Source organism: Haemaphysalis longicornis, unplaced genomic scaffold (genome assembly GCF_048455015.1).
Source record: "Haemaphysalis longicornis isolate Haplotype H1 unplaced genomic scaffold, Haemaphysalis longicornis Haplotype H1 scaffold_3, whole genome shotgun sequence".
NCBI classification, from domain to species: Eukaryota; Metazoa; Arthropoda; class Arachnida; order Ixodida; family Ixodidae; genus Haemaphysalis; species Haemaphysalis longicornis.
Window position 1 is genome coordinate 43,202,541 of NW_027526335.1, and position 142,760 is coordinate 43,345,300.

The following is a 142,760-nucleotide window of genomic DNA, read 5'->3' on the forward strand; positions in this document are numbered from 1 at the left end:
TAGCAGTGGTCTGCACGACTTCTGAAGAGAACCCTTGAAGACGGCATCATAAGAACTGTGCTCCGCCCTCCCCATTCCCTTCCTCTCTCACCCCCCCACCTGGGCTTTGGCTTTCCTTTCTAATAAAGTTTACTACAACAACAACCAGCGCGGGTTGTCAAGTCAAGCATACCCACTTAAGAATATTGGCCAAGATTGGCACAAAAAAAAAAAACTCCAGCGTCACCCTAATCGTGGCAACACTTGCTCAGAACAAGAAGCACGTCATAAAGTGTGGCTCTCCAAGGTGATGTTCAGTGCTTATCAGTTCAAAACAGTGAAGAAGCTCACACTTCTTGCAACAATGATGGAGTAAAAGTCGTTGCGGCAGCGAAGAAGGAGCACATCACTGCAATCGTGGACTTAAACCTTCGTGATGGCCGTGAGGGTTGTGTACAGCTTCGCCACCTTCAAGTCTTACGCGTTCGTGTGAGCTTCCTTCATATTTTTTTTAGTTTCTTTCACAGTTCTAAAATATTCTACATACAATATTATTTTATATTTTTTTATTTTTTATTTAAACCCCTGAGGACGCTCGATTTGATGAAACTTTGTAGTTTTGCATATGCATTTCTGGGATCTTTTTAAATTTTACAATTTTGGTATTTTTTAAATTTTAGTTAAATTTGATACTTTATATTTTCATTTTTGTCTATATTATTGTTTATTTCAACTTCATTTTTACCTTTTGTTTTAATTGTGGAAGTGCGTGCGTGAGCTTCTTACAGTTAAGCCATAACTGGCAATGTAACGTGCTGAGCGCGCATTAGAGTCCAGACGGCCCCCGGCATGTGCACGCAGCAGCAAAGGAGTTCCACGCATTCGAAAGGATCCCAAAGGACAACGGAGCAATCCTTTCTGCGCGATTGTTTGCCAGACGCAAACGTTGCCCGCCAACACGCTTCGATGTTGTCCTCGCAAAGTCCACCGAACTTTTCCTGTCGACTAATACTTTCCGCTGCAAACGGCGGCCGCTTCCCATCAACTTATTGTGCAACTCGGCTGGCGTGAACAAACCGCTCCGCTATAGTGCCGCTAGACTTGAAAGCAGCGCCGCTATACGAGTAGAACGCGCGGCAACAAGTACTAACGTCTACTTGTCACGCGATTCGCAATCAGGATCGAGACAGAACAGTCGAGCCCAAATTCGCCACGAAGGCTGCGTTGCGTGCGAGAGTTCTTTTATTGCGGAAATGCTGTCTTAACCGACCAACTAACCATTTCTTCTCTCCTTCCTTTCTACGTCTATCTTGGCATTTTGTGCGAAAGGAACTTATTCGCGCCTTGCCGAAGCCATAAAAGCTGCTAAACTAACTTCCTGGCACTGCTCGTCGCACGCTCGCAGCATAAGGCATGACGTCTGAAAGTCCGACGCGCATTAAATAGTAAATGCGTAATATGAGTTGTACTTTACTACCACTGTGCGCTTCTGAAGTGGTAAACGACCTGCTCAGAAACTGAGTGCATACCGAGCATAGATTATTTCCTGAGTGGAACATGTCACTGGATTTTGTTGGCACGTCAAGCAGGAAGGTACTGTCGCAGTGAAGGTTCTCAGAATATCATTTTAATGCAAGAAACTTCACTGCCTCTTTCGCGAAAAAGCGGCGTTGTCTTTTTTGCTGTCCGTTAGAGAAAATCTTAACTGTTCTAATGAGTAAATAAAAAAATCGCGGGCCATCTCCGCTAACGTGAAACCTGGGGAGGGGCGAAGCATGCAGTGTATAAGTGTACTTTTGGCGCCTTGGAGTTTTTGTCCACGGAGATGAAACCGTTTGGAGGTAGAGGTATGCAGCTTTCCTGTAAAATCTCTTGTCTTTGAATCACGAAGCTCTTTAGCTCGAGGAGTAAACGAGTGTCCCGGTGTTTTTTTTTAGTACGCCTTACGAAGTGCTACAGTGCGAAGCGTGAACAAGTGTCCCGGTGTTTTTTTTTTTTTTTTTTTAGTACGCGTTACGTTCTAGCGCGAGGCGTAAACGAGTTTTCCGGTGTTTTAGTACCGTGACTACATGAGACGACGATTACGACGAGACGACAGGATACGCCAACAGCCCCAGCCCCTAAGGGGCTTCGCCCCTAAAAAACACGTTTAAGTTGGTGTGGGAGTTGAACCCTGGACTCCAGAGTAAAAGTCAATTGCGCTACCATTACCTCACTGGCGTCATATCCCGTGACAGGTCAACGTGACGCACGTGTGTAAAAGAGGTGCGCGTCAGGCATGGAAGACTCTGATTACGGGAAAGCAGTGGCGTGAAAGAAGTGTCGCCAGTCTGGCTACCGGAGTAATTCGCGCCAAACGACGAAGCAACTAAAGCGAAGAAAGAGAGGTAAACACGATGTACTACTAGAACAGTATTTGATAACTATCGTAGGGGAAAGCCATAATGTTTTGTCTTCAAAACACGTAAGCAAAGTTCAATGATCCAAGGAGTCTTTCATTTGCTTACACCGATCGATTTTCTTTTGACGATACGCTGCCATTGCGATTCAGAACTGAAATTTAGATGAAATCATTTTATTGATTTTTTTTCGCACGATTCTTGCTTTTTCTGTGAGAAGATTCGCAGACGTCCCTCGCGGGCGCATTGTTCAACGTCCCCAAATCGCAATCCTGCCAGTAACTCCGTCCTGGGGGGATGCACCAATATTAGAATAACTAGGCGAAGCCGGCGACTCACCTTACTTGGCGCAGGCAAACCCCAGACAAATAATCGTGTCGTAACGGCGTCGCCATCGTATTGCTATTACTGAAAATGACCGGGGCAAAGTCACCATATGTGGATTCGGCCTAGCCGAATAGACCATTTCCCAGGCGGGCTGTTCATATGCGGACACAAAGTAGATAGCCCGCTCGAGAGCACGACAGGTTCAATTTTGCCATCCATGGCTGGCTTACAGCGTACAAAAATATGCGTGCCTGTGAACAATAACATACGTAATGTATTCTCACGAGGAGAGAATCGAATGTAGCCGGGTCAACGTACGCTGCCTGTCTACCACTCTCTTATTTTTAATGCGGAGGAACTCCTAGGCATACCAGAAACGGTATCTCTCACCCACCCGGTCCAATAAAGCGGGCGTTTCACTTCTTCGGTTTTAAAGACGATAGTCTTTCTTGGGCTACTTAAACCGAGAAATTTTTGTCTGTCTGTCTGTCTGTCTGTCTGTCTGTCTGTCTGTCTGTCTGTCTGTCTGTCTGTCTGTCTGTCTGTCTGTCTGTCTGTCTGTCTGTCTGTCTGTCTGTCTGTCTGTCTGTCTGTCTGTCTGTCTGTCTGTCTGTCTGTCTGTCTGTCTGTCTGTCTGTCTGTCTGTCTGTCCGTCCGTCCGTCCGTCCGTCCGTCCGTCCGTCCGTCCGTCCGTCCGTCCGTCCGTCTGTCTGTCTGTCTGTCTGTCTGTCTGTCTGTCTGTCTGTCTGTCTGTCTGTCTGTCTGTCTGTCTGTCTGTGACTCGATTCAGCCAGCCGGCCATAGTGAAATGAAGTCGGTGCAATAGTCTTATATAGTACTCACAGCGAAATCAAAACGTTTAAGTCCGGTTTATACGTTCATACTTGTCAACATTGTTGAACAAGAACAAGACATTACGCAAATATAAGGCAGAAAATTAATACACCAGAGATATTTACAGTGTTCCTTCATAAAAAAAATCATACATGCTTGATTTTTGCGACATGAAAAAGTACATCCACTGTAGGAACAAAAATCACACTGTCGCTTGCTGTCGCCCGCGCCACCATAGCTCCTGGCGGCGTATAAAAAAAATCAAGCGGCAACAATTACGAAAGGTTCCACTAAATAGGTTCCACGTTCTGCTTCGAACGCACGTGGAATAAGGCAGTGCGGTTCTATAAACGTTGAAGTAAGGTGTCTCGATTCACGCGCGTCTCCACCGTACGGCAGCGCTGACATGAATGCACCAGGCCCGGAGCAGTGGAACGCGCCAAATTTAAATTGACTTAAGCAAACCTTTAGCGTGTTTACCTTGGGATGAGTGCGACGCAAGAGGAACAACATGAGAGGTGAGCGGGACGCTAAGGGAGGAATTTACTTGGTAAATGAACTATCGTCTTTTGTCGACATTTGCAACGAAAGGAGCAGATACGCGCCCAATTTTTTTTCCTTCTTATTCCTTTCATCCTCTTGTTTTCTTTTTTTATTTCCCTCGTTTTCTCGTTTTTTTCTTTTGCCTGTCATCCCCCTTATCTCCGCGGGTTAACCTCACCTGTCAACCAATCAACTGTGAATCCACGTCTTCTCCACGTGCTCACCTGCTCTGTTGGCTTCATTTTTGTTTTGAGAGAGGGAACTCAAAATTTCATGACTACAAAATTGTGGACAGCAAGCCAGGATTTTGTTGTCATTTTTGTAGCTAGCCAGGAACACTTCACATTGAAATAAATCGATATTGGCTGCCTGCTCCACGCCAACTACGGTACACTGCGAGAGCACGCCTTCGAAAACTGTATACTCAGAGCATATCTATAAGTAGAAGACGTCATTGTGTACCGAGCGTCGTATTTCTGGGCAGGGATCTGTGAGATCGAGGTTGTAGTTTCCAGCATACTTCTGGTCATTGCGTCACCGCATGTATACCATGAAATCGCTCTTCTGCTGGGCGTCGCTCTGCGAGTCCTCGTGTCCCACCTCTACGGCAAGTGCGAGCAACGCTAGCGTACGTCGTTCTCTGCACAATACTCTCCTCCATTTGTCCTTAAAAGAGCCATGAAAAGAAAACACAAGTCTGGTTCATTCAAAATATTGCCTCCTTAGAATCATACTGACACCACTTTTAACGTAAACTTCGCTCAAATAAGTTACATAATTAGGAAAAAAGGGAATGGCCTTGCGACCCACTAGCTCATTTCCCGCAACAGAGCCTATGATGTCATACCAGCCACTTCTGCGATTGGTGGATGGCGGCAAAAGCAAACTCAAATTAGGCAGAGCTTATAAGCTTGTCGAACGAGCTATTTGCGCTTAAATTTGGGGGACATTCTTTTTAAAGCCGTAAGAATGGTGGTACAAACAGTGGAAGTCACGAAAGCACACGTAAACATGGAAGTACCGATGCGTACTGCTGTTGGTACTGCGCGCACTATGCTTGTTTAGCTGCACAAGACTGCGGAGCTTTTGGGGTTGTCTCAGACGACACTGGCCGATTGACGCAAGCAACGGTGTCTTGCGTGACCGTATTTGTCGAGTGAGCACTATGTTTCACGAAACGATTATTTTCTCCCTGAATAAAAACAAGCCAGGTTTGAATACGGTCAAAAACAAACCAAAGACAGAAAATGGCTTGGCATGGTATGGTGGCGCCATCTAGGCTTTCTAACGGTAAACAAGGCTTCCCAATCGGCTGCAGAGCGGTCGGTTCCTGTGATGCCATTGCAGACCTCGAAGACACACGATTAAGCGGAAAAATCAAAATTTTAAGTTAAATTAATTAAATTCTCAGTGAATGAAGCATCGTTTCCATTCGGACAAGCGCTGGGGGCACTATAAAACACGAAATCTTTCGAATAACACAAACTTGTATTTTCTCTTCATGGCTTCTTTAACAGCGCTCTCTCTTACCCTCCGAGTGGGAAAGATGTCTATGCCCCTGCGCCGCTGTACTTTGACCGTCTAGAAATAGGAATTTCAGAACGGTATAGGAAAGATACCCGCCACGGTGGCCCAGTGTCTATGGCGTTTTGCTGCTGAGCGCGAGGACGCGGGTTCGATTCCCGGCCCGGACGGCCGCTTTTCTGATGGAAACGAAAAGCAAAAAACTCCCGTCTGTTTGAGATTTCGGCGCACGTTAAAGATCCCCAGCTGGTCAAAATTAATCCGGAACCCTCCACTATACGGCACGCCTCATCACCTGCATAGTGTGGGCGTGTTAAACACTACAATCAAATCAATCTATCAATAGGAAAGAAAAAAAAATGGGGGAAAATTTGCGCACCAGGTGGAATCCGAACCCGCAAAAAATCAACTACCCCTCTGCGATACGACAACGAAGGGGGATCGCGAAACTTTCCAAAACCGTCAACACCAAACGAACCAACCCTGAAGCGAGTGGACCGTATTTATTTATTATGATTAGTATGGTGGTAATGCTATTCCAAGCTTATGTGAATTGTAAGGGGGTGTGATGTGGGTACGTTCGCTAGTGATACGGGCATTCCACGGCTTTCCCTAGGGTTCAACCATCATCGTCGTTATACGGAGGGGTGCGTTTTCTTTCTAAATTTGCCCGTCCATGCCCCCATTTCCTAATTCAAACTCCTTCGATCATGCCGGATTGATGCAATCGGATAGACGTCGGCTTCATAACGCCAAGGACCCAGGTTCAATACCGACTATGGGTAGCGTTCTAATTTTCCTTCACTTCCCACACGATCACCATTTTCGTCAGAGAAAGTTGGCTTTCCTGCAGTGCGTTTCGGGCAGACCACAGACGACATCAGAGAGAGGCTGAAAGCTCCGCTTTAAAACAGACGGACTATGTCTTTCCTCAATGTCATAAATGGCGCTCGCGACCGTTGGCTTTCCTGGCTATGTCCATTCAACGAGTCCCCTCATTTCCAATTATCATAAGCCACATGAATATATGTGGTTTCGATCTAGTTGGTACTTCCTTGTGTGCCGCGTCCTCCGTCTGGAATTTTTCGAGCTTTGCGGTGGCACGCATTGCGAAGGCGTCGGTTCTGGCAGTCTACCTGCAGGTACACACGAGGGTTCAGGGTCACTATACTGCTCCTGACAGGGCATAGACGCTCGAGTCACTTCCACGGGTGGCAAAATGGTCTGTCTCCCTTCACCCCGAAGATGTCAGCGCTGCACTGGCTATCACCCCTGAACGCCGGAAACATTTACATACGCATAAGGATACAAAATATGACGTTTCAGCCGCTGTTGTCGCTCAATTGGTAGATCACCGGACGGGTTATACGAAGGTTTTGAAGCAAAGCTTTCTACATCTACCAGCCAACGATTCTTTCGTAGCGTGCGGGACAAGAAACTCCCAACGCGGCTGGGGAGGGAAGGGCGGTTTTCACTCACGGAGAACAGTGTAGATGGCGCGGCGATTTTACCCATCGTTGCCCGCGCGTTCACGCCGGCGGGCGCATCGGCGCGACCCGGCTTTGTCGTCTGCTTAGCGACGGTTGTTTTCGGCCCGTTTGGGCGCAGGTTCGCGTCCATTGCGCGCTTCCTTTGCACGGCTTGATTAAATTGTTCGACAGCACCTCCTGAGTAACCCGGACACAACGGAATTAAGTAATCGTACGGCAAAGATACGTTAAAGATTGGTTTGCAGGGCCCGAAAACAAAATGTAGAGATCACATACAGACATCTGTCCGCTAAACAATCACTACCTTTTGCGCACTGCTTGACACGAATGGGACTCTGTTTTCTAAATTGGTGAATACCAATTCGGTTATGATTTAACAGGTACTACAAAGGGCGAAAGGAGCAACTGGTTCTGCTAAACAGCGATTATAAAAGTTCCCTAAGCTTTCTCGCCATTGGCAAACATACTAAACTAACTATTTTAAATCGGTATAAATGGGAAGCACTAAGCTCACATGACGAATTGTTTCGGTGTCCGCGCTTGTGTCGCGCGGTGGTGTAGCCCCGAGCTAGCACATCAGGACGGCTACGTTCCGCTGTCTCACCCTTCGAATGACGCGCCTCTCCGTTTTCTTTCTGCCGACGCACGTCCGGGCTACAGCGGCGGCGTCCGCCGCTCTAGCGGCCGTGGCCGACGCTGCTGCTGCGTTCGGGACGCCGCCCCTGCGAATTATAGGTAACGGCAGGCAGAATATCTGTTTTCACTCTTTGTAGAGCCTCATGTGTGCATTCCAGTGACGTCGCATGGACAATTGTTGTGGGTGCCGTTTATAAGTTTACTTTCCAACCACCTTCACAGTGTGGATTGGAGCGAATTTTTTTTAAGATCCCATCCGGAGCGCGAGTTTTTCTCCATTTTCTTTTTAACAGCGAATATGTTCAGCGAATCGTAATTTTTTGTGTGCGCAGTTAAAAACAATACTAAGAAATTGCCGTGCGCGCGCAAGTGAGCGTGGGCCTCGTGGCGACCACCCGGCAGCAAAACCAAGCAAATACCTAACTTTCGTGTATGTGTGCCTCGCGCTACCGCCCAGCGTCCCCCGCGCACGTTTGTCAAGCCAAGCATATCCACTTAAGTAGACTTGCCAGTATTAGCCCCCCCCTAAAAAAAAAAGCTCCAGCGTTCGCCGTAATCGTGCCAACACTTGCTCAGAACGAGAAAAACTCCAGCGTTCGCCGTACGAGAGGCAAGTCATAGAGTACGTCCCTTCAAGGGGATGTCCAATGATAATCACTTCAAAAGAAAATGAAAGGAGCTCACGCTTATAGCAACAATGATGAAGTAAAGGTTGTTTTGGCAGCGAAGAAGAAGCAAATCGGCTGCAATCGTGGACTTAAACCTTCGTGGTGGTCGTGAAGGTTGTGCAGAGCTTTGTTACCTACAAGTCTTACGCGTTAGTCTACAAGTTTTCATTCATATTTTTTTTTTTACTATACCACTTCGAAATTGCTATATTCTCGCAAAAATGCATGAACTACCTCTCCTATGACCTAATAGTATTTTCTACTGTTTCGCTTCTCTTGCTATGTCCATTCAAGATTATGTGAGACTCCTGGGCACAAGACTGTGGGTGCCCCTAAAACTTATGTCCATAACATTCGTTTCCGCAAAAAGCCCACTAGGCCAGCACAATCTACGTGAACATCAATGTGCTAACAAACGACTTCACTCTACCGACAATTCGCGTGTTTGCCTGTGAACCCTGTTCCGAAAAGGAAGCTTAGCGGTCGTGCGTTGCCGAGAATAATGTAATCGAACGCGGTCATTAAGTGTTACCGCCCCAAACGACCTACTTACAAATAAGAAACATGTTCGTTTCATCAGCCGTAAGAGAGGAAAATAATGCCAGATTTTTTTTTTTTGATTACGTGATGGGCAAAGAGAATTTGGTACGTACGCATGTACACGAAGCAAAATTCTTTTTTTTTTTTTTTTGAACTCCCTAACCTCTTTTTGGGGGGGACAGATGGCAAGCTGGCGAGGTGTCCGTCCGTGTTATCGAATCGATGGTTCAGCGTTTGGAAATAAAGTTAGCTGTCGGACAGCCTTGATGTTTGCGCCAGGAATTCAATTTTCCTCCCAATGCGCAAACGCTCAGGGGATAAAAAATAAGGGGGAGGAGGAGGGTAGGGGGATGCAGAGGGGTGGAAGGTGACCCGGACGGTCCCGAAGTGCCGCGACGTGCCAAGAAAAGCAGGAGAAAAAGGAGAGAAAAAAAAACGGAAAAAAATGCCAGACGCGAAAGTGAGAACGAAGCTCCAAAACGTCCCAACGCAACAAAACAGCGGCAAGAAAAAAAAAATACTCACATTTTCCCCTCCTTTCGGTGTTCTTGTTGCATTGTTGTCTTATTTTCAACAGTCCAGGCGCGCTGCGCGCCAAGAGACAACGGGCCCAGACCGGCCGATGCAAGAATGTTCCCTGATGGATGCCGGGTACTCCAGTTTTCGCTATTTTTTTCTACCCTTCTTTTTCTGTCCGGCGAGCCTCTTCGTTCAAAAAGAAAGAACACTTCTTTTCTCCCTCAGCGCCACGACGGCCGCTAACCCTCCAGCTGGACACTTACATCTTTTACGCGTTCCTTTTTTCCTTCTTTCCGTCGATGCTACGGCTCGGGCTTCCTGATGCGCTGCGTCCGAACGTATTGGGCACACGTGGTAAACATGCTTTCTGTCGCTCGATCGCTTTTTCAACCGAAGTGGACTGCCACCCCTACCCCTTACCCCCCATCCCACCGTCCATTCAGCGTCTGCTTCTTCTGCCTCCCGTTTTCCCCTTTCTGAATTGGGTGAACTTTGCGCTGTAATCGCGTCAGCTGTCGAAATGGGAACGAATTTTAGCGACCTCTGGCCGCCGTCCCCGTTCTTGTTTTCATCCCTCGCTGTTTCCGCACCGGGCTCGCGGGCCCAGCGCCTCGACCACGGCCGTCAGAAAAAGTTACGCGTCGCGCTCCGGGAATGAAGTAAAATAGGCAGCGCGTTTTGCCTCTGTTTGGCCCATTTAGCCTTCAGTTGCGCGTCTTGTTTCTTTCGTCTTGGTGTGCGAATCGATTCTGACTTACTGGTTTAGCTGTTTGGATGATTTCGGAAATGTCTATTTTATGGGAATATATTGCCAGCCTCCCCCTACACTATAAAAAGAAAAAGAAATAACAGTTACCGGCGCCTGGTTTCGATCCCACGACCCTGCGGGCGGAACGCAAGGTACACGGTGCTCTACCCACTGCTCCACAAAACGACACATAATCAAAGGCTACGAACGCGCCTTATATCCTTGACTCATTCAAACTACGTCGTCAGCGGCGTGCGTTGGCGACTCAGCGGCGTGCTAGCGGCGTGATAGCTGCGTGGTGTACACGTGAAAGCACCAACCCCCCAAACACTAAACGTTACCGCAATACAACCACCCCCTATAAAGCGGGTTGGCGCGGGCGGAACCAGTACAAGACATCGTACCATCGTCTTCGTCGACGTCGGCAGAAGGCAATGCGGCGAGGCGGCGCGCTGCCGACGCCGAACGCAAGCGTTGTAAGCGTGCCGCCGACGCCGACCCTCGTGAACGAGAAGCCGCGGGCGGCGTCAACGTCGAGCAGCGGATCCAGGCCTTCGTCAGGAAGAAGCAGCGTCTGCTCGTCAGCGTCGGGCCACGTACCCTTCGATTCGTGCGCGACACGCGGCTGCGACACGTCAGCGACGGGCCGCCAACTACCACCAACTACCACCACCACCACCACCAACCCTACGCCACGTAAACGACCCCAATGCTCTGCATTTACTCGTGTCCCTCGCGCGGGGGCATGCGACGGAGGATTTTTTTAATAGCACCGTGGTTCGGCCGGGCGGCGTATGTAAGGAGACGTAGAGAAATAAAAAAGGAGGAAGGTAAGAGAAGGAGGGGGAGATAAACATCATAGATCGAGGGAGGAAAGAAAAAAACATTGGTGTAGTGGGAAAGCAGGTCTTCAAGAAAGCATATTTGTAGCCTGGTTTCGTGTAAGAACTTCGGTGGATGATTGCGGCACTTGTCTGTCTACAACCGAGCGGCTGCAGTCATGCGGTTCATCAAACCGGAGACCAGCTTCCGTGAGTGCACTGTCTCGAGTGGTCTTTGTGCCCGGGCGCATCCCCGGTAGATGCTTGGCATCCGCCCCAGCCACTGGAAACGGAAACTTGACACAGATTCTTGAATCTTCCAGTGCGGGTCCTGCAGTCGAGGTAACTTAGGGTATGAAGGGACACCCCAGACTGAAGCCACCGGAGAGAAACTTCCTCAGCCCGAAAGAGGTTACGGGGAAGAGAGCATACGCGGGAAAATTAGGGCGCGTGCGTCTCGTCTGAGGAGATATTTTCGTACTAAATGAAGGGAGCAAGGATCAGATGAAGGCGGCTTAGGGAGTCTGGTAAGGAAGGCGAGCGGAAAATAAGGTCGAACTGTGTATCTTCCGGCAGGTTCGAAGCGTCTTCGCTCTATTAAAGTGCTTAGCAGCAGTGAACGAATAGTATATACGCTTACGACCTTAATAGTGTCATGTGTATCTTGCAGTTCTAGTAGCAGGCCTCGAGTGTCAGTCAGTTAGCTGGGTGTGGCCTGAAGTTCGGTATTTGTCGGACTAACGAAGGTAATCCGTCCTTTTCAATGACAATGCCGGTAAATATCCGTGGCCGCGTCGGGAGGGCGATTATAAATTCAGGACTCTCCAGTTTCTGAACAACGGTTTCTAGTCAGTATTTTACTCTTCTTGACAAAAATATAGCATTGCGTTTGGTACTTGTGTTTCTGAGTATTTCAGTATTTGCTTGTTGCCATCTGTACTCGTTTTTTTTTTTTTTTTCACTCTGTGAGGACATACCAGTATTTTGCGGCGCTATTTGTTTGCGGTTACGATTAGGCGTTGTATTTCTTTTCTTTCAGTATTGATATGAGTGCAACAATCACTGCTGTGCGCACCGTTTCTGTTTCTGTATTACCATATCCTCATTCCGGGTAACAAACATTGTTGTTGCAACTAGTAATATTGTCATAGCATTGTTCTTTTATATCTACATCCACATCCCATCCACATCCATAAAAGAAATGTCATAGTATCAGGCAATCTGCACGGTGTTCCACGTATTCACGTTCTCCTTCTGATGCCTTTCTTTTCTGCTTTTTTTTTTGTACGCTCCGTGCGCAGATTACCGACGTTCGCTTCCGAATCGACCATTTCGATAAGTGCGGAACCTTTATCGTTCGTTTTCTGGCTGCAGCCTGCACAAACGTTCCGCTTGCATGGTGTGCAAGGGGAATATACGCTGGCAATAATCCTTTTTATATACATTCGTTTGGCAAGCCCCGAGAGATTTAAGAAAGCTCTCGCGGTAATTCAGACTCCGTTCGGATTCGTGGCGCGCTGATGAAGCGAGAGTTGCGAGGAGCAACTTCAATAAACAAAAAATACGAATTAATAAAAGTGAATAACCACTGCATGCATGAGCATTACCTACATCCGGTTTTTTTTTAATGTCGAGGCTGGTCTCACGGGGTGCAACTAAAAAGTAAATGCAAAGTCGGTTACGTAAAATTACGAACAAAAAGTCTGAAGAAAGGTAAAGAAGCGAAAGCAGGAAAGCTAGAAAGCTAAAAAGCCTTCGCGAACTCAGGCCGGTACAGGGGCGATGGAACCGATTGAAATTAATATGGGAGCTGTCGCAGAAGAGCCGAGCCAGGCAGAAATAATTTTTTGTTCTTCGCCCATTCGGAGCCTGCGCCTAAAGGGGAAGACTTAAGCAGTCAAAAAGAGAACGAAGAATAAGGGGGGACCGAGAGAGAATCCGCGGCGATAACCGTCGGAAAAGTATACGCGACGTCAAAAAACAAAAGGTGGCATATGAGACGACGAGCCGCGGTCCGGAAACTGTCGCTAACTCCCTCGCCCCGTGCGTCGCCTCAAATTATTGCGGCGCGACGCAACGGTACACTGCCGGGTCTTAATCATCATTAACATCCTTATTGGATGGCATTTTTGGCGTTCCAACAGTATAGCGGTCGAGGACAGGGCGAGGGGGGTGCCGGTGCGGCCTTTTACAGGCCCGCTCGCTACGTCATTCCGCTCTCTCGCCTTCTTTCCTCGCCGTCCTTTCTTTCTAAACCAGGATCGGCGACGGTTGGGAACACCGACAAGACAAGAAAGCCTTAGTATTGCGTTGTCGCACCTAATCAACCTTTACGGTGTGGGAAGTTAAGTTTAAACGGCGTCGGCGTATGCGGCGGTCGTATACTCTGGCGTGTGTACAGGCGGTCAAAACGCAGGAAAATGGCGTTGTGCGCCTATTACATGGCTTTTCCGCCGAGCTTATATTGCGGTGAAGTGGACGCGGCGGCCTGAAAAGCTGAGGCAACAGCAGCGTCAATTTCGCCCAAGATAAAAAAAAAAGGAAAAGAAAGTGAAAGAAGGACGGAATAACAGAACTGTAGTCATGCTCGGCGGGCGCCTCACGGCATTTTCGCTCGCGAAGGCGGCCATGTAGCGACAAGGCTTCGCCGGTGTATACCACATCCCGCAGAACACGGGTGGCGGGAGGTGATGTAGGAGGAGGAGAAACGGGGAATTTGAGGCGCAAAGAGCCGGGGCAATAACGCTGTATTTGTATGTACCCTACGTATAAGAGGAAGGTCCTTGAGCGAGACGTGAGACAAGGGAGGGGCGAAGCCGAGGAGGAAGTCCTCGAATATAAGGTTAGCTCCGTCGCCTCCCCGTTCTCTACTTTCTGTTCGACGGCGCTCTTGCTTGTGTATGATCGATGACGAAAGTGTATTCCAGAATCCGAAATGCGTTTCTGACATTCATAAAGATGGACGATATAGAATGTGTCCCGCGCGTTAGGGACGACATGCGGCCACGGCGCGCCGCGTTTAACGAAAAGGACGACGTCTTGCGTAGCGCCTTCGGTCTCCCCAGGAGGTGTTACACAACACATACTATGTGCACTTAAAAGTACACGGAGGAATATTGCCAAGGACGGAGTTCTAAGGCGGCATACTTGAGTTTTGTGTGAAAATAAGGAAAAATGTTGGCCAGCAGTGCAAGGGCTCTTACGCTGGAGACGTGACATCGCTAGCGGCCTTCTCGGAGGCGCTAGAGCGCGCGATGGATGATACTAAAGGGACAAGCCCGTTTCCACCTAAGAAAAAAAGAGCAATAATAGGTGCAGGTAAAACGAAGAAAGCAATTTATTTCGATAGCCTGCTTAAACGAAAATGCAGGTATGACTGGGGTCGCCGCCAACCTTCCTTTGTTGTTACATCCGTTCTGATAAGGCGGTACATATATACTAGCCAGCTTTTGGAAACAGTCAGGCTTTTTTTTTCTCTGTAGCAAATATCTAACCGAGAGCAGACGTTAGCCAGCCGAATCCCTTCTAAAAATCGCAGCAGGAAAGTGGGGAAAAGGAGGAATTGCTGCCCCCGGGGACGCTTTTGCAAGCGTTAAAAACTTTTTTAAAAAAAGGCACAGCTTGCATAGTGGTGCAAGAGAGGAGAAATAGTAATGCTGGGTATCCACCTAGGTTCTTCCGGTTTTGCTAAGTTTTGGTAGGTCTTTGCTAAGTTTTATAAGCTTTTGCGATGCTAGGCTGAGTACTGAGGAGTGAGGCCAAGCTTAGCCGGATTTCACAAGGCCGTTCCGGTCGGTCCCCCACGCTAACAGCGGATCCCAGGCAGAAACGAGCTAGGTCGACCCACAGGTCCGCTGTTTCTCCAGCCTTGCACCACTAGTGCAAGCTGCGCCATTTTTTTTTCGCGTTTTAGTAGCCCAAGAAAGGCTATCACCTTTAAATAAATTCCCCGCACTTCCCCGAGGGGAAGAATGTGAAAGTGCGAATGCACGAGTTGAATTTGCGCGGTTCGGTAATGTTCGCGAAAGAGAGATCACACACACACACACAACTACAAAGAAAGAAAGATGCATTTATTCACAGACACCTATTTGTGTTGTCGTTGTACCTGATTGCTAGAGCGGATCTCAGCTTTGAAATTTCGTGTCAGTACTCCTTTAAGCGGGTGCATTAGCCCTTCTCACGCCCGATTCCTGGCCAATCCCCCACGTGGGTATGTGCCATGTCAGCGGCTAGGCAGCGCGCGCCCATCTCCCCCCGTTGCCAAGGAAGACGAGGAGATTCCTGGCCAATCCCCCACGTGGGTATGTGCCATGTCAGCGGCCAGGCAGCGCGCGCCCATCTCCCCCCGTTGCCGAGGAAGACGAGGAGCGCGCGCACCCGCAGCTGTTGCTATGTGGACGGACGGCGGTCACCGGAATTCAGGGTCGCTTATAAAGTGCATTCGCACTTAAAATAGTATGGTAAGAAGTGCGCGTACGCATATGTCCCTTGCGCTGACACTCGAGTAGGCGCGAAAGCTGGCTTCCCTGTTATAATAACCTATCTGCGGTGGTGCACCCTTACCGGAGGCCCAGTTTTTTTTTTTTTTTTTTTTGTTAACGCCACCGGACCGAGCTTAAGCTTACACAGTTCCGCTGTAAAAAAATAACGCACAGGTCCTGCCCCCGGTACGTTGAACCGAGTGCAAAATCTTCAGATATTTTTACTGTCAAAAAAAAAGAAAACTCAGAGGACATCTAAGCATTTATGTGTTGTGAATGCGGAGGTCTCTTCAGCGGAAATTGCGCAGTGAGTGACGTTCTAGAGTTTTTCTGCGTGGTATGTTTTTGAGTTTTGTGATTTAATTGGTCCGGGTTACTTTTTAGAGTTTCTACAGTAACATGTTGGCTGGTATACGCTACGCTCCGCAGCCAGTGGGAGGTTTAGAAGCCGTTTATTTGCCACACAAACGTTGAATGTCCACGCTCCACGGAAAGCGTCACAGCCAATGGGCGCGGTCCTTTTCGAAACCACCACATTGATGAACATCACCTGGACCTGCACCCAAATACATTTATCCCGCTTTTCCCTATCGTCCTTCCTCCCCCACCCCCTTTTTGAGATAGGGGCCCCCAATCCCTCCAGCATTGAGTACACCCGATATCCACAAAGGTAAGAAAGAAGAAACTTTCTCGTTGAGTTTTTGTGCAGGCGAGCTGGTTCCTCATTTCAGCTAGCCTTAATTGTACCGTCTTGGGTCGATCAGCCCTTTCGACCAACAGAAGTTGACCTTGAGGTAGGGAGCAGGGCAGCAGTATCTCCAGCCCTCAAAGCCGGGTAAGGAAAGGGTGGGACAGGACTGCATTGTTGTCACCCTCCCGAATGATGTGGCTGAGAGTTCCAGGCTGATTACGGAGCTTACACTGAGCGTCGAATTGTGCGGGTAATAACAGGCGCACTCTGATTGGATCGGGAGATGTGTTTGTCCCTTTTAGTCTGAGTGCGGTTTCCGGATTCCTCATGAGATATAGCCGTGGTGCATGAATGCTCTTCCACTGAGCCTGTAGTGTTGTATAATTCCTTGGGAAGTTGTGAGTGGTGTGGGTTCTGGTTCCACCTCCCCGGCATGGTGCACACTAAACTTTTTTACACGCTTATCGCCTAAAAAAGGTGTGGTATAGGTGGAATAAGGGTATTGAGAAGACAATCTCTTTTTCTTCGGTTCCAACACCCTAATTTGTAGCTTTACACCCTTTTTGTGTGGCGAAAAGGGTGTTGACCAACTGCAAAACCCTCGGTTTTCTGTAGGCTGTTGAACGGGTGTGAAACGGGTGTTCAATTGTCAAACAAACATCGGAGCTGGGGGTCGACCTATAGCTTCTACCGGTTTTGCTAAGTTTTCTTACGTTTTGCTAGGCTTTGCTAAATTTTGTTAGGTTTTGCGATGTTCTTGCTATGCTAGGCTAAGTACTGAGGGGTGAGACCAAGTTTAGCCGTATTTTACATGGCCGTTATAGTCGGTCCCCCAAACTGACAGCAGATACCAAGCGTAAACAAGCTAGGTCGACCCACAGCTTCGCTGTTTCCCCAGCCTTGCACCAAAACTGCGAGCTGCGCCATTTTTTTTTGTTGCGTTTTAGTAGCCCAACAAAGTTTATTACCTTTTAAATGGTATATTAAGGGGTGCGCATATGCCCCTTGTGCTTCCAGCCGGCGCGAAAGCCGGCTTCACTGTGATAATACCCTACCTGCGGCGGTGCACCCTTTACAGGCGGCGCAGCGTTTTTTGTTTGTTTGTTTGTTTGTTTTTACGGCCAAGCAGTATATGTCTCATCCTTAACCATCGTTTCGATAACACGGACGTACACCTCAGCAGCTGGCCACCAGTCCCAAAATGAAAAAAGAGAAGTTAGGGAGTTTAAAAAACGAATTTTGCTTCGTGTACGGACGTACGTACCAAATTCCCTATGCCAATAACGTAATCAAAAACAAAAAAACTCCGGCATTATTTTCCTCCCATACGGCTGATGAAACGGGCAGACTTTTTTTGTAAGTGGGTCGTTTGGGGCGGTAACACTTAATGACCGCATTCCATTACATTATTTTCGGCAACGCACGATCCCTAAGCTTCCTTTTAGGAACAGGGTTCACAGGCAAACACGCGAATTGTCGGTAGAGTGAAATCGTTTGTTAGCCCACTGATGTTCGCGTCGATTGGGGTGGCCTAGTGGGCTTTTTGCAGAAACAAATATTAGGGACAGAAATTTAAGGCGCCCCCTCAGGAGTCTCAAATATTCTTGAATGGGAGTCTCAAATATTCTTGAATATTCTTGAAGCAAAACAGTAGAAAAATTCTAATTAGGCATAGGAGAGGTAGTTCATGCATTTTTGCGAGGAAATAACAATTTTGAAGAGGTAGGGGGGGAAAATGAAGGAAGCTCACACTAACGCGCAAGACTTAAAGGTAGCGAAGCTGTACGCAACATTCACCACCATCACGAAGGTTTAAGTCCACGATTGCAGCCGATTTGCTTCTTATTCGCTGCCGCAACGACCTTTACTCCATCAATTGTAGCTATAAGTGCGAGCTTCTTTCATTTATTTATTTTTTTTTTTGAAGTGATAATCATTGGACATCCCTTTGCCAAGTTTACACCCTTTTAGTGTGGCGAAAAGGGTGTTGGCGAAAAAGGGTGTGGCGAAAAAGAACGAGAGACGCTATGACACGTCTCCCGTTCCTAGCAAGTGTTGCCACATTACGAAGAACGCTGGGGTCTTTCTCGTTCCGAGCAGGTGTTGCCACGATTACGGCGATATCCTTAATCTTGGCCAATCTCCTTAAGTGGGTACGCCTGGCTTCACAAACGTGCGCCGGGAACGCTGGGCGGTAGCCGCGAGGCGCGCACGCACGAGTGCTCGGCATTGTCTTGATTTTTTTTTTAAATGCCGGGCTGTCGCCGCAGTCTTGGCCAATCTTCGTAAGTGGGTATGCTTGGCGGTCGTCGGGAGGCGCTCGGTATTTTTTGTTTTTTTAACTGCCGGGCGGCTGCCGCAATCTTGGCCACACTGCGGTTTTGCCGGTGGCATCACTTTAGGAGAAGCGTGACTTCTTCTTGCCGCAAGGTGCAGGCTGATCCTTGTGCGGGAGGCTGGAGACGGCTGAGCACGTGTTCTGGGTATGCAAAAGGGCACGTTACTTCTGGGATGAGATGCAGTGCATTCTGGGCGTATACTGGGACATCGACTGGTCGGGTCTCCTCTACCTAATCGTCCCGATAGATCACTCGGTACTCTGCGAATGTGCGCTCACCGTAGGACTCCTGTCACTATGGCGAACGCAGGTGGACGCGGTGGAGTGTGCTTCCGACCCCAAGCCAGCGTGGCGGCATTTCGTCCAGAAAACAGAATGGAGCGTGAGCGCGCTTGGGGCACCCGACTCGGACACAGAACTGTGTGAGGTCCTCGCGCGCTGCTGCCGGGCCACAGTAGCCTCCAAAACAAAAGAAGTAGAACGCTTTAGACGCCTATGGAGGCAGTGACCAGGTTGGGGTCTTACGCGTACGCTCGTCAAACCGAGACACTTTCAATGAGTCAGTTGGTTGCGTGAGTGCTTAATTATTACAAGCTTGCCATGTTGTTCGCTTCATCTGAGTATGCCTATATGTAGACTTTATATGTCGATAGTCTGTTTATATGTACCCTTTCTCTGAATGATGAATATTTATTATGCTAATAAACCTTTTTTTTTTAAGTATATACTTGCTCCCGCCGTGCGTCCCGTTGGTTTTCTTGCTTAATTTATTTGTGGTCTAAGTGTGACTTGTGCGTGTTGAATGTGTCTGTGTGTCGTGCTGCGCTCTTAGCCGATCCACATTGTCACGCGTAGCTGCACTGCTCGCGTCCTTATGTTAGGGTGTTAAGCAGCCCTACACCCTTATTTTAGGGTGTTCACAAGCACACCCTTTTCTATTCAAAACACCTTTTAAAGGTGTGTGCCACGGGACAAGATTTTTACATCCTTTTCGGCCAAAAGCGGTGTAAAAGTTTGGTGTGTGGGCCAGATCTCGGGCGTGTTAATTGCAGCTCTCATGAAAAATTAGGTCGGGATCCACACAACTGCGACCTTCCTGTCTGGTGTCTTGTTTATTTATTTTTTTATTTTTTGTAGCATGTGTAGCGTCAGGGGTGTCACCAAGCGCGACATGAAGCTGCGGCGTACCTCTTGTGTGATTCCGTGACAATATGGTGGTGGTTTTGGCTTGCGTGAGGGCGAGAGCTATGCTAGGCTTTCCGGTTTCATTAGGCCGTGGCTCGTGAAATGGAGCCAGTGGTCAGGTGGTCGCACCCGTCCGTCAGCACCGCTACCCTGGCTATTTCGCCGTTGCAGTGTGGCTAGATGGTCTCGCGAAACCCACTTGGTTTTGTTCAGTACATTGCAGCCTTTAGCGAACGAGCCATGCCATTTGATTTGACAAGTGGACCTCAACGAGTCCTTCCACCGTGTAGTGCAGCCCCATACGGAGCAGCTTGTCAATTCAAATGCGCTCATAGGCAACCGAGGGTTTGTTTTAGTGACTCAATTCGTGCTACTACTGGTCACATTGCTCAACTACTATGGCGTGATGTTTTTTCTCACGAAAGATTAATGGAAAAGTAGAGGTGAAATAACAAAACCTTAAGGGGTGCCCCGATCTCCTAGGGGGGTGGGGTCAGATTTGATATCGCCTGCTTTTAGGATCGCCTGTCTGTGGCTGAGAAAATCGTAAATATAGGAGTAAGCACGCAAACCGCAGCCTGTTTCGTTGGGACAGGAGAGTACGGTGTTCCCCTCAAATATCTGACCTCATCATTGTACGAAAAAGTCCCCCTGCATCCAATGAAGAATCAGTTCAAATGACCCTCGATGGTCATCTTATATGTCCCAGACCTTCACTCAAGATACTTGGTGTTACTAGCCAGGCGAACATACGGAGCGATCAGACCATATCCTAGCACACCGCAGTATTTACTCAAGTCATCCACATGCTTCACCGCATCTCCAATTGACATCGCGGAATGAATGAGGAAGACCTTCTCCGAATTAACCGCGCCTTCCTCATATCACGGGTCATCTACATCCCCCCCCCCCCCCCCTATTCTCACCAAACGTGACACGGAAGCCATTGATCGCCTCTTCCGCAAAGCTATAAAAAACTCTATCTCCCTATGCCCACCGCGACAACTAAACTTCTCAAATTAGTCGTTCACAACTCTGTCTTGGAATTCGTCGAGGGGCATTTTTCCAGTCAATGTCTCAGCCTAATTCAAACACCAACAGGACGGGCACTTTTACAGGACCTCAAAATGCCAACAACTCAGACCCCATAATTGGCGTCAATCCATTCGTATCCGCCCTCTTCCAGAAAAACATGCATTTCTTTTTGCACTCCGGTCGTCGCCACGCTCGTAGCCAAGCCCAAGAACGAATCTAAAACAATCCTAATGTTTTCCTACACAGACTCCAGCCTTTACTCCAATCCGTCCCATCACTTAGCCATGGTAACCACCAAAGACAAGATTGTCACCTGCGCCTCAATCAAGACCACATTTATGTGGGCCGCGGAAGAATTTGCTGTGGCCCTCGCCATCCCTCAAACTACCGCAACGATTGTAATTACGGATTATCAAGCAGTCGGTCGTAGTTTTTAGCAGGTAACATGGCCTCTACCACGTGGAAGCTCCTCCATCAATACGTCCCCAACCGGAAGATGGACATAGTGTGGACCCCGGGACACTCGTCACTAACGGGCAATAACTTTACCCATAGTCAAGCCTGCAAACTCTCCTCCCAGACATCTTAGGAAACACCGAGTCTCGTTCACCTGCTCACATTTGAAGACATCACCCAACATTACCGCACTTCAAGCCCACATTTACCACACCCTCACCCGTAGCTTACAAGAAGACAAGTAATACACCGAAGACTCCAAACATCTTTCCTCACCCAACTTGGCTACATCGGATGTCATCATCATCATCAGACTATACGCCCACTGCAGGGCAAGGGCCTCTCCATAGATCTCCAATTATCCCGGTCCTGTGCTGACTGCGACCAATTTATCACCGCAAACTTCTTGATCTCATCTGCCCATCTAACCTTCTGCCGCCCCTGCCGCGCTTGCCTTCTTTAGCGATCCACTCTGTTACCCTTAATGACCAACGGTTACCTTGCCTTCGCATTACATGCCCACATCCATTTTTTCGTCTTAATTTCTGCTAATATGTCCTTAACACGCGTTTGTTCCCTGACCCACTCCGCTCTCTTCCTGTCCCTTAATGTTACACCTATCATCTTCCGTTCCATTGCTCGCTGAGTCATCCTCAATTTAAGTTGAACGCTTTTAGTGAGCCTCCAAATTCCTGCCCCGTAAGTGGCAGAAACTTGGACACTTCTGTCCCGTAAGTGGGTGGGGTAAATCGGATGTCCCCTACCCAATACCCTGCCACATGTCAATTCTGCCCTAACCCATGTACCCTCATACATATGATCTTGGGGGACTCCACTATCACACCTTCACCCACTTCCCTTCCCCTTCCTGAGCTGTGGGAGAACCTGAGGACCAGCGCCGGCTTGGATGCCCATCCGAGTGTCTAGGGCTGAGACATCACGGTCGTCTCATGGTTTCTTGGACTAATTAAGGGCCACTCCCACATCACCAGGCTCAAAATAAAGTATTTCTTCCTTCCTTCCATAGGTGCGTTGCGATAAGCGTCACTAAATAACGGTACATCAGCGCAGTCCTGGTTCGGCTACCGGCCCCTGTAGAGTATACGGGGGCAACGCGAGCGATGTGGTGCAACGCTTGCAAGAGGTCGATGGTTCGTTTTTCGCAGCGAAGGTTGTTGATGCGGATGAATCGCGAAAACAATAGGGCGTTGCGCTAGAATAACTTAGTTAATTTAGAAATACATCTGCTCTTCTTGCTTTTATAGCCAGCAGTAGAAAGTCCTCCGACAGAGTCGGCGGGATTGTCACAAAAATAAAATATTTTAGCGCTAATTTTTGAATTAGACATTTTAATGTCAGCATATACAAGTTAGCATGTGGATTTGCAAAAACTTTTAGTCGTGAGGTGGAGTGGGAAAAGGTCTGTAGTTATTGTGTTCAATAGTCAGACTTTTGTTAGTATCAATGAATGTTAGTATCAAACAAGCAGCAGTTACTAAGTGCACGGTCTAGACTAGCAACGATATCATTTAGGGTCCGTACTTAGTGCAGGACCTACGTACCTTTCTTCGGGGTAGTAAAGTTCATAAGTAGTTAGCAAATACAACTCTAACTACCTTGTCACGTTACTACCTTGTCAATACCAAATTCGGCGACATTCCATCCGCCTACTCTCGCCTGTGCACACAGTCACTTCATTCGGCTGCTTCTTCGACGTTTGTGTGTTTTTGTTTATTGCGGAGCACGAGTTCGCATTTGGTACAAGGATCCTGTGTTATTCCCGGTCGCGGGACATGTGGTAGGTGCTGGTATGACATCTTTTATGCTCCTTGCGCAACGCCCAGCCCAGCCCAAATAGAACCGGGCGACGACAATAAAGTATTCGGGACTCCTGCCGGAAAAACCTCCCCCCCCCCCCCCCCCACCTCAAGAAAAAAAAAAAAAAAAGACACCGCAATGAGCACCATGAACAACCAAGTCACTTCGCCTGCAGTCTTGCAGCAATTCTGCGAACAGCCAACGTTCCGAGAATCACCTGGCGGAGACCCGGAAGAGTCGGAGAAGGTCGAGCGCGTTCAGATTGACGATTAAGAAACTCAGGCACGTGCTCTAAAACTTGGATGTACAGAGCCCGAATTTGGCTTGAGAAGAATGAGAGCTCTTTCACGCTGTTGCCAGAATTATGTAATTTCTAACGATGCTCACCGCAGCAGCGCGGAATACAGCGGGACGAGTTTTTTTTTCTTCAGGCGCACAAGCAGCACCCTGGCGACCGAAAAGAAGCCAAGGAACTCTTATCTGGACTTGTACACAATCCCCCGAAAATTGTGGCCGAATGTGTGTCTCAGGCTGCCGTGAAGACACTCGACGGGTGCTTGGCAGTTACGGCGAACGGTACGGTTACGGTGAACCGCGTCTACGGGATGTGAGTTCCTACTGGAGCACTACCCGCAACCATCTTCGCAATACCATCTTCGGCTGTAGCTGCCTTTTGTTAATTTTGTTTCACTATATTCCTTCACTAAATCGGTCGGAAATTCGTTGACATGGGCATACAGCACATCGAGCCAAGCAAGTATTGCCGCAAGTTTGAGATAAGTAAGAAGACGCTTGTTATAAGATTACGCGCCTGTACGAAGCTGAAGTTCTCATGGAAATAATGAACGGTTTAGGCATGAATATTTAACCAACGTACATATACAGTCAAAAATTGATCTAACAAAACCCGATCTTAAGAATTTCCCGATCTAACGAATTAACAAATTCGGATTCCCCCGCAGGTGCCTATACGGCTCAATGCTTTTATATGAACTCGAACTAACAAACTAAATTCAGCGCCATTCCCGATCTAACGAATTATTTCAAGAAACAGACGCGAGCAAAAAGAAGAAACTCCGGTTCCTGGGGACAGCTTCGTCGGCTTTAACGAGGTGGCAGAAGATCTGAGCTTACACGACTACCTGAGCGCCGACGCAGACGCCGACACGACGGAGGGTTTGAACATGAAGAAGTCGAGCAGTTATTTTCCGGCGCACAAGAGGTGTCAGAGCATGCTGGTGACCTAGAAACTGCTGAAGCTCCGGTGCCAACTCCAGGCGAGGTGATGGACGCTATTGACTTTTTCAGGTGTTGTACTGGGGCTCACGAACGAACCGACGACATGTTGAACGCGCTTGCAAGCTACGAAAAGTATGTCCCCCCAATGCTAACGAAGCGCACGCTGGCGAAAATCACAAGCTTTTTTACCGCGAAATAAATTTTTTTTCCCCCAGAACCCATAGCCTTTTATTGTCATTATTTTCACCGCGGACTTTTAGCGTCGCACCCGCCGCAATTACGATGTTATGGTAGCATGCTTGGATGAGCCTCCCTTTAGACATCTAATTTACGGAATCAACTGCTTGAAAAATGACAGACCCGCTTTTACGAAGTTCTCCATTTAACGAAACAATTTGCGGTTCCCCGAAAACAATTTGCCCCGAAAACCGAAACCGAAACAAAAATATTCTACTGAAGAATTCAGAATATATTAATTATTGTTATAGCTTTCCCATAATAATTTGTATTTTTTGCTTATTTTTACTGACTTATAACGGTAAGAGTAATATATTTTTAATCAATGCAAAGAGCAGTGTTTTGGTTGCGGTTATATTTAGTGATCGTTCACGGGCAGCGGTGCGTTCCAGTTCAGAATTTTCATTGGCGTCATGTGTTGGATACATGTGTGCGGTTTGCATTGCCGGTGATTCTGAGTGACAGACATGAACGCTCATCGTAGTGCATTTGTGTCATCTTTTGTTGCTCAACCGTTCGTATACACAAAGTGCCAGCACCACTAGCTAGACATGCGGGTACTAAAGCGTTCACTCTCTTACCTTGCGCTAGCTCGTCGGTGCCTCAGCGTTAGCACCCGGTGCAATAATAATCCAAATAGGTGAGTATATTTCTGTAAGTTAATATATTTTGACCCTCAATGTACAGACAGCTTTGTATTCTATATTTCAGAAAGCTTAAGGACTGGGAAGCTGTTATCGGTATCGAAGTCCACGTCCAGATACTGTCGAACTCGAAGTTGTTCTCAAGCTCACCTTACAAGTTCGGCGAGCCGCCGAACTCCCAAGTTTCGGCCTTTGATGCATCGATGCCGGGAACACTGCCTGTAAGAGACCGCCTTTCTGCGCACGATTTGGCGATCTCACACACTGTCTATGTTTCAGGTGCTGAACCGACGATGCGTAGAAGCAGCTGTTCTGACTGCGCTTGCGCTGAACTGCGATATCCACAGCGTCTCGCACTTCGATAGAAAACATTATTTTTACGCCGATATGCCGGTAAGACAGTAGTACTATACACAAGAACAACCATTTTTGTGCTGTAGAGAAACTTCAGCGCGTAAAACACGGGACCAAGAGTCACGAATAGCTGTCATGTTGGAGCACGGTTTCACGGTGAAAAGCTGTAAACTATCTTATCTCGAGCAGCACAGCGAGAAAGGGTTGTGCTGACGTCACATCACGGACACACAGCGCCCTTGTGTGTCCCCGTGGTCTTTTTTCGCGGCGCAGTTTTTCCACGTCATGAACCAACTTGGATATGCTAAAGTATTTTTATCGCTTTTTTTTTTTTTAGTGATGTTGCTGCATAAATACCCGGTGACCTTTTTTTCATTGACGTATGCTGTTTTGCTGCGATTGCAACTCCTTACAGTGTAACCTTACAGAAGGAAGAGAATGGTATTCAGATATACATAGAGAGAGAGAGAGAGAGAGAGAGAGAGAGAGAGAGAGAGAGAAAACTTTATTGCATAACAGCCAGTTATCCTAGACGCCGGCCAAGAGCCCTTGGGCTCTAGCAGCATCTTTGGCCAGCTGAATGGCCCGGACTTGATCCGCTGGGTCGAAGCTGAGCAATACAGTCTCCCACTGCTCTACACTAGCGATGTCGCGGCCTACCATTGTCGCCTGTAAACAGGCCCACAGCATGTGGGCTAGGTCTGCCCTGTTCTTACACTGGCGACACTTGTCAGGACATGCCCGGAATAACAGTGACTGTACGCAACCGGGGTGGGTATGAGTTCGTTTGCAGAAGTCTTCAAGCCACGGATTGCCATAAACTGAGGGTAGGATGAGCTGGAGGAAAGCAGGCCCGCTCTGGCCTGTAGCGATTAGTGACGTCCCTGTAGTGATGGTCCCTGCCTGAACAGTGAAGTAAATGAGCGGTGTTGTCATCACCAGCTCTGTCAGAAAATCCTCAAGTGGCGTCGCAGAAAATAAAAGTTTCATATCGTGTCGTGCAAGTCGTGACTGCCATGAATGAAGCGCATTTTTCTTTGTCCACTTTGTTACCTTCTGTTACAAAACTACACCGCTACCTTTAATCCTTACGCTCTGTTTACAGGCGGGCTACCAAATTACTCAGCAAAGGTCACCCCTAGCAACTAAGGGCTACTTGGACTTTGTTGTCTTCTCACCGGGCTCGCAAGAGACGTACTCCAAGCGGGCCACGCTGACCCAGCTTCAGCTTGAGCAGGATAGTGGGAAGAGCCTGCACGATGCTGCGCACAATAGAAGCCTCATAGATCTCAACCGAGCAGGTAAGGTTTGCGACCCCTGCACGCTGCATTTCCATTTACAATGATTAGTATGGTGCAACACCTAGAGCACAAAACATGGTTGAACTACTGCTCAAGGCACGTTTAATCACCACCCGCCGCGGTGGCTCGGTGGCTAAGGCATTACGCTGCTGAGCACAGGGTCGCGGGTTCGATTCCCAGCCGTGGCGACCGCTTTTCTGATGGGGGCGAAAAGCAAAAACGTCCGGATGTACGAGATTTCGGCGCACGTTAAAGATCCCCAGGTGGTCAAAATTAATCCGGAGCCCTCCAATACGGCGCACCTCATCGCCTGCGTTGCGTCGGCGCCGCGTTAAACCCTACAATCAATCAATTTAACGTTTAATCACCGGAGGATCCTGTTGCTTCTTCTTTTCGACAGGTGTTGGCCTCATGGAGCTAGTGTTTGACGCATGCTTGAAAGATGGGGAAGAAGCAGCGAGCCTGGTCAAAGAGCTGTTGCTGATACTGCGTGCACTCAATGTGTGCAGTGGCAAGATGGAAGGTGGGCTGATTTCGTGCAAGTATTCGCACGGCAATGGACTTGTTTCCCCGTCATTTGGGGTTTGGCCGTGGCCGCTGTATTCACTTAGAAATAGAAATGACCTGCTGTTAATGTATCCCATTTCGCATTACAGAGGGTGCCCTTCGAGTCGATGCGAACGTGTCTGTCAATCGCCCTGGAGAGCCCTGGGGCACACGAACTGAAGTGAAGAACCTCAACAGTGTGAGAGCTGTGGCCAATGCCATAGGTAGGCCTGGTACATTCAGTGTTAAGGGGGGACACTGGTCTTGAGGATATTTTTGTTATTTTTTAACCTATGTGCTTGAGATTTGCACATTAAGTGTGTTTTAGCATCCTGAGCATAAATATGCACTCAGTTTTTGTCTATGTAGTTTAAGGTCAGAGTTGTGCCACATGTTATGCCATTCCATTTTGGGCAATTTTTTTATTATCTACCTGTGAAATACGTGAATACTTTTTATCCCTCTGTGCTCTAATAGGACCAGGGAGTGCGACTATACCACAGCAATAATTTTAGCATTGTTTCTGCAAACACTGTAAACTCATTAAATATCAGGCCATGAATAACCAATGTTTTCATAAAATGGACGGCATAAGATTTTGTGCTAGCAAAAATGATTGTTATATTTTTGTGGTTTTATTGCACTGTTCAACTCATAAGCTTTTGAATGCAGCAAAAATGATGCAAATCTGACCAGTATGTACCGAGATATTGTACCTGACAGTTGACCTCATGGGAAAAAAAATGTGTCTGAGAAAACAAGACAGATAATTTGGAAACGTAGGCAAAAATGGTCATTTAAGCGACTTCAAAGGGTGACAGCTTTGCAAACACTTATGGTACAGCTGTAAAATTTGGCAGCTACATTCTTTGGGACTTGTAGAGTGCGAACAAAATTAATACAGAATATTGATTTTTTGGCAAAAAAAGTCTGTCCTCAAGTCCAATGTCCCCCCCCTTAAGGGGAGCCACTGGCATTAAGATTAACTCCTTTTTTAAAAAGTCAATCTATCAGTGATGATAAAATCATCGTTCACACCTGTTCTGTCTCCCATGGTTCAAATATGCAATTGGTTTTAAGATATGGTAATTTTATGACATATAAAGAAAGTACTGAAATTTAATTAAATTAGGTCATTCTTTACAGGCCGTTAAGGGCTTCTGAGTGAAAATTTTCTCATATACTGCTTAAAAAGTCAGACTCAGACTTGCGCTTGGTCACCGATTTACGTGAGAAAGCATGTATGCATTGCTCCAATTGCTAACATGCTGTTGCTAGTTGCGGAGCAGTGTGCAGTATGAATAGAATGTGGTCTGCTGAAGCTGTCCGTGCTACACCTCGGACCTGCAGTGCCATCGGCATGCAACTTGGCCATTGTTCCCAACTAATCCAACGAGTCAAGCAGCGCCAGTTGCACTTGTATGAGGCACCTTCATTTTTTTGTTCCAGCTTTTGTTCCAGGCATTTTCTTCAGTGCTTGTAACTGTACAGTAAGGCACGGGCAACAAGCTTAGATGCATATTTTGCATGCTGACCTGAAAATTGCAGGTTTTGTGTGAGCAACTGTGTCGTCTCTTTATTTACAGACTACGAAATCGGGAGGCAAATTTGGGTTCTTTCGAGTGGTGGAGAAGTCATCAACACGACGATGGCTTTTGACGCTCTGAAAAAGTAAGCCTTCTTGTGCAAGTTCAACAGTACAGTGGTTGACCCGCTGTATGTTCGCACTGGAGTGCGTTAATGCCATGGCCCGTTGCATGCTGCTGCTGAAGCCTGCTTTTTCTTCTTTCTGATAAAGTGCCCAATGCCTGTGAAGAAGTAAATTTCTGAGCTTCTACAATTCATGCTTTCTGTATAGCTCATGGACAGTACGATTCTCATTAGGTAGGACTCTCTAAATGGACATGTGTCCTGGACAGAAGACCTGGTTATTTACGACCCCTGTGCATGTACAGAGGCTGCAGAATTACGAGTAAAACTAAGTGTGCACTGGTTACCTCAAGAAATCGTCTCAGTGTTTCATCTGTCTTTCCTTTGTTTTTATTGGTACCAGCAAGTTGTAACAATTTGCCACGGTGTAATGCACAGTGTCAAGGGAATAAAAATCCTGGGCCATCTCCACTAACGTGAAACCTGGGGAGGGGCAAAGGATGTGGTGTATAAGTGTATTCTTGGCGCCTTGCCGTTTTTGCCAACGGAGATGAAACCGTTGGGAGCTAGAAGTATATAGTAGCTTTGCTGTAAAAGTCTCTTGTCTTCGAAGGACGAAGCTGTCTATCGCAAGGCGCAAACGAGTGTCCCGGTGGTTTTTTAGTACGCGTTACGAAGCGCTCCAGCGCCAGGCATACACGAGTGTCCCAGTGTTTTTTTAGTACGCGTTACATTCTAGCGGGAGGCGTAAAGGAGTTTCCCCTTGTATTAGTACCGCGACTACATGAAATGATGATTACAACGATGATGACGACAGAAGACGCCAACAGCCCCAGCATTTAAGGGGCTTTGCCCCTAAATAACAACTTTGCCCCAATTCAGACTACTTCTACTTGAAGCTCTTTACTACATGGTGACCTTCAGGATAACTTGCAATTAAATTAAAGTAATGCTTGCCTTCCACACGTGGGAGGTTTGTTAGTGTAGCCGAACAAAGATTTTAGGTTTGGCACATACAGTGTATACATGCATACGTGGTGCGATATTGATATTCCTAATAAAGGTGCATAAATTTAGAAAACAAGTAATTTTTGCACAATTGAAATTGTGTTTAGCGCCTCTCTTGTAGTATTGAGTTTGTATTTTATAAATGATAAGAATTCCCTTTGTACAATTCAGTCGTGGAATCGTCAAACTCTTTTGTGATTCCATCCCACTGATCCTCCGTTTTAATTGCGTGTCTTGATGCTTGCATTGAACCTCGTGCTGTAAGTGCTGTTATACACGCATCTGAATGGCAGATTCATGCAGCAGACTCACTCATACCATATTGGGTAGCGCAAGTTTCATCAAGTGAGCTTGCACTGCATAATTTCACTCGATTTCATGCAAGTAAAGACTCGTAACAAGAAGAGCAGTTTAGACTGCGGGTCTGTGCTGTTCTACATTGGAGCTGCTTTCACCAACCCGCCCGTGGAATTACAAGCAAGTTTCATAACCAGTGAAAACAGTTGCTTCACATCGTATTTCGAGAGGGAGTGACCCTATGAAATCATCTTTTTGTAAATGTGAAAATGCCAGTGTGGATGGCATTTAGGCATGTGATGTAAATGCAGATATGCCACTCGCAGCAGGAGCAGCAGTGCTGCTTAGCTTGGAAAATGCCAAAAGTATAAAATAGCTACCACCACCCCTGGGATCTTTTCACGCTGCAATTCCTGATTTCCCAAATTGTGAGTGGGAAAATGTGGTTGTCACAGTTTGTCTGGATGTTTCCTTTTTTTTCTATGCACAAAAAAAAAAGTTTGGTGAAGAAGGAACATGTATATTTAAAATAAATGTGCCTGGAAAGTTTTTCTCAGCAGTAAATAATTTCCACTTTGTCCAATATGCTTGTAATACTGTCTTATACAATGTAATGCATCTCGATTGATGTCATGCGAGCAGTCTGATATCTTCAGAGGCAAAATGTAGCTAGTAAAAAGTGGCCGCTGTTGCGTCTTTAAGAAAGACCACCGTATACTGCCGAGCTAGGTATTTGGCCAACAACGTGCTGTTCTGCTGAAGAGACAAACCTTTCAATGTGGTTTTTCACTGTATATTTGACAGGCTGCATGCAGCAGGGCAAAGCTACGAGATGGGTCCACCTGTCCACTGGTGAAATGGAAATGTCCTTCCAAGGCCCAGTGCCTATTGCCACTTTTTTTCAGCTAGCGGCCTCCATAGAATGTCATGATAGTTAGACACACTCATTGGGCGAATTGGGTGTGAGCTGTGTAGCATCCACAGTGCTACATGCAGCTTGTGAGATAGACCAAAGAATCGGTAACAAAACCTTTCTAGTGAGAAGTGTTATCTGAATAGTGACTCAGCATCTTCACTAACTTTTTATTTTGTGTGGTGAATTTTCCAGGTGCACGATTCCGATGCGAGATAAGGAAGTTGTCCAAGACTACAGATTTATGCCAGAGCCCAACCTGCCCCCGTTAGTCATATCTCTCGGCGACACACGGGATGAAAGCGTGGTCAGTGTGGAAAGGCTGCGCCGAGCAATGCCTTTGCTTCCATGGCAGAATAAGGAACGATTAGTAAGAGACCACGGCTTGACGCCACATCAAGCGAATACTATGGTGGTAAGATTTCTTTTTTTATTATTGTGACCATTACGCACCTTTAAGGAAGCCGTTGAGACCACATCTAAGCAACTACTTCCTTCTGTCTCTTCATGTCTTGGTGTAAGAAATTCTGTCAATTTGTTTTTTTAGTTTGAACTGAAATGGCTTAAGAGTACAAATAACATGACACAGACGAACGCACACACACACACACACACACACACACACACACACACACACACACACAAATATTGCATTCAGCATGCTGACGTGCCTTCTACCAACTTTTTGTTTCACAAAAACAGTGCATGTGGGAAGACAGTTTAGGACAACACTGTCTGTCCGTCTAAACAAAATTGAATAAAGTGCTGGGAAACCCAGCAAGAATACACAGTGATACTTCTGAACAAAGAACATGGGTGAACAAAGAACGTGGGGAATATTCATAATTGTGGGTAGATTGCAATCACTTATTGCAAAGAGCAGTGTTGTCCTGCTGAATATGCCATCATCCTAGTTTTTGTTTGAATCTTGTGACATTTGTTCCTGGGAACTTCAACGAATGTTCTTGGTGCTTTAATGGGTACGAGAGCACAGAAGTGTGCTGTCAGTTCTGTTAGCCATGGCACAAGATTCAAGGCTGAACTTATTATTATACCACATCCTTTAACCAAGTTTAACTGCAGCTAATTCCATTTATATTGGGTCACAAGGTATCAACATGCATGAGCATTTGTGATGGGCTGCCAAAGTAGGCTACGTACTGGAGGTTGAGGCAACCCTTTCAGGTCATCAGTGACGACCTGTGGGCGAGTGGACCTTTATGGCCTTACAGACGTTTTTGCAGTTCCTGAAAGGAAATCACAAGAAGATCGAAAGTCTGCACAGTTTCAAGGCAATTGATTTTTGTTTCACCCTCTCCATCTTTTTTTCCCAGAATGAAGAAGGGTTCTTGGAATTGTTTGACAGTCTGGTCAGCTTTAAGGACTGCGAAACCAAGCTTATTGTCAACTGGCTTTTGCTTCATCTACTTGCGCAGCTAAACAAAGCTGATATCCCTCTGAAACCGAGGTAGGTGTGGCACCTCGCACGTAAAATGGCTGTTTGTTTCAGAACGTATTGCTTGTACGCTCTTGTGGCTCAAAAACACAGCAGTGTGGGTTAAAGGTCCCTCCGTATTCGTACCATTCACGATAGCTAGGGCAAGGTGTCATAATCAGCAAAAAATCTCGACTACTCCTGAATGGGCAGTGTTCAACAAATGGAACGTGAATCGTTGAATAATGTGGAACATCCTACAGTCTATCTGCTCTTGTGTTCCTTGTTGAAGTGAAAACTTGGGTGCTAAAGCAATGCTTCGATTCAAGCTGCTTTCACAAAAATAAAGACCACCGTATGTTGCCAAGCGTGTTGCAAGTTTAGTTAAAGCTATTACCCAAGACCCGGGTCTTGCTCAAAGACCCTTTGCGACAAAGCTAATGCGCACAAAACATTTGTGACGCGCGTTCTGGTCTGGGTAACCTGCACTTTTGTTTCCCGGCCGAACACCCCAACCAGCACTTGTCATGGTGAAAGCAGATACTAAAGCCAAGGAAGTGGGCACGATGAGAAAAAGACACGGCCAATGTGTTGCTAGGGCTTACAGATGCCCACATATTACTGATCTCAAACCAGGCACACTCTCTAGGTGTTGCCTGCACTGTCCAGGTAATGCCGTTCGAGCACTATAGACGAGCATCTTGCCCTCTCTACATTTGAAATGTCATGGTCTTCTTAAAGACCAACTGCACTCAAATTTCATCATGGCCAAATTTATTTTTACCTTACATTACATACTTTCAAATCAACTGGGACATGACTGGTAACCTCGCGAAATGCATTGTTAATCAGTTAAAAATGTTGAAAGTAGCTCTGTCGCAGACGGCGCTGCACCTGCCGGCACATCACACAAACAGCTATGAAGCGGAAGTGACATGCCAGCTGGCCGGGTGCTTGGTTCTCCGGCTAGCCTGGAGAACCGGTCGTGTGCGCTTTTCTGAGGGCTATTGCGCGTGAAGAGCCATTGTGCGCAGGTTTGCTCCGGCCAGCCGGCCGCTCGGCTGCAGCGTCACTTCAGCCTGGCCGTAATGGCCATGCTCTTCTGAATTTCAGTTTCAAAATAACCGATTTTTGCTGGCCGTTCGCACCATGCACACGCATATTTCAGCTTTCGTATTTTGTATCATGCAGCCTGGTTAAATGTTCCTGAATGCTTGGCTAAGAGCCGAGTTTGCTGGAGCCAGGGACTATTAACAACAAACGAAACACTGCTGCATGTGTAGCAGCCAAAGTTAGTGAGGAATAATAATAGGAAGAGCCTTGGGGGGCCTGTTTTATGTGATGCAAACCTATTAGTACCTGACAATGTGTTCAACGTCTTCCCCCAGCTGTCTAGACGCAACGAAATTCCATGAGCTTCTGGTTCTTGTGCGTGACCAGCGTATTAGCAACACAACTGGCCAAGAAGTTTTGAAGCTTTTGGTGAATGGGGATTCAAGGCCACCAACAGAGGTGAGCTGGTCAGGAGCAAAACGTAGTGCAAACTTTAAGAACAGGTGGAAAGCCCCCTCCCTAGAAAAATTGCCCAAAATTTGAGCAGTTTTTCAGCCTAATTGGAGTTTAAAAGGGCAAAATGTGGAAGAGGTGCAACTACTTTCTGGCTGCAACATTTACACAAAAGTCCGCATGTTTCAACTGCTTAGGCAGAATATCTGTGCTGTTAAAAAATGTCATATTTACACGTACACTTATTCTTTAAACATTAATAGCATTTTCTAATTCAGTACAATTCAAAGCAGCTAACAATCATAATTAAAATTCAATTGTCTGCTTTTCCTAGATTGTGTATCACTTCTAATTATTAACACATCAATTCGCCGCTGGCATGTGTAATGTGCGATCTCACCCTGTGTGTTAAAAAATCACTTCATCGAATGGTGCCATAGTTACGAGTTTGCTAATTCTTTTTTTTCTTCGCAGATTGTTGAAGAAAACAACTGGTGGCAGATCACAGACTCTGACGAGCTCAGGGAGTTCTGTCAGACAGTTGTTAATGAAAATCCAAAAGATGTAAGTATTTTTGTTTTTGGAGTAGCAGCCAGGAGAAAACTTGTTAGCAAGGAAACAGTGAACAATAAGCAGATGTAGTGGAGTAGCAATATATTTAAATTTCAACAAATGCCCAGCTAGAGGTAACTCAGGGAATGCTGACAAATTGCACGGTGTATACTTGACTAGTCAACTTCAAGAGATTTTCTAAGTGGAATAATCATTGGTAATTGTAAGACTCTTCAACAATAGTAAGCAAGACAAGGCATGGAGGTGCCGCACTCCTGCTTTATGGCCTAATAGCACTGACCCGTCTCCCTCATCTCTGCTGTGTAAAATCCCGGCATAGACATAGGACATAGTTGTGAAGCCATATTCGAAAAAAATTCAGTTCTTATGCCGTCTAACAGCAGCGAAACCAGATGCACCTACACACAAGGTGTAAAATGTTGAGTTCATGCATGGAGGAAAGAAAAGCCTAAAAGAGGTGCTGACGTTGCATCTCCTAAAGCCAGATATGCCGTTTTAGGATGTTTTTTTTTTTCTTTTTTTCGTGTGGTTTGTGCATGTTCACCATCTCCTCTGCCTTTAGTCACTTCCCTTTCGTCTGCCCTGTCTGCACCTGGATACCACTTGGGCTGCGCAGTGACAAAGAAACTTGGTCGTCCAGCCTTTCTGCTGCCATTTCCAGTGGCCTTCTGAGAGCGTGAAAAAGCTGCATGACTTCGCCACATTTCTTTCAATGCGTTGATGGCAAGCTGGGCCTTTCACAAGCTTCTTTTTTTTTTTTTCGTGGGTCCTTAGCTTCATACCAGGAGCAGATCCAGAGCAACAATTTCAAAGGTGCAAAAAGCTAGGGGGCCTGAAAAGGGAGCGGTGAAAGGGGAGTGTGCCATGCAGCCTTTTTTTTTGCCAGTTTAAGAGGTGTTTGGATCGGCCAATTCTCCCCCTCTCTTTCATTCTTAATTGCCACAAAGCCCATTCGACCTAGCTTGCACATCCCACTTTAGGTCACAGCAGCTCAGTGATGGTGCTGCTATCACTGGGAAAAAGCAAAACCGAACGTGTAGCCTTTTGGCCCGTTCCTGCATCTCGTCAGCAGAAAGTGCCGAGAAAGCTGTGAACTTGACTTCCGCTCATCTTCACCGCCCGTGAATCAAACGGCGCACATGAACTAATCAAGGTAGGGCAGGAGAATCGAACGGGCCTACTGATCATAAGCTTGTGATCACACTCTCGCCATGTGGAAAACTTCGAAACAGCTAACTGAAACCGCAATATTGGATTACGCTTGCCTTCAAAGCATCTGTTAGTAACTGTTGTCGGAAAACTTTTCTTAGCTGTATTTTGCAAATTGTGGAAATTTGAATTTCATTAGCTTCAACCTCCTCCCCTGCCTCCCCCCCTTTTTTTTTCTCGTTAAAGGAGTTAAATGTTGAAAGCATTTAGATTGATCACTGAGGATATTACTCGTGTTCGATTTCGCGATTGTTTTGAGTGTTTTTATGTTACTGTCTACTTGTGTTCTTATTCCTCTTTGTTACAGGTGAAAAAGGCAGCAAAGGGAAAAGAGCGCAACATCAACGCCCTAATGGCAAAAGTACATGCGTTATCGAATGGTCGGGCCCACATGAAGCGTGCAAAAACTATTATGTTGGAAATTATCAGTGGAACAAAGTAAGCACTTGTTAACGTCATCATCGATGGAAGCTAGCGAATAAAGGAAGCTGTTTACTACATTCAACAGTTGTTTGTTTTCCTTCAGAATAAGCAATGCAAGCCTGTAACCTTGTGCTCTTGGGTAATTTGCTATCTGCACTTGAGGAAGTGCCGCTATTTCTCTGCTGCTTCCCTGTGGCTGCGCGCTCATGCAGAAATTTGCCGAATGGTAGACTATTCATGCGTGTTGCGAGCAATTAACGTTTATTTTTGGGTCTCAAGTAAGTACTGATTTCAACAAGCAACCGTGGCGCCTCCTAGCGGCGCTGTTTGGCTTCGTCCTTTCCGTAGCCATAGCCGCTGTGACAGCCACTGAGATTACGGGAACTATAGTGAACTAGAATGATCTAGTGGCGCGAACGGCGAGGAAGGGGCGTGCTCTTCTGTGTAGAAAACACCAGGTGGCGCTGCTGCGCCATCTTCGAAAGGCGCCGCCGCGGCAGGCTGTCGCTGTTCCGATGTTGGGTAGTAATTAACCCTTAAAAAAAAATGCTACTCGCGTCTGGCATTTCCGTACCTTGCTAGGAACGTTTTGTTGCAAATCTGCCCGTTTGAGCTGTAGGGAAACGGCTATAAATCGAGTTGTTTGGTGTCGTCTGCTACCTGCGCAGACGATCGATGCGAGCGTACGCGTTCGATGTGCTGCCGGCGGACAACTGCTATGTTTAATTCTTTACGAATGGATTTACTTTTTATATTTACTGTAATAAAGTCCCGGCATGAACCTACTTGTGAATTTCACTCTACAAAAGCAAATTATACCCAGTATTCACGCGTCCAGTAGCACCCGGCTGATTTTCTCAGCAGCAAAGTTTGCAATAAACAAATTACCTTCAGAGGAAACTTTCCCCAGGCACTTAGTGCTGAAGGCAGCGTCTCCAAATGTGTCGTTTGAGATCGCAGCTTCTGTGTTAGCACGTGTAATACATCACTAAACCTCCTATAGTCGTCATGGCCCCTTTGCAGGCCGAACTGCTGTCAGCTTCTTGCAGCACACTGTTCGCAACAGCTAGGGAATATATGTCACCGCTTCCGCATAACACACCACGAAAAGAATGTTTGCGACGACACTTTGTCGTCATGTGGATAGAAGAGCACAGATTTCTCGTGAAAATGTCTAGCTTTTTTTTTTTTCGTATCGATGTCGTATAGCGAAACGAACGTACGTTTCGATCGTCGGCACAATTTAGCCGGCACCAGAGCTTTGAAGGAAGCTTGACTTCTTGAAGATGGCTCATTGTGAAAGCATCATTCCACAGAACTTGCGACTTCATTTGATGAGCACTGCGGAGAGAGAGCCTCGTGTTGTGGCTGGTGCACCTCATCTTTTTCGGCTCTTCAGCTTGCTTGCTGGCTGCCGAAACTGAAACTCTTGTCCGCCTTTTCCTTTGCGGCTTCCGCGTGCATGCTCCGCGCAGAATTCGAAGCACAGTCAGGCAGGATGGTAGGTACAGCACCTGGAGCCAGTGACAGCTTCCCGCGTACAAGTCGCACTTTACAGCCGTTTATTACGTGGATGTAATCACGCAATAAGCACTCGGGCTCAAAGTGGCGCTCACCAACGGCTGAAGATATGGTCAAGAGTTTGTCCAGTCTTCCCAAATTTTGTCCCCACTTTTTGCACAGTTCATCGTCCAAAGGAGCGGCGAACAAAGACGCCTTGGGAGCACCTGCAGGGTAACCACTGTGACAACCCGGAGCAAAGCAATAGGTGTCCGTCCTTCGTTTTGACATCGCGTACCCGGCCTGGCCAACCTCTATTCGACAGCACTCGCAATAACTATATTCCTGACGATTGTATACCTCTTGCTTCTGTGGAACATCACGGAAACGTAAAACACGCAGAAAATGAAAGGCCGGCCTCAGCCATAAACAGACGGAGAGTTTGTCCGACCGCGCGCCGCCAACGTATCGCACATCCGCTCGTATCGTCTGCGCCGCTAGCAGACGATTTGTTTGTAGCCGTTGCCCGATGGCTCAAACGGGTCTGATAAGCAACAAAACGTTCTTAGAAAAGTACAGGGACAACAAAAGTGAGCATCTTTCTTCCATAAAGGTTAATTACTGTACCACAGTAAAAAACGGCAGCGGCAATAGCTGGCGAGCGCCCCAAGGAACGGCCCGTGCAACCGCGGTACCGTTTTCGAAGAAGGCGCAGTGGCGCCCCTGGCGGCGGTAGACGCGCTTTGCTTCAGCCCGAACGCTGCAAAGCGCTCCCGTTCGCGCCACTGGATCAAGACATTCTAGTTCACTGTAACGGGAACGCAAAAACATTTGAAACACGGATCGGCTGTGCGCGCACGTGTGTTTGCATCGAGCGCAGCATGCGCCGTTCAGAAGCCCTGCAACCACCATCTGTACAATTATTTATGGCAAAACGTGCACGTTCGCGCACTTAGTTCGGAAGCAGCTGGTAGCTAATGCGGGCGTTAGCTGAACAGGAAAAGTCCGTCGCGATGGCTCGACGCTTCCTCAAGTGCGCTACATTTCACCTCAGTGCTTGGTTTAAAATTCACCTAATTGCCGCGCAGTATTTTTTCAAGGAGTGCGCGCTGCGATTCAAAACCTTATTTTTCCCTGTGGCGCCAAAGTCGTGTAAGTACGAGTCGGCGTAGTCGTCTGCAAATTAGCGATCTTCTTTTGTGGGCTGTGTTGTAAACACCGCTGCTGATCTGAATGCGTGTACGCGTGCGTCTATACTTCCAGACTGCTCTGTAGGCAATATAACTGCTGTCGTAACGGGAGGAACTCAAGGACTGGGATTGGAAACTGTGAAGGCTTTGCTATCGTTGGGAGCCCGTGTGATAGTTGGTAAGTAGCAGAAACTAAACTTCCTTTGCCGGCAAGTGGCTGCCTATCTACGGGTGAAAAACAAACAGTGCGGAAGTGGAAAAAAATAAGCTATTTCGGAGGTAGAAGTTGCTTAACTAAGTGAATCATTTCATGACGCGGAGCTAATCGGCAATGCATAGTGTTTGTGATGGCTTCAACAGCAGAGTTCTCTAAATTTGCGTATAATCATGAGTGTGATTTGTAATAGTTTGCGGTCTGGCACATACATTGACGACATTATTTGAGAGCTAAAAAGAAAATGAGCACAGGAGAGTGATTAGGTAGCGCTCATCCTATCACCTTTCGTGTGTTGTCACTTTAGCTCTCAAATCCCACCACATAAGTTTGCCTGGTTTGCCGCCCGTATAGAATTTCATTCTTGGCGGCACAGAGGCCTGCAAAGTAGTTTAGTCATCTTAGTTTCACCTCCTTCAATTACACAGAGTGCCGTCTTGCCATGTAATTCAAGCTTCAAGCATAGTCGCCAAAACAGTCGCTAGCTGCTTCTGTGACGTCTAGATTGCGACACACTGTCAGTCACTCTAACCTGTCTTGATCGATTTAAAAAGTAACAAAATGATTTTCTATCACTACCATGTTCAAACAGGTAATACCAGCACACCTTATTTACTCTATGAATGAGTATCAGACATTCTCATCCTTGACCTCGGAGAAGGAAAAGGGAAACTAAAGCGGGGGGTTATTAGATTCAAGGAATACTTCGCGTATTTTGATTTCCTAAAAAAAATACAAACGGTAACAGTTCTTTTCTTTTTATTTTTACGGGGGAAAAAAATGTTCTGAACGACAAAAACGCTGTTGAATTTGGGCCACCGCAAGATTTCTTTCTGTTCTGTATCTAAATATTCTGCAACTTTCCTTCAGCTTTGAAAAAGCCATGTTTTTATTTTGCCTTTGAGGCAGTGTAGTGTGCAACTATATGCGCCATGCTTGCAGGAAGCTCTTCACCCGACGGATCTCTTGCTGTAAGGCAGTTGTTTGAAGAATGCATTCCAGGCAGCAAAGGTTGGTGTTTAAACTTTGGCGTGCACTCTGAAATTACCTTGGCTTTATCTCTTTTCTTTTTCATTATTATTTATATTGCATATTTATGTCCACTCTCCAGTGGAAATCCTGCCTCTCGACCTGAGGTCGATGTCGTCCGTCGATGCGTTTGCGCAAGAGGTTCTGCGACGCAATGTTGCCATAGACCTGCTAATTTGTAATGGTGAGTCTCTCAGTTGCTGTGTTTGCAACACCGCACTAACTTTGCTATCAAAACCATGCACGCACACGATGACATTTTGCAGCCGGTGTCATGTTTGCCCCGCACGGCGAAACCGAGGACAAATTTGAGCTGCACCTAAGCATCAACTACCTAGGCCACTGCCTCTTGACTGCCTTTCTGCTACCGCGATTGATATCAGCAGGAACGCCTGCAAAAATGGCAAGAATAGTAAACGTTTCCTCCTGCGTGCACAAAGCGGCCAGGATCAACTTTGATGACATGCATGGCAGGTACATTTTGCCCGTAATAATAGCGTGGTAGTTAGGTGGCTTGCGTTTCCACGTTCATTTAAGCACTGCTGACTGGTCTTCTCTTTTCCAGGGAGTTCTACTCGACTTACTTCAGCTATGCGCAATCGAAGCTGGCTCAGGTGATGTTCACGCAGTCGTTGGCACGCTACTTTCGCTTGGAGCGCATCCCTGTGACCGTCAACTGTGTGCATCCTGGCATTGTGGATACCAACCTGTACAGACGAGTCTCCTGGGCTCCCCTTGTTTCGGGAGTTTTCTTCAAGGTACGATGACGTGTCTCAAAACATTAAACAATTGAGGTACATGGTGTGTAGATCTAGGACATCTGCTTTTAACTTCACCCACACAGGATTGGTTTAGCCCGCTTAAATTAACCACTTAACGGGACACTGAAGTCAACCTGCTAGTTGGTTTCAAGTCTGACCATTCCATAGCCATTTTAGTGCTAATTCAGTGCCAAAAGACGCCTTAATTGCTGAGAAATTGCCCGTAAACAGCAATTGTAGCCACTGTTTGCTTCACGATAAACTGGAAGCAAGCGAGGCAGTGGTGATATATAGCAGTAGAGAAGCAAACGAATACAACTCTACCACGTACCAAGCGGTTTAGTCAGTTTCAGTGAGATCAGTCGTGCTCTTCCAAACTCCCACGTCCTTTGCACCACCAGACGACTCAGCAAAATGGGACCCGTGGGACTTCATGGGACCTGTGATCTTTATTGAAGATTTGTTGGAGAAAAACATATTGTTCTCTTTTGAGGCCCCACGAATGTTGGCACCGAAGCAACCGCTCGTGCATAGCTCGCACGTTTTCTCGAAAAGCGGTACCTCCACCCCAAGTGTGGTTGAGTAGCGCCATCCAGCGGCAGCCAGGAAAAACGCGCACGCCAACATTTTATCAACTTCTGGTGCAAGTTGCGCGGTATAGCCAGTGGCGGCGGCACCTGGCTTTATGTTTTTGCTATTCTCTACCTTATTTTAAAAAAACCACGCATAAGAATGGTATATTTGTGTTCTGGGTTAGCTAAACTACTGATCTAGACTCATTTGTATTTTGACCAGGAAGTCTAATTGACCAAAATCAAAATGCATAGGTAACGTTAGACCCTGACGGCACTACTGAATTTCATCAAATTAAGCGATGAAATTGAATTAACAGAGGCAAGGCTTGTTTTCTTGGACATGTTTACAAATCGTTTAATATGTCGTTATTAAAAAACTGATTCACAATTTGTTACAAACCTTAAAGTGTATTTCGGCACTTCATTTCATTCAACAAGCGACAGGCTCTGCTGAATAATTAACGTTGTATTGTTTTTGGTGAATAACAACAAAATGCCTTGATAGAAGCCCCTATGGCCTTCGTACTTTGATATCAAACTGCTTATATTGGCCCTGGATAAATGCCTTCCTAGCAGTGTGCTGATGGTAACAGTCAATTTTGTGCAAGCGTAGTACAAGTACTTACATGTTTTCTCGTTGTGCTGTTGCAGCCGTTACAACTACACTTCCTGTGTTACAACAAATGTAACTTTTTCACATGGCTTTGTGAATGGTCTGGCTGCCTTTCGAGTGGCCATCGTAGGTTTGAAAATGGTTGCGCCCTTTTAAAGGGGTCGTGAAGAGAAAATGCATTTGTCCTTGCTTAATTTTGTCGACTTGAACGACCTTTTAAGAACATAAATCCCAAATATTTTCACAATTCCTTGCTTCTGGAATTTAGGAGGCGCCTTTGAAATTCTCGTTTAGAGGCGCATCTCAAGCGACCATGCGCGCGTTGCCGGTCGGCAGCGCAACTAGCAGTGACGTCACGTCAAGTACATTCGAGAATTCAACGCGTTCAACGTTCTTTGTGTAATTGTTCTGCAAAGCTGCAAACCCGATATTTTAAAAATAATGCATCCTTTATTCGTTGCCAGAAACAGCTTTCTATTCACGTGAGCGGTGTCGTGACTGCTTCAGTTGTCTGGCAACCATTGTAGCAGAACTCGGACCTACAGGCTGTTTGTACAGTTTGTAGCCAGTTTCCCTGCTGAATTTCACATTGTTTTGCCAAACTCTCTTCGGAATCTTACGTTATTTGCATGAAATCGCACAAAACCGCTCTAGCAAAAAAAAAAAGCCCGTGTGCGATTCGAACTTGTGGCCGCTGGGCCAGCCCAACGTTACGGCCAGCCTAGTTGGGCGCTTTATCCAGTACACTATCGACGTGAGAAGCGTGCGTGGCGAAAAACTGCTGCATATAAGCCGCTTCGCATTTGTACCCAGCACTCTGTTGTGTTTTCATAAATTCTAATCAACCCAGAGCTTTAACCGCCAACTTACTGTTGAACACTTCTGCAGTAAGCCAAAGGGGAGTTTATACAATCAATGAAACAGCGTTAACAGCATTTATTTGAGGAAACAGGAAAACAACCGAACTGCGTGGTGGTGGGACTCGGCGACTCGGCACTGTATCGCTGCTTCTCGCTAGTTATTTTTGCGCTTGATGAGTAAATGACGGATGGGTTTTAAGTTCTGACTACTGACTACTCGAAGTTCCTTCGATAAACGTGTTTATGTAATAAGTTCTCATTTTAAGCGTTTGGTCATTTATCTGGTCATGTCAGAAGTTTCACGTTCACGCAACTCACATTACAGGCTACGTGAGCCAGACGTCGGCAAACTTGTGCTAGAATATCGGCTAGCAGAATGACAGTTTAGACTCGTGTGAAACAGCGCAAACAGTTTACGAATGCCCAGTTTAGATTAAACGTGGTTACTTCTGCCTACGCCACTCGCCCGCGTTGTTGACTGTAAGTTCGACCATGTTGGTCAGTCGCATCAGAGATCAGACGTATCCCGTTCAGTTGCAGGGCGAGTTTCATCATGGCGCCGATGTTGCAGCTTTATCTGACCCTTTGCAAGCCCGCTCTATGCCGACATATTGTGCAGACGAGGGAGGACTGTGATTGACTTGTTACAGACTTACTGAAACGTCACTTCACGAGTTGAGGAGGAAAGCCTCGGTGAAACCGTAACTGCATTTGTTTTCCTATTTGCCGATATCGGGCAACGAAACGGGTATGCATTGTTTGTTTATCGAGGTTCCACGGTTATAAGTGGCCACACAACACAATTTTTTTGAAAATCTCTTCACGATCCCTTTAAGCTAGGCATGCTCCTTCCTGCATTGTAATTAAACAATACTAAGGACTACTAACAAGCACTAGTCGTGAGCACAAACTGAGTTGCCACCACAGGGCATGCCGAAGTGAGGCACAATGCTAATGACGTGGATAATTCGGTTATTGTTGCATAATAGCTTCAGTCAAGATTAGCCTTGCGGACCGTCCCAGCAGTGCTCCGACCCAGCATCCTCGTCACTAGTAGCGAGTACAGGCGCACGCTACGATTAACCTGTGCATCAGATATCATTGGTGAAGTGCCTCAATACCAGTGACATCGCCCTCCTTTCTTGCTTTGAGTCACTGAGGTAGGGTAGGACATGCACACTGTCACAACTGCAACTTATTTTAAAGCGGGTCACGGACGTACACATACGTCCTCTGCAAACACCTTCAAAATGGTGAATAACGTATATGTACGCCATCGCTTGTATGTTTAAAAAGCGCGCCTTTTTCACCAACTTCTCTTGCTTGGCATGTGCTGCCACACTGCGGAAATACGGCAAATCATTTGCTTGCGCCGATGGCTTTTCTTTTTATTTTTTTATGATTTACTTCAGCGGCACGGCGGCTATCGCTTGCGCATCCAGTAATGAGGGGGCGCGCTGGGTATCGCCCCCCAGGCGCCTCTCGCTTTCTTGCACCTGCCACAGGCCAAGGGCGCCTGCGAAACTGATGAGGCTCTTTTCTCTCCTTTTTTTTAATTGTATTTTATAGGAGCGGTGCGCCGTCTATCGCTCGCGCATCCGGCCGTGCGCCCGCATGCAGCGGCTGGTTTCGGTATCATCCTACGGGCGCTTCCCACTTTTTGCGCCCGCGAAACTGATGTCCATCTGATTTCAGTTCACTCGAAAGATGCCGGCTTGTTACTCCCTCTTTTTTATTTAGAATTTTTCTTGTGTTACTCATGAATAAACCACATCTATGTAACAACACAAACAATTTTTTTGTCACTTTATGGTCACCCCAAAAAAATTACGATAATTTTTTTCTAGAACTAGATTCATCAGAAGAGTTTAAATCAACAATAACAAAAACTGACCCTCTGGGTCGCATTTGGCATAAAAATTCGACCCTGAAAGGGTTAAAAGCTTGTTGCTGCTGCTGTTACACTGGCTGAATGCAGCGTTTGTGCCAGGTGGCTCCTCCTTGCCCGACACTTGGGCATTGAGAAGGAGCATCCTGGGTTTCTCACGAAACCACCAGATGGTGTAGACCTCCACATTTGCGGCCATCACCAACGCACCGGAAGAGTACATGAACACGTGCCAGCAAAATTGCTCAAAAACGTTCCTGCAGCATCCAGGCCACAGGGAAACATGGCGCTTACCGCGAATGTATGCTGACTCGAAGATGCAAGTCAAGGCAACAATGCAGTGATGGCAACGGAAGACAAGTGCCGTGAGAGCTACACCCAGAAGCTACAAGCAAAAAAAAAAAAATGCCACACACACACACTTCCATCTCAACCCAATTTTGCCACGACACCCTTTCAATCGTTTCAAACAGTGTTACTTGAACTCCGTTTCGCAGTTTAGAAGGCTCACATTAACGATGGTGGAAGCATCATTGAAAGTTTTGCTTTACTTCGATTCCCACGTATGCGTGGGAGCCGCAAATTTATGTTTACTTTTCTTTGCTGTTTTCTACAGACGCCCGAGGAAGGTGCGCGGACGAGTCTCTACGCGGCGCTTTCTCCCGAGATGGAAGGCATCAGTGGCTGCTACCTGGAAGAGTGCGCCATCTCTGAGCCCTCGCGCTGTTCAAAAGAACGTGCCTTGCAAGATCGGCTGTGGAAGGACACCTGGGCCTGTTTACAGCCCTGGCTTCCATCCGCTGCTTCGCCTCTGGCCACCCAGCCGTTCCTCCGCACCTAAGCCGGCAGGCCAAAGACGGGAATTAAGCTGCCATGCCAAAAACCGAATTGGGAACCTTGGATCTTCTGCTGTTAAAATGGCTCATCCTGTGGCTGGATATCCAACGCAGGCCAGACTTTCCGGCTTTAGATGGTGTTGCCATGTGGATTATTGTTTATAGCTGTCAAAGGATGCGGCAACTTGCTTTCCAGTTATCCTTAAGTTTCACCGGCAGACTTTTCCAGTTTCACAGTTCTGGGTCACTAGTCTGAAGGTCACCTGTTACGTGCTGATCCTCCTAGTTCTACGAGCAGTTTACTTTAAAGAAATTTCAACGATGAGGGAACCTAAACTGTGAGGCGAAATGTTTTGTTTACCAAGTGTTATATATTTTTTATACTTTTATTACTAGCATCGCTGCCACGAATTGGCAACTCAAAGTATTTTTAGCTTAGGCCAATATTGTAAAAGTTTTACTTGGAAATATAGCTCACTGTGTTTTTCCTATCCTCTTGTCTACTCATTCAGAGCACTGCAAGTGGTGCATTATTAGAAAGACTCCACGATTTCTAATCTCTGCAAAAGTGCTCATCGACACACATTCTCACAAGCGAGTGTTTTAGTATGTAGGGTAATTAAATAGGTGCTGATGATGAAAATGCAATGCCAGGGCAGATAGTGCAAAAAACAACCTGCAACTTTCTAGCAGCACTAGACAATGCATGCTGTGATGGAAAAAAACCAATGCTATATGCATGTGGGAAAAGAACATTCTTTTTAAGGTTATATGCATTTCATCATCCTGGAAGTTGGTTGCTGAAAGTGCCATTAGCTCAGTACAAAAGAACATTGGCCATACAAACTGTCGGCACCAGTGACAAAGCTAGTTATTCAAGCTCAAGTATTTTGAATTTTCGTTTGCAACAACAGACACTGCATTCAGAAAGAGCAGAAAAAAAATGATATTGTGATGCCCGTGTTTCGTTAGTGTAAAATGAGTATTTGTGCATTCTTGACCCACAAACTCAAGTTAGAACTGCCTTGGTGTTTAAGCTATTTTATAGGCATATGCATACATTAAAAATTATATATATCCGCTTGTTATGCTCGTTATTGTACCTAAATATTGAAAGCAGAACATATGCACTTCTACTACTTGGGTCATTATCATCAGCCTATCTACGCCCACTGCAGGTCAAAGGCCTCTCCCATGGATCTCCAATTATCCGGGTCCTGTGCTAACTCTTAATCTCATCTGCTGCCCCCTGCCACGCTTGCCTTCTCTAGGGATCCACTCTGTTACCCTTAATGACCAACGGTTATCTTGCCTTCGCATTGCATGCCCTGCCCACACCAATTCCTTCTTCTTAATTTTTACTAATATGTCCTTAACATGTGTTTGTTCTCTGACCGACTTTGCTCTTTTCTTGTCCCTTAATGTTAGACCTATCATCTTCCGTTCCATTTCTCGCTGAGTCGTCCTCAATTTAAGTTGAATCCTTTTAGTGAGCCTCCAAGTTTCTGCCACGTAGGTGAGTACCGTTAATATGCAGTACCAGTAATAGTTGGGTGCCGGTAACTACTTGGGTATAAGTATAAAACGAAGTTCTGTCACAACGGCAGGGATGTTGATGTCCTGAGGAAAAGGGATGGCTGACACGTACTGGATGACATGTTATACTAATCGTATGAACTTTAGAGGCAAAGCAAAAGCGCAGGCTGTCGTATATTATTTTTTCATTTATTCCATATTTTGGGTTTGACCTCTTCAAAAGAAAAGGACCCACAGTGGCAGCTGGCAGCTAATAGCATAATTGTTCAAAACCCTGGCTAGTACAGTACCATGCAAAAAGTTACAAAAAAAGCACTGGGCAGCACATGCGAAGAGCTTTGTCAGCTGGAATGGTAAAAATACTGATGTGCCTTCGATGATGTGCATGCGTACGTTCCTCTAAGATGACGGAGTAAAGCAGTGGTTTAAAAAGATATGTACACGAAACAAGAAAGTAACCAGTCTAAAAATATAGGTATGTACAGAAAAAAAGTAGCCTAAAATCGCTTCAAAGATGGCTTCGACCCTACAATGTGCTTTGAGTGGCCTCCTAAACCATTGTAGCCTGTGCGAATGATAGACTTGAAAGACTCTGTACTGGTGGCGGGACGGAAGAAGTTTGCTTTACGCGGCAAGAATGGTTCTCTCACAGGCGTGGTGCCCTCTCCTGCTTTCGATTGCCAGCTAGACGTCACAATCTGAAAGAAAAAAAAAAAAAAAGTGTTTCGTTAGCAGACAAAATTACAAAAAACTTCCATTTTCAGGCATGGCACAGAGTGCTATGCCAGAAGTAAGTGCAAGGGATTTCATTGATCTCCACCTTTTCATCTAACTTGCTGTCAACTTGCTGCCTTGCTGTCAACATTTTAAACTTGACCAGCAACATTTAGTCTCTGATTCTACGACATAATTGGCGAACATGACCAATAAACATTTGTGTAACAAATTCTAGCTACCAGAGCTGCATATCTTTCCTACAGACTTGCATGTCCACTATGTAAGGTTGCCATGGTTGTTTCGCACTGAAGTGACACCAAACAGGGCTGATAAAGTGACATGACGCTGATGAAGTGACACCAAACACTGTCGAATTACCGTACCAAGTAAAATAATTAGGTGTTTAGACCATATCTGGAGTTCATTCCGTCAATCTACAAGGACTTCTTCACTGAAAAGTGTTCAAAAGTGCCGCATCCCTAGTGACAATTCTCCTGGCAGTGCGGCGTTAGTTGTGCCACGCAGTTGCAGGTTTGCACTTAAAATATTGCGACTGGAGCGATACTATTCAACTTGTGCGTCCTTCAGCACACAATTTCATCACGATTGCCGAGTTTATTTACCATGTCCGAAGTGTGCCTCGGGATCTCTTTATTACCTGCACAAATTCAGCCCCAAATAAAAGTTTGACAAAAATACTTCGGTGTCCCTTCGACGTGCAAGCAAAGTTGTCTGCACACTTACACGCAGGGCTGGAGATGCAACGCCTGGCGAAGGTGTTTCTTCTGGATTGGTCAGACGCGGACGCTTTAGTCGCTCAGGGGCAGGGCTGGAAAAACAAAAACGTCGCACCTATATTGGATATTCATGATTGTAATAATAACCTTGCACATCACAGTTCCGGGCTATGCTCGTGCAGAAAGCAAGCCACAGTTACTGTGCAAATCACCACCTCATGTCTGCAACGATCCTAATTGCACTTCACTGTCTGGCTTATCAGCAATTATCAACACGCCTTTGGTGCAAACTCACAGGATGCAGTGTTGCGCAGCAATCATATTCCATAGTATACTGTTCGAGAGCAGCAGCCGCATAGGCACTTTGCTTTAAGGCAGTGCAGAAGTCAAATTGTTGGGCTTGTGTGCTGTACAAACTGTGACAATGTCTAGCGTGCCTTTAAGCAGCTACGTTTACCTGCATTAGTGGATTAACGGCAATGTGCCTAGTATGTCGTGCCAGTCTGCAACAATTGACGTGAATAGCAGTGAAATACATTTAAAGACAGGTGGCGCCACCCAGTGCTATTTTCCCAACTGCAATTTTCAACATCAGAAATTCTGACAGGCGTTGAGAAAACACCCGTCCGTGTTTCCTTTCTGGTCCCCATTTGCCGTTTGTGCACGCTATTTGTCAAGACACATCAAGTCCAACTAGGCTGGCTAGCAGTTAAGAAATTCTGAATGTTGATGGGCCGAGTCCATGCATGCTTGCAAATGCGTCAATTGCAGGCTAGGGAAAACACTCTGCCGCTTCGCTCGCACTTTCATTTGCCTTTGCATTTCCTCTTACAATTGACCAACATCAGAACGAAAATTCACAGGGGGGGGGGGAAGAGAAAGGGAATGAAAATGAGAGAGAAAAACCCTTGCCTTACTTTGCAGTTGATAATGAAAAACGCATACACTAACTGCGAGACAAGTGCTGACAACAATGTGAAAAGTACAATTTTCTCAGTCGAACAAGAGCTTGACACACTTTTAATTAAACCATTCTTCCAACAATCGCGTAGTATTGAGTTCTGGTGGACAAAAAAAAGGTAATAGTGCACTACTGAGTTGTGGCCTGTACTGGTAAACAGAGGGTACCAAATGCTTGACGATTTGGTCACCTTGATACCTTCCCGAATTCAGAATGCTTCACGATGATGATTTTAAAATCAGTGAACGTTGTGGATGGCACTCGACTAAAGAAGTCTTAGCAGACTCAAAGGAGTACACCATGCTTCTTGCAGCTATGAAACTGAATGGCTGACTCCCTTAACTCTTACAGGACCGCCGGATAAAGTGATGAAGAAGAGAGGTCTCTATACAAATTTTTATTACATAGGGCAAAGGCACCATCCTGCTTTAGGGTACACCAAAATGCAGCTAATTATATGTTCTTTGACATGCAATACCATGTTTTACTTAAACATTGCAAATAACACCATGAAAAAATCTGAAAGAACTTCAGAAAACTACTGAAAAGTTCAAGAAAGTGTAAATATAATATTTAAAAATAATATAATAAAATTATTTCAGGATATACAAAATGTGACACAATGCTTTGTTTCTTTATTGTGAAAGTTTAATGCGGTTAGGCAACCCGTTATTTTTTGTGTGTGTGTGTGAGCTCTTTGGCACTGCAGCCATGGCTACGTCGTCGCCCAGGTACACGCTGGGCTCTCGTCTCGGAAAAAAACTCGATCCGCCTCTGTGCTAGTGGCAGGATAGCACCACCATGGGTGGTTTACACTCTAGTAAACAGATATAAACCAGTGAAACATATATTGAGCGCACATACTAACTCCAGAGCCAACTGAAACCGAAACGGAAACCCACCTTTGAGCCCCACTTGGCGTTCCAGGCTGATCGTCACCACAATTCTCACTCGAGCTAAAATCCGATCTCGTAAAGTCGCATTCCGACTCTGCACTGCCGCTCTCATCATTAAAATCCACAGTAGAAGCCAAAGCTACACGACACGAGATGGACACAGATTTCTTATCGAGCTCGTGCGCGAGCATGACGCCATGTTTGTTTACATTCGAAACCACCGCCCACCAGAAAAAAATATCCAATGTGTCGCAAACTGCACAAAAGAAAAAAAACTGCAGTTTTTAAACTATCCTCCTAGATGTTGCGAGGCATTCCATACAGCCAAAATTCGTATTCTGCAGGCATGTGAAACCATCGATCATATGTGATCGATTGGCTATGGGTGCGGTCCTGAAGGAGTTAAAGGGCAGGCCATTAAGACAAGATAAAACTGTGTTAATTTGAAATAACTAGCCATTGGTAACTCACTCAACCTCATTCAAGTTTCACAAGATGCTTGTCTAACCAAGAATAGATATGAAATATTGAAAACATTGAAATTTCACACTCGCGACATCAGCAGTGACGTAATAAAAGGAAAACTGAAAACAGTCATTAGTGTGTTAACTGGACGTTAGCATTCAAGAGAGATGGCCAAAAAGACTAGATGCGTCACCACAAACGCACATTTATGTATTTCGGGCGTGGCTTTGGTCGGCAAAAAAAGAGGCCAGTGAGATGTCACTGCTTCATCTGTTTTCTTTAACGTCTTTCAGTTAAACATCTGCATTAAATTTGTCATCGCTGCTATAGGAACAAAGCGATCTTTTAAATGAACCAAACTTGTATTTTGTCTTCGTGGTTCCTTAACACGCTGCTTATGAATTGTTTGTGCCTTGTGTACCATCATACTTGCGCGCAAAGTCGCCAGCCCGATCATCACAACCTTGATGCATCAGGTGGGCGCAGCAACACACAAAACCAGAATGTGACATTCAGGCTTTCTTTACTCCGCGCCATGGTTGATTAGTGAGCTTTCTGAGAACCGTGCACTTAGGAAGCCTTCCGCTTTTCCCCGCTCACCTTTCTGCGATGAGACCACTTTCATTAGCTTTGGTGGACTGGGTGGCACTGCACGCTTCCGCCTTGAGTTCGGCCCTGTGGAGCATGTCCTTGAGGTGGCTCACGTCTGCCTCCAGCACGTGTATGCGGGAGGCGCGTTCTCTGGCCAGGACTTCCAGGTAGGCCACTTTCTTGCGCATCTCCAGTGCTTCCTTGTTCAACTCTGCGCGGTGGTCCGTCACAGTCTGCAGCTGGCTGTGTTGGGCAAGGAGAAACACGACAGTCTTTGCAAATGACAGACCTCATTAAAGCGTACAAAAAAAACAAAAAAACAGCGAGGTCAGTACAAGAAAGCATAAAGCAAGTGTATCTAGTAATTTTTGCTGAATACATGGTTATATACAAAAAGAAAGACCCAAATTTTAGCTAGTAAACGCTACCAGAGGTCATCATCATCATCAGCCTATCTAGGCCCACTGCAAGGCAATGGCCTCTCCCACAGATCTCCAATTATCCCGGTCCTGTGCTAACTGCGAGCCATATTTTCGACCAAATATGGCTCACTACCACAAGTAGCGAGCCGCATTTCAGTGACGGTTTTCATTGAATATTTCGCCTTAATGTAAAACTGCATTCAAGAGATTTCTGTAGCTGAACGCAAACCTATAGCCTGTATTCAATAGCGAGGCACGCATGCAGGCAACCATGTGAGTGCGCCATCACTGGTTGCGTCGGGCTCCGTGGGATGGCAGTACTTGTCCGTGCTAAACGCATGATATGGGTTGGACATTCCAAGCTCTAGCCTGTCGGACGCAAAGTAATGCCTCGACTCCAATGTGAGTGTGATTAATAACTACTCTGTTGACACCACCGTTGAGAATCAGGTTGAAACGGACCAGACGACACACGCCGGTTGCTGCGGCGGGCGGCCGCAGTGGCACAAGCCACACACACTGCGGCGGGCGGCCGCAGTGGCACAAGCCGCGCCATGTCCACGGCGCTTCGGCCATGTCCGTGGCCATTTCCGGTGTTGCCACGCGAAGAAATTGACAGCTAAACTTTTCAATGAATACCACCTATAGTCGCTTCTTGGCACCAGTTAGGTCCACATTACCGCCAGCAATACATGTCGGATATAATGAGAGCAATGAACCCTGGAACCAAGCTGGCTCCCCACTTTTCTGAAGGCTAGTTGCTGATTTTTCTGCATGTTCTCCTAGGTGGCAGCAACACGCTTTCAGTGTTGGCTTGAGTTCTCTAATTGCTCTCTTCGCTTCATGTAGGAAAGCCGCCAAATTCTGTGATGTGCTCATTATCATAAAAAAATGGAAGAAAGAGGGTAGAGAACAGAATGACATTTTTAATTCTATTTATTTCTACACAAATAAAGTTCTACTTGTCATAGAACAAAGGCCAGAATAGCCACAGAAGGTGGCTATTGTGCCACAAATAGCCACACAGAACTTGCATGTGCTGCCTCAGTTAAACAAAAAGCTATACAGTATAGCCCACTTAAAGCAAACCCAGTTTCAGCTTCCAAATCTGTTGACTAGATTTTGCTTTTCATAACAAAACTTAATTTTGATCATTTAGAATTATTAGGCACACAATCTGCAAATTAAGTAGGTGTTACATCCCTTCTATGTTCTCTAGCTTCTCGCAACGTTCAGTACAGCGACAGTACTGTTAGTTAAACCATGCTGAGAATGAGAGCAGCATTAAAAAAATAAAAAGCACATCTTACCGCTTCACCAAGCCGCAGTACGTAGCCAGTTGCTTTTGTGCGCCTGGAGCATCTGCATACGACTTGAGAAGCTCTTCAGCGTCTTTTACGTTACAGCTTATAAGCTTCTTAATGCTGAAAGAAAACAAGAACACGCCGCTGTTATTGTAGTGTCCCATCACTACCACGATTCCATACAACTGGCATGCGATGTCTCAAGGTCACTGAACACAACCTCGCAAGATGGTCAGTGCCATAAGTTCCCACGAAATTGCACGACCCTGCACGATTCTACAGCAGCAACTTATAATGCATAGACATTTTAAAACAAAATTAAATGTGTTTGTAATTTTTGTTAGTACTTTTCAAAGTTGGTTTCAAATGAAAGTCTGACCTTCCCATGGCCATTTCAGCGTTGATTCGGTGCTGAAAGATGCCTTAATGGCTGAGAAATCGCTAATCAAACACTGATCAAACATGACGAAAACAGTGACAGTAGCCGCTGTTCGCATTGTGATAAACTGGAAGCAAGCAAGGCAGCGATGATGTATAAGTGGTATAGAAGCAACTGAATACAACGCTACCACGTACCAAGCGGTTTGGTCAGTTCAGTTAAATCAATTGTGCTTTCCCGAACCCCTACGCCCATTGCATCTCCAGACCACTAAGCAAAATGTTCCTTCATGAGTGTCGTCATCAATATTGAAGCTTTGTTGACAAGACATATTGCCTTTTTAAGGCTTTGCAAATGTTGGTGTCGAACCAACCGTTCGTGCGTAGCCCGCACGCTTCCTCGACGAGCGGAACCGCCACCCCAGGTATGGACGAGTAGCGCCATCTAGTGGCAACCAGGAAAGACGTTGCACACGCCAGACGTTTGAACCACTTGTTGCGTGGCGGCGGCACCCGTATTAACGTTTTCGCTATCTTCTACCTTATTTCCTTATTTTAAAAACATACGCGTAAGAGTGGTATATTCGTGTCCCCCCCCCCCCAGTGAGCTAATTAATCGATCTAGAGCAACTTATATTTTGACTTCAGTGTCCCGTTAAGGGCACAGGGTAAGGCGAAATTTTGAAAAAATGACTTTTTGTTTTTCTTCACAATTAGGGAACTTCAATTTCTTGTGCACATTTTCCATATTCACACTTGCCTTAAAAAGTCTTATTTCTCGCTAAAAAGCAGTTTTCCCGTAAGCAAGTAGTAAGTGCCCACATCCACTTAAAAATGTTCTCAGGGTTTATTGTCATTTTTTTTCATCAAAAAACTTCCCGTTTCCGATCAAAGTGCTTTTCTGGAACCAGCTGTATTAGGAAATTGCTTAGCAACCATTGCATAGCTGATTTTTCAGTGAGGACAATCCAAAGACCCTGTTGCACGTTTTTTCCACATTTGCCCTTCGAAGCTGCGCACAAAAAAACATCTTTTTTGGGCTTCACACTCTAATGATTGCAACATTGGATGCTGTTCTTTCATTAAATGATGAAGCAATGCATGAGCCAGCATTTTGAAATCATTCAGACCAAAACCTGGGCGCTACACCACCATCAAGTGGCTTAAAGAGGTTGACCACAAGCAAAATACTTTGTGAACAAAGCTGTACGATGGTGCACAAAATAGTCAAGGAAGGACAGACGACCGGGTAAAAAGCAAAAAAATGACTTTCACAGCGATTATGAAGCTGGAGCTTTTTAAATAAATGGCTCCAGTGGTGTTTATGGCAAAAAAGTATTTTTTTCACCTCTTTTTTTACTTTAAACTCAAACTCAATTATCTCGAAACAATGTTTTTTCTTACATAGGTACCATTATTTCCTATATCTTCCAAGACAACGACCTGATTTTTTTTCCCTGTCATCTACATAACTTGGCACACCTGCTGTACTAGAATTGAAAATATGCACGCAACAGTTTTTTTGGTACACAACTTTTAATACTAAAATAATGCAAAATTTAGGTACTAACGGACAAAAAATTATAAAAAACTGAATTTTTTAAGAATGTTTATAATTCTAGTACAGTTAAAAGAGCGCAAAATTTAAAAGAAAATGATATATAAGTTATGTAGATACCTTTCTTAGATGCCGAGAAAAATGTACCTCAATATGGCCAAAAACGCATGGGAAGTATAGGGCTTACCCTGTGCCCTTAAGTATACAGTAGCCGTATCCAAAAGGCTGCATTGCTTTTTACGGCAATTACCTAGAACTCGCACGTACTGATTGCATGTCAGTAACGCTGCATTATCTAAAGTACAAACGAAAAGCAGATAAATGTGCCAACGTGTGCACGACTACGCCGAACAGCACAGGATCGGAGTAATCGTCTTACTCTTCATATTCCGTTATTTGGGACCGCAGCGCTATGTTCTCGTCGTACAGCTGGCGCTTCTCGGACACTTCTTTTCGCATAGATTGAAGTTTCGCTTGTAGTTGAGCCCGTTCGCCGATGGCGGCCATGTATTTGTCCTTGAACTTCTGCACCTCTTCCTCTCGTTGAATGAGGAACGCCTTGAGCGTGTCGGATGCTTCCTGCAACTTGATTTTTTCAACGTTAGCTGCTCTGAGCTGCGCCTTCGCGTCGTCCAGTTGGTTCTGAAGGTCACCGACGTCGATTTCTTTCGTTTCGGATATGTTGAAGTAAAGCTTGAACACTTGCTTTGGTCGTAGCGGCTTTCTGCAAGCCGGGCAAGTCTTGGACATTTCAGTCCAGTGGAGGAGGCACATTTCGTGGAAGACGTGACCGCAGCCGGTGGCATTGACGTTGTCGACATTGTTGCAGTCGAAATTGTCCATGCAGATGCTACAAGTGAACTTCATTTTGAAAATAAAAGCCGGAACAACCCCCTGCACAACTCAGAAGCGCGAAACCGCCACATTCGTAATTCCCTGCGAACAATGTCGCTTGGATCGTGTCGGTTTCGCGCTAAATTCATGTCCGAACTCAGGTGTTTAATGTTTTTTTTGCTAAGCTTCAAAAAATACGCCTGAATAACACTAAAAATTTTTGTAATAATAGTAATTTTGCAAGTACTAGTGTTTTAATTTATTTGTAGGGTCGAGGATGTGTCGTTACTTCGGCTACAGCTACGGCTCTGGCTCCGATCTTTATTTCGAACTTTTTGTTTCGTTTTGGGTTTTTGGCGAAAATCTTGAGAGCGTTGGAAACCAAATCGACCAAACCACAGCAAAGACAACCCAACAGAATCCTTTCTCGCAACGTGCGTCGTCTTCTCTGCTAGAAGACGAAGCAAACTTGAATTTCGGCACGGTAAACGCACGTTCAGTATACTGTTGGATGTTGCTGCAGTACTGTGTTTCTTGCTCGAGCGATCGATTGAATTGAGCTTTCTTAGTGGTGTGATTCAGAGATCGGTTTGCAATCGCTGTGGTTATGCTGTGCGCTCTTTTTGGACCTCTCAAAACATTCTAAGCAGCCAAGTGTGAAAATTCTTAGTTCAATAAGAAACAAGTGGGTCAAGCTGAAAGTATTTTTTGTTGATACTTTCCCAGTGAACCATGTCGAGCGATGCCGAAAACATACGCGTCGTCGTGCGGTGCCGTCCCCTAAGTGAAAAGGAGCAAGCCGCCGGATGCCATGATATTGTTGTGGTGAGTTCTGCGACTTGTGCTTCGGCGCAACAATTAAGTGCCGATCGGTGTTATGCACCCTGTAATTTCCTCTTACAGGTTGACACGGTTCAGGGGACGGTTCTGGTCACCAACCCGAATGGGGCCCACGGTGATGTACCCCCAAAAATGTTTACGTTCGATACAGTGTTCGACGTCAACTCTAAGCAAGTAGAGGTCTATAACCAGGCAGCAAGACCGATAGTTGAAAATGTCCTGGAAGGGTACAACGGTAAGCATAGATGAACTTTTTTCCATTGAATATTTTTATGCAAAGCTTCTCCTGCGATGCATTACTTCAAGATGAAAAATAAATGATAGTATGATCATTGCAGTAAATTCGTGCATAAACCACGCATTGGTGTTTGTGTTAACGGCATCGAGCTCATGCATGCTTTGTACCTCGCCATACATCCGCAACTTATCCCTCTTTTTCTTAAGTGCTTAACGCTGATGTTTTTGTGAATACTAACATTGCTAACTTCATCTTCATTTTTTCCCAGGAACAATTTTTGCTTATGGGCAGACAGGAACAGGCAAGACGTACACGATGGTAGGGGACCGCTGTGTCCCCGAACTCAAGGGAATTATTCCAAATTCCTTTGCACACATTTTTGGCCACATTGCTAAGGCTGAAGATGACAAAAAGTGAGGTGGTAGTCCAAATCGTTGTGCGGTGGGACTGCACACTAATTTGTCGCCTCTTTCCCGTAGGTTTTTGGTGCGAGCTTCATACTTGGAGATTTACAATGAAGAGGCACGGGATCTTCTAGCAAAAGACCAAAATGCCAGGCTTGAGGTGGGTATCATAATCTCCGTATTCTATAAAAACTGTGTTTGATTCCTCTGTCATAGGAATCGGCAAAACACAGAAGTGAAACGTGCAGCAAAATCTGCAGCTGAGCATGATTTTTGGGTCGGCAGCTGTCTTGTGAGTGCATGTGCTTGGCAAGCGACGTCCCGGTGGCAGGTCGCTTCGGCAAAGGTGTACTGGCTTCATTTCCGTGACGGATATGATGTCAGGGAAATCTTGGTGTATCCCGGCACAAAACAATTTCGTGTTAAAATATAAAACCCGAAAATGAACAACCCTTATTATAACGTACTCTACTAAAGGTTGCTTCCCCGCAAGAAGACCGTGTGTGCTGGGGTATACCCTTTACAAACCGCTTGCTTCGTTGTACTGGCGTCATTTCCGTGACGGATATGACGTCAGTCAAATTTTTGCATATCCAGGAATAAAACACTTTCGTGCTAAAAAAATACTTTTGCAAACACGTAATGCTTTAGAAAGTGGAGGTGTGCTTTAGATTGAAGCACATCTATGTTAAAATGCAAACTTTTTCAAAACAGTCTTTTCACTGTGGATTGCATGGTGTGCTTGTGCCTTTGTCTCAAATGGAGCAATTCATGTTAGTTTGGTATAACTTCTAAAAGGTGGACACGCATGTTGCCACTTCTTTTGCTTTCAGGTTAAGGAAAGACCAGACATTGGTGTTTACGTAAAAGGGCTTTCCAGTTGTGTTGTGAAAACTGCAGATGAGTTGGACCGGATTATGACGCTCGGAAACAAGAACAGTAAGGTTACTTTCTCTTAGTTGTATTTCCTACCTTCTAGGTCATGAACTGAAGGCTTCAGAATGTGTGATTTTGCTTAGACGAAAGGTACCTTTGCTAATTGGCAGTCTCTTATAGTAGTCAGGGCCGTGTTAATAAGATGCCCTGTAAAGTCATGTTTTATGAAGTTAATTTTTGACTGACCTAAGACTTGCAGTGTGCCTCTGTTGTTTCACTTATCTCTGCATCTAGCTGGTCCTGTATTTCTGGCATCCCTGTCTAAAATAACAACTGAGTTTGTTTTGTGCTCATCTAGCATTTCTCTTTTTTTTTTTTTCTGCGCAGCTTTGATGTGCGAAAATGCTAACATGCTTGTGCATTAAAGTCTTTTACGAACCTGGTAAATTATAAAAAAATCCACAGAACTTAACATGGAAAAAAATAAACATACAGGGGAAGGGTTATCTCCTAAAAAATTATAGCCTCGCAAACACAAAATATGCTCCCTTTTTCCCTCTTTTTGAAAGTGTGGTTCTATAGCCTTTCTAGAACCACGGAGGTAACATCAGCCTGGTCGCTTTCCTCATTTGTAGGGGCCGTGGGTGCAACCAACATGAATGCGCACAGCTCACGCTCCCACGCCATGTTCACGATCACAGTGGAATGCAGCGAGCGTGGCCTCGATGGCAGGCAGCACGTCCGCGTCGGAAAGCTGCATCTAGTCGACCTAGCCGTAAGTTCCTGAAGTTGTCAGGGGCATGTCTTATGCATTTTTGCAAGTTGCTGCGCACACCATCATTTTGGGGAATTTAATAGGAAATGGAGGTGTAACTGCTGACAGGCTGACAGCAAGCTGTGCAGAAACACCAGTTGACTGAACATTTGTGTGTGATAAACAACAGCCGCTAAATAACGATTGGATGTGGTAGATCAAGTATTCTAAGCTCATTAAGGAGGGACACTGCTATTAAAACATCTCCTTTTAACTTTTAAGTAAACTCTGTGAAACTTGCCAGTCTTGCTGCTTTTTTTTAACTGATTTCAAATATGCCACTATTTTTCCAGTTGGTTAATTAGTTCCCAAGATAATTAGAGATAATTACCCATTTTTGGAGGAACAATACACAAAAGAGTGTTAGTCACAGAACTGTAATCTTTATATTTTTTGAATACTAGGAACCCTGGTGAAAGCATTAAGAGAATCGGTTTTTTTGATGCACCGCTTGGAACTAATTTTACAGCTCATTAAACTTTGGTGGCACCAGTGGCAAGGAACAATTTTTAATGCCAATTTGAAATGCCAAAGTTTAATAAGCTGTAAAATTAGTTCCAAGAGGATCAAAAAACTGATTCTCTTATTGCATTCACCAGGGTTCATAGTACTAGAAAATATAAATATTACAGTTCTGTGGCTAGCACTATTTTGTCTATTGTTCCTCCAAAAATGACGAATTATCTCTAATTATCTTGGGAACTAATTGACCATCTGAAAACATAGTGGCATATTTGAAATCAGCGGGGAAAAAGCAGCAAGACTGGGAAGTATCACAGAGTTTGCTTAGAAATTAAAAGAAATAGTTTTAAGAGCCCTGTTCCCCCTTAAGATGATGTTTACATCTCCGTGTAGTGGGACTGTTTGCTTGCTGAGAACATTGAAGCCAGACAGGCAGGAACAAACAGTTACGTGATAATTGCTTACACACACATTTTCAACTAAACCTCTCAATGATAATTCTATACCTCCTCTACTGAACTGCTGGTCTGTGCAGGGCTCTGAACGCCAAAGCAAGACGGGCTCTTCGGGCCAGAGGCTGCGGGAAGCATCCAAGATCAACCTGTCACTCTCAACCCTTGGCAATGTCATATCCGCTCTGGTCGATGGCAAGAGCACGCATGTGCCCTATCGCAACTCCAAGCTCACTCGCCTGCTCCAGGATTCACTGGGTGGAAACTCCAAGACTCTAATGGCAAGTTTCTACCTGCTGTTTCCTTGACACTTGTTCGCCCCGGCAACCTACATTTCATCGCGCATAGATAATCGCCATAAAGTGGGCGCGCCTTTTTGTCGCAGTGCTTCTTATCTTCTTATCATTCGAAAGATGTCATCTGAGTGGAACCACCTTCTAGCAGCAGTCGTTGATACTAACAATTTAGAAGAGTTCAAAAAGCGGCTGCGCGTGCACTTTGGAGTCGAGGCTGCTGATTAGTTGCCTGCTTTGCACTGTTGTAGTTGTGTAGATCTTTTTAGTTTTTTGTGCGGTTGCAGTGCCTGATTGTTGCATTGCTTGTAATCAAAAGTTGTTCCTTTTTTTCTGTCCTTGCATAGTGTTGGATAACACCGCTATCTTTTTTGCGTTTATTTCATGTCTGTGAAGAAACCTGTTAAACCTAGTTCTTCGCGAAAAATGTACGCTGTACCACTCCCCCCTTCAATGCCCTTTGGGCCATGAGGGTGCAGGAAATAAATAAATAAATAAATAAGCTGCACTCTTTTTGTTGTTGTTGTTGTTTAGAAGCATGGAAATTTGGTCCTTACAAAGCTTGTAGCATGTTCAGTTACGGAAAGCAGAGTGAGAACAAAAATATAAAATTTAGTCTCTAAAAAAATTAACCAAATAATGAGTGTGATGACCAAGTAATAAGTTGCCAATACCTCTTGTGCTGTTAAAACTACCCTAGCTCACAGTGCTACAAACCAGACAAAGCTTAAGCTGCTTGCTTGTGTGAGGAGTCAGATCTATTCGCGTTGCAGTGCTTTAGAACTGAGTGAAGCCCTTAATGTTTCCATGTAACTGTTTCTTCATTTCTTCAGTGCACAAATATTGGCCCTGCCGACTACAACTACGATGAAACAATCAGTGCCTTGCGATATGCTAACCGAGCCAAGGACATTAAGAACACGGCCCGCATTAACGAGGATCCGAAGGACGCATTGCTCCGTCAGTTTCAGAAGGAGATTGAAGACCTCAGAAAGCAGCTGCAGGAAGGTAGGTAATTTTGTCTAGTCGCGTGCTTGTGTGCCAATACGCAAATGTGCCAAATAATGTCAGACAGCACATGTCTATTGCCAAGTTATGGTTTCACGTGAGCTGTGCTGGTGCGTTTGATTTAAGATAATGGCAAAGTGCTGGTCGCACCCAACATTTATTAGTCAGTATGGCAGTGTGTGCACCTGGCTCTCCAAAGAATTTCTTTCAGCAACCTGGCCTAAAAGGTATTTTCTGAAGTTTAAAATATGCGAAGGATTTACTGTATCACCTGTTGAAAATCACAAAGAAAGGAGGTTAACTTGCTACCACCAAAGTGGTTTTCTACCACCGAACTTGCTCTCATAAGTTTCGTGTTAGGTAGGGTTTCTGACCATTTATGAAAGCCGTCTTGCCACCAAGTGTGGCACATTAATTTACTAGGCACATTAATCCCAATATTGATATTAGCAACTTCGCCTGGGGGCATATTTAGTACCAACCATTAAAGAAGAACGTTTGTGACCAAAGAAAATGCCTAGTTGGCTTTTGGCTTTTGGTAGAGGAGTTATAATTTTGATGGGTGCTTCCTCCATTGCATAGACTTTTTAATTACTGAGAGCAGTACCCTTGAAGTTATGATGCCTTCAAGCATTACACACAGTATTGCTTTCTGCTGTTTCAGGAGCTGGGGACTCGACGCCTGAAGATGACAGCAGTGAAGAAGCAAGTTGCGGGGACGACAACGGCGACAGGAAGGACAAACGGAAACGGAAGAAAGGTCTGCAAAGAGCACGAGTTCTTGCTGGCTTAAAATTTTATGTTCAGTTGCATTAAAACCTCATTACAAAAGACCCTCAAGGGACTCCGGAAAGATGTCTTTTGTAAGCAAAGTCTCTTGTAACCAAAAATTCCAAAAACAGTGCTAAGTCAAACATGACCATTTCTTATAAATCAGTAACAAAGCGCATATTCTGACAGATCGACAAGAAAATTCTCACTATGGCTTAGAAAAGTCATTCATAGTAGTTTTAGGGACTGCAGATTGTATTAGCTTCCTTCCTAGCTTTTGTAGGTAAAGCACTTCACTTTGCAAGCGTTCCTGTTCTCACAGTACCGTTAAAGTGCTCTTAGACAATTGTCAGCCTTAAAGGAGTACTGACACGAAATTTCAAAGCTGTGATAACTATGTAAAACGCTTCCTTTTTATCAGGAGATATCTCCCAGCAAGTTTCAACGGCAACAGTTCAGCGAAACATATTTAAAATTCATTTTATTCTTCGCCCGCACGAGAAAGCCCAGAGCGGGCCGACATGACATCATGTGCTACTTGTCCCAAACTGCCGACGTCGGGGCTCCCGTGACAAAGCTGATGCGCTGGCTGTGGTTGGCGCGCGCTGCTCGGGCGTGTGTACACGTCATGGTTTTGGGACTGACGTCATGCTGCCCGGGCCTGTGGGGACGGCGAAGACCTCGCGCGCGCTTCCAGAGAGGCAGCGATGCGGCAAGAATGGTGACGTCATGTTATACATCCTGTTATGGCGGCCGCTGGGCGTTTTTCAGTCGAAACCGAAACTGGCACGAATAAACGACGCCGTAAATGAATGTTTACGCTGCGCTCGACCGTCTAATCTGTCATTCTATGATTAGTGGGCTGGTAGGCACGCATAGCAGCGAAAAAAACGTAACATGAAAATTTCGTTCAGTACTCCTTTAACTGCCAACACTTTCTATCTTACAATACCCTCATCATCATTCTCCTGCTCTGGTCCATCCTCTAGGGCACCATTTACTAAGGATCACATGATCTGTAGGCTCCTCAAACACACAAGGTCCACATCTGCAGACACAAACTCCTCAAAGTTTTATAGAACCTCTGCGGTCTCTTGGACGCAGGCCCAAGCTTCATATTGAAAAATTCACTCTAGGGACCCAAAAAAGTTGTCCTGAGTAACAGAGTGTCTCTTGTATGCAATGTTGCTAACATGGTGAGCATTGGAAAACTAACCAAACCTTTTTCAAATGTTTCTTATAACCAAGTGTCTCTTGTAACGAGGTTCTGCTGTATTCAGTACATATTGTTACTGGGAGAAACTGATGGTTTTTCAATGTGAAATGGTAAAGCAACTAACAAGCATTTTGGTTTCGGAAGAAATGTTCCTAACCTTTAGTTCCAGCTTGTATTTGTCATTGGGAAAGCATGGGAAGATGGAATGGACTTTGCAATGATTGACATAATATATTTTATTAAGGACCACGAAGGCATTGTGCCAAAGGGCATCAACGGGAAAGTACTCCTTGAGATCATGCCTGTTTATGTATCATGCTCATGAACGCACAAAGTAGTGCTGCGAAATCATGAGGCATGTATTCAAGCATGCTAACACAGCACGTGTGACTTCCCACAGCCATTTCAGAAGAGAAGATGCGCGAGATACAAGCGCAGATTTTGGCCGACCGAAAAACCCTGTCGGAGAAGAAGGACATGGCCCAAGAGGAACGCGACCGTCTTGCCAGTGAACTCGAGATGAGGGAACACCAGCTGAATGTGGCAAGGTTTGTTGTGGGTCGCACTTGCACTTACAGTAGCGCTTTCTTGGGCAGCATTCGTCCATGCTTTTTACATTGTTTTGTAGCTTTATTTTATCCTGTGTGTTTTTTCTGTGTGCAAGTGTGCTTGCATGTGCGTACATGTGTGCACGCACAAATGCAAAAATCGGCATGTCTCTGTATAAAGAAATAAAAAGTGTTTTAGCAGACTCTCGTTGAGCAGAAAACGGGTACTGGTTATACGCAAGCAGTGCTAATGCAAGCAGAGATGGCATTGAAAAAACCGGATCGGTGCTTACGGCTAGTGGGAAAGTCAATATTTTTTCAAGGCTCTTCTAAGCTCTCTGCACTTTTCAGCCAAACTGTTGCAGCCAGGTTGTTTCGATGGTAATAGCATGTTGGGAAATGACACCAATTGTCCGCTGTGGCAAAGCTTTTCCCGACTGTAGCCCCGCAACTCCTTTTCTGCAGGGAGGAACACGAGGGCTTGATGCAGAAGCTGCATGCCCTCGAGAAGAAGATAATTGTTGGCGGCGAGAACCTGCTGCAAAAGGCTGAGGAGCAGGAGCGGCTCTTAGAGGAGAGTGCACGGGAGCTGGAGGACAGGAAGCGGAAAGAGGCTGCTCTCAGGGAGGCCCTGGAGCAGAAGGAGGTGGGTGGGCATTCGTTGTGCAACCCGTCAGCAATCTGATCAGTTCTGGGAGCATTTGCAAAGATTACATTTTGGGGCATTCCTGAATGCTACCCACTTATTCACTCGTCGCCCCTTGCCCCAGTTTTAACCATGTCACATTTCAATGTCATCTGCATTCCAGTCAGTTTGGTTTTACAATAACCGTACAGAAATACTAATTAATCGTGCACCACTACTTTTCTATTCTTAAAGTAGCCATGCAGACAAAACACAAGTTTGGTTCATTGGAAAGATTGCCTCGTTAGATTGTACTGACACCACTTTTAATGTAAACTTTGCTCAAATAAGCTATATAATTAGGAAAAAGGGAGTGGCCATGCGACTCACTAGCTTATTTCCATCACTAGAACCTGTGACGTAATATGCACAGCTGTGCGATTGGCTTACCCTACAAAAGCAAATGCAAGTTAGACGAGGCTTATAAGCTTGCAGGAGGAGCTATTTTCGCTTAAATGTAATGCATATTCATTTTATAGCAGCAAGAATGGTGGGGTAAACAATGGAAATTACAAAAGTACATGTAAACATAGTAGTACCAGCGCGTACTGCTGTTGGTACTGTGCACACAACACTTATGATGACTGCACAGTTGTCCAGCACTTTGGGATTGTCTCACACGACACTGGCTGATTGGCATAAGCGACATTGTCTTACGTGACCCTGTTTGTTGAGCACACCCCAGGTTTCATGAAACGATTGCTACCTACTGTTACAAAAACAAGCCAGGTGCATATACGGTCAGAAACAAGAAGAAAAAAGGCGGACAGCAGTTCACCTTGTTATGGCGGCGCCATCTCGGAGAACTGATGTTTAAAAAGGCGTTCGGCAGTCTGCTGCAGATTAAACAGCGCACTAACGTCTGCTTGAAGACCTGTCCTTGTTGCGTCATCGCAGACGTCATGAAACATGATTTGGGGGGGGAGAATCGAAATTTGAACTTAAATTTATTAATTTCTTAATGACTAAAGCATTGTTTGCCACCAGACAAGCGCTGGGGGCACTATAAAAAAACACCGAACCTTTCGAATAAAACAAACTTGTATTTTGTCTGCGTGGCCCCTCTAAGCTGTGGTGCCCTTACACATCTGAAACTAACTGTGATGCCTTTACACCTTTAAAACTACTAGTTAGCAGCAATAGCCATAATGCTGGCATTATTACTGGTGTAGTTGGCATTTATTTGCCACCTTCATGTGCGCTGAACCTCTGGCATTGTGCCTTATCCTACTTGGTGTGATTAATTTCCTGATATACTCCTCATCAACCCTGCTTCACACACATTTTCTTCCACGGTGTACTCTCTCCACAGTGCCTCACTCCTCTCTGCATGACCCTGCTCCCTTGTTTTAATTGCAGAGCACTTTAGGGACTCGCCTTGTCGTCGTAGCTCGCTTGCTGGATGCAAGTAGAGCCACAAGGCGGTCCGTCGTCGCGGCGCAACCCAGAGGCTTCGAAAGCCAAGCAGTTTATCTAGTCACAAGCGTTTGAAACTTGTAAACCGCTGGCGCTTGTCATACATCTCCCCATAGTTTACCGCAAAGAAAACTGTAGGTACATTTGAGGCAAAATATGCATAATTAACTGGCAGCACCCGCGTTCATTTATTTAGGAACGCTCGTTGGGTTGGTTTTTACGATAGTAAGAGGAAAAAAGTGGCAGTGCAACGCTGGCACATGCGGGAGGAAAAGCAAGCACAAAAAGAACAGAACTCCCGCTGGCGCAGTTTCAGGCAGGGGGCGCGCGAACACTGCGAATGCGAGAAATTTGAATTGCGTTGGGTGGTAGTAGTGAGTGGATAACGGCGCTACAGCCCATTATGGCGAGTCATTGTTCTGCACTTTTGACAGCTTTCACATTGAGTGGAACGGCTGTAATTTTTTTTTTTTTTCAGTACTATCAGGACAAGCGAGTTCACATTCAAACTCTTTCAGTCGTTCTGTTTGCACATATTTAGGGCAAATTCTAAAGTGCAGCTTTCCTGTACAGCTCTGTACAGCAGCGACGTTGTAGAGCAAAGTTATCCATCCAAGAGAGAGCGGGCAGCAGCATTAGGTAGCTTTGAACAGAGCGCCGTGAACCAATGATTGCTTTGTGGCGTTCCTCCCCTCTGCACACAGGCGGAGCGGCTGGACATGGAGGAGCGCTACTCGACGCTGCAGGAGGAGGCGGCGGGCAAGACGCGCAAGCTGAAGAAGGTGTGGGCACTGCTGATGAGCGCCAAGGCTGAGATGGCCGACCTGCGGCAGGAGCACCAGCGCGAGGCCGAGGGCCTCCTCGAGAACGTGCGCCAGCTCAGCCGCGAGCTGCGCCTCAACATGCTGCTCATCGACGCCTTCATTCCCCCCGAGTACCAGGTAGTACAGTGCTGCACCATCGGTTGGGCCCCGCCCCTTTCCTGACGAGCACTCTGCTCGACAGACTCTCACTCGGCTGCCCTCAATACACCGTGGGAAACTAAAGTCTGCGTGACGCAGTTTCACCGATCAGAGGCAGAGCTACCTGCTGTGCATTTGAAGGGGGCAGCCCTTGCTCGTGGTGATGCATTATGTTGGAACACAAGCCGTGTGTTCTGCCACCAGGCTGCTGAGAGAGGATTTGACGGCTGAAACAATGCCCCACAGACTTGTGTCCTTGATGGTCCAATAGGAACCCCTTCCTCAATATCCCTCTTCTTAATTCTGAATTTCTCAGTGGCGATGCAAAAAGTTGGCTCACCCACAAAGTGTGTGCACATATCTAGAACGACACCCGCAGTTACTGGCTTTTGCACCCATCACCGGAGGTGTGAGAAAAAGACAAGTTCACGCGAGATGTCCAACTTCCTGTAAACCAAAGATGCAAGTGACTTGGGCACAGAAGGAAAGTGCTTCAACAGTATATGCCATGAATCATTGAAGTGCACCTGGCATCCTTGATTGAGGACCACTGCTCTAGAGGATTCCATTATGCACATTTAGATATTTTCATAATAGCAGTTGCCTTTCTCTCTTCCCCTCGCCTTCCTTCCACTTGCAGTGGCAGTGTTTATCAGAAGCTTCAGATTTAATTCAATGACCAACTAGCTTTGGTGTTTGTCAGTCTCCTTTCTCCTAGTGCTATACAGTATGCAGCACGCGCACCGTCTCCTCCTCCTCTTTCCACCGCTTGTGCTGCTGCAGGAGCTGCTGGAGCGGTGTGTCCAGTGGAACGAAGACACGGGGGAGTGGCAGCTCAAGTGCATTGCTTACACAGGGAACAACATGTGCAAGCACACCTCCCCCGACGCTGCCAAGCTGCAAGAGGTGAGCGGCCCGACTTTAAGGACCATCCATCTAATACCTGCGCTACACGGCTGTTTCAAAGGTCTTCCGAAGGCCGTTGAACCAATTTCCTATCGAGTGCCCCATTGTAAATACATAGGGTGCCCTTATAAGTGAGCGTTCGACTGTCAATTGAAAGTTTCATTGTAGCTAAGGAAGTCATAATACCCATTGTAGACGGCCATCTCAAAGGCCTTCCAAAAACCGTTGAACCGATTTCCTATCGAGTGCCCCATTGTAAATACATAGGGTGCCCTTGTAAGTGAGCGTTCAACTTCCAATTGAAAGTTGCCGCTTAACACAGGCACGACTCGCTTGAACTGCGAATGTTTTTGTAGTTTAGCTGTGAAGTGCCACTTTGCAGAGAGCAGTTAGGCTACCACATACTACTATACACAGGCACACCTCTATTTTACACATGCAAGAAAACAAGCCCAGAGTTGTTGTTGTAGACAGAAATATCATCATCATCCTGCTGCTATACTTGAACATAAATAATAAAGGAATTGTGTCGCCGTGAGCCAGCTTTTGTTGTGGCTAAATTATTCAATGCTCCAACCCAATTTCATTTCAGCCCTTTTGGTTTGGTTAGCTTGGTGAGCTTCATCATCTTCATTGGGCACATTATGCTTTTTGTAGCCAGCCACCCTATGTTGCTGCCTCATTTACGCATTAGGAGGCAGAGAGCCCTGCTATTGTAAAGCTTTTACATGTACTTCTGTTAATGCATAAGCGTCGTTCTTTCACCACACACATACATGTCATCACGTTCATGCTCGGCTGTGCTTATCCTTTTTTTGTGGGGAGGTAGGTATCTTATCACATATCTTGTCGCAAGATATGTACATGCATTGTGGAAAGGAATTGTGCAGGGAAGGTTCACAGCTTTGTTGCAGGTCACAGCAGCTCATCGAGCAGTGTACGTACTGAAACCTATAGCGGAATTGACTTTGCACTGCCTTCTACTTGTGCTTCCCCATTAGTGCAAAAGATGTGAATTAAACTGACAGAATTACATAAGCAGTTGCCTTCGTTCTTACTCTGCATGTCCACAGCGAATTTCAAAAACTTAAAGCATTGACTCTGCTGCTGATGGGTGCATCAATTGCTACAGCCGTGTCAGAGGGTACTAGATGAAGTGCAGGACAAAAATTTAACCCCAGTGCTCAGCATAGCATGTTTTTTTTTTCTTCTACATTAAGAAGTTCGGCCAAAATATTGAAGAAGACTGCTCATATACAGGGATCTAATGCTAGTTTGACGTGGCCACCAGCCCCTGTATTTTTACATTTTTTTTTGGATGCACAGGAAATAGCACCACTGTTGTGGGATACATTTGAGAAACATCTGTGAAACAAAGGCACCAACGAGAAATTCTTCAAAAATGTGCTGGGTAGGCATCAGCAAGTCAGCTCATCATCATGTACATTTAAACTTGCAGGGATGATGGCATTATGTTTGTGGTGTTGCAGAAATTCACATCTCTTTATCAGCCGTGTTTTTAAAGCCAGTGAAGAATGTGTGCTTCGATTTGGCCGCAGAAACCCGACGTCGACCTCTCTCACGTCTACCTGAGCTACTCGCCTGACGGCGTTCAGATGCCCGGGCGGCACAGGTCGGGGAAAAAGTCGGCCCGTCCAAGAACCTCACGCCCAAAGTCTTCTCGCAGGCAAGTTCTGAAACTCTTCCCTTATTGCTTGCTGCCTAGGAATCAATAGCACTCGTTCTTAAATATAAATTTCGAGAAGCATAAGGATCAGTTACTTCAAGCAGAAAACAAGGTGCGGCTGCCGTCTAGCTGTTACGTTAAGATCTGTAGCTACTCTAACCCTCGCTGAGGTGTACTAGCTAAAAGCTCCGCAGAAGCTGCTTGCAGGAGTCCAGTACTATTCGATTGTGCCTTTTACAGTGCCAGTCCATTTCTTCTCTTTTCCTCAAAAGCCTGTAGAGGGCCTGGTAACTGTTTCCCCACATCACAGCCATTTGAGAGAAGTAAAATGCCATTGTTTGCTTCTTTTGCTATGACAAACAGCTCCTCCCACCTGTGATCCTGAAGAGTGCTGAGTGTTTCTTTCACTGTGAAAGGGGTGGCTGCACCTTTAAAGAGTCATGAATTTATGGAAATGTGGCACTTGCGTACTCACGACAGCAAAATTGCAAACGGGGAGCGTGATTTTCAGCTTGGGAAAAATTACCAAAACATCGTTTGTTTTGAAAGCCACATACTCGGCTTCTATGTTTCCTATTCTGTGGGTTCGCAAAGTTTTTTCCGAAGTTGAAAGCTGCATCCTTCCTTAGGTAACCACCATCTCATGAGTTTTGCAGTTTCATTGGTGCTTCTAGCATTGGTTCTGACTTGTTGAATCTCCAGTCAAACTTTTGCAGGAAGGATTATGTATTTGAGAAGGTTTTGCTTACTGAAAGGAATTCCGTGTAACGTTGTGACGGAAACCTTGTTTTGTTTTCTAGGGATCCCAATGGAGTTGCCTCAAGGAGCCTGTCTCAAGCTTAGCTCTTGCTAGCACAGCGTTTCATGCCCATTTTGCTATTGGGCCTGCTTTGCAATGCCTGGTAAACTAACCTGTCAGTGAAGCTTTTGTGAGTTGCCGCGAGGCTCGACACTGAAGGAAACATACTTGTGTCTGCAATGCTAATATTACATTGCTAAGGCATAGGGTGTTGCAAGTATTATTTTTTTCCAGAGCTTTTTTTTTTTTTTGAAGCGTGGGCGTACTGCAATATGTGTGATAAGGGAAGTAGTGAGCAACAGTATGATGTAGCAATGCCTTTTTGAGAAGCGATTTTTACATTTCTGGCCAGTTGCTGTGGTTTTAACTCATGATAATGTAGAACCTTTTTGGTGCTTTTATGTTGGAGAAGCTTGATTTGAACGCATGTTCTGAGTATCCAGCTTCACAACTGCTTTATTTATTGTCATCTTTTTTTTTTCAACAGTTGAAAATTGCAGCAGCAAAGCTTTGCTCTTTATGCAAAACCCTACATGTGCAATGAATATGTAATTTAAGTGTGGCTATGGTGAACGTCTTGTGAACATGAGAGCATCGTAGTGTGAACTTTGTGTGTAGTTTGTCATAATATTACAGAAAGGGAAAGTGCAATTGCTATTGTGTTCATCTTTAATTTATTCTCGGGAGTCAAATTCAGACATGCTGCAGCTTATTTCTGTGACTATACTATTTACATTACTACCAAACGTCAACCAGTGAATTCTGACGCCAGTGCTGTCAGGAACTTCTTGTGATGTGCAGTTGAGACGTACTTCGTATTTATTTAAAACTGCCTCTACCTCTGTCCACTATAAATGCAAAATAAGTATTGAATTTTGCCACTGTATTGCAGGGCAACCTGCTAATAAGAATAGCCCTCCGATTTGTCACTTAAACAATTTTGCTTTGTGCATGTTAGCACCACGCATAGCACGCAGATTTTACTCATCTGTAGAAGCCTTTGGCAGGCAGAAAAATGATTTTTTGATGAGTCCATCACCTAGGAGAAAATGCAACACAAAGGCTGTTATGCTGTTGCATTGCTGCGTGCATGGCCTCTGCAACATGTTTGCTGCAACATTCCGCTTAACAAATGCTCATTAATTCATGCCATCATAGCAAAGGAAAGTGTAAACTTAGGCCTCTAGGGTTATGCTTTTAACGTATTTTTCGCAAGTTGCCGGGGGCGCTTTAAACAGGCGCCTATAGAGGAAATTGCATAGGACACGCCTGGCAGCTACTAGTACTACGTTTTTGTTTGTATTTGTCCATAAGTAGAGTGCTTTGTCTCTTGGCATTGAGAAGAAGGGTACATTCATGTAAATACTGATCAAAAGCATATTTCCGTGCAGAATTTGTGTGTTACGTTGAAGCCATACTGAACATGATGCAAACTACACACCATTTGTGAGCACATATGCAGTTCAGAGAAAACTGTGTTCGGCAGATCAATCTGCATATTACGTTGAAGCCATACTGAACATGACGCAAACTACACACCATTTGTGAGCACATATGCAGTTCAGAGAAAACTGTGTTCGCCAGATCAATCTGCATAAGCTGATGCTAGTAGAGGGCTTCCTTTTCTTTTTTTATGTGTGCTTGGCAGTATTGGCAATAATGTACCACAAATGTTCACTTGAGATGCAGTACTTTATGTTTTAACGATGTCAATGTTGGGTACTGCTCTGAGGTTGAACGTCTAGTCAAGCTTGTTGCACCTAAATTGTGCTGCCAATGCAAAATGTAGCCACAACATTGTAGGTGCCCGAATTATATGACCTCGCTTTGGTAACCAATGCTAGGGCATGAGTGCAAGCTGCGAGTAATTTGACACATGTCAAAGGTGTGAAGTTATTGCATGCCAGGCAATGCTTTGTTGTCGGATTCTATTTAAAACCTTCCAAGTGCAAAGATACAGGCTTTGTTGGGCTGTTCTTTTGAGTGTTTCGAGATTTCAGTCGACTCGGACAATGACTTGGTACTACTACCACTGACCTGTTGTCGTCGTCCACCTTATTTGTTTGTACTCATTGATTCCATCCGCAATCTATTTGCACTCAGTGATTGCATCTGTACTTATTTGTACTCTGTTATTTATTATATTGTTCCTGCATGCATGTCCTTTGAAACATAAATACATGCTTATTTACCAGAGGTTTGGGCGTGTGTTGCATACCTACACTTACATATGTGCACCCTTTGTCAATTTCTAGGCCAATCTTGAGCCTTTTCGACCACAAAGAATCCAAAAAATAAGCTTTACCTTTAAACGTGACAAAAATATTTAATGACAGTAAGAAAGAAAGGTGTTTTCTCTAGCTTCTCTGGCATAGAAAGTTTCAGCCTTGCTCGAGACGTAAGCTTGTAAATTGAATTTTTTGCGGCCTGCATGTTTCCGACTTGGCCCAGAAAATTTTGAAAAAGACTGTACATTACATTGCTGCGCACGTCAGCTTGTTTGTAAGGTATATCCTAGTCATGGATTATGGTTGTTATGAAGGGCTGTTCAGTGTCAAATCTTGTGAACAGTCGTTTGACCCCGCAGGCTATCCAGTGCTTCACATCACAGTGACTGATACAAGCATCCACAAGGTGATCTCATTAGGATAGAACACCGATTTATGTCTTATACGATAGTGTTACTAATTTGCAGTTTACCATAATAAACATGCTCAATAAACATCAATAAGATGCTTGTCCAGAATGCAGCATACTCTGAGACCTTGGTGTGAACAACGGGAAGGAGGGGACTCTGGAGAATCAACCATTCCAGTGATTGCATGAAGTGGTTGTAGTTGGAGACGATTCTGAGTATGCGGCTTTATTTATTCTGGAGGACACCGAAAAGGCCCTTTTCGAAGCGTCTATGAAAACCTGCAGCTAATGTCCTGCTATCTCTTGGTGACGTTTGTATCAAACTATTTCAGTTGATTACATTCTTTTTTGACGCTGTCTTCCCTTGGTGGCATTTATATCAGACCATTTCAGTGCTGTCTGCTTTCTTTGGCGCGGTTTTCTCTTGGTGGCTTTTGTATCAGACTATCTTAGTGGTGTCTCCCTTCTTTGGCATAGCCCCATCCATGGCAGTTGACGTTGGGCTCCTTTAAAAATTCCACTGGATCTGAAATTAAAAAAAAGATGTATCAAGCCTACATCACGTTCCTGTAGTGTGCTAAAGGCACCTGTACACGAGATATTCAGAAAATGTCTTGTGTGGCCTCAGTAGATGTTCTGAAGTCTAAATTATTTTAGCTTTATTGCTGTGCCCACTGTTACACTTGTTGTCAATGCACACACTATAGAGAGGCGAAGCTAATGTTTGCCGGACGAGGGCAGCGCTGATTCTATCGCGAAGCGGCGTCCTTTTCATTTAGAGGGAGTCAGGGGAGTTCCCGCCGCCCTTAATTTTTGTACGTGCTGGGTTAAGTGGCTCGTGCGGCCGGCGGCCGCTTTGTTCGCATTCGTGAGTAGGGGGGCCGGATGCCTCAGGTGGTGCAGGAGGACATAAATGGGTCTGGGAGTGCGACAGCGTGCACCCCGAGCTGCACGTGCACTTGTAAGACGCGACGGAGCGGGCCGGCGGGAGTCTGCTTCCATTCGATACCGCCGAAAAGCCGTCCACCAAACGCAGTCGTTTCGCGATGTCTGAGGTGGTGAAACCAAAAGCCAAGGGTCGCCCACAATATATTGTTGCGTGGTCGGACGCCGCAACAGTAGCAAGAAGACGAAGGATAAGAATCTACCCGTGAAATTCTACAGGTTTCCTCGAAATGCTTACCAAAAGGAAATACGGCCAGCATGGATCACTGCGGTTCGAAGGGCCAAGTAGGTGGCACTTTTTTTGTACTTCCCCACTTTCAGTTTACATTTCCCGTCTTTGAAAATGCGAACTAGTGTTCTAAAATATTTTAAGTCCCCGGCTCCTTTTTGCTAAAAAATGCGGGCTGCCAATGATTGTTTCCCGCTATGATAAGTGAACTTGGGAGTTCAACTGGTGCCGTTCGATAGCGTCCATATATGTCGAGTTAATTGATTGCTGTTCATGTGTTTTTTTTTCTACATTTGCTAATAGTAATTAAAAGAGCTGTAAACGGCATTGCGAAGATTGCGGGGACGTCTTTGCCTACACGATGACTCGAAAGGAGGCTCCCTCAAAATTCCTTAAATCACAAACGAAATGGAAATGCGGGTTTAAAGTCGGCGCACCCCTTTAATAGCTGCCTCTTTACTGTGTCTCTCATGTGAGGCAGCATGATCATTTCAAGGGTTAGAAATAATTCATTAACGGGATATGTCCCAATTATTGTAAGCCTCAATGCTCCTGTAGTCCATAAAATCCAAATGTTCAAAGTGCGAACATGTGAAGAAAGTACGGGTGGTGAAGAAAAATGCGCTCTGACAAGTTGCACAGCTGTCGCCTGGACGACAAAGACGGCAGCCGACGACCTCCCAAGAGCACGTTTCATCCTGTGAAACCGCCGGGGCACACGGCCGTTCGACCATGGCGCGTAGCAGACGACGCGTCTCTAGCAGACAACAAGACAAGCGCCGGTAAAAATGGACCCAGTAGCTACTCTACGTGTAAACCGTACTTGCTGGGCATGTGCTATAACGTGCATGCTTTCATAAGTCGAAAGAAAATTTTACCCGGACCTCATCGCAGCGCGAGAAATGCAGCACGCGCGCAGCGAAAAAAATTACGCCCACCTCCCCTCGCGGGAACCCTGGTGTGATGCGACGCTGAGGGGGGTTCAAGCGAAACCGTAGAGCAACCGTCGACCGAAAGGCCGCCGGAGAGCGCCACACCGGTTATATGCGCAGCGCGCCCGAAGGAGAGGAGACCGCGGAAAGAGAGAGTACTGCACATGCGCAGCACCGCGCGCAGCGCCGCCCACCGGCGGAGTGAGAGCGCGCTGGGCCGCACACAGTCTAGGTGGTGTTGCGCACACCCGCATATGTTGAGAGAGAGTGTTCGCTCTCCCCTGGGCACGCGCCGGCGCCAGTGCGTCTGCCGCGGCTATGACGCAACACAATCCACTTTAATCCATGCCAAATCCAAGCCAATCCAATCGAATCCAATCCAATGCCCTTCGCGAGAGAGTGCTCGCTATCGGAGAGGAGAGGGGGTGAGCGGAGGAGAGTGCGGGCGACGACGCCGACGACGACGACGGACGCACGCAGGAAGGACAGGGCCGCCGACAAGAGATGCTCTAGCGTCGCATCTAAAAGCACGCGCAGAAGCGGCGGCAGCCCCCGCGTACTCTCGCGGAGGGTAAGGTCCCTACAGGGGCCTTAGCGGAGGGGAGAGTGCAGCGCCCTCCGGCGAATTGAGCAGGCGTGGCTTAGGCAGCAGACCTGTTTTTATATGGTCGTGTACTGGAGTGCAATATGCAAAAAAGCTCTTACCCTAAGTGCAGCAAGTTCAAGTTGTTTTTGCTGGGTGCAATCGCTCCGCTTCGTCTACAGACGTCGCCGCTTTGGTTCGCTGCATCCACGGTCACTGCAGAGGAAAAGGAAATCGTTACCTATAATGCCCTAATCTACTTGGGACCGCAAAATCATTACAGTACACTTGGACGAGCTCGGACGATACGGCGCTCGTCAATATGCAGTGGAAGGTGTCATCAAGGGAATGCTCATAGGGTCCTTACCCTACTCTAAGATGAATCCCTACTGAGTTTTTAGCACTGCTAACAAGTACGGACACAACCAAGAGTGCATTCTAGCGGTTTTGCATTGCAGCTAGCATTAGTGTGCACCATTCAATCCAGGGCACTCGAACCAACATTTGTGCAATCAACATTCGTGGTGGATCGGACATTATCTGCAAACGCTTCATGCACAACATTTCCCACACCATGATAATTTAGCAGTGCAGGCGCTGTTTAACATTCCTGAATTATCCTCTTCATATGGCATTTTGTTTTCTCGTAGGGAAAATTTAGCAGGAAAGGCAGGTTGAGCCTTTTCGTCCGTCTGCTGAAGGTCGTACATCACGCAGGGGTAGGAATGGATTCCCAGACCTGCTGGCGGCCTCTATATCGGTGGGTCTGGCTTACCGATAGAGGGCGCAGTGGTCTCGCAGGGGCGGGTTCCTCTCCCTCCCGCTAGAGGGAGATGGGAGGAGCCTCCTGCCACTGATGTTTTGCTGCCGATTCCTTTGTGCGAACGGCAACGACACTGCCCATTGACGTTCGAGTCGACGCAAGAGAACCGCAGCTGCGCTGTTTCAGCAAATTTCACATTGGGTGAAACTCTGTCGGTTTAATTTTTTTTTTATGTTGTGTTTGATGCGTGGTGTACAGGTTCCGTCATAAGTAATTGGAACAAGGATCTATGAATATCACAAAATATTTGTCCTAATGGCTTTATGACAGCCATTACCGGCTTACAGGAAACTTTTTCTATTAGGGAAGACTTCTTTAAATGCACACCAATGCAGCCAGGCAGTTTCCGGGAGACGAAATTCCTGTAAATTTACGAGACTGTGTTCTAATTACTCTTGACGGGACCTGTGCACAGCTTGAGCAACGAAGCTACTCAATGATCCGGGCAACGTTGCCGCGACGCACCTCTCCGGGCCGAAGGGTGGCATGCCGTCGGCGGCCGGCGGCCTCCTCCAGGTCTTCTGCCGTAGAGTCTGCAGCCTAACCTCGGCGCTGTGCAGCATCGTCCTGTAGTGGGCCACGTCTTCCCTGAGGGCTCGGATTGCGTCCAACTGCTCCCGGATTCTGCCGTTGCGCTGGTGCAGTTGTTCGCACAGCTCGCTCACGGCATGGGTCAGCTGGTGGCGGGTCTTCTGGTCGGCCTCCAGCTGCCTGTGGTTCATCGGCAGTGTTGTCACATTTTAGGGCGAGCTGTACTCATCGGCTATCACAGCAGCTACACAACAAACTTTAGTTCAATGAGTTTATTAAAATCCAATGAAAAAAAAAAAAAAAAAGTTGCATGGTCTCGCAGCAAAGCTGCGAAAGTCGGCATCAGCTTAAGTTGTTATTGAATAAAACTTGCTTTTTTTTTCAAACGAGTAGTTGAGATAATTCAACGAGCTATTTTATAAAACCTTAAAGAAATACTGACACCAGATTTATGTGTTCTGTGTTTATTGCTTTGATCGATTGTTATTGGCCTAGCTATCATGCAACAGCATTTTAAATGCTTGAGCACCCTATAAAAGACATCTATGCTTGACGCGCATCGTAGGAAAAGACTGCTATTCTTCATGCTTCCCTGCGTCAATCGTTTTGTCTGTGCGTAAAAAGAATCGGACTTTTTTTTCAGTGCCGCAGTATTTATTTTTGCCATTCACGGCGGCCACTGGCAACGTCGCGACTGCTTCTTGAGCGCCGGCGGATCGCAGGTAGCAGACGATGCGCTGCCGCCTGATGACACGATCCGCGCGGCGAGATCTGCACCAGGGTCCTTCAAAGCATTGAGGGACTCTGTATACTCCTTGCCCACGCCATGGAGTTTCTGGCCCACGCAACGCGCATGCGCGCTGTTTCCGCGAGGCGCCTAGGATGCTCTATCTCGAGTCACGCGCTCCCGTGTCCCCCCAAAGTGTGACCGCCATTTTTAAATCGCGCGCTGCAGCGTGTGGAAACTTATATTCATGTTACCGCTTTCATCAAGCGATTTTTAAGCGAAAGGTTTTTTAGTATTACCGATGGCGTCCTATCAAAAAAAAAACGAATACATTTTTCCATAGACCGGTTGGTCGACCGAAAAGCTCTGATAAGATCTCTGAACACACGGCGCTTGGGTGAAACCGGACTTCCATTGTGTCAAAACGGTCACCTGAAAATCGCGAAGACGGAGCGGTTCTAGATAAGACAGTGCACGCTGATTGAGGCGAAAAGCGAAAACGCCCGCGAAGACAATGCACGCGTCGATCATGAAGATGGAGTACAATAGTACACCTTTCTCTGCTAAACCACGTATATAGGTATACGTTTAGATCGTTCGTCGGTTACTTATTGCGCAAAAAAAAATCGCCGCATGGGTTCGTTCTTCGTTTGCAACTTGTATCTTTGAAGGCTTGACGATCGATTGGACGCCTTTTCAGCGAAGATTTTGACGCACTTTTGAAGCAGTTTTGATGTCAGAAAGATTTCGCGCTTCTCTTAACTGTCTTCAGGAAGGGATGATAAATTTTTGTTGTTGGCCATGACCACGGAGCTCTCATTGCTTCCCCTGATGCATTATGTTGAACTCCGCTACTACAGTATACCTGAAGTGGCGTTACAGTATAGTGAACTATTATACAGTATAGTAAACAGTACAGTATAGCGGCGTTACAGTGTCTGAACCTAACACACAGGTTGCCTGACTCCTGAGTACTATTTTGAGCCTGGTGGATGCCGAAGTTTACCTCCTCGTTGCGCGTAAGTTGCTCATACAAATTGGTTCCAGTGAACGGGGCAATGCCTGTTTTATTAAGAGACAAACGAGTCCGATGCATTAGTTCGAAAAACCAACATCTTCCTTTCCTCTCGCCGACGAAACAGCGCTCGTCAGGGCCCCCAGACTCCGCTTCAACGTGGTGGATAATGTTTCAGAAGTGGCAAGCTTTGTTTGCTGAAGTATTGTACAAATTGTGATATCGATACTGCGGATTAAAAAAATAACCGGTTTGGTTACCAAAGACTGCGTTACTGCTACATCGTGTCCGCGTCTCCTTCTTCGCTTTTGTTTCCTTGTCTTTTGATGCCAACTACTCTGACGGGACCGCTGTTTCGGGATCATTAGAATTTTGAAATGCTTTATACCCAGGGAGCTTGACCGTCGCGCCGGTTTCCTGCAGAACTAATTCTATGTAATATCCCCGCCGAAAGAATCCAGTTCGACAGTGTGGACATCCCACATGATCTAGACGCCTTATATCCCTCTAAACGAACTGGCACTCGACTTTATATTTTCAGTGTTTACAGCACTCTAAGGCACACAGACACAATTTTAGTCTTCTTTTCACTCTCACCAAAAAAGGAAATCGGTCTGCACCTCACACAGCGTGCGGCTGCCCGCATTGCACAAAAAAGGTCAGACTCCTCTGGTATCAGGTGAAGCCTCATCGACTTACGCTCGAAAGAGATCCCCTTACACCCACCAGGGTTGGCAGTAGCGTCCAGCGGGACTCCACTCCCGATCTAACTCTCACTTTTAATGTCATAACCGCTCATTGGCACTGCACCGACAATTAATTCACTGGAAGCGATCTCTACTTCATCCAAGTTTACCTCGCTCTCATCCATTCCATGATGTATGGTTGCCCGAGGCAACCATACATCACTGACTGGGAGAAATTCAGACACAGTGGAGAACAGGACACGCCCTATCTCGCACCGTAAGTGAAAGCACTCTCTCCAAGACTGGGTCCATGATATATTATCAGACGCGCGATCAGCGACCCAGATCTACCATTGGACACTGCTCACTCGCGCCTACAACATATGGGGTCTGCTTACATGCATGACCGGCGGAGAAAAAAAAACGCAATCACAAGCTCCGCCGCAAGTTAGCGGGTATAGTAACCGCCATTCAGGAACACGCCATTCGCCTATCGTGAGATCAATGAAACTAAGTGTGTGATCAAATGCACGAGAACTTGAGCATGAAAAGAACCTGGTCCCTCTTGAAACACCTGCTGGACACTAGTCGGTCAAAAACCGAGCAAAATCATCGTCTCACTCGCACCTCCATCACTGGCACCTCCATCGTTCACCTTTTTCCGGGCACGAATGAGGAGATAATAGACAAACTTAGTTCCCCCTACCTCCCCACGGGAGGCAACTATCTTGTCCCACCGTACAAGGGTTCCAAGAACGAAGACCTCGACGCTGACATCATGGAGGCGGAAGAGGAGCCCTCCTCAAACCCCGCCCCGGGTCAGCGCCAGGGCCAGATGGAGTAAGAAACAAAATGCTCCGGAATGTTAATGATAATTATATTTCGACTCTCGCGGCGTATCATAACTACTTTTGGCAGCGCGGATGATTTCCGCCGTCCTGGAAACCCGCCAAAATTACCCTCATCCCCAAGCCCGGAAAACCAATGTCCATCGAGCATCTCAGCCCATGGGGAAAGTCCTGGAACACATCTTACTAGCCCGCCTCACGTCTCATTTTTAACTCATCATGCGATCTGGACTGTCGACCCAGGACATCCTCCTTTAATTATCCGGGAAATTGTAACTTACCCTCGTACATTAGACAGCGATGATCCTGGCCCTTGACTTAACCAATGCGTTCGATAGGGTATCGCACACTTGTAGCGATACTTCACGGTTTAGCATGTATCAATCCAGGTGGACGCATGTACAACTACATCTGTGATTTCTTGACAGATCGCGAGACTTTCATTCAGATTGGTGATACGTGAAGTACCATATCTCTTTCATCCATGAGAACACCACAAGGTGCGGTGCTATCACCATTGCTTTTCAATCTCGCCATGATAAACATTCCGAGAAAGCTCGAACAGATCCCCCACCTGCATTTTAGTCTCTACGCAGACGATATTACCCTCCGAGTCGCAGGAGGTAGTGACGCTCTCATTAAAGAAACCCTCCAACTTGGAGCCCGGACAGTCGCGGACGAAACCAAACTTGCTGTACTGACCTGTTCACCTACCAAATCGGAACTACTACTCATGCCACCAAAACGTGGCACTAAAACACCACCCGATATTAGAATCGCCATTGATAATCACCCGATCCCAGAAAAACACACCCTCAAGATACTCGGACTGATCATACAGCAAAATAGGGCAAACACACAATTCCTCACGCAGCTTAACAAGCACGTCACTCAGACTATCGGACTTATCAAACGTATAACCACTCAGTGTCAGGGCTTACGAGAAAAGGAGAGGACACGCTCTATCCAAGCCTTTGTCGCGAGCAGGATCGCGTACTCTGTTCCGTACCTCCACACCAGCGCTACTGAACTAGAAAAAAATCAATAGCCTCCTTCGAAAGACTTACAAAGCGGCGCTGCAACTGCCCTGCACACATTCACTGCCAGATTCGAACATCTAGGGGTTCACAGCACGGCAGAAGCTAGTATAAACCCACTTCTGCTCAAGTAACCCGTCTAGTGCACACCCTACAGGATAACTCGTTCTTTACAGACATGGCCTTTATATGCCGACAGGCTTAGACCGGAAAGTCCCTATTCCGCATGCCACCCACGCTCAACTCATAGTTCGGCCACTACGTCCCGCAATATGCATCCAACATATCACGTGGTCTGGAGAACACCGATGGCACGAGCACTGGAGAGGCGGCTTCCAATCCGCCCAGATATCCACTACGTGGACGCTGCTGAATACCGCCACCATGACGCATATGCGATAGCCGGGATCAACAGGGGCCCGACACCCCTCCCATCAACTCCGTCACGGTGAACACCCGTCATGCCGTACGGCCGCCTCTATATACGGCATGAGGGGTACTCACCGTGAGGGGAAGCGGCAGTATACGCTAGCAGTAGCGCTAGCCGACCCCCGCTGTTATGATCAGAGATTCTAAAACGGCCGTTCGAAGTTTTGCTCTTGATCTTATCTCGCCATTCACCCTCGAAATTCTGGCTCGAAATTCCCCAACCTCCCCGGTAGAACTAATTTGGACCCCAGCTCATGCCGGCCTCGGGGTAAATGAGGCAAACCTCGTCGTCGCTCGAGGACACAATCCGAGAGGGCCCCAGCCTCGTCCCGTACCATTGGGCCACATCTGCCAGGGACAGACTGACAACTTACCACGGCGTTGTCTGTCATTACCTCCTCGCCCGCCGCAAATATCCCCCCGCCCATTCTCAATTCGCCCATGCCCAAGAACGCACATCGAGACTCCTCCAGACTCACACTTTCCCTTGCCGAGTTTCACTTCACCACATCCACGTCGATACTACCCCTTTTCTTCCAATTGTCCTCCCTGTGGTACACGCTCCACTGTACCCCCACTCCATGTGGGGCTGGCCTAATGATCCTTTCCCTCATTTCCTTTGACGAGCAGTGGTAGGGGGCGCTGGGTAGCTCTGACCTGAGGACACAACTCTCCCACGTGGACAGTGCAACTAATAAAGTTTTCTTCCTCTCTCTCCATTAGCGACTCAAAAGTGATTCTAAATTTCTCACGAGGACAAATATCAAAGGATGCGTCCACAATCCTAATTTCTGGTCTACACTTCAAGCACCGGACAGGCAAAACCAGCTTAATTTGGACCCCCACCCACTCCGGCCTTCCAGGAAACGAGTCTGCGCACGAAGCCGCTCGAGGCTTTACCGACCGAGAGGACGGCACCTCCGATGCAGATCTAGTACCCATGTCAGGCAGGGGTCAGGCTGTTGTAATACAGTAACATTACAGGCCATTATCGTATAAGCCGGGCCCGCTTCCCCCACCGCGCACCCATCCCTCAGTAAGCGGCATACGGTGGTCTGGACTCCTACAGACCCACTCGTATCCATACCCACTTGTATATACCTAATTGCTACCCAGGGCGCTATTCCCCCGAGTGTCATAGATGTCAGAAACGAGCGGACCTGGCGCACATGCTATGGCAGTGTCCACAGGCGATCACAAATGGCCGCACAATCACTAACAGTGAGCAGTGGGAGACCCTGCTGCTCGACTCCTGCCTGTAAGATCAACTCTGGGCCGCCCAGCTGGCTGACCCGGGACGCTGCCAGAATTCAAGGGCCCACGGCCGACGACTAAGCATTACAGTTGGCAAACTGAATAAAGTTTATTCTTTCTCCCTTATCTCCGACGGGCAGACTGGCCGCAGTTCACGCGGTAGTTCCCTCGACGTCAGAGCCCTCTCTCCTCCACGTACACCTGTTCTACTCATGCGCCGTCACGTTCAGTTGTCACGCAGCACGGTCTAGGATAACTAGTTCGCCTCTGGCAGGACTCTGCCGGATGATCGCCACGTCAGGCGCAATCAGAGGACGGTTCTCGGGGAGGAGGAGGAATTGCGAGTCCTGGCCTATGCCGATGATGTGGCCTCCTTTCGCACATCCGCGGCGCAGGCTGGTGAGATAGTTGAGCCGGCTGGTCGATACTACCCCTTTTCGTGGGAAGAAATAAACATGGCCAAGCCAGAAGGAGCTTGGCTTGTTGAATGGGTTCGCAAGCACCAATACCTCTTCGGCATCGATTGGAAAGAGTGTTGGAAATTACCTTGGTGTAAATCTCGACCTCGGGAAGGCGTGCGTGACAAGATGGCGGGGAAACTGGTGGCTGCCGAGAGGAAACTGCAGCCTTGCAGGACGAGGCACGCCATTTTCTCAAGGGCAAACGGCTGCAATACCCTCGTGTGCACTGCCATATCATACGGAGCACGCATCACTACGATCGAAGCCAGCACAATAAATAGATTTCACCGGTTATAGGCCGTCTTCCTCTGGTGTTCAGCCTATCAAGCCATCCGTCGTTGCAGCCTGTTTCGGAGTCTGGGGAAAGGAGGTGCGGGGCTTGTGAACCTAGAGCTCAAGCTGATCGTACAGCGCTTCTTGTACGTCCGCGACCAGCCAGACTCTTTCCTCCGCGCGGCATCGTGGCACCTTGGCCACGGCATGCCAGAAGGCCTTAACCACGGTGTGAGTCGCACCGGTTTCTACACAGAGGTCGCCGCTGCACACGCAACCTTGGACGAGCACTCCTTCGAGGGAACACCTTCTCAACGCTCAGCCACGAGGGCTTTACTGGGACCTCCTGGCGAAAGTTCTTGCGCCTCCACTATATCGCCAACCTCCCGCAAGCGCGCCAGGCACAAACGTATTGAGACGTGTGCAAGCCCTGCCTGCGCCCACCAGGTCTAAAGATTTCGATAGTTCTCACGCCAAAGCGGTGCCGGAGTTATGGCGCGGCAGGAGTATCGGGGCTTCTTTATGCCCTACGGCGCGGGATGCACCCTGTGCGGTAAAACGGAGTCGCCTGAGCACGTCTTCCTGGCATGCAACACTGCCAATTACGTTTGGGACGAAATACAGAATTTCTTTGGTACACGATGGCGGATACCCTGGTCGAGCCTCAGGTACCTAAGTGCTGAAGCGGGATGTCCCGTCCTTTGCGACTGTGCTCTCGTCCTGGGCCTGCACTCCCTCTGGAGGGCACGGGTGGATGCGGCTGAGTGCGCTGTGACCCCAAACCCCGCCTGGCGTCAATTTGTTAAAAAAAATCAACTGGACGACAAGTGCGTTACAGGGACCCGAATCTGACGAAGAACTGCGCAAGGCATTGGCGCAAGGTTGTCAGGCGGCGATTTCGTTTGAGACAAAGGAGGCCATCCGCCGAGACAACTATGCTATACGAAAGGAAGAGGCGTTGAAGGCGTAAACGCCATATAAAGCATGCAGCACTACCTACCAGCGTCATCTCTTGTCTGTTTGCTTTTGCTTTACTATTGACCCTTTTTTGTCAGGCCGTTTATATACTTTGAATACCGCAGGATCCGCAACTTATTATTGGCGTTCCTTTTCCTGATGCACTGTGAGACATTTCCGCACGCTACAAGTTTTCTTTTTTTTTCCCTGCAATCGAGATCCCTTTCCTGTATATTTATGTGTGAGCACGTCCATGTGTGAATATGTAATGTAGTCACCCTCGGATGTGCTCTCGTGCTTTCATATCATATCTCGTCCTTCCGTGTCACTTGTACCCATATTTATTCATATAAATAAAGTTGTTTGGAGGAGGAACTGTCAAGTAAGCTCAGAAGTAGCGCACTGGGATACTGCTCCGGAGACCCGGGTTCAAATCCCACACGAACCCAAATGTGTTTTATCTATTTACTTTCTCTTTACAGCGGTGGTCATCTTGGTACCATTCGTGTCTACGGACGATGATGGTCACTTTTAGCATTGTATGAGACATCTAAGATTTCGCCTTAAAACTATCTCGCTAATCGTTTTTCTTTAAAAAATGATTTCCCAAACAGCCTGAACTTGTCCCGTCCCACATTTCCTTTTTTCGTCCTCGTAAACAGTTCGAATGGGGAACAAATCTATATAGCTTCCCGTTTTACTTCATGTTTTTAGTTAACATCGAATTCCATGCTTGTGTAACTAACTCTTTGCATTAAGGTTTCTAGAGTGTATATTGTAACCGTTTCCCCATGCAATGCATCTAACCCTGACCGCAAAACTTTTTTTTCTCGTAAAGTTGTTTTCATCTACACAACACTCTTATTGAGGCAGAGCACGCTTTACAGAACATCGCGGATTGTGCGTTCGGTTTTCTTCACGCGTCACACGTGAGCACCGACGGTTTAGAAGTCTACGTTGATTTAAACGTTTTCAAAATGATAGTCTCCCGCTTCCTATCAATATGATAGATTGATTAATCGAAAGAGTGGTTGATTTGATTTATCAATTAATTAGTTTTGATTAATTAATTAATTGATTAATTAATAATTAATTAATTAATCAATCAATCAATCAATCAATTAATTAATCAATCAATTAATTATTGATTAATTGATTGATTAAGTAATTAATTAATTAATTAATTAATTAATTAATTAATTAATTAATTAATTAATTAATTAATTAATTAATTAATTAATTAATTAATTAATTAATTAAAATTCATTAATTAAAATAATTAATTATTAATTAATTAATTAATTAATTGATTGATTGATTGATTGATTGATTGATTGATTGATTGATTGATTGATTGATTGATTGATTGATTCCGCGCAACAGATTTGATCGCCTAATGATCCGATTTCGCGCCTAGCCACCCTGTCCATCTGCATTCATATTCCTTCTGAGCACCATGACAAGCGCGCGTAACAGCCGAGCGGGACGGCCTCTCCTTACCTCTCCTTGGCAATCAGCTGTGCCTGCAGGAGCACGTTCGTCCTGGCGAGCTGCCTCTTCTCCCTCGCCTCCTCCCTCAGGGCCCTCAGGTCGGCCCTGAGGCAGCAGTTTTCGCGCACCGCGTCCACGTACTTCGCGTTGAAGCTCCGAGCGGCGCCTTCGATCTGGTCGAGGCTGGCGCGAAGCTCGGAGGCCACCTCGTGCTGCCTCCTCTCGGAGGCCGCAGCCGCCTCGAGCTGGTCCCGGGCCTCGCTCAACTGCCGCCGCAGCAGCTGCAGCCCGTCCGTGTCCACGCCGTCGCTGAGCACGAAGTCGGTGGGGTTCAAGAAGAGCCGAAAGACCCGGTCCTGGCGCAGCGGCTTGCGGCACGTGGGGCAGCTCCTGGACCTCGACATCCAGCGCGATAGGCACGACTCGTGGAAAACGTGGCCGCACTCGGTCGCACTTACGGAATTGTTGTCGCCGCCGACCGAATCGCTGCCGTCATCGTCGCTACTGACGGAGCCGCCCAGGCATATGCAGCAGGTTGTCGATGACATAGCTCAGCGGGTCCGACAGGCGAACAAGGCGGCGGCCGTTGAGGCCGTTGCAGACGACGGTTGCGTGCCGCGCCGAGCGCGCCAATTCAAATTTGAAAGCCAGGTGCGCGCGAACTTTGCCCCTTCTTTCTCGTCGCCAATGCCATTTCAGTATGTTTGACCGTTATCTGATGATGACAATAGTAAGCACACAACGAGGTTTGCTTGAAACTCCTGAACACCACGACGTCTTCTGTGACCAAAAAGCTCGTAAGGTGACCAAGCTAATAAGGTCGCGCGAGGCTTGAAGACATAAATTATTAAACGACAAGTAACGCTAATCAGCCAATCTATGAAGCGTTACTAAGCGAAGTTGTTGTTGTTTATGAACGTTTATTAGAGCGGAATATGGTGTTTCGGATGGCCTTCCTAATCCGGAAAGCCGCGAGCCGTGAAAGGTGCTCTTGCGTGATAGACAAGGTTGATCTGCGTCTCCGGCAGGCAGCTGATCAGTTCGCCCTCCCCCTGCTTCGGGGAAGGAGAAAGAATGGAGTTTGAGTGGCAGGTGCAGTCATACAAGGTTACGGTAAGTAATGTTGATGATTTTACAGGTTAAGCATTATCACTGTGGTGATATTGCCAAGAGAACAAGAGAAAGTACCACTCGTCTTATAGCGCCATGCTATAAGGCGTTGCGCTGCTGAGCACAAGGATGCGTGTTCGATTCGCGGCCGTGGCTCCCGATTTTCTGACGGAGGCGAAAAGCAAAAGCGCCTACGTGTTCGAGATTTCGGCGCACGTTAAAAATCCCCAGGTTGTCAGAATTAATCCGGAGCCTTCCACTGCGGCGCGCCTCATCCCCTGTGAAGCGTCGGCGCGTTAAGCCCCACAATCAATCGATCAATATAGCGTCAATGTCACCCACGACCGACAACGACGAAGTGGGCAGCATGCAGCCTGGCTAAGCGTGTCATGTCACTTGCCAAACTCCCACATGCGTTTTAGATGCGAAGCAGCTTATGGTCGAGCCTGTTCCCTCCGCCGTTGTGTGGGCGCCGTTGTGCGGCGTCCACACCCCCACTGCGCATGCCTGGCCAGGAACCGCTGATGATGCCCCTAGGGATTGGCCAACCAAAGAATCCATCATGAGGTAGCTTCGCGTTCAACCACCGTCGTCATCTTCCCGTAAGGGGAACCCGGAGTAGTATGCGAGGCATTCTTCCTCTCCTCTCCGGCATTCCTCCTCTCCTCTCCGGGATTGCGCAGCGAATGGCAACCCCTGCGGCTCCGCGCGCGATAATGCGAAGCAGCTTAGTGTTAGAGACGCGACGGTAGCCGCTGCATACTCCGATGGGGGCGCCACTGTAGCTCCGTGGTATAAATGACGCGCGCGCGCGCACTCCGCTCCCCTCATTATCCTCCCGCAACGCCGCGTTCGAACTGAAAACTAATGGGAACTTGAGTCGACCCCATGGCTGCTCGCACACTCTCAGGGCTCCCCTACGGGAAGATGGTGAATTTTGTTTTTGAAGTTTTTACTAGACCCATTACGCGTGACCTTCTTGTCTGCTTCCGTGCCTGATCATTCAGTCTCATCCTCCATTAATGCTAAATTACTCCCACCTAATATTTTTTGCAGGGTCATCTCGGTTTCCCCCCCACAAAGTGCAAGTGATGCATCCGTCCCAAATGAGAAGGTGGCGTACGTATTTTTTCTCCCTGTTTAGATCAGGCCTTTTCTCTTTGATTGTCTCACGTCGTTACTTCCTTTAATGCAGAATTTCTAGGAATTGCCCTGGCCCTTCCTAAGCTTCATTCTTGTGAACAATACGCAATATTACTTACTGATCCTCTTTCTGTTTGCGCTTCCCTCTCATTCCCAAACATATCCCTCCTACGCGTCTAGCCCTTAAATATTCATTGCCTGCATAGTTACAAAAAATATTTGTTTGGTTTGGGTGTCTGGACACGCAGGTATCTATCTGGCTCAACGAATCGGCAGACGCTTAGACGCTGTGGCGGGCATGGAGGTTCTGCCGACTTTAAATGTCGTCACTTCGGGCTGGAGCCCCTCCGCTACTTATAATTAGTCACAAGCTTGCGAAGGCGAAGTAACCCTCACCAGGTTTCGCTGTCAGGTACCAAATTTCAATTATTACTTGCACCAATACAATCCGGCCCGACGCCACCCTGAATTTCGCAGTACATCAAGAGCAATAAAACATTTTTTTTTTCTTCTCCTCCCGTGGTTCTACTCATTACGGCCCGTCGTGAGCCTCTTCCGACCAGCGAACGCCGCCAAAACCAGTCCTAACGATCAGTCGTAACGATAAGTCGCATGCGAATCGCATGCACCAGTCGTCTATGTATCTCGCGCTTAAGGGGTACTTGAAAGGCGCGTTTAATCAGTGCGAACAAGAGGGAAATAATGCGAGCCAGTGAATTGGGTATCACTTTTGCAAGTGCGAAAGAACTAGGCAAGGCATGAAACAGACAGAACGAGCACTGCGTCGTGTGAATTTGATTTGTCTCGTCCTTTCGTGCTGTCAAAACCAATCAGTTGGCCCGGCCACTGTCTGTTCCACTTATATTATCATTCGGAGAAGAGGTGCTAGGGTTTTGCTACTGGGGTCTTTCCCACGCGGTACACATTATACTTATTCACCTCGGAATTTGGTCGTTTCCCGTGGTGGCCCTGCCGGGCTTCCCTTTCAGACTTGCACGCGTCTTCGTTCACTGCCTTTCTCGTGCTGCCTCGAATATCCTCCCTTTTATTTCTATTTTTCAAGTGAAGCTTCTACTGGCTGACTCCTGTCGCCGTCGGTGTTGGCGCCGTACGCCAAAACCCTCCTCACCCGCAGCGGGCCCTCTTCGACCGCACCTGGTGGCAGCTCCCAAAAGTAGTGCGCCGGATCACGCCATACTCCCAAACACTCATAGGAGGTCCCTTCCGCCGGAGAGGGAAAGAGAAAATTAGCTCTTCGCGCGTGCCTTCTGCGCCATGAGTAGGCCGCGCTTAGTCCACTCCACCGAAGGACAAACGCGGTCATACAGTAACACATACCGAAACACAAACACGAGGCATGTGTTCTCGGGTCAAGCTAAGGGAGTACAAGGGTAGGGTTGTGGTTGGTCAAGGGCTGGGCATTTGGTTTGACAGGGATTCCGCAAGGGATTGGTTTACGGTTTCAGAGGGTTGTACAAGCTTCACTTCCACCCCTGTTCCCGGTAGTGGAGGGGTTGGCGAACTTTTTACAGTTTTCACAACTCGGTTTCTCTCTTTCTTTCCGTTTTTCAATTTGACTTGTTTTTTACTATCTCCAATTGTATTTTTTTTTCTTGCAGATTTTTGTTTTTGTTTGTATTCTCTTCCTAGGCGCCTCTTCCCGTGCACGCACTCACGCACACGCACACGCACGCACACGCGCGCACGCACGCACGCACGCACACGCACACACACACACACGTTTTGAATTTCTAAGAATTCCGGGCCAATCTCCCCCAGAGAGGATGTCTTTTTTCTGGCACCTCATCCGCAACCAGCGCTTGCACATAGATCTCATTGCCTTGTAAATACATCTGCCATTTACCATCTGTCATGGCATATTTGGTATGGGTTGCGGCGTAATCCCCGCCCTGGTCTTGCTGCTTCGCATCGTTTCGGTCCGGGTGCAATCTTCGAAGGGAGGGGGGAGGGGGGGGGCGTCACTACAGTTGCATAGCAGAGAGCGGGAAGGCGCGGAAGGCGAGATGAGAATTTCCCCCTGAAGAAATCCATGAAAATACTCTTTTTTTGTGCGTGCTTGTACGTGTACTTCACCTGTGTACCCTAAACATGCTTATTGTAAACGCCTGTAGAAGAAAACAAACCTTGCGGTACTACCTAATTGTTTTGAGAATCCTTAGCTATTTTTGTGTTGAAGAAACTAAAGAAAAGAACTATGCTGTGCGCACGTGCGACTGGTCAGTTACAGTCGCGGTGACCTAATGCGTTTGCGAAAGAAATCCCAGCCCATCCGTCGTAATTTCTGGCGATATGTTCTTGTCAGAGCTTGAAGTACAATCTTCCGACGCACGTAAGGAAAGATTTTGCTGTATATAGGCTATGTATCGGAGGGAAATATCATGCAGAGAGCAAAAAGGAGTAAGTATACATTGTTATGATAATTTATTTAATGCAAAATGAGCGACGGCGAGTGAACCACAACGCCAAAAAAGCGCAAACAAAAATTTCAGTAAGGCACACGGCGTACTTTCAGAGAAACATAAAATCGCTCAAGCACCAGGGAGCATAAAATGAAGGTGTATACCGTGCCTAAATAAACATTTCAAATAAGTTGCTCAGCTTCTAAACACACAAATGATTTAGTCTATGTTGAAAAAATTCGGGTAAGTTTGCACTCACAACAGGGGCGTCGGAATAGGGGGTGCAGGAGGAGCGACGGCTCCCCCCTTTTTTACAGATGGGGTAGCACGGCTCCCCCAGTCAAGAGACACCTGAAGACGGATGCTGAGCCCGAAACAGATACGGGAAAGGTAAGTTTATTTTTGAAAAAGGCGAAATACTTAAGGATCAGACGATATTCAGTTTGTTTTTTTGTTGTTGTTTTTTTGCGAGAGATTTCCCGACGGCATAAGAAAAACTTTTCATAGGTACAACACTGCACCCGTTTCACGCAAAATCCAAGAAGAGACTGGTGCTGGGGGCCTCATATCCAGCGCTTGAGATCTGGAGGTCTCCCAGGATGAAGCACTATGCCTCGTAGGTGTTTCGTTCGGGCGTATTAAGACCAGGGCAAGCCCACAGCAAGTGTTCAACATCAGCTTCTACACAACTGAGGCAAGCGTCCGCAAACAGCGCGCGATAACGGGAAGCCAAGCGTGGGTAACTGCTGGGGATAACGCCACCCCAACCCGAAGCCTCCGCAGCACGACCTCCTCTCAACGAGCGAGCCCACTGGGGAGGTCAGTTGCACGCGGTGGAATTAAAGCAATCTAAAGAAAGCAAACCTTTTCCACCAGCAGTTCTTTTATGGTGGGTACTGGAAGAAGTGGTAGTGGCCGCGGGAAGTCTCTGTGCCAGGCGCGATCTGCAACTGTGTGGGCAGGAAGCGTGTCCCGGCGAATCCAAAAGACACGGACAGAACATGGATAAGTGTCCATAATCGCGTGAATGCGTGCGGCCACTGCCAGGCTTGTACAACGCGCAACGCGACGCAGTTGAGTCCGTGTAAAGTTCCAGCTTGTCCTCGGTAGTCAAAGTCGATGCGAGTGCCTGAAGGCCATCCCTAATGGCAGTAAGTTCTGCTAGCAGGCTTGGGAGTGCACGGAGTGACTCGTACGCGCAGCTTTGATTTAGGGCAGGGTAGGAGGGACACGTCAAAGCCGTGGTGACGAAGCAGTCGTATGCTCCGGCGTCCACAAAAGCCTGGACAACCAGCGGTTGCGTCTCAGGCGCCCAGTCAGGGCATGAAGGTCGGCATGTGGAGGCTGGTGAAGGCCCGGCGTACGAACGTGTAGCTTGGTCAGAAGCTTGTTGTTCGTCACCTGATGGAACAGCCAGGGCGGCCTTGCGGCGGAAAAGGCTGGCATAGTATTCGGCGGCTGGCCCATGTACGCGGCGAGGGCTGCTGCATCTGGAACCAGTCCACGTTTCAGCAGGCGTGCGGAACGACGCTGATGAATGAGTTCATCTAGCGTGTTTAGCTGGGCTTCTGCTTGGAGCTGTGGGGTTGGCGGACTCATTGCGATCGGAGATAATTCAATGGAGCGACGGCGCCAAGAGTTCGCGAGAGGAAGTGCAGCAGTCTTCTCTTGAGAGAGGGTGAGGCCCGCATTCTCACCACACCACTTCTGACAGTCTGTTAACTTGGCTTGTCTTGACAGGTCCGGATGAACTGTCCATACAGTAAGGTTATCCGCGTACATGCGGAAATGCGTCTTGTATAGTGGAAACGTGCCAAGCCACGTTGCAACAAGACAACATTAAAAAGTGGAGGAGAAAGAACAGGGCCTTGTGGTACACCGCATACTGGTGTAAATGAGCCGAAACTTCCGCCATTGATGCGTACAGAAAAATAACCGGTCCTGCACTTTTGTCGTCTGCATCTGCACCTCCTCTCAGGGAAGTGCAGGGAAAGCCGTGAACTCATCCTGTACTCTCTGCGCTGTCGGTAAACCGAAGAGAAAAGTGCAGGCGCTGCGCGCTGCACTCGTAAATAGAAGAGGAGATTGCTGCACTGAATGAGTGCAACGAGTGCAGCCAAATCGAAGACACATAACAGCTTCGCGGTACGGGCACGGCAAAGTCAGCTGGTATAGCCCCCAGACATGGAGAATTTGTTCCCCGGTGCTTGGTAGGCCAAACTGTCAAACTAAAAAACAACAAAAAAACAGATACTGCTATGGCAACGCTTTCATTGATGCGCGAGGAGGAAACGCCGTGCCGCTTGTCGACTGCTATGGGCTCAACGAGCGCAGCTGTCTTTGTGTGCCGCAAGCTGAAGCCAACACCGTTTGATTTTTTTTTTCAGATATTTTTGCTGCTGCACATGTTGTTTTCGACAGCTTTCAGTTGCTAAATTTGCTTGGACTCTCTGCACGTGCTCAAACCATTTGTTTGTAAATCTTTATCAGTTCAATAAGCGCGAGTTAGCGCGCCCAGAAGCGTGACAATTTTGTTTGGGCAATAAAAAAAAGAGTAGGCGGGAAATATGGTTTATTTACTGATCTTATTAGCAACGTATCGCAAACGAAGAAATTCAATACATGCCACAAAAGCATAGAGCTATGTATCTCCTATAGTAAGTACAAATGTTCGCATTCTGTTTCGGTTACACAAACATAAGAGACATGTTCGTACAATTCATCGTATACCGAAAATTGCTGCAGAGGCCACCACAACCATTCGCTGTATACAATACAATTCTACAGAAACGATGTTTCATAATAATGCACATTCGGGAATAATAAAATGATTATGAAGTGCAGATGACAAGCACATTTCGCACACCATTAACAGCTTATTTTTCTTATTTTGTAACTTGCTCGCTCAAAAAACATCCTATAAATAGCGAATTTTCTGCGCCATTCAGCCATGCGTCCATTGGCGGATCCAGAGGCAGTCCGGGTGTGCTAACCCCCCCCCCCCCTCCCCCCCTTAAATTTTGGAATTGATACCCCAATAAGGTGACCCGCCAGAATTCAGAAAAAGTATAGTTGCTGATTTCTTTCTATTTCTTGTATTTTTAGTTATACAAAAATTTGGTGAAATAAAATGGCTATTATACTGCTCCTCATCATCCCCACCACCACCATCATCATAACTGATAGAAGCTGAGCCCCCTCCTCAGAAAAAAACTTTATCCGCCCCTGCATACGTTATACCTCGAAAATGGAAGAAATGCCACCATGGATATCAATAAGCAACACGTCAAAGCGAAACAAACATTGAGAGTGCAAGTAAGGTACAAAAAAACTGTAGTTGATTCCTCTGTCACAGGAATCGGTAAAACACGAAAGTGAAATATGCAGCGAAATCTGCAGCTGAGCATGGTCGGCGGCTGTCTTGTCGGTGTGCTTGGCGAGCGACGTCCTGCTGGCGGGTCGCTTCGGCAAAGGTGTACGGATGATTACGTAGTCCTCTTTAGCGATGATTACGGTCCCAGGTTTTGGGAACGATCGCTTGATGAAAATTGGTCAATTTTTAAAAACAAGTTGCTACACTTGATTCAGTGCCACGTGCCTAAACGACGAGTAACGTCTAGTCTTCGCTCCCCATGGTTTAGCGTAACCCTAAAGCGACTGCGTAACAAAGAAAAACGCCTTTTCTGTCGCGCCAAACTAACAAATCACCCCGATAAATGGTCTGCTTATCGTCAAATTGTTCGAGATTTCGGCGCACGTTAAAGATCCCCAGGTGGCCAAAATTAATCCGGAGCCCTCCACTACGGCGCGCCTCATCGCCTGCGTTGCGTCGGCGCGTTAAACCCTACAATCAATCAATCAATCAATCAATCAATCAATCAATCAATCAATCAATCAATCAATCAATCAATCAATCAATCAATCAATCAATCAATCAATCAATCAATCAATCAATCAATCAATCAAGCTTATCGTCAAATCAATGCATAATGTAATACGGACATCACACATGCTAAAAAGACATTCTTTTACTTCGCGCTACCCTCCATTCTGAAAGACAACCCAAAAATTTCTGGAGCATTATTAGTGGAGCTAAAAATATACAAATTACAATAATTGATCCTAACGATGCGGTTGTTGCGCCTGACAAGTGTTGTGTTATTTCAAATAACGCGTTTGCCTCTTTTTTTCAATCAGTGTGTTCCCACCTGTTATCCGCCACTACGCAATGTTAGTTTCCCGCAGATGGAGCCAATTATTATAGACTGGGGTGGTGTGAGTAAATTGATTCATAATTTGACAGTTTCCTCAACCACAAGTCCGGATATGATCAATTCGAAGATGTTGAAATGCACGGGTTTGTTTACGTCCATAATCCTTGCTCTGATTTTTGAGCAATCGTTGCTCTCTAGTACCTTGCCGAGCGATTGGAAGACTGGAAGGGTGGTTCCGGCTCATAAATCAGGCAATATTCATTCGGTTGATAACTACCACCCCATTTCTTTAACGTCCATTTCTTGCAAACTTTTAGAGCACATCCTGTATTCTCAGCTTATTGAATTCCTCAAGACCAACTCCTTTTTTAATGTGTCCCAGCATGGTTTCAGACGAATGTTCTCTTGTGAAGCCCAAATAATATCTTACCAATGATTTATTTAGTAACGCTGACACATGAGCTGACACCGATTGCATCTTTCTCGACTTCTCTGAAGCATTTGACACCGTTTCTCATGACCTATTAATTATTAAACTCAGCCAGCTTAACACTGATGTGAACTTCTTGGCTGGATCACAGACTTCCTCTCAAACCGAACATAATACGTAATAGCTAACAATTACTCATCTGATACTTGTGCAGTTAAATTGGGAGTTCCGCAAGGCTCAGTACTGGGACCCTTGCTTTTTCTTATCTGCATTAATGACCTTCCTGATTATGTTAAATTCTCATCCATTAAGCATTTTGCGGACGATTGTGTAATCTATCGTAAAATTACTAACCCGAGCGACGTCTACAGGCCTCAAGAAGATCCTAATGTGTCGAGCTGGTGTAATAAATGGCTGATGAAACTAAACGTTAACAAGTGCAAAACAATGCGTGTTTCTTGGAGCAGCAAACAACAGATTTCAAGTTTGTATTTTCTTAATAACTCCGCCTTATTGCATGTTAACATGTACAAATACCTCGGTCTTTATATCTCAAACAACCTAACCTGGAATGCGCATGTTGACTACGTAATTAACGATGCTAATCGCATGGTTGGTTATCTGCGTCGCAATTTCGCCTCTGCGACTAGCTCGCTTAAATTAACTTTGTACAAAACACTAGTCCGCTCGAAGCTAGAGTACGCCTGCGCCGTATGGGACCCTTCCCAAACCTCACTCATCACAGCCTTATTTTGTCAAATTATTCCCGACACGCCCGACACGATGAAAACATCCCTTCACCTTCCTGCTCTTTCACTGCGTCGAAAATGTTATCGCCTCTGCATATTTCATAAAATGTTCTACCGCAACCCCATTCTGAAGCATGCACTTTTTACTCGTCCCTCGTACATATCTTCTCGATCTGACCACGTGCATTAAGTGCTTACTGCTTACTTACTTGCTTACTGCTTACTTGCTTGCCGCTTAATGGCGTCACTTCCATGACAAATATGACGTAAGTGAAATCTTCGTGAATCCCGGAATAAAACACTTTCGCGTGAAAATTTGTCCTAGCATAGGCTGAAAAGCGAAGCGCAGCTCGGCCGTAACGCAAGCAACTCGAATTTCTAGTAACACGGAATGCAAGGGGCCTTCTGCTACGTAAATTATTTTGGGGGCTTCTTTCGTGATAATAAACAATCAAAGGTGGTAATGTCAATATAAGAAACTGGTCGTCGAAACGCTCTAAAGCCAAACCTAAAAACGCTAAACCTAACGCCAAACCTAAACGCCAAACCTAAAACGCCTAACGCCAAACGCCAAACCTAAAAACGCCAAAACGCTTTAAAGTCAAGGAAGCATTTAAGCACATTCCGCAAACATAATTTGCAAGCTTTCCTCGCGTGAAAGAAAAAATGAAGAGCAACCGCTCACCAAGCCGATGCCGAAGCGAAATTTCCGTCTGCGTATCCACTGGCATCAATCGGCTCATTATAAACTGTCGACAAGTAGCTTCACATGCTTACGACATTACTGAAAAATGCGTCGCACCAAATAAAAAAAAATTCAGTATAAAGCAACAGCGGAAATTTTTCGGTTCACCCTGCAGTTTTCTGATAAGGATAGGGCTTGCTTCTTAATGACTTAGACTGAATAAAAAGTGTGCTTACCTGCCGTCCGCTGGGACGCGGGAAAATTTTGCCGTGCTATTCCTCCCCGTGTTGTTGCACCACACAACAGCTCAGCACGCCTTGTGTCTTCTCAATTTCTCTGGCATTTTGAGCCCCTTCTCACTCACAGACACCAAAATTTTCACCTTCAAAGCATACTACAAAACTTTACCACACAGTGAAAGCAGCGGGAGCAGACAGACAGGATGGCAGCAGAAGAGATAAGAGCGAAAGCGCCACCCATATGGGCGCAACGATTGAATGAGGCCACTAAATAAATAAATAAATAAATAAATAAATAAATAAATAAATAAATAAATAGGGTGCAAAAGGGAAATAGCCAAGAACAAGTTTATTTCTACACGTAATAGCATCCCTTTGGTTTATTGCTGGGTGTGTTGGAAAGCCACATATGCAAAAGTTGCTGAATTTTCGCTTGGCTACCAGCGTCATGGCGACACTATTTCCCATACCGAAACTAGCCGAAGTGACCGGCCCCTGGTACGGGCGGCTCGCGAAAGCGAAAGCAGACGACGGGAGCAGTGTTTGGGTCCGTACAGCACGGCGGTTTTTAAATGCAGAGCCTTTCAGTAACTCACGATGTCACCCGCGTTGACGTCCGTAGTCCGCACCGCACCCCTCCCTACTATATAAAAAAAAAAAAAATACTACCCGGCGCCCGGTTTCGATCCCTCGACCCTGCGGGCGGAACGCAATGTACATGGTGCTCTACCCACTGCGCCACAAAGCCGACACAGAATGGGACGTTACGAACGCGCCTTATATTGTTGACTCACTCAAATTACTGCTGACGAGCGCTCTCTCGTCAGCAGTTGCCACAAGTGCAACAACATTAACGTAACGCAAACTACTTAACGTCGTACGCCCTCGGAAATGCTCTGCATTTGATCGTGCCCCCCGCGAGGGGGATGTTTCACTGCGTCTTCTCTCGGTCGCGGGACCCGTGGCGCCATCTGGCGGAGGCGCGGCACAACTCGTAGCACTTTCTTTGAAAAAGCGCCTCGAAAGCGCGGCAAATATGAAATAGGGATGACGCGCTTTCGAGGTTTTCAGTGCGATACTCCCGCCACCTGCGTAAATTCAAGTTCATTTACCGATAAAGGCTTCCCTATAGTAGAGGTAGTCACACAGGCCGTCTTCTAGGTACATCTCTGGCAGTACAGGTTCGGTACCCACGGTGCAGATTAGTTCTTCGACTGCGGAACAAAAGCGCCAGTTTGGGATTACCACTTCCCCGGTACCACAAAAGATGTTTTTTTCTGTGATCACGCCATCAACTTGTAACACAGCAGCAGATGATAGCCTGGCGGCGGCGACGTCCGGGAAGGTGATAACGCAACAAAGCATGCATGAAGCACAGAGCTCAACGATGTTACTAAAAGCGATTCAAAGAAATAAATAGGTAAGGTAAAAAAGATTGTGCGATGTTCTTTAGCACACCTGCCTTTCGCTCGCTTTTCTAGCTTATTGTGTGCGCTACGTCTCAGCTGCAATGAATTTCACTTTACGTTGACAAGTGACTGCAGTGCACGGTTTGCAAGATGCCTCACTGTTGCGTTCCCGAATCCGCCAACGCCGAAGCTGCCAACGCGCACCTTCTCACCGGCAGACCGATAAGGATGAGAACCACTGCGCGGAATCGACGAAATATCCTCGCAAGAGAGCGGCAACTATGCTCACCGACGACGCCAATTGTTAACCATCGGATGTTGCCTTCGAAGGAACGGCATTAGAAGAAAAGCATTAGACCGAAAAGGAAACGGCATTAGAAGAAACGCTGCGAAATCAGCTGTAGTGCACAGATTGCAGAACGAAGACCCCGTAGCGACTGCGCTGTGTTGCCAGCATAGAAAGGCAGCCACAGTCAAAGCGCCGTAAAAAATTGTTCCTGGCACTTACCCAGATTTAGCCATCGTAGGGGGGGGGGGGGGGGGGGGGGCGGCGGCCTCAGCCCACCCTCTGGATCCGCCACTGCGACGACAGCACGCGAGAGTAACGTGACAAAACAGCCCGACGTCAGAAGAGCATGCGACAAAAGCGCACAGCGACGAAAGGGCACCGCGACAAAAGAGCATAACCTCACAACAGCGAAATGTCAAAACAGCACGCGACAAGAGAGCATAGCGTCACAACAGCGAAATGTCAAAACAGCACGCGGCAAAAGAGCATAGCGACAAACAGCACGCGACAAAACAGCACCCTGCCTGAGAAGAGCACTGAAACAAAATTGGGCGGTTTTCTTGCAGACTCCATTTATTACGGTGCAATCTGCTTACGATCTCTTAACTGCTGCTTAGATAACAAAAGTGGCTTCTTTTTCACGCGTGTTGCAGTTTTAAAATTTTGGGACACAAAAATTTGCACTAACGAATGAATGATTTCCCCGAATCTTCCGCCTTCAGTCATTGTGTTCTTCGTTTGGCAAGTAGAGTCGAAATCATTTTCCACTCGAAAGGGAGTCAGATAAATGCGACTTTATTAGAGATCTATATCTTCTGTCACCTTTTTAACATGCTTTAAAATGCAACTTATCGTAAACAGCAGTTTGGGGTGACCATGTGATTTCTGTACCATAAATTTCCGTTGAAAAGACAGCGGTCCTACGATACGATTGATTGTAGGGTTTAACGCGCCGACGCAACGCAGGCGATGAGGCGCACCGTAGTGGAGGGCTCCGGATTAATTTTGACCACCTGGGGATCGCGGTCCTACGATACACGTTGTTGCAGCTGCACGATAGCCCTTCGACAAAACCTGACTTACAAGCCCAACTCCATGCAGCGTACTCTCCGCGGTTTGACACGTTGCATCACCCAGCGACAATCCGCGTTGGCGCGCGTCTTCAGAATGTATAAAAAAAAACTAAAAAAACTGTGGTTGATTCCTCTGTCATAGGAATCGGTAAAACACGAAAGTAAAATGTGCAGCGAAATCTGATAATGAGCATAATTTGTGGGTCGGCGGCTGTCTTGTGGGTGTGCTTGGCGAGCGACGTCCTGCTGGCGGGTCCCTTCGGCAAAGGCGTACTGGCGCCATTTCCGTGACGGATATGACGTCAGTGAAATCATGGCATATCTCGGCATAAAATACTTTCGTGTTAAAATATAAAACCCAAAAACGAACAATCCTAAGTGTAACCAGAGTCCTTCAACCATTGAAGGACTCTGGTGTAACGTACTCTTCAGTACTAAAGGTTGCTTCCCCACAAGAACACCCTGCGTGTAGGGGTGCACCCTTTACAGGCCGTTTGCTTCGTTGCACTGGTGCCACTTCCGTGACGGATATGACGTCAGGGAAATCTCTGAGTATCCAGGAATAAAACACTTTCGTGTTAAAATTGGCGCCCAAACAAAAGTGGGGTGCAGTCACTGAGCATCAGAAAGCGGACGGCAGCTTCCTGCCTCCCAGCCTGTCCTGAGGTTTGGGGCCAGGATTTGCCATTCCGAAGCCTCTTTCCATTACCCACGAAACACCAATTGTTCATCAAGTGGAAATCGGCTGCCTTGAGACAACTTCAACCAAGTTGGTCCTGTTTGAAATCTACTACCAAAAGCAGTGGCCTCCGCTATTACCATGCATGTTATTACCCATAAATTTGATTGTCGCCGCCGAGCTGTGAGGGCGTGTTACCTTTCGTCCGCTCCCCGGGGATCCGGATCTGCGAACTTCCCCGGCCATGTGGCCATAGCACTGGACTCTGACTTGTTGCGATGGGTGCTCTGCCGCGTGGTTCTGTCGAGAGCAATTCTCTTGATCGCCAGTACCCATCCATCTGCTTGAGTCGTTGCCCAGAAATCTCCGAGGTTCAGAATCATCGTAGTCGGCTCACGACTTCACAAGCTCGGCTCGTCGCTTCACCGTTACCGCCGAGACTCCGCCCCCGGACGCAGCACGACGCTGGACCAGTGTTTGTGGTCTTTCATGCCAGCGGCATGTCCAACAAGAGTGGCAAACCCCTCCTAAATCTTCAAACCTTTCTTACCCTTCCTTTACTCTACCTTATCCTGTTCGCTGCCCCATAATCAAATCCGTGCACCCAGTTGAAGGCGTGTGGGTTCTTAGCGCAGCTCAGTAATGTTCCCCTTAAAATTATACACCTGAATAATATGCCTTCTTCAGTCTGAATCGAATTACTTTCTCTCCCTTTTACCCAAGCTACCTAAAATTCTCGTGGCGCGTTTCATCCCGTTCGTGGCTACCTCGTGTTGCGGATCTGGTTGCGTGACTGGTGATGGCGTCCGTTGTTCCAGAGTTGGGCAAACACTGGGGCCGAGTAGGGCAAAGAAAAAAAACTTTATGTACATAAATTTACATGGAGTTTGAATGAGTGAATAGGATTCTGCGCTCCTGCGCGCGCGAGATTAAATAACCAGGTTGGGTCCGCCCCCTGTCACCCTTTCTCCCGCTGTTTCAGGAACGCATGAATCACGAGAATCCATGGCACTGAAATTGACGCCCACACACTCACAGATATAAGGCACTTTTCCTCTCGCACAGGTCAGCGTCAGGTTGACTTCGGGGCTGCAATCTTCCTAACGTCGAAGCCCTTAGGACCACCCGAGGTTGAAGTGACAGGAGGACGCCTGGGCCCGGTCGGTAATCCGGCGTCGGGCGCTCGTTAAACAGCGGCGTTTCGGAACCGCCGCAAAGGGTTCCCCGATGTGAGAAGATGACAGCCGAAGAAGACATGACCACTTAGCCTGCCGCCGAAATGGCGATGCCACTCGACGCCTTTGTCACCAACTGCGTGCAACGTTATGGCTTGCCTCGCCGGCGGGCGCTGCCGGCGGCTTGTGTCCAGCAGCAGCGTCAGTCGCCGCCGCGTGATTGCGCACGAAGCCGGGTCGCTCCCCGTCGATAAGGGGGGAGGGGGGAACCGGTGAAAACTGGACGACGGAAAAATTGGGTTATTGAACCCGATAATATTGTAGACGGTCTTCGCAACACCGTACGCCGATCGTAACAGCAGATCGTAACACTTGGCTGGCGTCGAGAAGATCAGGAATGTGCAGCAGGTTTTTAGGAGTTAAATAAGAACGCTGGCTGCAGTTCTTTGCTTCCTCCGAAAGATTGGTGTGTGAGAAACGAGAATTAAAAGTGACAGAATGTTTCAAATACGACAGAAAAAAGCACACTTGACAATTCACATGGGCTATCTACTTTGGCCTGCGAAATTCTGGACATCGTTTCTGTGTGCTGAATTAGTGTGATCGTTCAGTGTAAAGACTTCTGACTTGCATACGGAAGGTCGGTGGTTCGAACATCGCCAGAAAATTTTTTGCTGTGAAAATCACACAATTTTTTCGTTCTTGTCTAGATTTTTACCAATATATCACCTCTTTCTTGCCTTTCCTTCAACCCACACGTGACGTTGGAAATGAAACATGAAAATCAAGGTAGGACAAAACTTTGTATCGTGCTTTATTCAAAGGAAGCACTAGGTACGAAGAGGGGCATTTTCGGGTGCGTGAGCACTGCTAGGGGTAGTGGGAAACTTTTTGCAGTAGGGAATCTGATGATGATAACTATATATTACGGTAGACGATAGTGACTGTAGCGATGACGATAATGGCAACTACAATGACGTTGATGACGACAGCAATCGATCGCGTTCATTTACGTGCCCGGGAATAACCGGCCTAATGGGCACCCGAAAATAAAATTCATAGTGCATTATTATTTTACTAGTATTTTAAAGGGAAAACATACGAAACTGATACATTAATAAACATGTCTACGAAAGCTAGGCGAGAATGCGTGTAGGCACTGCTACTTTAGTCTAGCCAAGGGCAGAACTTTTGGGAAAGCGAAAATACTAAGGTAATAAGCGAACCACTGGCGGCAATTTCGGAGCAGTGAAAATACTAAGGCCATAGTCCAGCCGATGGCGGAAACTTTGGGGCAACGTAAGTATTACGGCTGTAGTACAGCTGATGGCGGAAATTTTGAGGCAGAGAAAGTAGCATGTCACAAGTGTCCGTCTCCGGTGGCTGAAGCTGATGCCGAGCATCTTTTGTGGACGAGCGCGGGAACAAGAGCAGCTCGAGAGAGAGAGAGAGAGAGAGAGAGAGAGAGAGAGAGAGAGAGAGAGAGAGAGAGAGAGAGAGAGAGAGAGAGAGAGAGAGAGAGAGAGAGAGAGAGAGAGAGAGAATAAACCTTGTTTAATGAGAGGAGTCAAGCGGGCGGTTTCCTCAGTTCAGGACCCCGTTGGAGCGTCCAGCCGCCTCAGCCCGGTGGATCAGCCGAAGCTGCTCTTCGAGGCTAGAGCTGGCCAGCACTTCCTCCCACTGCTCAACCGAGGGATTAGATATCGGGGAAAGTGAGGGGTTAAGCTGGTGCAGGGCGCGTTGCAGAATTGGCACTGTGAGTAGTATATTGTTGGCCAGAATAAGTGGAGTTTGGTCGGGTGGGGGAACGTGTTGGTTTGGAGGAGACGCCAGGAGCGCTCCTCTGCCTTGCTGAGGGAGGGGTGGCCAGCGGGTAGCATAAGCCTGGTGAGCCTGTAGAATACGACGCGCTCAGAAAGGTTGGTCTCCGGTGTGATAAACCGGATGACTACAACCGCTGGGTGCAGGAAGATAAATACTGCAGGTCGCTGATGGACATTCTGCAAGCCACTGGACTGCATGCATACCTGTAGACTGGAAAACCTATCGATTTCGTGACCATCTGTGCTCTTGGCAGCCCCTCTCTCTCTACTTTCTCCTCTTTCTCTTGCCTTCCTACTTTCTTCTCTCTTGCCATCTTTAAACCTGCTCTCATATGCCGCGAGGCAAAGAAAAAACACGAAGTAAAAAAAAAGGAAGTAGCACGGGTATTCTCCAGCCGATGGCGAAAATTTTGGAACAGCCAAAGTGCCAAGGCTATACTCCAGCCAAAGGCGAAAACTTCGGGGCACCCAAAGTTCCAAGGCTATACGCCTCGAGCGCTGCCTGTAGGGGCGCCACTGAAATCCCCCTAGCGGCCCCTTTCGAAAGCAGTCGCGGGAGTCGCCGGCCCACTCACCACTCGTCGTTGCTTTTGAGGCATTTGAGGCACGCTCACGACTGATATTTTCCGTTTGTACGCGTTGGAAGTAAATATTTATGTGGAGCAGTCACTCCGTTCGCAAATGTGGTGTGTTTACGAGAGTGTAAATGCTTCTGACGCGATCTTACTGTGGTACATCCGGTCCGCATAAGCGCCAGGTGTGTGTCACAGGTCGGCGTCACGAAACCGGCATATATGCATGGAGCTGATTGTAACTCCACTGCCCTGAAATTTACTAACAGCACTTCCGTAAGCAGCGTTCGTTCAGATGCTCATGCTACAGCTATACACTGCAATGTAAATCGGTTTCGTGTGCTTTCATAATCTAGCGGAGCACTCGTACCTGACAGCCCGCCAGTTACGTTTCATATCTCGGATATTGATCACTACCCTGAACAAGCCAATGTGGCATAAATTTTACGGATATTCTACGCAATAAGTACGATGGATAATGCAAAATTACATGCGGGAGTCAGCACAAAGAATTTACGGAAGTCATCGGTTGCATATATCCTCCGCTTATATCCGCGGCCGTGACTAAACGTTCTTCGAAACATCATCATGTGACACAGGGAGCCTGCAGAATTTACCACAAAAGTGAAATCAGAGGGCCTTATCAAATACCACACTCTTCCAACGACACCTTTTATCGCTTATGAGCTTCCTTACTGTATACTTCAAAAAATGTGACCGCAGAGTGATCAGCTGTTCGTTAAAGTCGAAAAACAAAATAAAGGTGAACACGCAGTTTGTGTGTGATTACTAAAACGGTCATTCCTTTATTTCGCTCCGTATATGTACACAACGATAGTCAAGCGCCCCCATCCTCCCCCTTCCTGTCTTGGAAAATATCAGTGCATTTCGCATCTAGTTGGTCTAGTAAGTCCTATCTTGCGAACGTCTCTAGGATTTCCGAAGCTGCACTGGGTTTTTTCATGCCCTATACCTCGGCGGCAGGTGAGAGCACGTGAGTTATACGTTCGCACTATCCAGAACGACAAGATGGAGAACGAAGTCGACATCTTCACGGACGCCGCCGTGCGAGGCAATGAGGCTGCGATTGCATGTACATCTTCGGACGCCCCCTTGCTAAATGGTTCCCGGAAGATCTCCAATACATATGGCCTATAGCTGAAGAAGCTGAACTTATGGGTGTCCTGGGGGCTGTCCATTCCATCCGCGACCATTGTGACTCACTCTCATCCCGGAAATTTCGCATCATTACAGATTCTCACGTCGCCCTTAAAGAATTGAACCAAACATTTTCACCTAATTATACGGCCACGAATATACTACATGCCATCCGAGACCTTCAACTGGAAGGCATCACCATCCGCATCGTCTGGTCCCCGGGACACACGCCTGGGGCACATGGCAACCACGCGGCTCACACCGCCGCCCGGTAGAGACTTGACACACCTCCAGTGGTTTCCAGTGCCCCATTGCAACACCTACCACGACCAGACTGGCAACTTCATCTGCGGAAATTCAAGGCAGAGAGTCGCAAGAGGCTTGAAGATACCACCCCGGTGGGTGTGCTGGGCCCGCTCAAGACGCTCACACGCTCGGGCGAGGTGGTAGCTAATAAGATTTACGCTAACACGGCCCTAACCCCTCATGTACTACATAAATGGACCCACGGAGCCAGTTCGCACATCCAACGCTGCCCGTATTGTGACGAGAAGTGTATTCCTAACCTGTACCATTTGATACGGCACTATGAGCACTTCAAGACCGATCGCGAGCCACTATTGGACCTCGGTTCCCCACCCGGAGATGAAGAAGCGCACCTGCGACGCGTTCGAGAGGACCCCTCAGTACTTGAGAAAGTTATGGAATACGCACTAACCAGTGGTCTTTACAAGCTGGTGTAATGACCTGGACCGACACCTCTAAAAATCGTCGCACCTATCTCTTCACGGTTTCTGCGAACTATATGTTCACGGACTTTACAATGCTACCCACCATTTAAGGTGATTGAACCTTGAACATTGTTCTTTTTTCGATTATTCCCTCCCTTCCTTCATGTCCCTTTCCTTCCCCAACAGGGCATTCATGCCCCCTCTGATAATAAAGGCATTCCTCCTCCTCCATTCCCGCACGAGCTATTACATTGCTTCCAGACTTGTAATATACTTAACGAGCCACAGACCTGGAATATACTTAACATGTTCGCATGGCCTCTATTTCTATAAAAGGCACAAGTTATTGTCAGGTATTAGGTAATCACCTCCCCGAATGATATTTTCTACGACGTATACATTCAAAACAAGGCCGAGTTCTATCGTTGTCCGCGCTGCAAAACAAAACCAACCTCTCACTGTGCCAATATCAGGTCTAAACGAGGCGTCAACAAAATTCACTAGCGCCTGAGATATTCGGAGATGACAGTGGTGATATCCCACTGCCGTAGCCGACGCCCGTAAGAGCGGCGAAAAAGCGCGCAGTACCGCGTCCCCGGTTAGCTCTTGTTGGCGTTTGAGCACTCTAATCAGGACGCAGCTGTTTTTTGAAGGGCCCTAAACGTACTATTTGCTTACAGACATCACCATAACAAGATGTTTAGGGCGCGGAAAGGCAAAAAAGAAGCGAAAGAGAACCAAAGCACTGCGTGAGCTGTTATCAGCTGCGCAGCGGACATCCCGTAAGCGCCGCGGGGAAGCGGCGGCAGGCGGCGCAGCGATCGCGAAGCTCGAGGCGTATAGTCCAGCCGTTGCCAAAAATTTTGGAGCAGTGAATTGAAAAAAAAATGGAAGAAATAGGAGCAGTGAAAAGCCAGCCGATTACGGAAGTTTTAGGCAGCGAAAGTAATAAGACTATAGAATATCCGATGGCATAAATTTTGGGGACAGCCAAAGTGTCAACGCTATAGTCCAGCCAATGGCGAAAATGGTGGCGCAGTGAAAGTAATAAGGCAATAGTCCAGCCCATAGCGAAAATTTTTGTGAAACCTGACTGCGAAGGATATAGTGCAGACTATGGTAAAAAAGTTTAACCCAGTGAAAGTATACGGCCGCAGTCCAGCCGATTGCAGAAAGTTTAGGGTAATCAAAGTGCCAATGCTATATTCCAACCAATGGCGGAAATTTTGTGGAAGTGAAAGTATAACGCTATAGTTCAGCGGCCCCATGGCGGAAACTTTGGGGCAAACAAAGTACACTGTACACCAGCAGATGGAAAAAAAAGTTAGGGTAGTGAAAGTGCTAGGGCTATAGTACAGCCGATGGCGGAAATTCGGGCCTGCGAAAGTAGCAAAACTATCGTCTAGAAAACTGCGAAAAGTTTGGGGAAATAAAAGAACTAAGGCTTTTGTAGAGCCAATGCTGGAAATGTTGGGGCAGCAAGCGTTCCAAGGCCCATCCGATGGCGAATATTTTTGGGTAGTGAAAGTAGTAAGGCTTCAGTCCATCCGATGGCGAAAATTTGGGTCAGTGAAAGTACTAACGCTATACTCCAGCCAATGGTGGAAATTTTGGTGAAAGTAGTAAAGCTATAGTCCTTCCGATGACAAACATTTTTGCACAGCTACAGTACAGGCTATACTGCGCCTGATGACAAAAATATTTAGGCAGTGGAAATACGTAGGCTCTAGTCCAGCCGATGGCGGAAATTTGGGTCAGTGAAAGTACTAACGCTATATTCCGGCCTACGGTGGAAGTTTTGGTGAAAGTACTAAAGCTATAGTCCTTCCGATGGCAAACATTTTTGCACAGCCACAGTACAGGCTATAGTGCGCCTGATGGCAAAAATATTTAGGCAGTGGATGTACTGAGGATCTAGTCCAGCCGATGACGGAAATTTGGGTCAGTGAAAATACTAGCGCTATACTGCAGCCGATGGCGGAAATTTTGGTGAAAGTACTAAAGCTATAGTCCTTCCGATGGCAAACATTTTTGCACAGCTACAGTACAGGCTTTAGTGCGCCTGATGAACAAAAATATTTAGGCAGGGAAAACACAGAGGCTCTAGTCCAGCCGATGGCGGAAATTTGGGTCAGTGAAAGTACTAACGCTATATTCCGGCCTACGGTGGAAGTTTTGGTGAAAGTACTAAAGCTATAGTCCTTCCGATGGCAAACATTTTTGCACAGCCACAGTACAGGCTATAGTGCGCCTGATGACAAAAATATTTAGGCAGTGGAAACACTGAGGCTCTAGTCCAGCCGATGACGGAAATTTGGGTCAGTGAAAGTACTAGCGCTATACTCCAGCCGATGGTGGAAATTTTGGTGAAAGCACTAAAGCTATAGTCCTTCCGATGGCAAACATTTTTGCACAGCTACAGTACAGGCTATAGTGCGCCTGATGAACAAAAATATTTAGGCAGGGGAAACACCGAGGCTCTAGTCCAGCAGATGATGAAAATTTGGGTCAGTGAAAGTACTAACGCTATATTCCGGCCTACGGTGGAAGTTTTGGTGAAAGTACTAAAGCTATAGTCCTTCCGATGGCAAACATTTTTGCACAGCCACAGTACAGGCTACACTGCGCCTGATGACAAAAATATTTAGGCAGTGGATGTACAGAGGCTCTAGTTCAGCCGATGACGGAAATTTGAGTCAGTAAAGTTCTAACGCTATACTCCAGCCGATGGTGGAAATTTTGGTGAAAGTTCAAAAGCTATAGTCCTTCCGATGGCAAACATTTTTGCACAGCTACAGTACAGGCTATACTGCGCCTGATGGCAAAAATATTTAGGCAGTGGAAACACTAAGGCTCTAGTCCAGCCGATGGCGGAAATTTGGGTCAGTGAAAGTACTAACGCTATACTCCAGCCGACGGTGGAAATTTTGGTGAAAGTACTAAAGCTAAAGTCCTTCCGATGGCAAACATTTTTGCACAGCTACAGTACAGGCTACACTGCGCCTGATGACAAAAATATTTAGGCAGTGGAAACACTGAGGCTCTAGTCCAGCCGATGGCGGAAATTTGGGTCAGTGAAAGTACTAACGCTATACTCCAGCCGACGGTGGAAATTTTGGTGAAAGTACTAAAGCTATAGTCCTTCCGATGGCAAACATTTTTGCACAGCTACAGTACAGGCTACACTGCGCCTGATGACAAAAATATTTAGGCAGTGGATGTACAGAGGCTCTAGTCCAGCCGATGACTGAAATTTGAGTCAGTTAAAGTTCTAACGCTATACTGCAGCCGATGGTGGAAATTTTGGTGAAAGTACAAAAGCTATAGTCCTTCCGATGGCAAACATTTTTGCACAGCTACAGTAAAGGCTATACTGCGCCTGATGACAAAAATATTTAGGCAGTGGAAACACTAAGGCTCTAGTCCAGCCGATGGCGGAAATTTGGGTCAGTGAAAGTACTAACGCTATACTCCAGCCGACGGTGGAAATTTTGGTGAAAGTACTAAAGCTATAGTCCTTCCGATGGCAAACATTTTTGCACAGCTACAGTACAGGCTACACTGCGCCTGATGACAAAAATATTTAGGCAGTGGAAACACTGAGGCTCCAGTCCAGCCGATGGCGGAAATTTGGGTCAGTGAAAGTACTAACGCTATACTCCAGCCGACGGTGGAAATTTTGGTGAAAGTACTAAAGCTATAGTCCTTCCGATGGCAAACATTTTTGCACAGCTACAGTACAGGCTACACTGCGCCTGATGACGAAAATATTTAGGCAGTGGAAACACTGAGGGTCTAGTCCAGCCGATGGCGGAAATTTGGGTCAGTGAAAGTACTAACGCTATACTCCAGCCGACGGTGGAAATTTTGGTGAAAGTACTAAAGCTATAGTCCTTCCGATGGCAAACATTTTTGCACAGCTACAGTACAGGCTACACTGCGCCTGATGACAAAAATATTTAGGCAGTGGAAACACTGAGGCTCTAGTCCAGCCGATGGCGGAAATTTGGGTCAGTGAAAGTACTAACGCTATACTCCAGCCGACGGTGGAAATTTTGGTGAAAGTACTAAAGCTATAGTCCTTCCGATGGCAAACATTTTTGCACAGCTACAGTACAGGCTACACTGCGCCTGATGACAAAAATATTTAGGCAGTGGAAACACTGAGGCTCTAGTCCAGCCGATGGCGGAAATTTGGGTCAGTGAAAGTACTAACGCTATACTCCAGCCGACGGTGGAAATTTTGGTGAAAGTACTAAAGCTATAGTCCTTCCGATGGCAAACATTTTTGCACAGCTACAGTACAGGCTACACTGCGCCTGATGACAAAAATATTTAGGCAGTGGAAACACTGAGGCTCTAGTCCAGCCGATGGCGGAAATTTGGGTCAGTGAAAGTACTAACGCTATACTCCAGCCGACGGTGGAAATTTTGGTGAAAGTACTAAAGCTATAGTCCTTCCGATGGCAAACATTTTTGCACAGCTACAGTACAGGCTACACTGCGCCTGATGACAAAAATATTTAGGCAGTGGAAACACTGAGGCTCTAGTCCAGCCGATGGCGGAAATTTGGGTCAGTGAAAGTACTAACGCTATACTCCAGCCGACGGTGGAAATTTTGGTGAAAGTACTAAAGCTATAGTCCTTCCGATGGCAAACATTTTTGCACAGCTACAGTACAGGCTACACTGCGCCTGATGACAAAAATATTTAGGCAGTGGATGTACAGAGGCTCTAGTCCAGCCGATGACTGAAATTTGAGTCAGTTAAAGTTCTAACGCTATACTGCAGCCGATGGTGGAAATTTTGGTGAAAGTACAAAAGCTATAGTCCTTCCGATGGCAAACATTTTTGCACAGCTACAGTACAGGCTACACTGCGCCTGATGACAAAAATATTTAGGCAGTGGAAACACTGAGGCTCTAGTCCAGCCGATGGCGGAAATTTGGGTCAGTGAAAGTACTAACGCTATACTCCAGCCGACGGTGGAAATTTTGGTGAAAGTACTAAAGCTATAGTCCTTCCGATGGCAAACATTTTTGCACAGCTACAGTACAGGCTACACTGCGCCTGATGACAAAAATATTTAGGCAGTGGATGTACAGAGGCTCTAGTCCAGCCGATGACTGAAATTTGAGTCAGTTAAAGTTCTAACGCTATACTGCAGCCGATGGTGGAAATTTTGGTGAAAGTACAAAAGCTATAGTCCTTCCGATGGCAAACATTTTTGCACAGCTACAGTAAAGGCTATACTGCGCCTGATGACAAAAATATTTAGGCAGTGGAAACACTAAGGCTCTAGTCCAGCCGATGGCGGAAATTTGGGTCAGTGAAAGTACTAACGCTATACTCCAGCCGACGGTGGAAATTTTGGTGAAAGTACTAAAGCTATAGTCCTTCCGATGGCAAACATTTTTGCACAGCTACAGTACAGGCTACACTGCGCCTGATGACAAAAATATTTAGGCAGTGGAAACACTGAGGCTCCAGTCCAGCCGATGGCGGAAATTTGGGTCAGTGAAAGTACTAACGCTATACTCCAGCCGACGGTGGAAATTTTGGTGAAAGTACTAAAGCTATAGTCCTTCCGATGGCAAACATTTTTGCACAGCTACAGTACAGGCTACACTGCGCCTGATGACGAAAATATTTAGGCAGTGGAAACACTGAGGGTCTAGTCCAGCCGATGGCGGAAATTTGGGTCAGTGAAAGTACTAACGCTATACTCCGGCTGACGGTGGAAATTTGGTGAAAGAACTAATGCTATAGTCCTTCCGATGGCAAACATTATTGCACAGCTACAGTACAGGCTATAGTGCGCCTGATGAACAAAAATATTTAGACAGGGGAAACACCGAGGCTCTAGTACAGCCGATGGCGGAAAGTTTGGGGCAGCCAAAGTGCAAAGGCTGAGTCCAGGCGATAGCGGAAATTTTGGCGCAAACAAGTGCTAAGGCTATGGCGAAATTTTGGGTCAGCGGAAGTACTCAGGCTACAGTACGTCTGGTGGTGAAGATTTTGTGGCAGTGAAAATACTAAGGCTATAGTCCAGCCGATGGCGGAAATTGTGGCCTAGCGAAAGTGTCAAGGCTATAGTCCAGCTGATGGCTTAATTTTTGGGGCTGCCAATGTGCCAATGCTATATGGTCCAGCCGATGGTGAAAGTTTTGGCGCAGTGAAAGTACCAACCTGCGGCGGAAATTCTAGGGCAGTCAAAGTGACAAGGCCATTGGCGGATATTTTGGGGTATTGTAAATACTAAGGTAGTCCAGCCGATGGCGGAAATTTTGGGACAGCCAAAGTGCAAACGCTGTAGTCTAGACGATGCCGAAAATTGCGCACGCACCTGGCATGGGACTCGCCACCAGGTGGCCCAGCTGTTCGAACGCCCTTCGCATCAGCTCCGAACAAAACCATGGTTCTTCAATTAGTGCGCCTCTACACCGGGCAACTGAACCGCCTCAACGAATTTTAACCTTCCGGGACCCTGAAAAGTGAGTTCCCTGACTCTCCCGTGATTTTTACGCCCGAGAGAAACATCTTTCTCTCGCGACCACGCCGCCGCGGAGCTAAGCCTGACCTTCAGCGCCAGCTCGGTTCCACCAGCTCCTCGCCGCACCGGCCTGATCACGTGCGCCTGGCTGTGCACGGGCGCGTGCTACTAGCACGCGCACCTCCGGCTCCGGCGCCCAGCTCCTCATCGTCGGCCTACATGGCAGACGCTTCAAATTCGTTGGCCTACCTTCCTGCTATGGCCGAAGCCACCGACCCCAATGCTGCTGCTAACGCTACAACAGCTGCCTTGCCTTCCCACCACATGGAGTGCGTGGTTGAGGGGGAGGACATCGACCCCCAAGTCCTCGAAGAGCCTGGCTGGCTGACCATCCGCCGCAAGATCGCCTTGAACTCCGCAACCACTGCACCTGACGCCGCGACGGCGGCACACCCCGACAGCAAGCAGACCTCCGGTCGCAAACGCCGGCCTCAGCGCCGACGGCGCAAAACTCCTCCGCCCGAAGACCCGCTACCTGAAGACGATGTCAAGGTGGTCCTCCGCCCTCAAGGAGGCCTTGACCTCACCACAGTCAACGCCGCGACTCTCGCAGACGTACTTCAGGACCAAGCCAAGCTCCCTCGCCATGCCGGAGACCAGGTTCGTCTCCATTATCGGTCCAACTTTATTGTGGTGAGCACCCCCAATGAAAACCGAGCCCAACGCTACCTGGAGCTCCCTGCCTTGAACTGGAAAGGCACTGTGTACGCACTTGCTAACCACATCCCCCCACCAAGCGCCACAGCGGTCGGAGCCCTATTCACTGTGCCCCCCGAGGAAGACGCCGACACCATTCTTCAAAGCATCATACAGTACAATCCCTCGCTACGCATCATTGACGCCAAAAGACTTCATGGCTCCACGATAGTGCAGGTCCTATTTCAAGGTACCATCGTGCCGTATTGGATCCGCTACCGAGCCGCAACCATGAGATGCTACCCCTTTAGGAGGAAGCAAGAGGCCTGCTACGCCTGTTGGCGGCCTGGACACCGCAAGGATGTCTGCCCGCACCCACCCCCCACCGACCGCTGCACCACCTGCGGCACCACATCTCCTCAACCCAACCACCCCTGCACCCCGTCCTGCATCTTATGCGGGGCGGCCCACCTCACCGGAGCGGCTGGTTGTCGCAATCGCTTCCAGCCCCGGCGGAAGACTAGCACACCTGCCGTGACTCGACAGCACCTGGATGCCCTTTCGCCCCATGGACACTCACCGAAGTCGACCACTCTACCTGACCACCACCTGCACCACACTTCCGCCACAACACAAGCTCACGTCACCCATGTCGGCCCTTCTTCCTACAGCCAAGTGGCCCAAGGACTTCCCCGACGACCACACGTCAGTCACCAAGCGCAGGTGAGCCCCCAGAGCCTCCCAGTGACCCAAACCTCCCCTCCCACCTACTTCCACACCTCACCCAGCACCACCTATGATCACGTAATTCGTGAAATGAAAGCTCTGCGCGAAACAGTAATTCGCCTCCAACAAGAAAACGCCCGCTTGGTGCAGGAGAACCAATCGCTGCGCCAACGTCTTACCACCTCCCCCGCCATCCCTGCTACCCCCTCCGCAGCGCCCTCGCCTACTCAGTCATCCACTCCTCCTAATCCCGCCCAACCACCCCCCTTGAAACGCAAAGCGGGAAGCGATACTCAGCCAGCCTCTACGGACGCGCCCCTTACTCCGCATGAGCTCCGCGCTGAATATCAATCTATGTTCGCGTCGCTTCAGGGCCAGTTGACGGCACTACAACTGTCCACACAAGAATTACATTCGGAAATGCTAGAATGGATGCGCTCGTTCGCTCAGAACCCGCCGCCCTCTGCGAACCTAACTCCTGCGGACGCCCCCATACCCATAGACGCCGACAATGACCTCTAAAGACGTTATAGCCTGGCAATGGAACTGCCGCAGCTTCAAGACGAAGCGGGCATCGCTTCAAGCTTTCATCACCACACTGTCTCGCACGCCTACAGTCATCGCACTTCAGGAAACGGGCCCTAATGTCAAAATGTTAAATTACAAAGCATACCGACACTCCGATTTTCCTCAGCTGGCAACTCTAATACACCGCGACTACAGTGTAGAGCAGCGCAGCCTGCCTTTCGACATTCCACACATATTCACGACCATCCTCCCCAAACGTATAGGACACAGACAACTTAACGTACTTAATATCTACAGCTCTCCCCGAAACACGCAACACACATTCCATGACATCTTCCAATCGGCTCTCCAGCACGCAGGCCACCAACCCCTCCTCATTATGGGCGATTTTAATGCCCCGCATATTGCGTGGGGCTACTCCCGCACAACTCGTAAAGGGCGCCTGCTGTGGGAGGCGATCCAACAACTCCACCTCACCACTCACAACGACCCTGACCTCGCCACACGCATAGGAAATAGTGTACAGCGCGACACAGCCCCCGATATCACTTGCTCACATCGTCTCGGCCCTGCCACTTGGCATCCTCTTCCACATACCTTGGGCAGCGATCACTTCATTACCGAGTTGCACACCACGATACACATCTCTTCAGACGAGCACCCACAGCACACGCATATAACGGACTGGGATGCATTTCGCTTACACAGTCAACATATTGCTCCCCCTGACCCTGACAAAGACACTGACCTCGAGCAGTGGGTCGCCAACCTGTTGCACGCTAAACAACAACACGAGAAACTCGTAGACCCGAAAATCCCCTCCGCCTACGTGGACTCCAAAATGATGCATCTATGGGAGGCTTACAGTAGCCTCGAGCGACGGTGGCGCAAACACAAGCACCGCCGAGCCCTGCGCCGCCGACTCGAACTCCTCCGCACCGAAATTACACGACACGCCGAATACCTTAGGCGGGCCAACTGGCACCAACTCTGCGACGAAATGCGGGGTACCCTCAACATGCGTCGCACCTGGGCTCTATTACGACACCTGCTTGACCCTTCCAAATCCAAATCCAGCCAATCCTTACGTATCACACAGCTTCTCCACAAGCAAGATGGCACCAAGCAAGATATCATATCCCGCCTTAAAGCCCTATACATACCGACCTCTAATTCCTCCGAGCCACCAATTGCACGCTACGCCGGAGCTCCCAACCTCACCCTCGATGCTGAAATTTCCCGCGAGGAAATCATACAGGCCTTACGTTCCCTGCGCCGCCAAACCGCACCAGGCGCGGACGCCATAACTAACAAGCTACTCCGACATCTTGACGATACTTGTATTGATCACATCACCACTTTGTTTAACTACCACTGGGAGCACGGCACTCTTCCCAGCTCGTGGAAACACGCAAACATCTCTCTAATCCCTAAACCCAACAACACTCTTGCACTTGAACATCTCCGGCCTATATCGCTCACTTCATGCCTAGGCAAGCTCTTAGAGCATGTCATCAACACCCGCCTTACTGCCTACCTCGAAGAGAATCAGCTCCTCCCACCCAATATGATTGGTTTTCGTCCTAGCCTTTCGACCCAGGATGCTATGCTCCAGATTCACGCTGACATCCTCGCCCAGCCACCTAAATCTGACAACGCCGCCATCCTCGCACTTGATCTACATAAAGCTTTCGATCATGTTTCCCACCACGCCATCCTCGACTCCGTCAACCACCACAATCTTGGCAGTCGCACACACACCTACATAACAAACTTCCTTTCTAACCGCACCGCTACACTGCGCCTCGGCTCACTCCACACCACAACTTTCCCTATGCCCTCTCGCGGCACGCCCCAGGGCGCCGTCCTTTCTCCGCTTCTCTTTAACCTGGCTATGACGCCTCTCGCTCGCGCACTTGAGCACACCCCCAACCTCCGATCTGTGATCTATGCTGACGACATCACATTATGGGTGCCCAGCGGTAGTGATGCCATGATCGAAGAGACCCTCAATCAGGGAGCCTCTATCGTACACCAGCATGCCCAAGCTGCCGGTCTCTCTTGCTCTGTCTCCAAATCAGAATTACTTATATTACCTCCACGGCGATCCCGCTCCACCTCCCTACACGGTGCCGCCGATTCCATCCAGGTCTCGCTCGATGGCACAATTATTCCCCATGTCTCACAAGTCCGCATCCTTGGCTTTATCATACAATCTACTCGCAGCAGCACACACACCATCGCCCAGCTTCGCACTTACACCACGCAGATCATTGCCCTCATTAAACGCATCACGACCCGTAAAAATGGCCTCGTTGAATCTGAGCGCCTTCGCCTCCTTCATAGCTTCCTCATCTCTCGCTTCTGCTACCACCTACCGTATGCCACCCTCACCCTCACTCAGAAGCAGTCCTTGGACGCTCTTTTAAGACGTGCCTATCGTGCAGCGCTTCTCTTGCCTACACACGCCCCTACCGAACGACTTCTAGCCCTAGGTCTACACAACACGGTGACGGAGCTACTCGAAGCGCACCGCACTGCCCAAATCACTCGCCTATCCCAAACGCCCACCGGCCGCTGCATTCTTGAACGAGCGCATCTCGACCCACCCATTCTACTCGATCCTATGGCTACCATCCCTCTCTCAATCCGCTCCAGCATCCACATCAAACCCCTTCCTCGCAATATGAATCCCGCCTTCCACATTGGTCGCCGTTTAGCCCGTGCCCGGGATCATCTCAGACGCTACTCCCCTTCCCCGAGCGTCGTATATGTAGACGCGGCTGAGTATCCGAGCAAGCCCGCTTTTGACATTGCGGTCATAGGAACACCTGGTGCCGACCCGCAAGCTTCAGCCACGGTGCTCACCTCGACCTCAGTTACCGCGGAGGAGGCGGCAATTGCCCTCGCTCTTACCCAAACACCCACCCCTCTCATTATATTATCAGATTCGCAACCCGCCATCCGAAATTACCTCAAGGGCACCATTTCATCACTGGCCCTCCAAATTCTTCGCACTCGACCCCCTTCCGAACCCGTGACGCTGCTGTGGACCCCGGCCCACACCGGCATAGGTGGTAATGAGGCTGCCCACCACCAAGCCCGAGCTTTGACACACCGGGCAGGCGCTTCTTTTACACCTACACCCGGCGTTCCCGAGATGTCTCATTCGGTACTGCTCACATACCGGGACATCACCCAACATTACCGCCTCCTTCGCAGACAACTTCCCCCTCCCCACCCCTCCCTCACCGCCGAGGCTGCCCACATGTGGCGCCTTCTTCAGACTCACTCGTTTCCTCACCGCAATCTATTAATGCATACGCACCCTCACCTCTTTTCCTCTCCCAACTGCCCCTTGTGTGACGCACCGGACACGCTCTATCACTCGCTCTGCGAATGTCCGCGCGATCCTTTCCCACCTCTACCCTCCCCCACCCTCTGGGAACAGGCTCTGGGGTGCTCGGACCGCGACCTCCAAGAACTGGTCACCGGTCGTGCCCTCGACGTCGCGGCGGCCCTATGGGCCACCGCCACTCCCCCACCCTAAAACCAGAGTTTCAATAAAGTGGATTCTCTCTCTCTCTCTCTCACCTGGCATGGCGTGGTGCGTGCACTAGCTGGTCGACTAGTTTTGCAAGTGCTCTGGTGCTGTTTAGGCCGACACATATCTGTCCGGCGTAGTCAGACAACTCCGAGCGCACGTGAGCGTGTGCTTCGCGGCGACCGTCGGGCGTCTTCCAGACTTGCGCGTGAGCTCACGCCGCATGACGAGCTCCCGTTTTTTAGGGCCGAAGCTCCTTAAGGCGTGGGTCTGTCCATCCTCGACGTATGTATGTAGCCACCTCTAGTTTAGTTCTTGGATTGTTTACTAGATGGCGGTACTTGTATATGATGAAAAGATGCGCTTGGATTGTTTACTAGATGGCGTGGCTACCTCTAGTTTAGTTCTTGGATTGTTTACTAGATGGCGGGGAGCGTTGTAATAAAATCCGTTCGCTGTTGGCGCGCGCTCGGAGTCGCCCGATGGATAAGGCTGCAGATGTGCGAGCCCGCGAGGCAGAAGCGCTCCGTGAAGCTGCGCGACGCCGCCGCCAAGATCCTGCCGTACGAGAGCGGGAGGCCGAAGCGTGTCGTCTGGCTGCGCGACGACGCCGCCAAGATCCCAGCGTTCGAGAACGAGAGGCCCAAGCGTCACGGCAACGGCGCGAGGACCCTGCCGTACGCGAAGCGGCACGGCTGCGGCGCGAAGAGGATCTCCAAAACGTCACAGAACGAGAAGCGGCGAGAAAGCGCGCGTATCGGCAGGCAGACCCCGATGCAGTGAGAGCTCGTGAGGCGTCTGCAAAACGCATCAGGCGAGCTCAGCCTCAAGGTGCCGACGCGCGGTTTAAGCGAGACTTTCTAGACGTTACGTTCGGACACAGATGTAGTGGGCGAACTTTCACTGAAGAGTCACGGTTTTACCGATGATTTCCCCTCAGGAGCTTCGCCCACTCATCATCATTCACCCCGTGGATATGCTGTGAATTTTTTGTCGTCGTGTAGCGAACGGAACGCCAAAGACGATGACGACGAATCTGTTTCATAATCCACACTCGGATACATTCAGTCTTATTTTCATAGGTATCCTTCGATTAAATTTTTCTCACGAATGCTAAATTACTCCCATCGAGCCTCTTATCAATCCTTTTGCTGGATCACCTTACCGGTTCCTCCTCCCATGTAATTAATGCAACCTACGCCTCTGTCCGGAATGAGAAGGTAGGACTGGGTGTTTTTTCTCCCGGTTTAAATTGGGCCTTTTCCCTCCGATTTCCTGACTTCGCTACTTATTTTCATGCTGAATATTTAGTCATTGTCCTGCCCCTTAGAAAGCTAGATTCTGCGACACAACACGCAATAGTGCTTACAGATTCTCTTGCTGTTTGCACTGCTCTATCGTGCCCAAGAACATCTCCCCTACGTCGAGCAAATAATTGGTTATTTGGATGCCTCCGTCTTTACAAAAGTTTTGTTTGGTGAGGGTGCCTGGATGCCTGGACAAGCAGGCGTCTGGCTCAACGAATCGGCAGACACTCTGACGGGCATTGCATTGGATGGCCCGGTGATGGAGGTTCTACCGCCCATAAATTTACTCAGCTCGACACGCTTTCGAAGATTAGGCCATCTACAATGTATGGCTGAATCTGCGTACGCAAGTTCTCGAGCACCTCCGTTTTCGAGCAAGTTCTCAACCTCGAGCACCTCCGACACTCATGGAAGTGCCGGACTAGTCAGTCACGGGTTTGTGAAGTTACCCTCACCAGCTTTCACTGTGGTGTCCCAAATTTAAATTATTACTTGTACCGCTGCAATCTGGCCCCTTCACCACTTTGTGCATTTTGTAACGAATTACAGACAACAAAACATTTTTTTCCTCTCCTGCCGATGGTACTCCTCTACACGAAAAAGATATTTCGAAAGCAGGTTTAATCAATCGAAGTGTCGAGAGTTGCGTTCGACGTTACCCAAAATCGAAAACTTACGTCTGACGGAACTTTAAGTCAGTTACGTCCGACGTAACCCAAAGTTGAAAATTAAAGTTACGTCCGACAGAACTTAAAACCAGCCTCCAGAGTTACGTCCGACAGAACCCAGCATTGAAAGCTAAAGTTACGTCCGGGAGAAAAGCCAGTGTCTTGAGTTACGCAGCTTAACCTGTAAATGATAGAAGTTACGTCCAACGTAAGCGAAAATTAAAGAAAGGTACGTCGGACGTTCGCCGACCTCGAAAATCTTACGGTACGTCGGAATAAAGTCCCGGTGAAAGGACTTAACGTCGGACGTACCCGATGCCCAGAGGCTAAAGAAAGACACGGCGGACTTAGCCGGTGGGTGACTGTACAGGCCCGTAGAATGCGCCCGCAGGTGTATCCTGAGGTTGTGCTATGTGGTTCCCTCTGGAAATGCAAATCCGGTGCCACGGAGGAAGAGCCTCCCGTGTGATCTCATACGATTTACATCGGACGAGATTACTGCTGGGACATTGGTCTTGTTAAGCCTCTGTTCAAGATGCGATCCAGTCTGGCTTCGTGGCGACAAGGTACCGCCTCGCGCTCGTGAACAGAAGTCCTAGGTTTGAATCCTCCAGCCCCAAATCTTTCTTTCCTCTCCTTTTTTTTTTTGAGACAATGACCATTGCTATGCATTTCTGCATCATGTTTAGAAGATGGACGGCAGTGGTACGTTTTGTGCTGCTTCCATTACACGAAGCACGCAACGATCATTCGATTTTCGGAAGCTGATGTGGAGCGGTACCATTTAGCTTACGGTCAACACAGCTAAAAAAAAACACGGTTTAAATTTCGGGAACTTTGGATAGGCTCCCCATAAACTCGTTACAAAAGTGGAACGAAGGTTAAATTTGTTACAGTGCACACAGAGTGAATGCTTCACAGTTGCGGATTGTCGATGAAACACTGTTTCAGCTAGTCAAGGAAGGATCGATCGACAGCCTTGTATAAAGCAACACAGACATAAATCACAAGCTACAGATGGGTCCTCTTTTTTTCGCGCCTCGTGCGGGGGAAAACTTACGAGTGGCGGCTGGCACCTAGGAAGGTTCATCTTATAAAAATGATAGAAAAATGCATAGCAATGGTCATTTTCTCAAAAAAAAAGGAAAGTACGCCAGGGGGATTCGACCCTAGTGTTCACGGGCGCGAGGCGGTTCCTCAGCGTCACGAAGCCAGGCGGGATCGCACCAACAGACGCCCAACAAGACGAACAATCGAGCGACCAAGGCAACCACATAGCACACCTCAGGATACACCTGCGGGTGTGTCGGACGGGCCTGCACTGTCGGTCCGCCGTATCTTTCTTTAGCCTCTGGGCATCGAGCATGTACGACGTAAAGTCCCTTCGACGGAGGAAGGACTTCATATTGACGTACCGTAAGATTTTCGGAGTCGGCGTACGTCCGGCGTATCTTTAACCGCTGGGGTCGAGACACGTCCGGCGTACCTTTAATTTTCATTTCCGTCAGACGTAACTTCAATATCATTTACAGGTTAAGCCGGACGTAACTCTAGACACTGGCTTAAAGTTCCGTCGGACGTAACTTTAGTTTTCAATTCTAGGTTCCGTCGGACGGAACTCTAGACAATGGCTTAAAGTTCCGTCGGACGTAACTTTAGTTTTCAATTCCGGGTTCCGTCGGACGGAACTCTAGACACTGGCTTAAAGTTCCGTCAGACGTAACTATAATTTTCAATTCTGGGTTCCGCCGGACGTAACTCTAGACACTGTCTTAAAGTTCCGTAGGACGTAACTATAGTTTTTGATTTTGGGTTACTCTAGACACCGCGTTAATCAATTGGCCCTCCCACTTTCTGTTCTTCCAACCTTATCATTCAGGGCGAAGGTGCTGGGTTTTAGTCGCGCAGATCTTTGCTGCACCGTACACTTCTTCATTTGGGAATCTGGCCGTCTTCCGTGCTAGCCCCCAAATGGCCACGCCGGGCTTCCCTCAAAAAGATCCCAGCGTTTATGATCATAGTTATCAGTTCCTTCCCGCCCACTGCCTCTTCTTCACCAACTTCTCTTCTTGTTTTTTTCTTTACATACTTTAATTGGCTTTTTTTCTCTAATTTTTCCAAGTTTTCATTTTTTATTGGTTTCAACACTTCCTGGTGTTACATCTCATGTTCGGGTAGTTTTTTTGTTTATATTTACCCCCTAACCACCTATTTTAATTTCATTCGTTAAATGTATTTCTTCAATTCCTGAGTATATATAGGTTCTCGGTGAAAGCCCCTTTCCTGGTCAATCCCCCTGAGTGGGCACCACCACCACCACCACCACCACGGCCACCGGACCAGCTAACGAAGAAAAGGAGGTCAATCGAGGCGAGGACGCGCTACAAGAGGATTTAAACGCGGCTGTGCCGTCGGGAGACCACGACGGAGGAGATGACGATTGGTACTGAATAAAAACACTGTACATACTGCAATGGTCATTGTTTTACAAAGCCGTCCAAAACGGCTTTGCACTGCTGGGTTTCGGCATGCTCCCTCACTCCTTAGATGCGCTGTCAGAGTGGGGAGAAACTATGTCGACCCCCAGCTCTGTCGTTTCTCTAGTCTTGCATCACTAGTGCAAGCTACGCCACTTTTTTTTTTCTGTCACACATGCTACAAAACATGTCGCAGTCAATGTTTGGTTAGGAGCTGCTACAGATATGCCGTGCGCTGCTGGGTTTATTGCTTAGTGCACTCACATTAAAAAAATTCTTCCGCTTCCATAGTCTAGTCAAATTTAATAGTGTTGAGGGCTTTCAGGATCAGTTGTGGACCCGTCATCCCTTTCATATTCGGCTTGTACTAAAACTAACAAACTTAGTGAGGCCCTCAGTTTTTCTCGAAAAAAGTGTTAACAATTAAAAATAGAGGTGTGAGAATACTCGAAACTTCCTAACAACGAAGCGAATAGCGAATTTTCCGAAATTAATTTTTTTAATAACGATAAATTCGAACTTTTCGATGACATACTGTATTGAAGTACGTTCGAAGACGCAAAGGTGTTTCAGTGAACTCGGAGCACAAAATTGCGCCTTGTTGAAAACGAGAAATGCTCGCTTAAACGCATGCAAAATCTGTTCTTTGCAACGGGTCAGAACTAGTTGAACACTGGATGTACCGCACTTTGAGCGCATAATATCGGCCGCCGCAAACATGCGCCGGCGTTCTCTACTAGCGGCAATGGGCTTTCCCGCACTGCTACGGTGACGTGCGGCCCAGCGGCAAGGAGGAGGTGCTTTTGGGGAGCGCCTCTTGTCTCCTTGGCGTGCGGCCGATTCCGCCCTCGAGCTTTTCTTTCCGCAGCGTGATAACATGATTGTGAAACTAATTCCGACCGCGCGAGTGAACAATGCTGAATATTCTTCGGCCTTCAACACAAACGCGTGTGGAAGCAAGCCTTCTGCGAAGGGTGAAAGGAAAGAAAAGATCGGCGCAAACTCAGCCAGAACGTCACAAAACTCACGTTACACTGTGCTTCCATTGCATCTTGCACAATGTCAACAAGGTTGCACTGAGGTACAAGGTGAGATAGAGAGAGAGAAAAAAAAACGTTTATTGAAACAACATTCCCAGAAGAAGCCAACAACGCCGCCAGTATTGAAAACTCCCTTACTCCCCTCTCCCAAACATACACTGACATCCTCTACCACTACAAAGAAACCCGACGTACCTATCCCCCCCCCCCCCCCACCTTTCCCTTTCTACCGAAGACTCCCGCATTTGGCGCGGACTTCAAACCAACACGTATTACAATCACCTCCGTCTCCACCACATATCTCCTACTAACTACCCTCTTAACTGCCCCCAATGCGATGAGCCTAACACCACAGCTCATCTCGTCTGGACGTGCCCCACCAACCCTCCACCACCCTGATCCCCTACCCTTGAGCAGAGGGAGTGCGCGTAGCAGAGCTGCCAGCTAAAAGAACAGGAGATCCGCAGCTCCTAACCCTAACCCTGTAGCCTACAGCCGCTGTTACCCGGGGCTGTACACAGCTGAATGCAAAATTTGTAAAGGCAGAGCGGACCTCCAGCACATGGTTTGGTCGTGTCCAATCAAGAGTAAACAGGTACAGCAGAAAGGACGCCCTTTCTTAGACATTAGAACCGTGGAGCAGTGGGAGACCGTGCTGCTCAGCTCCGATCCCGAAGTGCAAGTCGAACGGGTCCGGATGGCTGAAGACGCCGCCGGGGTCCAAGGACTCCTGGCTGCCGCCTAAAAGGGGGAAGAGGACCGAGGAGGATCTCCAACCTCTTTCTTTTCCCACCGGGCACAAAATAAAGTTGTTCTCTCTCTCTCTCCCCTACCCCGTCAAGCGTTCTCTCTCTCCCTCTCTCTTTCTCTTTCCTTATACCTCAGTGCAACCTTGTTGACATATTGACATATAAGGTGAACTGGTTTTTTTTTTCGTATTTTCTTTGGAATCTTCGGATATGTTGGGGTGTAAAATCTATTGAACGCGTGGAAAATAAATCACTTGTAAGCGCTTGTCTGCGTGTCTAGACTTTCGTGCGGTTTTTGTTCGTACTGTTGTATACTTCGTTTCACGATCATGAACCAACTATAGCTCGCACATGAGTCCTACTGAGTGATAACACGGTTCGCATTCAAGCTTCCCTGCTCAATAACTCTAGTTAAGAAATCCCAACTGCATACTAACGTAACATTTGATTTTCCAATCAAATTATGCGCGGAGCGTAGCTTTCTTAAACACCTGTAATGTTCTTTTCCCTTAAGATATGGGACATCAAAAATTGGCGCAGCTTGCACTAGTAGTGCAAGGCTGCTGGAGAGGGCTGGGGGTCGACCTAGCTTCTCCCCACACTGTCAGCGGATCCCATAAGAGAGGGAGCAGCCGAAACCCAGAAGTGCAAAGCCATTTTTGACTATAATTTAGCAACGCGAACGATTGGCCTGGTTGAACGCAAAAAAAAAAAAAAACCGCCTTTGTGTTGTGACTTTTTTTTTTTCAGTCCCTCTCTATTTTTTTGGGCGGCACTGTAAAGCAAATACCGTTGAAGTATGTACAATGTTTTATTCAGTAGCAATCGTCGTCATCTTCTGAAAGCACAGCCGCGTAGGGCAAATCCTCTTGTAGCGCGTCCTCGCCACGGTAGACTTCCACTTCTTCGTCAGCTGGTCCGGTAGCCGTCGCCATGTGCAGATTGTGAAGGGATGGCTTGGCAGATTCGTCGTCATCGTGATCGGCGCGGCGGTGGTCGCCGCGAGGCCCGCGCTCACCTGCGCTCGGGGTGTACTGTCAGGCCGGACGGATTATTATCGGCCTAAACAGCTCTGCGGTTAAAAAACACAAGCTGTGGTATGTTTAGTCCAGTGTGCTATGGATTAAAATATTCAAAAAAGCATCGCGTCGGCATGTGCAGAGCAACGTGGATGATTGGAGAGTACCGCTAGTTAAACCGGTTTGATTTTGGCACGCGGTGCGCCAAACTTCGAGCAGAGCAAAGCGACTGGGCACTCATCGGTGTTCAACTAGATTGTTTTTGCATTCACAAGCCAGAAGAAAAGCGAGGCCATTTCAGAGTTTTCATCTTTCTCCCTAACTTCATCTATCTCTACTCCGCCTTTCATAATGGACTAGGTAGATAATGGAATCAGAGCAGCAGTGCTTACACATTGCCGAAACTGTAAAGACAGGACAATGCAAAAAGATTTAAAAAAGGGTGGGAAAAATTTAATTTCAGATGCTTCTTTTTTGTGCCATTTATTTGTTGTTGACTGCCGTATTTCTCACAAAAAACAATATAATATGGTTTGTTAGATATGATATTATTAGCCCTTTGACCCACGGCGTGTACAATTGTACACGCAACATTTTAGAGCATTTTTGTAAGTTACAATCGTCGTCATCCTCACTTGAACCGTTCAGCCATCATTCGCATTTCCCGCTCTGCAGCGGGAAATACGGATGCTGGGTGAGTGGTTCAAGTGGGGTTCAAGAACACCTGAGCGGTTCAAGAACATCTACTTGACACGCCAAATGCTCGGCACGTCAAGTTGGTGTTTTGGTCTTACGTTTTCTGTCTAGTTAAAACGTTTTAGATGCGACGCTGAGAGCATCTCTTGTCGGCGGCCCTGTCCTTCCTGCGTGCGTCCGTCGTCGTCGGCGTCCGCACTCTCCTCCGCGCACCCCCTCTCCTCTCCGATAGCGAACACTCTCTCGCGAGGGGCATTGGATTGGATTGGCTTGGATTGGATTAAAGTGGATTGTGTTGCGTCATAGCCGCGGCAGACGCACTGGCGCCGGCGCGTGCCCAGATGAGAGCGAACACACTCTCTCAACATCTGCGGGTGTGCGGCCCAGCGCGCTCTCACTCCGCCGGTGGGCGGCGCTGCGCGCGGTGCTGCGCATGTGCAGTACTCTCTCTCTCCGCGGTCTCCTCTCCTTCGGGCGCGCTGCGCATATAACCGGTGTGCCGCTCCCCGGCGGCCTTTCGGTCGACGGTTGTTCTCCGCTTGCGCTTGAACTCCCCTCAGCGTCGCATCACACCAGGGTTCCCGCGAGGGGAGGTGGGTGTAATTTTTTAAAGCAATACTAAAGCTGTTACCTATATATATATATATATATATATATATATATATATATATATATATATATATATATATATATATATATATATATATATATATAATTACTACAAATCACAATAATGTGTATACGTTTTATATTGTAGCAATTAATGGTTACGAAACGGTTGTCACGTTTACGATAGCGTGTTTACGATTAGGACAGGGCCTAATGAGATCGAGTTGTTTAGAGTTTTTAAGTGAAATTTTGGTTATCGAAAACATACGCAGGCCGTTTCAGTTTTTGCTGACAGCTACATCCTAATGCGTGTTGCAAAGGGTTAGTTTCAGTATTTACATTTGCATAGCTGCAGCCAGTTTTAAACTTTCTGGGGTGTCAAGTGTAGCCTCGGAGTGATGGGAGTTTGTGTGTTTAAAATGTGCGATTTATATTTAAGGAGACAGCTGTTTGAAAGAGCTTCTTTTGCATGCACCCTATGATAGTGAAATTTTAGCTCTGAAGTTGTGCTTCCTGTTTCTAGCGGCATCCATGCCTCTTGGTTTAAACAGTACTAGAAACTTAGGGGAGGGGATAAGAACTCTCTCCTACGGTGCGTACATGGCATCAGCGAAATGCAGAACATTATTCAATCGTTCACAGTTTCCAGTCTTGTGAAAGTTAGGCAGTGACCCCTCCAAACAGTGAATACAATTCTACTGCATATACCGTCCTCACAAAATACTGAACCACAGCCTTTAGACAGCACATTATCTTTCAAAGCTTCGCAGATATGTTGGAAGACAGGATTAAACTTACTGTAGGCAGAAGTGATAATCTCGCCTGCCAAAACAAATTTGTGCGCAAGAAGGATCTTCAGTCATACGTATCCACCTTGTGCCACCCATACGCCTCTTAGAGCCAACTTGGCCTTAGCTCAGTTCTATTCAACGACGCTTAAGGGATCAAGTCATCTGAAAATTGGCTGACTGCTCGTTTTCCCCCACATTTATTCGTGCTGATGCTGCCAATCTAAAATGTTCCCAACCTATAGCCAAGGCATTTTGGGAATAGCTCAAGAGCTGTTTTGCTGCCACTTTGAGCACTTATGATGGAACATTTCACGCATCTGTTTGCAGAAACATTATGCCATCTGCTTTGTCAAAAAATTAATCCGTTCTAAGCTTGCCTCTGGCTCCTCATCGTCCAAATGGAGGTAACTCTCACACGCAAGAAGCTAGTCCTGTCCACTTCTTTCTTTTTGTGTCCCTGTTAGTTCGCGCTGTTCCCCAAGATGCAAGAAGCTCACCAGTCATGCTACCTCAATGCAAGCCATCATTGGGTGCCTGGTCGCAGAAGCTGGTACGGACACATTTCTTCTAGAATTTTCAATCAGGGTCTTATTCATAGGTCGCCTGTACATGTGCAGGAAGTGCCTGGATTTGATTATTTTGCCAGGGCCCCTCTCACAACATGACTTCGACTTCATGTTATGACGCACTATCCAGTTTTAGAGCAGCTGACCAGCTGACCCAAGTGCTTTGTAACAAATTACTGCAATGACGCTATTTGTGCAAGTCACAGCTATATTTTTATGCCGCAGTGCTGAATGTGTGGTCATCATGTTTTTTTACTACAGTGGGTGCTAGAATGGCTGCAGAAGTGGCCGTGCCATCTTTTTTCTTTCAGAACTGCAAGTGCTCATTGGTTAACGAGATAAAAAAAGATTGCACAGTTCCACACAGTGTCGTAGCCAGAAATATTTCTCAAGGGGGGGGGGGGGGGGGGGTGACCCTGTTAGTAAAAAAAAAAGTTTTTTAAGATAGTCTGCACCCCAGAAATATCTTATTTTTTCATTTCTTATCTTATTGCCGAACAAGAAGTGTTCAATGGTTACTGATAATGAACGAGATAAAAAAGATTGCAGTGTTGTAGCCAAAAATATTTTTCGGGGGTGACCCTGCAAGTAAAAAAAAAATTTTAAGAGTCTGCGCCCAAGCAAATCTTATTTTCGTTTTCATACCTTATTGCCATTTTGAGATTGAAATTTATAGATAAAACATGTAAAAAGCATAGGCAGGAAAAGGGCGGAAAGGAGGGGGCGGGATGCGCCATTGTGTAAAATTCCAGAGGGTGTTCCGACACCGAAACAACACTCCTGGCTACGCCCCTGGTTGCAAAGCATGTTTCACACTATTGACATTTTAGCAGGCAGGCAGCTCTTCTTAGTATGATGACAAAATTTCAGCTGATGGCTGGAAATTTTTTTCCCTAATAAAACAAAATGCACTGTGAAATTTAACCCTTTCAGCCCTGATTTTTTATTTCAAGCAAGACAATGTTATCTGTGTTTTCCTAAATTTTAGGTTCCAGTATGCCTACAAACAAAAAATAGAGCTGGAAGTGCAAATATTAGATTTGTTATTGGGGCAATTATAATTAGGACATTTGGCAATTAAAACTTCAATGTTCAAAGACATCACTTTTGCATATTTTCCTAAACCTTATGACTTACATGAACCTACAAACAACAATGAGTTTCGAAGTGCACGTGTATTTATAAATTTACAAGCTTGGGACGAAAACTCGGACCGCCATTTTGTTAAGCTTCAATGCCGCAATTTCGCCGTCACTGGAGCTGCTTCTTTGTAGCTTCCAGCTCCAATAAATTGAAGCAACAGTGATATCTGTCGCAATAGCCATCATTGAAGAACAATATACCAGAAAACTGGCTATTTTGGTTTCGTTCTCTATGCGCTAAGGAATTTTTTGGTGATAGCGTCAATTGACACCACCAGTGCTGAAAGGGTTTAGAAAGTATTGATTGATTGATTGTAGGGTTTAACGCGCCGACGCAACGCAGGCGATGAGGCGCGCCGTAGTGGAGGGCTCCGGATTAATTTTGACCACCTGGGGACCTTTAACGTGCGCCGAAATCTCGTACACACGGGCGTTTTTGCTTTTCGCCTCCATCAGAAAAGCGGCCGCCGCGGCCGGGAATCGAACCCGCGACCTTGTGCTCAGCAGCGCAACAACGCCTTAGCCACTGAGCCACCGCGGCGGGTGGTTTAGATAGTAGCTGACCTTGCATGTTTGGCAGAGGAACAGAAGTTAATCGCAATTTGCCTCAGGCAGCAAGCAGCTGTGAACTACAGCACATCAAAAACACCGAAATGAGCTTGGGATAAGTTCACTGGGAAGATTGAAAGGGGCGCTAAACAGTCGAAGACGAAGTAGACACAAAGAACACATACAGGCACCAAGTGTTCTTTGTTCATAAGTTCATCTGTTTCAGCTTATTCTTTGCCACTCTTTTCCAAAAGGCATGCCGATTTAGGGAGAGAGGAAGCACAGCGTGCCGCAAGTTCGGTTAAGATGCAATGAAGCATGTGTGTTAAACAGCACTGTGCACATAAAATTTGTCACTCTAGGTTTTGGTAGTCACTACAGCTTAAATTGTGGAAGGCATAAAATGAGCGAAGGTAAACCCTGTTACATCCAATAAAAGCTACACTCTCTACAAACTTCCGTGTGTTACCAAAAGATAGGTGGAGACAGCTGGAGCCAGTCTACGAGAATTTCAACAACTGATGTCCAGCACAACAGGAATAGCAAGGGGATAGAAGGACGTGCAGTTGGACGGCCGCACGGCTAAGATTGCCAAGAAAACTGGCATCCTTAAAATCAGTGCTGTCTGCCCCGACACTGTTCTCTAGACTTCTCAAGACACAATACTGATGGACGACAGCACTGCAGAGTTGCCACTTCTGAGTTGCAATGTACGCTTGATGACCACCACTGACAAACAGGGATACAGCACGAACAAGGCAATATGAGCGTTGTGTCCATTTCCTACAGTTTCCTTGTTACGAACCCTGGACAATTAGTCCAACGACTTTTCTTCGGGAAGCTGGAATACTTCCAGAATCACTTCAAAATTTTGCGATCCAGTAACAGTGAACAAAGAACAGGAGATGGAATGGGATCAAAGGCAAGCTATGTCTATACTGCAACTAGTTTATGGTATCCAAAATGGATTTGCAATGGAACACAAAGGCAGCTCAGTGGCTTTATACTCGCCCGAGACATCGCAACAGATCTGATCTTTTTTTTCCCCACCACAGAATCGTTCGGCGCTGGTTCCTTGAATGCGCATGTACTATCTATCACCTACAAAACAATTTTTTTTTTCCACTGACGATGTTGTATGTACGACATATTGGAAACTAACACGACAGACAGGCTAAAGAAGGAAAACACACGCAACAGAGTGTGTCCCAATCAATGGCGTACGCAGGACTTTATTTAGGGATGACCCGGGCAACAAAAAGAAATAAAAATGGAGAGGGAAAAATTATAACAACAAAATGCCTAAACATAGCCAGTTTAGAAGCGAACAAAAACCTAAGAATGCCACCCACAGACATTGCAACCTACTAATTTGTCACGCTCATGTTTTTCTCCAGGGGCAGTTCACAATGGCCGATCATTGCGGTGAGAGCAGACAGCGAAGCTGCACAAGGTTGGATAGTTGCTTGCAACAGGGACATACTGTATTTCTTCGAATATAAGGCGAGATTTTTTTCATATATATATATATATATATAGATATATATATATGTGGCAATGTTTTTAACTTGCCAAACTGCACCCTCGCCATATAATTGTGACCGCCTTATAATCGAATAAATACGGTAATTACCAGTGGCTGTTATTTGATGAAGGCATGACTACTGGCCCCATTTTCAACTCCCCTTCTCAGCAAAAAAATTTGGGGGGCGAAGGGGATAAAGGTTTTCGGCACTCCAGTGCACACACCAGTGGTCCCATTGTGTATTCATGGTCTTCACTACTACAGTAAACTCTCGTTACAAGAGACACTCAAGGGAACCAAGAAATGTGTCTCTTGTAACCAAGGTACGTATCTTGTATGCAATGTTGCTTGTATGCAACATCAACCAAACCGCTTTCATTCAAATGTCTCTTATAACCAAGTGTCTCTTGTAACGAGGTTTTACTGTATCAGGAAAAAAAAAGGTTTTCACAATGGCTTCCCCAGTTAACACCAGCAGCACTGCAGGGATCCTTGGCACTGCAAGTGAAAGTTGTTGGCTAACCATTTGTGATCCCAGAAAAAAAAAAAAAAGTGCTTGCACCAATTTGCACGAGTCTTCATTTGTTCTGGCAGGAGATTAACCATTTCATACTCTCCTGAAAGTTGTTTAAACCAAAACGAACGCTGCATTAATACTTTTATATTTTGTGCCCTTTGCTTAATTTGGACAACAGCATTTCATGACTGTGAAGCAGTTTGACGCTTGAGGGTTTTCCCTCGTTCGATGCCGACTTAGGAACACAGGTGATTAAAAGCCCTTTCACGCACAGCTTTTCAGTATAATATTTCATGACTAGGGGTGTAAACTTTATGTTCAGCTCTTTGGTTACATTCCAGAAATGTAAATCCTCAGAGACTCAACAGATGCTGATGTTGTGCGCATAAATCTTCACCTCCAATGTGTCAAAAAGAAAATAATAAAGAGTCCACGTGATTTGGCGACTGACGGGCTAGAGTGAGTGGTGTGAGGTGGCGTAAAGCCCGTAAATACGACGTGTATTCGGCGAGAAATGACGACAATCCATAATCTTTACATCCCAACTGTTTCATTTAAACTACACAATAACTGTCTTATATCACAAAGCATTTTATACACACTTTCACATGCTTCCAACTAGACTTTACAAGATAACTTGAGCCAGGTAACAACTTGTGCCTTACAACCACACAAGCATTATGCAAAAAGACATACAAACACGTTACAAGTGCAATATGAATACTTTAAGAAAATTCAAAACATCAACAGGTTTAAAAATTAGAAGCCGCAAAAAGGTAACAGTGTGTTGTAGAAGCTCGAAATAGCACCCCTGACCTGAACGCTACTCCCGGTGAGGTCTCCCAAGCCTGGCTGCAGGTCCCGATTCCATTATGCTCTTCTGCTCAGTAACAACTCCCTCCGTCGGGCCTCAATGCCTTAGTATCTCTGTGGAGGAGTGGTAGTATGGACAGCCCAGCAGTGAGTAAGCTTCCTTTGATGTCTTGGCTACAACTAACCCGTCTCAAAAAGCCCTCGTCAAAAATAGCCGCATTTTTTTTTCTCTCTCTCAAAAACTAAAGAGCTCTAGTGCTCCGCAAGTAACGATTGTGCCGCACAGGCCCCAGCGCCTGAAACCACGAAAGGAAAAAAGACGAGAGAAAAGCCTCCCACGCACTCACTCGAGTTAAGAAAGAGAGAGAGGGGGGAGTGGAGGGGAGGGGCACAAGAGCGGCGTCTCTGTCACGCGCCTCTCGACATCTGCCCTCAAAACGGCCAACACAAGGGGAAGTAAACGAGCCTAAGTAAGGACAAATAAGATTCCAGTGGCCCGACTGGACAACACGACGCCAAACATAAAAGCGACCGTTACTTAGCATGAAAGTAGTGCAGCATCACATGAACAAGCACATTTACAAGCACTCTCCGATTGCACTGTACACATGTATATTTAAATATGTTGCCACGCACACCCTTTCTTTGTACACAAGAACTGAATGTTTGAAATGGGGGGTGGTGGTGAAGGGCTAAGGGTGATTTGCACTAGGTCCCAGTTCAAACTGGCAGCAACATCAAATGCTCCGTTTGTCGGCCGCCACGCCTCGCCCGCACCTGCTAGTCCGTCGGTCACGCAATCCTAGAAACTTACGCGGTGCCAAAGCCAGAGATCCTTGGTAAATGCAACCCCAGGTTGATTTGAGCTTTGTCCAATTCTAAAACTACGTTCAAAGACTACTACGCAAATCATTGAGCACTGGTAGTATATTATGTGTGGATGTATACATATATATATTTATATATCGTAAGTAATCTTCCCAACAGGACAATATGAAAATAGCTCCTTCAAGGCTTTCTCCTCAGGGCTGCACTTGACACTGCCATCTCGATGGAGATGATGGATAGTGAGGGAAAACAAAAACGTGAAGCACGTGAGAAAGACTAGAATGTTTCTGCATCACAAAACAGGGGTGGGGGTGGGGTATTCACGCACTGCTTTGGACAAACAAGGTTTCTGCTTGTGCAATGAGAGATTCGAGAAAAGAAAAAAAAAAAAAAGGTTAAACACATGGGATGCTTAATAATACGGCAGGAGACGTCCCAACGTGCGAACAAGGACATGCCCAGCGGGGAAATGAAAGATCTTGCAATGCAGCCTACTGCCCCTTCACAGTTCCTGTCTGACTGGTGAGGGCACAAAGCACACTTCGCAGCAGGCAGTGCGGTGCGAGGTGGGGAGAGGGTTGGGTTGGCGGGCACCGTCTCAAAGGAGTGTCCTTCTGTGCGCCGTTTGGAGCAGCGGCCCTGTTGCTTTGGTCCCTTCCACAGACCAGACAGCACTGCACTGTATTGCACTGGCCGTTAGTTTTTGACTTCTGTCCCCTTGTACGCGAGCACTCGTGCGGCACGGGAGATCGCGCTGTCGCTGCACACTCGTGCGCAGAGCCGCATCTGATGACCACACTCTCTTCGCGGCACGCACCGCCACTATGTGTCTTCACCATCGTAGCTGTCGTCTTGCCGTAGTGCCTCTCGATAAGAAGACTCTGGAGGAGAAAGAGAGGGGAAAGAAGTGACTAAGTTACGTGTCTACTCGAGTCACCATGCCCCAAAAAAGAAAAGAAAAAAGAAAAAAAAAAGCACCAAAATGAACAAGGGGGACTAGCACTGAAGCCCTGCTCCCTTTGGCTAACGTAAGTGAATGGAGTAAGCTGAAAGGGAAAATTTTCTGTGAAGACTGAGTTTTTATTAGAGAATATACTGCACGCCTCGGTCCAAGAAAAAAAACTCCATACATCTGCCACGATCACATACCAGCACTGAACAAGCACATGACTACACCTATCACCTGTGGGAGTTAAAAAAAAAAAAAGGAGACAAAATATTTTCGGAGGCAGCCACAAGTGCTCTGCTAATACTTGCTCATGCTCATCTACCATAATTCAAGTGTGTAACCTCAAATGATAAAAACGGCAGGTTAGAAATAAAAGCAGGCATTACCTTGAGTATTTTGAAAATTAAGTATCTCATGAAATATCCTCCCCCCTCCAAGAATCCGAGAGGGCAGGAAAAATGGACTAAAGGACAGTCTGCTACAGACGCACAATAAATGTAAAAGCACGGATATGCCACTTTGGCTAGCGTGCTGAAATGAGGACTAATGCTCACAAAGCATCATACAGCCACAGCAGCCGCACAGCATCATACACATACACATATAGCACAGCCTCTGTGATCGGCTCCATCAACGTGCCGTGGCTGATTGCACAGGCCATGCAGATATACATACACACCTGCGCACCAAGCTCCGTGCCAGACAGGCACGGCATGTGCTGTTGAAGTTGCACACCCTCTTTCTTCCCCGTTGAACTATATATCATTCATTCTCTGTGATCAGCGCTCAGCTAACCGAGGCCTCAGGCAATAAATCTATCCGATTTGAGCCCCTTACGCTTCTGCATAACAGCCTGCTGCAAACAAAGACAGCTGCCATTGCATATCATTCCGTCAGCTGCTTGCTCCCTTCTCCCCTCGTGTCCGGTTGCACGCGACAAATTGCGGCACTCTCGCCGAGCACCACCGTCCCACCCGAACCTTGGAAACAGTGAGCAGAAGCAGAATGGCAGCCACGCCACTAGTGCTGCATTTCCATGAAGTGGTCGTTTCTTGTTACATATACTGCGGTAACTGGTATCGTTACAAGTTTCTCAAACCGTTAAAATAACACCAATCGGCTTTTAAGAAAGCCTGCCACAAGGGAATGCAAGTACCCACACTCAAGCAACTTACGAGGATATGTGGGGGGGGGGGAAGGCGCGATAACAAGAAAATGTCCTGCCCCTTCTCCTTACCTGGCTGGTGCCAACCCTGCACGCTTTCGGGCCCGTGGATGAGAGCGTCACTCTGCAGGTCGTGGGGCTCGCGCTTGATCTTGACGAGGCAGTCGGAGCCCAGGTACAGGTTGGGCTCGACCAGGCGCGACAAGGACAGCGGGTCCTGGCTGGCCCCGCCCTCGGTGAAGCCGCTCGGCAGCTGCTTGTTGGCCGGCCGGCGGGCCGCGTACGAGGCAAAGAAATCGCCCAGCTCCTGGATCGACAGCGCCGTGATGTGCGGCGAGAAGCGCTCAAAGAATGTCTGCAGCTCCCGCTGGCCCTCAGACTCCGTCATGAGCGTGTTGATGCACACAAAGTGGTCCATCTGGGAAGGGGGAAGCGAGAAGGGGGTGGTAAGCAGGATGAGGTGGTGGGAGGGGACACTAACCCACCCACCCACCCACCTCGGAAGCACGGTGTGAAGACGGAAGCACAAAAACAAAAAGGAAGCAACGGAACCACCGGAAGAGGGCCACTAGAAGCTAGCCGTAGCGAGGTAGTTGGCACAAACTAGCGGGGAAAGGAGACGCAGCAATACAAAACAAGGTGTCAGCAGTCGGGCTGAGGTACAGCAAAGGTGAATGCCCGGTGGGTGGGTGGCCCCAACATGTCACTGCCACCACCCCCAAAACGACAGTCCCGCTTTACGAAATGCTACCGCAGTAAGCAGCCTTCACTACCTTGCTCGTGACATCAACGGCTCTTTTACAAACTCAGACTGCTTCAGTTTTTTTCAGGGCTGGACTTTTTTGATGCTGTAAGTGCGTTCAGCGCAACAACCACTAAGCACTCCCTTCACATTTGCATTAACCTGCGGGCCTCAACTTCTGAGCCTTGCCTTGCCTTTAAGCATGGTCTTTACGCATGGAGTTTAACGTATGCGAGGAATGTGTGGGCACCTTTCATTGCTCTGCCAGAAAGAAAGATCAACAGCCTCTACGTTTCCCACCCATCTTTGTCAGCCCCTTCCACTATGCTTGTGCAAGTTTGTGTTGTTAGATCCTTGCACTCAGAAGTGTGTACTAATTGCTGGCCAGCACTTGCTCCCGCCTGAACTGTTTAGGGATTCGCAAGTGCGAAACCGAAAGCGGGTGTATCTGGCAGAGAGCCCACCTGCATGGTGCCTTGGTCGTATTGCAGATAGCCCGAAGAGCGCAGGAAAATGAAGGAGTCGTCGCGAGTCCTCAGCCGGTAGACGACGACGCCTTTCCCTGTGTTGCTGGCAAACATTTGTTTCTGTGCAAACATGGCGATGGCCATGTCGCTGGGGTGCAGGTACTTGTGGGCTGACACTCCCAACACCTCGTGAGGAAGGTGACCCGTCAGGGTGGACAGCCTGCGCCAAATGGAGAAGACGGGTTTGACGTGAGACCAGATGCGAGCCGGCGCCAAGAAAAGAAGCTCTTACTGCCTTTACCTTGTTCTAAGATGTGCTGTTCTTTTTCGAGAAGACTTACACACTACAGGCTAAAGGCTAAACAACTTCACTGACCAACGATGCGCTTTTTGTTTAGAAACAAGCAATGAACTGGCCTCTCCTGTTGCCATTTTTTTGTGTGTGACTAAAAGAACACACCACGAGACACGTATGAGGGAGCCATGAGATGCTGCCACCTATATGAGGTGCAAAAGAGCACTCTGCCTCCAGCAAAAGTTGTGAAGAGCCAAAGGCCAGCTTGGTAGCACGCTTGTTGCAGTAATTATCTCTGGCTTTCGTGCACTCAAGGTTGACTATATTGAGCCCTCACAACAAATTATCACTTATTGTGAATCATTGTCGAACATTAACAGATTACAAAGAGCGCACATAGCAAAAAGTACAGTTACATCAAACAAAAATAGCAGTCGCTTGTGATGTATCAAACTTCAAGTAGCACATAACTACTCCGGAAGTTGACTTTCCCACGCATTGAACCAATAAGATTTAATGTATGAAGCTGACTACACCTCTGCCATATGAAAAAGACTTGGGCCACCTCCCTCAAACCACTGCAGTGGGGGCCAGCAATACTACCATGCGCAAAGTTGTCCAAAGATGGCTGAAATTCAACCGAACAGGCCTTGAGCAACCGCTAGTCATCAAAGACACGTTTTTATCAACATTTTGTTCATATTTTGTCCTTTTTTTCCCCATAAAAGAAGGATATCCAAAGATGATAAATGAAGCAAGGACAACCCCCCTTTGTTCCCAAAGCTGTCAGCTGTCACTTTCAGCAGATATCGAACAGTGTGGGTCCTAGCGTTCTATGAAGACTCAGAGGCAGCAGAGGGCAACAAGGGCTCCAAGTTGAGGCCCCACTGACCTGTGGTCCGCGAAGATGATGGTGCCGTCGAGCTTGTGGCGCGTGACGTACTCGTCCTGGCAGGCCTCGCGCAGCGACAGCTCCTTGTACGGGTTGGTGTTCACCAGCCGCACAAAGGTCTTGAACAAGCAGTTGGGGCCCGGCCCCTCACCCTTCTCCGAAGCCGGCCCGGTCAGGTGGCCAACCACCTGGATCACCTGAAGAGACATTACAAATCGTTACTAAAAAAGGAAGGGGGGGGGGGGTTAAGAGCAATGGATCAACGAAGGTGGGCAGCTAAGGTTTTTTGGTACCTATACTTAAAAAACGTGGACACACAGTGGTTATAAGGAACACTAGAAGGCTAACGATGAAATACGTAAAGAACAGTGGAGAATCTAAAACAGCCAAGGTAACCAAGAAAGAGGCAAGGCAGATTGAAACGAATAAATGGAGAGAAAAAATGGAAGCTAAAACGTCGTTAGAGGTGTACAGGGCTGAGAAATTAAACATCAGAAAGGAAAATTTCTTCGATAATTCCCAAGGTAGTGCTTTGCTTTTTGAGGCTAGAGCAGGTTGCTTGCGGACTAAGAGCTCTGTGAGGAAGTATCACAAAATGATGGGGTATGCGTGGTCTGCGGAAAAGAACCAGAAACTATGCGGCACATAGTGTTAGAATGTGAGGGTATCCATCAAAATCTACACGAGGGAAGTATTTGGCTTCTAGAAGCCCTAGGATTTGAGGGTAGCACAGAGGAAGTTAATTTCAAGGCTGCCGAGGGGACGAAAAGAAGATTAGAATGCTTGTGAACGAAAAGCAGAGGGGAATATTGCCTAGGACAGTTACCACATGCAACAGAAAAAAAAGTGTTTTGTGCCTAATAAGCTTTTTCTGCCTGCCCTAAGCAGCGCTAGTATTAAACCAAGAGTATAAAACGTAGGTATATTAGTCCTTTTTGGTAAGATGACACGTCATCACCCCGCTACAAAGGGGAAACCAATAGCAATTATCAGCAGCAGCACTGCCTGTACCTACAAGACAACCCCACCTATCATTGTCATAGTCAGCTCTGCTGACAAAGGACTGTCTGATCCCAACTGAAATTGATGGCTCAGGACCAGCGCTCTCCCCACTGGCCCTACAGTGCCACTTCTGAGGTGCAACATGAGGCAAAGAGTCAGCAGTGCTGTTCGTAAGCATAAACTCCAGCGTGGCATACAGTCAAACTCCGCTACAACGAAATTCACGGGGATCGCGAAAAATTTTGTTGTAGCGAGAATTTCGTTGTCGCGGAAAATCAGTAAATAAAGAAAACAGGGCAGGCGTCTAACTGGCGTCGTGAAATCTCCCACCTACCTTTTCGCCCCAATGTTGCCAACTTGCTTAGAGCTCGCTCCGCCAAAAATAGCACCCTTTTTATAACACGGAGTTTATATCGTAATTTGCGGTCACAACGCGTCTCGCGGCGCTTAGACCAGCGTTGTAATATGCGCGTCGTACTCGTGGAGATCCGCGCAAAAGCAGGCGTCGTGAATCACAGCGCGGAGTTTATATTTTAATTTGCGGTCACAGGATATGCACAGGATATGCACGACACTCTGGGAGCATTTTATTTCCAAAACTTGAAAAAATCGCTGATTTTTGACTGTTTGCGCTTTCGCACGAGCAACGGGAGAATGCGCTGCTCACAGTCTGCGAGGAGCTGCATGGCGACATCATCGTCATGGGCGCCAAGGAAACTACGTAAAACGTCCAAGGAGTCCATGACCTGCGACGCGGTCACTGACGTCGGGACCGTCGGAACACCATGCCCGACTTCTTCGTCGTCGGATGAATCGGCGGCGGCGGCGGAAGCGGCGCGAGCACTCTTGAGGATCTCGGCATCACTCAGCTCCTCGTAGACGATCACGTCCGCGTCGGCATTTACGTAGTTGCTCAATGCTACGTTCTCAGGAACAATGCCGGCTTCCTCGAGAGCTGCCCATGCTTCGGCCGTTTCCTCCTCCTCCGCCGCCGCCGCTTTTGAGCGCCGTCGGCGCCGGTAATCCGGACATCGAGAAGCGGCAGCTTCTCGATGTCCGGATGTTCGGAGAAAATGTTGCTACTAATAATTTACATTGTTAGAACTTATCAAATTAGTTAGAGTGGTTCAGTCCGTTGCAGATCGAGTGACTTGTGTCCCGGGAAAATTTCGTTGAACCGGGAGAACAATAAAAAAAGTGGTTCGTTGTGGAGGGAGTTTTAATACATTGGGGCCTATGGGATGCGGGTGGGGAATTGAAAAACCTTCGTTGTAGCGGAGTTTGCCTGTATAACCTAGCAGAGGATTGGCCGTGAAGTGGAACAAGCACCTTTCAATCATTCACCCCGCTTTGCTCGTACGCGATTCCTCCCCGCCCTGTAACTGTCCTGTTGGACAGGTTGGACAAGAAGCTACATCTGCTCCTCCTCGCCGAAACCTCGCAGCTGTAAAATTGGTGCCGAGCTGCTGAACATGAGAGTGGCTTCTATCAATTTGCACTAACAGAGGGCCACATGTCCATGGAGTGGGTGATGCCTAGGGAGCTTGATGAAGCAGCTGATCATACAAACAAATTGAACCAAGATAAAAGGTCACAGCCAATGTCCTTCAACAGTATCGTCTGAACACACAAAAGCGCCCTCACCTACACTGTGAGACCAGAGGAGAGGGGTTGCTTGGCTTCATAGGAGAGCGACAGACATGCCAGCACCTCACTTGACATTACGTATCAATCAAAGCAGCCCAGGGACTCCGTGTGTAACAAGGGGCACGTGTAGTGCATGAAATAGGGCAATTTTTGCACGGGGACTGTGGGAGCTGACCTGACCCTATCGCAAAAATAGCAAGCACACACCAAGATTAGGCTGCGCTGATAGTACTGGATACTACACAAGCTTTTAAGTTCACACTGACAGAAATAAAGATACCAAAACCTCCTCCCTTACCAGTGACGCATCAGCTTATTCAAAACGGAAATGTGAAAATGTCAAACTCGGCCGCAGCGACCAATTGTCGTATTTGTCTGCACAAACTGACAGTAAAAAGGCTAGCAAATAACAACTCAGCTATTTACACTTTTAAGGACAAACAAATGCTCGCTTAAAATCTACATTTTAGTGCCGTGAGAAGGCCAGTAAAGTAATATCTTAAAGGAGCCATGAAGACAAAACACAAGTTTGGTTCATCCAAAAGATTGCCTCGTTAGAATCATGCTGACACCACTTTAAACGTAAACTTCACTCAAATAAGCTGTATAATTGGGAAAAAAAAAGGAAAGGCCATGCGACCCACTCGCACATTTCCCGCAACAGAACCTATGATGTCATACTAGCCAGCTCTGCGATTGGCGGAGGTCGGCAAAAGCAAATACAAATTAGGCAGACCTTATAAGCTTGCCGAACAGGCTATTTGCGCTTAAATTTAAGCCACATTCTTTTTAAAGCAGTAAGAATGGTGAGACCGACAGTGGAAGTTATGAAAGCACACGTAAACATAGAAGTACCGATGCGTACTGCTGTTGGTACTGCGCAAACTATGCTTGGTTTAGCTGCACAGGACTGCGGGGCTTTAGGGTAGTTTTAGACGACACTGGCTGATTTACGCAGCAACGGTGCCTGACGTGACCATATTTCTCGAGCAAGCACCATGTTTCACAAACGATTATTTTCTCCCAGAACAAAAATAAGCCAGGTTCAAATACGGTCAAAAACAAACCAGAGGCATAAAACGGCTTGCCGCGGTATGGTGGCGCCATCTAGGTCCACGAACGGTAAACAAAGGCTTTCCAATTGGCTGCAGAGCGGTCGGTTCTTGATGTCATTGCAGACCACGAAAACACACGATTTAGCGGGAAACGATTTAGCGAGAAAATCCAGCAAATTCAGGCTGTTGCGCCATGCATAATGCGAACCACGTAAGCCTAATCAGTCCTTTAAAATTATAGCATTTCCCCCCGGGAATGATCCTGCTCCCACTATTCACGAGTGCCTGTAGCATACTGTAGATATTGTAGCATATGGTTAGGAAAGTGCAGGGGTGATCCAGCCATTCGAACTATTGGAGCAATTTTTGGAGCTGAAAAAATGTTATTTTGGAGCACTATTGTATCAGAGCTTGATTTTGGAGCAGCTTGGGAGCAGCACAAAACTTATGTTGAGCTTGATTTATCTGGAGATAAAGAAGGCTGGCAACCATTCAGGCAACGCTAATTACTTCCCCACATCACCATACTATTGCTTCTTGCTTGCCTTCTTATTAAGTTCATTCAGCTCGGAGAGGGTGTGGCTAAAGGCAGAGCTGCCTTCTGCTAATAAAGCCTGCCCTGATGAAATAACGTTTTCAGCCCTTTTCAGCAACGCACGGCATGAGATCCCCTTTTCTTCCAAATTCCACCTGAACCGCTTTTCATTGCCGACATCAGCACCACATTCCCGGCCACTCAGGTGGTGGATAAGAGCAATATGAAGGGGCTTTATTTTCAATACCGTCACGCGGAATAAAAAAAAAGAACAAAAAACAAAAACAAAGAGAAACCCGCTGCGAAAATCCCAAACGGCAAGTTGTTTAAACTTACGCGGATGCAGTTTTGGCTAGCG

At 47.2% G+C, this 142,760-nt stretch overlaps 6 protein-coding genes across 8 annotated transcripts in view; 3 read left to right on the plus strand and 3 right to left on the minus strand.

The window, feature by feature from the left end:
• Positions 1 to 24,876: 24,876 nt before the first annotated feature.
• Gatb (glutamyl-tRNA(Gln) amidotransferase subunit B, mitochondrial) lies at positions 24,877 to 36,452 on the plus strand. The gene is made up of 12 exons (XM_077702994.1): positions 24,877 to 25,151; positions 25,223 to 25,376; positions 25,435 to 25,548; positions 26,615 to 26,810; positions 27,211 to 27,333; positions 27,467 to 27,580; positions 28,943 to 29,027; positions 31,420 to 31,639; positions 32,559 to 32,692; positions 34,048 to 34,171; positions 34,640 to 34,729; positions 36,255 to 36,452. The coding sequence occupies exons 1-12, from the start codon at positions 25,063 to 25,065 to the stop codon at positions 36,387 to 36,389; spliced, it is 1,578 nt and encodes a 525-aa protein (XP_077559120.1). The 5' UTR covers positions 24,877 to 25,062; the 3' UTR covers positions 36,390 to 36,452.
• A 2,236-nt stretch (positions 36,453 to 38,688) lies between these two features.
• LOC144174345 (polyprenol dehydrogenase-like) lies at positions 38,689 to 46,329 on the plus strand. Its single transcript, XM_077702996.1, has 7 exons — positions 38,689 to 39,022; positions 39,134 to 39,238; positions 40,217 to 40,285; positions 40,386 to 40,487; positions 40,570 to 40,777; positions 40,869 to 41,061; positions 45,617 to 46,329. Exons 1-7 carry the CDS (start codon positions 38,848 to 38,850, stop codon positions 45,839 to 45,841), a joined length of 1,077 nt encoding a protein of 358 aa, XP_077559122.1. The 5' UTR covers positions 38,689 to 38,847; the 3' UTR covers positions 45,842 to 46,329.
• A 485-nt stretch (positions 46,330 to 46,814) lies between these two features.
• On the minus strand, positions 46,815 to 56,360 carry LOC144174344 (E3 ubiquitin-protein ligase TRAIP-like). Its single transcript, XM_077702995.1, has 5 exons — positions 55,781 to 56,360; positions 53,472 to 53,585; positions 51,749 to 51,982; positions 48,834 to 48,918; positions 46,815 to 48,070 (listed from the first exon to the last, which is right to left on the minus strand). Exons 1-5 carry the CDS (start codon positions 56,266 to 56,268, stop codon positions 47,870 to 47,872), a joined length of 1,122 nt encoding a protein of 373 aa, XP_077559121.1. The 5' UTR covers positions 56,269 to 56,360; the 3' UTR covers positions 46,815 to 47,869.
• A 170-nt stretch (positions 56,361 to 56,530) lies between these two features.
• On the plus strand, positions 56,531 to 72,809 carry Klp64d (kinesin-like protein 64D). The gene is made up of 16 exons (XM_077702993.1): positions 56,531 to 56,719; positions 56,962 to 57,060; positions 57,139 to 57,310; positions 57,582 to 57,726; positions 57,793 to 57,877; positions 58,551 to 58,656; positions 59,229 to 59,368; positions 60,405 to 60,602; positions 61,448 to 61,622; positions 62,287 to 62,382; positions 64,010 to 64,157; positions 64,623 to 64,803; positions 66,963 to 67,199; positions 68,004 to 68,126; positions 69,686 to 69,813; positions 70,614 to 72,809. The coding sequence occupies exons 2-16, from the start codon at positions 56,968 to 56,970 to the stop codon at positions 70,654 to 70,656; spliced, it is 2,070 nt and encodes a 689-aa protein (XP_077559119.1). The 5' UTR covers positions 56,531 to 56,719; positions 56,962 to 56,967; the 3' UTR covers positions 70,657 to 72,809.
• A 559-nt stretch (positions 72,810 to 73,368) lies between these two features.
• On the minus strand, positions 73,369 to 87,018 carry LOC144175198 (uncharacterized). The gene is made up of 4 exons (XM_077704301.1): positions 86,480 to 87,018; positions 77,227 to 77,472; positions 76,061 to 76,154; positions 73,369 to 73,775 (listed from the first exon to the last, which is right to left on the minus strand). Exons 1-3 carry the CDS (start codon positions 87,016 to 87,018, stop codon positions 76,115 to 76,117), a joined length of 825 nt encoding a protein of 274 aa, XP_077560427.1. The 3' UTR covers positions 73,369 to 73,775; positions 76,061 to 76,114.
• A 45,524-nt stretch (positions 87,019 to 132,542) lies between these two features.
• LOC144174349 (protein cycle-like) overlaps positions 132,543 to 142,760 on the minus strand; it is a 43,428-nt gene continuing 33,210 nt past the window's right edge. For all 3 annotated transcript variants that reach the window (XM_077703002.1, XM_077702999.1, XM_077703001.1), the window contains 4 exons: positions 138,164 to 138,360; positions 136,974 to 137,196; positions 135,840 to 136,185; positions 132,543 to 134,534 (listed from right to left, as the gene is read on the minus strand). In XM_077703002.1, coding sequence (XP_077559128.1) covers positions 134,476 to 134,534; positions 135,840 to 136,185; positions 136,974 to 137,196; positions 138,164 to 138,360 — 825 coding nt within the window. In that variant the 3' untranslated portion in view covers positions 132,543 to 134,475. The remainder of the gene's footprint in view (positions 134,535 to 135,839; positions 136,186 to 136,973; positions 137,197 to 138,163; positions 138,361 to 142,760) is intronic.

Excerpts from the sequence above, each read along its gene's own strand:
- Gatb (XM_077702994.1), top strand. The coding sequence starts at position 25,063 with ATGCGGGTACTAAAGCGTTCACTCTCTTACCTTGCGCTAGCTCGTCGG. Across the intron at positions 25,152-25,222 it reads TGCAATAATAATCCAAATAG|AAAGCTTAAGGACTGGGAAG; the intron begins GTGAGTATATTT and ends TCTATATTTCAG. Across the intron at positions 25,549-26,614 it reads ATTTTTACGCCGATATGCCG|GCGGGCTACCAAATTACTCA; the intron begins GTAAGACAGTAG and ends CTCTGTTTACAG.
- LOC144174345 (XM_077702996.1), top strand. The coding sequence starts at position 38,848 with ATGCGGGCGTTAGCTGAACAGGAAAAGTCCGTCGCGATGGCTCGACGC. Across the intron at positions 39,023-39,133 it reads CCCTGTGGCGCCAAAGTCGT|ACTGCTCTGTAGGCAATATA; the intron begins GTAAGTACGAGT and ends CTATACTTCCAG. Across the intron at positions 40,778-40,868 it reads TTTGATGACATGCATGGCAG|GGAGTTCTACTCGACTTACT; the intron begins GTACATTTTGCC and ends TCTCTTTTCCAG.
- LOC144174344 (XM_077702995.1), bottom strand. The coding sequence starts at position 56,268 with ATGAAGTTCACTTGTAGCATCTGCATGGACAATTTCGACTGCAACAAT. Across the intron at positions 53,586-55,780 it reads CAAATAACGGAATATGAAGA|CATTAAGAAGCTTATAAGCT; the intron begins GTAAGACGATTA and ends GTTTTCTTTCAG. Across the intron at positions 48,071-48,833 it reads TTGCATCTCCAGCCCTGCGT|ATTGTGACGTCTAGCTGGCA; the intron begins GTAAGTGTGCAG and ends TTTTTCTTTCAG.
- Klp64d (XM_077702993.1), top strand. The coding sequence starts at position 56,968 with ATGTCGAGCGATGCCGAAAACATACGCGTCGTCGTGCGGTGCCGTCCC. Across the intron at positions 57,061-57,138 it reads GATGCCATGATATTGTTGTG|GTTGACACGGTTCAGGGGAC; the intron begins GTGAGTTCTGCG and ends TTCCTCTTACAG. Across the intron at positions 57,878-58,550 it reads ACCAAAATGCCAGGCTTGAG|GTTAAGGAAAGACCAGACAT; the intron begins GTGGGTATCATA and ends TTTTGCTTTCAG.
- LOC144175198 (XM_077704301.1), bottom strand. The coding sequence starts at position 87,018 with ATGTCATCGACAACCTGCTGCATATGCCTGGGCGGCTCCGTCAGTAGC. Across the intron at positions 77,473-86,479 it reads CAGCTGATTGCCAAGGAGAG|GCAGCTGGAGGCCGACCAGA; the intron begins GTAAGGAGAGGC and ends GATGAACCACAG. Across the intron at positions 76,155-77,226 it reads CCACCCTTCGGCCCGGAGAG|TGACCGTGGATGCAGCGAAC; the intron begins GTGCGTCGCGGC and ends TTTCCTCTGCAG.